We start from the raw sequence: 129,941 nt of genomic DNA on the forward strand, positions 1-129,941 counted from the left end.
GGAGACCATCACATTATCTTTTAATCATTATCTAAGAGTATAGAACATAATATTTCTTCCATATATTGAGCTCTTGCTACTTTCTCACAATCAATGTATATTAATTATTTAACATTCTCAAATCTGCTTTTCCTTATCTGTATCACATAATTTATCATTCATAGTTTTAACCACAATTAGGGTTATCAATAAGTTATAATGTCCTCATTAATGGACTTTTTAAAGTGTCCCTAACATTTCTTAGAATCAGTGTAAGTCTAAAGCACTTGATGCAATATTATCATGTGATTTACAAATACAGTAACTTTTGTCTTATGCAACTATAAAAAATAAAATCAACTTAAACATTGTTGGCAGTTTGAATAATACTTTGACAAGTATGTTTCCTTATATGTTTGCAGTCCTACATTCTACAAAGGTTACAGACCCTTTTTTATATACTAGTGACTTAATGGAATCTGAATTCTCCTTACTTAGGGATACAGACTAATTTTCAATTCCAACTTAATTTGGATGGTTTATTCTTAGCAGGTTATACTATTCTCTTAAACCTCTCTTAACTATATACCACCTATAATAAATTCCCACTGTCTGTGTTGACTATGTATGGTCATTTGTAGTTAAGCTGACAGTGGACAACCTCCCAACATCCACTGATGTTGATCAAACAGAACCTGCAGTCTCCCACTGGCCCCAAGCTGATTCAAACAGTACCTCAGCAGGACTCTCTTTACAGGGTTCCGCTACAGCTCCATTTGTTGGTGACAGCGCTGCTGCAGAGGTGACACACCACAGTGACAGGGGCAGCCCCCCCTCCACCCTCTCCACCACCATCCACTCACCCAGTGGTGGTGCCCCAGTGAGCCCTGTACCTCGCCCACGTCAGTCAATAAACCGCAGGCGGCCCCACACACACACACAGACACACACACACACACACACACACACACACATACACACACAATCATCAACAACCTGGAAATGTTGAGGGGATGTTGAGAGGAGCGACAGGATGGTGAGGGAGAGTGGGGAAGTGATAGATGGATGGAGAAGAGTGTTTCAGTGGTGTCTGAACAGCAAGCACAGTGAGGAGAACTCTCATTATGTGCTGTTGTGTCTGACAGCGACGGTGCTGTAGCTGTTGTGGGGAGTTGATGACCCAAGTGACCCGGAAAGCAAGGCGTGGCCCACACAGCTGTGGTCACCGTGGTGCTCTCACACAGTGTAATTAATGCACACAATCAGAGGTGTCTGCGTAAGTGTGTGTGTGTGAACACGCGTGCAGGGGTTTGCCTGCTTATTACAACCAAACAGTGAGTTACAATCTGACAACAGAGAGCTCTGGGTAATTTCCCATCATGCCTCATCAAGAACAGTGGGGGGCCAAGAGCCTCGCCACATCAGCTCACACTCGGACCTGGGTAGAAAATTACCATCATTAAACAGCGATGTGCGAGAGAGAGAAAGAGGGAGCCAAAAAAAGAGAACCGTGATAGACAATGGGATAGTCAGAGACAGGCAGAATGGAAGACAGACACTTCATCTGAAAGGAATCAGATGAAAGGAATGGAGGAGATTGGCACAGATGGGCTACAGTAATTTGCTAAAATCATGATGCAGTATTGATCCAAAAAAAATTCAGCTCTCAATATCTGTGATGCTCAAAAGACAAATCTATAATTTAATTCCACCTTGACAAAAAGAAAAAGAACAGAACAGAGCTTTACCAGATTTTTGTCTTTCTTTTCTGTGTCTGTCTTTTTCTCCCTCTCATTAGTAAGAGCTGTGATTGTATTGGATTGAACAGTGACTCTGTATCGATCTGGTCAGCCCTCTGAGGACTAATGTAATCAGTGCCCTCTGCCTCTGTGGGCTGAGAGCTGAGAGGCAGGTGGTGAAGGGCGAGATAAGCAGTGAGACAGGTGGGAGAATAGGCCGGAGTCAAGCACTGAAGATCCCTCATACGTAACACATGTTTACAGTTTGTACATTGTGTTGTGCAAGGTGACAATGTGCCGGGAAACTGGTAGAACATGATTGTTTTCTAGATAAAAACTATGAGGAAAAGCTGCATTTTTTGGAGGTTACACAGAGTGAAAGCACTGCTCAAAGCAAAGAGAGGCTGTCTCCTTACAGTCAAATTTCAGTCTTTGTTTCACAACTGATATACACACAACATGATAGATGAAGCATCTGCAGTGAATCTCTGAGCTGAATCCCAACCTCTAATGTGTCATCTCATGTTTGCTTAATGTTACACTGACATGTAAATATTTGAGCTGAATCTATGAACATATATTAAAATTGTCTTTCACTTAAAGACATATCTGTAAAAGCTCAACCACACTGTGAGCTGAGACAAGTTCTGGTTGTTCTTGGAGGGACACAATGTTTCCTGACAGTCCGTAGTACCCCAGTTCCCATGGCAGTCTTGACAGCTCTACAAGGCCCAAGGCACTTCTTAACTCCTTCTGTCTTCCTATCTTTTTATCCACCTGATGGTGAAAGTGTTTACCCTCCCATCCTTTGCCATTACCTTCAGTGTCCCCGCACATATGCTGTTACCTACCTTGATTCTCTCTTGCTTTTTTTCCCCCTTTCCAATCCCACAGCACTCTTATTTTCACCTCTGCCTCAACCTCTCCCTGTAGTTCTCTTGTGAAAAAAGCAAAAACAGCATCACTTGATCACTTGACTGAGCGTTCACCTGGCTACTTTGCTGGCTAGAGATGAAAGGAAGGAAGAGATAAAAAAAACAAATGAGATGGAAAATAAACAGAGAGAAGAGAGAGACTGAAAAACCCAAGAGGAGAGATGGACATATGCAGAACAGGATTTATGTTTGTTGAGGAGTGGGCATACTTTGCCCTGCACCCCCCCAGCCTTTCTATAACACATACTGTATCTTTACTAAAGGCAGAAACACACACACACACACACACACACACACACACACACATTCCCCATATAAAGGCCTACACAGATGCGCTCTTGGTGAGGAGGAGAGAGAGTCTTTGCATGGATGACCCAGTTGGGCTTGTGCCAGTTCTGGAAGAGCCTGGAGCCAAAGCGTAGACCTGGAGACACACACACACACATACACACACACACACACACACACACACACAGAGAGAGAGAGAGAGACACACACACACGCACACCATCTGGTCCCGTGCTTTTTAATAACTGAAACAAGGCACAAGATGTAGGCAGCATGGTGCATGGTTTCCCATCAGCCTGGCAGCAAGAGAGCAGTAAGTAACAATAGCAACAATAGCCCTAAGAACAGTAAATACATAAAGTATTACAGGTGTATATGGAGGAAGTCGATAAGGCCTCTGTTTGCAGCAAATTGGAGATTTTGTACAAGGAGTGTATAATGCTTTCTGAGGTGTCAGCACACAGGATGTTCAAAAAGATGCAGCCACGCTTTCTCGCCATGCACCATAAATTCTTTCTCTTCCTTTACTCTCTCCTTTTCTTTTCTTCCTCTCTGTCTTTCTCCCCTGCTGCGTACAGGAGTCAGTCTGACTTTTGATCCTGACATCTGCGTCTTGCAGGAATGTCTGTGTGCTCTCTCTGCCCTCTGATGTAGCTCCAGGAACTAATGGAATGTGAAAGAGACAGACGGGCTTCTCATCTGAAAAACACTGCCCTCTCTCCATACACGTGTGTATATATGTGTGTGTATGCATGTTTCTGTGTGCGTATGTGTGAGTTGAGAGGGCACTATTGCTCCCACACATATCTACTGTCTGTTTCAATCCAGCCGTTTCCATAGCATCCCCAAAATAAAATGAAAAAGGGGCGAGACAGGGGAAAAAGCAGATGATAAACGAGTTGAACACCTCAGTTTATGTTTTTGCACATGGATATATGGAGCGTGGTTTAAGATCAGGCTAACCTTTGAGCTGTAGTGTATGGGTTAATCCCACAACTCTTTCACTTTTTCTCTCTCACTCTCCCTCATTCTGCGGCGAGAGTCTGAAGGTCTAAAAGGGTGTTTACAATTCACTAATCTGACTTCAAAACCAGCTTAACTCTGGGAGACATCAAAGGTGCGCGCGTGATGGCCCCACTGATCCCAGTAAGGGGGGGATGTATGATAGACTGGAAACATAGTGAGAAGGGGTGGGGGGAGAAAAAGGACTGGAAACAAGAGGAAACTAGATATTTCTGAGATCTTGTGATGACGATCTCACTTGATCCAAAAAAGCAACTGTTCCAGACTTATGATAAGGCTTAGAAACTAAAATCACTTCATAAGGATGCAAGAAAGCACTATGTTGGAACGGCTGGTTTTGGATCAATCTTGTCTGTAAAATCATCAATAGAAGTACATTTGCTCATTAACAAGGCCTGTAATCTCTGTGACACACATCTCAAAGTCATGCCATAAATTGTTTGTATGGCAATAATGAATGCTTCCATCTGGCTTTATCATTTCTATCAAAATCCCTCATAATGAAAAGGCAGTTAATACATCTACCTCTGCTTTTCATAAACACATTCATTAAGAATTGATAGCCAGATTTTCAAATATAGTTCCAGGAAGTGGACAGGGAAGTCTTTGTCCTGGTGAGGCTAATGATGAAGAGCTCATTTAAACAAGACTTGCATGAATATGCGGACAGGAGAAAATGCAGGCAAGGTAAAATTAGCCAGTAATAAATGAACATTGTGGAAATACATCTGGCATTAATTGTCATCTAAAGGTCACGGTTCATTAAATTACCATTAAAGAGTTTGACAAAATATATTTGGTGCTCACTGAGGTATGCTGGCTTTGTGAAGTAAAATGTATAAATAACTGTAATAACTATAGCTGTGTTTCTAAGACCTATTAATATCAGATGGAGAGGTGAAGCCTATTCTGCAGGGACATTATCATGGGATTCGCGCTATTAAGAGATGTATTTTTCCTCCTCCTTGAACATGTAGAAATAATGCAAATTACAATAAATTGTCATGTAATGAATAGTCAGGGCAAAAATGAGGACAGCATGATTTAATGGAGATGAACTGATCACAGTCCCATTAGTTATTCAGTATGTGTGCCGAATACATCTCGATGCAAAGTTCCTTTGTGAGTTCAAGTTTGTCCCACATTTCTATTGAGCTACCAGGGACGGACATGCAAGACTGCCCCGAGCAAACATCTGCTCACACATGTACACATATGTATAAACATACACAGGCTGACATACATGCCCATGCCAGACCCGTTGCAGCCCAAACACTTAAACAAAAAAAAAACAAAAGGAAGAAAGAAAGAAAGCAAAACACAATGTAGTCTAGGAAGAAGAAAAGGAGAGAGGAAAGAGAATGAGAGGGAATGTGTGTGTGTGTGTGTGTGTGTGTGTGTGTGCGTGTGTGTGTGTGTGTGTGTACGTGTGCGTGTGAGTGTGCGTATGTGTGTGCAGAGCAATATGAGACAGAGAGACTCGGGTGGACAGACACTGATTCCCCCAGGTGCATGTTGGGTAAGTCTTCAATAATCTGGAGTGACAAGGAACAGAAGGAGCCGATTTCTCCTCATGTCATATCCTCTTTCTCTTCTCGCTTCCTGCTTCTTGTCAACAGGACTTTAAACTGGTGTTTGTTAAATTGGATGTCAGGGTCAACAGAGGACTTTGTTACATCGAATGCTTGTCTGTTTGTGTGCATGTGTTAGCCTGCGTGCACGTAAATGTGTGTGCGTGTGCGTGGACGGGCATGTGTGAGTTCAATGCCGGCGATTAAATGTGGTAACGTGTTGTCTCGTGGTATTACTGTAGAGGGTCAGAAAATGAGACACAGCTGAAATACCTTAACTTGACAAATTCCCAAACCCAATTTCAATATTCAGTGTTACAATGTTACAAAAGGAGCAATTCAGACACATAAGCCTCAATCACACTGAGCCCACAGCCACAGCAGAATCACCATTGTATCGGATGGCAAAGCCCCGGAGCTTCGACTGTTCAGCCATGCCACTGTAGCAGGTCTACCCTGCCTTTCCAGGAAGCCTCAGATGAGTAGGAAGCCCCTGGACATCTCTGCTAATCACTCATCCCTAAACAAGCACTTTCTAAATGACCTTAGAGAGAAAGAAACAAGAGACAGACAAACTGCACAGCCAAACAAGGCCCCCAGGCCTCTAACCAATTTAAAATCCCAATTAGATTTTCAGATACTCTCAAGAGTGTAAGTGTGTGTCCTTATATGTTGGTGCACATTTGAGCGTATGTTTGCACGCTTTCGTTGTCAGACAACCAGCTCTTTCGTATAAACAACAAAGGTCACTCCCTGTCTGAGTCGTTGCATGTTATTGTTCCGATTAGTGTGTGTGATTTTGTTTTGACTATTATTGTTACAATCGTAGAAGCATCTGACCTTTGACTGTAAAAAATAGAGGATCATATTATTGTCATTGTCGGTTTTCAAAAAATCGTATTGTGCTATAGAAAGTCAATGCTGATGATAAAAAAAAGTTTCATGGTCATAAAAACATGTAGAAAAACCTGAAACAACAAGTCAAAGGTTACGCACAGACACACACTACAACATTAACTACCATTGCTGCCCACATTACATTGGTTGAATTTCATCTTTCTAAATATACAGCATAAGAGGATGATACCAGTCATCATCTCAACTGTTAGAAATCAACTCAGCTTGTTATAATAAAATCAGAGGGTATAAATATGGCAGAATGAGGTTAATATAATTAGATAAAATATAAGCTGCTGTACATTAAATGATATATCTCTGTTTAATGTATGTATTATGTTTTATGTCATGTGTTTTGATGATGAAAGTGATGGCAAATTTCCACATTGTGGACAGCAAAGTTGCAGAATGTTTATTATATTTTCATGTTATTAATGGTAACAGCTGCGAGAAAAATGCATTGGCCTATTAATGTCCTTAGATAACTACATAAACAAATACGCACACACACTACGCTCACAAACACACACCAGATGGCCAGCCCCCCCTCCGCCCCCCCACCTCTTACATTAGGGTCCCCGTGGCAACAGGTCAAAACAGGTCCCACCTGAACGGGGCATTTCTGGTTCACAGGTGAGGCCTCTCTCTTACTCTGTCCCTTTCTTTATAGTCATGTACTGCATTTATGTGACTCTGACAGCAAATGAGAGCAGGTCAGCATGTGCTGTTACTTCTGCAGGCCAGATGGGATTCAATAGAGATGCCATTCGTTAGATGACCCACCTGATGTAACCATAATGCAGCCAGAGAGGCCTTTTCCTGTCCTTTTGATAACCACAATAGAAAGGTGGATGCATGCAAGTGTGCAAATATGCACACATAAAGCTTCAGATTTACACTCATGATTTAGTGTTAATACTGTGAAATGGAAGCTGCTCATGTATTTAGTAGAGCACTGGCCTTTGTCATCAACTGCAGCAGAACTGAATGAGGTTTTTGCCAGTTTTGTGCCCTTGCCTTATTCCCCCCAGGCCTCTAGGTGGCAGTATCGTCATATCAACCTCTTAAACCTGCCTGTCTGTGCTCCAGCTTTCACATCCACACAAAAAATCTCAACATCTTTCATCCAAGACTGCTGCTAAAAGTTGATCCTTTACCTTGCACTTTGTCCATGCAGTACAAAATATGAAATGCTACATAAAATATTTCATTTCCTAGAGTTACCACAGGTTCACTCTTGCATTTGTTCATGCATAAAAGTGGCAGTCGTTGTCGTCATTTCTTCAGAAAACATATATCGGACAGGAAAGCAGTGTGATAGCATATAAATACAATTGATTTAGTTGACATGAAGGAGCAAAAAAAATATTTTACCTCTTTGTGTTAATTCTCCATCCAGCTGAAAATTTTAGCTGTTGCCAAGTAGTTACTGGACATGACACAAAGTTGAAGTCATCACACTGCTGAGGCAATAAAATCGGCATCATCACAACCATTAAGTCATCTACAATGAAGTATTTTAGGTTTTAGTATGTGTGCATCTTTCTCTTATAGAGTAAGGTGTTTTGGTTTGGGGATAGCGGGAGCGTTCTGATGCTGAAAGTGAGCTAGAAAGAGTGGCAATAAGAGCCAAATGATGTGCACAAGTGGGCAACACACAATTAGACTCATTATTGTATCCTGGAGATGAGAGAAGTGCAACGTGGGCACTCCCCTGCAGTGACTTGGCACCCTTTGGAGATAGTGAATCATGTACACATGTTCCCACAACAATACACTGGAAACACGCTTCAAACAGTCAGTTTCATTCATACACTCTCCAGCCATACAAGCACACAGATTACATTTGTTAGTCACTGGCAAATAGTATTTAGGTATCTTGCCAACTCACCAGTTCATACAGGTACAGAATTCTTAACTGCAGGCCCATTTTCCATCCTGGCTCAAGGACTCTGTGATACTAGCGGCTTATCCTGTAATAGTTGACACAAAGCTTGAACACTCTCTGGTATTAATTCTCCCAAAATATCTTTCTTCGTGTTTACAGACCTCATTAACATGCAGAGTAGAGAGAATGAACTCAAACTAATAGTCACATTTAATACTGTAGTTTGGGTATTTATACACACAGGATAGAAGACACCTCCTTATAACTTTGCTTTTCCCTCCTTCCTTGGCTGCAGGACTGTGGGTGCACCTGGACTCCCCAGTAGAGTGCTGCTCTGACAGCTAACACTGCACTATGTCACGGTGTGCACTGATTGTCTTATCTGCTCATTTATCACAGTTGAATTGGAACCAGCCTTGCCTGAAACCTGCTTTCAGACTTTGTTCGGGTGACTTGGGATGCATGATGCTGCAATTGTTGAGCTTTCAGAAGAGGGGGTTCGATTGCAAATGTATTCAGGATTATTTTAACATACTGAGAGCCTTGTGTTTCATGACTGTATTTCACTGGCCTGAGATAATACTGACAATTAGCCTGCCACTAAGGCATGGTAGGGGTACTGTAACATATTAGTCTACATGCATAATGTTGTGTCCTCATGCTGTTTCAGTTTCAACTGACACAAAATTACTTTCTGACAAGTGTAAGTTTCTCCTGCTTCAAATAGCCTTAAACGGGATCCTGCATGATTGTAAAACCTAAAAAATGCATCAGTGTGCGAGAAGTGGCTGGCTCCATGAGGCTGTCCGCACAAGCTGTTTGCACACAAACCAGCACTGATGTCTTCTGTCAGCCTTCATTTTGGTAAACACTGATGTCTACGTGAGGAAACGGAGTGACAGGTGCATGATTGAGGTACTTAAAAGCAGACACTCTCCTCTCTTCCGATCTCCCAGGGTTGCTGTGATTCTCCTCATGCACTTCTATCCTGACATTATGCATCAGCTCTCTTTCATCTCTGGCTACATTTTCTTTTTTTTTGGGGGGGGGGGGGGGGGGGGTGGGCGGTCATTTAATTGATGCAATGACTCTTTTGCAAGCGTTCCTGTTAAATTTAAGGTAGTTTCAACAGATTGTATTAATCACTTAATTATCATTCATAGAGGCTGAATTCTCTGCCTCTTCATTAAAAAGAACAGTATCACTTCTTAGGGATAGGTCGGACTTGTTTGATTCTGTCAGGCAGACGCTGGCTTCACATGGACTTTGCCACCTTTTCAAAGACTTTGCTTTAAGAACAGGTCCGCTTAAACGAGATCTGTAAAAGATAAACATTAAATATGCATCCATATCTTCTGCTTGGGCGAGTGGACTGAATCTGTATGAATGGCTAATGTGTCGCTGTGACGGCAAGCAACTAGATTGATCACTCATTATGATATCTGCTCCATTGGCCATTAACACCCGCAAGGAGCCTAACCATGGGCCCCATCACACACCAGGGTTAAATTGAGAGTGAAGAAGTGAAGTGTGCTTATGAATGTGTGTGTGTGTGTGTGTGTGTGTGTGTGTGTGTGTGTGTGTGTGTGTGTGCGTGTGTGTGCGTGTGTGTATGTTTTTGTTACCTCTTGGGGACCTTTTCCGGTTTAAACACCAATCTTGTTGGGACCAGTAGTTCTCATTAAGACCAAAGCCTGGTCCTAATGAAGCAGAACATATTTTCTGAAGTCCTGGTTAGTGTTAGGGGTAAGGTGTGAATTGAGTTTACGTTAAAGTTAGGGTTACGCATGAAGTGGTTATGGTTGTGGTTAGGGTTTTGGTTATGCTGTCCAGAATGAAAGGAAGTCAGTGCAATGTCCTAACAAGGATAGCTGCGCAAACTGCTGCAGACTGAAAGCTGGGATGACAGTGCAGGTGAGTATAGGTACAGGTGTCCTGTACAATACATCTTTGTAGTTTCTCACCGGGAATGCTGTCTTCTATATTTATCACCTCACTAACCACATTAGGCCACAATTAAGCATAAAAAAAGCATATCCATTTACCCAGGTGGCTATTCAATGAAGGAAAATCATGTGTGATAATATTAGACATGGAATTTGTACGTTAAGTGTCTCTGCTCACATGTGGCATGCCTGAGACTTTCCCTCCTGGTGGCCTGTTCACCACTGATCCAAAAGTAAGAAAGAACAACACATGTAAATTTAATAGCGAGTCAAGAGGCTCTCCACACCCACCACCGCAGGGCTGTTGTCAAAAGAGCAAAATTTAATAAACCTGTCCATGACACCTGCGCACCCTCTTTCACACACACACATACACAAACACACACACACACACCTTTCTTCTCTGTTTTCCCTTTCTCTTTATTACACACACACCCCCCCCCCCCCCCCCCCCCCCCACACACACACACACACACACACACACACACACACACACACACACACACACCTGCCTAAGTGAAGGATTTACTTGTATTACCTACAGTACATTGAACATGCCAATCATCAAACAGTGCAGCTGTCTGTGTGTTGTCTGTGAGCTGTCTGCATTCCTTTAGAAATTAACCGTGCACCTCAAATACTCTCAGACACGCACCCCCGAATGGTAAAGTGGGGACAAATGTCGTGACAACCTGTTCCATCAGGTACATGTCAAAATCACTCTAATTCTTTTTAAATTACCATAATGGCTAATGTTTTTTTTTTTAATATTAGGTTCATACCTCAATGATGCATTCAGTACACAAATGGACATAGATCATGGTCTGCTACTGTGCATCCCCCGCCCCCTCGCCCACAACACTTTAATTCCAAGATGTCACACCTTTTAAGCATAGCTAAACCTTGTAGTGACAGACAACTGTAATTCCTGTTTCAGGAGGGATATAGGGGGTGTGGATGGGAGGAGGGTGTTGGAGTTGCAAAACAGATGCTCTTTCTTCTAGTTTTTTGTCTGCTTGATAATCTTGTTTTGGTTAATGCATGGACATCTGTAATCACATTCAAATTTGTAAACCCAGCCCTATATAATGATGTTTAAATTAAAACAAACAAAAAAATACTTAAAAAAACAAACAACTAAAAAGGAGATCATAATTTAGAGATGCTCATCTTTCACTGCTTCCAAGTCACATACATGTTCTGCAAGTTGATAGCTTTGAAATCCTGTAAATCGGGGGCGGGGGGGGGGGAATTTTGACTCGTAGAAGCAGTGAGGCAGTGTATTTTTTTTACGGAGATGTCGGTGATGCTGCTGTTGACATAAAGCCTGTTTACTCCACTGTGCTCCCTCTGTAAAGATTCTGTCCACAGAGACCTCATATGGGGTGAGGGGACCCCTATTCATCTCCTCCCAAATGGGATAGCATCCTCCAGGGGAGAGGGGTGACACGGTCCCTGCCAAGGCGATGGGGAAGTCCTTCTGCTGATAATAGCAGTCGACGGGGGGAACAACCTCAGCAGGCACCAGGCCAGACAACTGTCAATCAAAGTACCTCTTCTCTTTTTCCACTTTTGGTTGCTGCTACCCCTCCTCTCTACGTGTCTCTCTGTCGTCTTCTATCTCAGTTCCTCTCCTTCACAGTGTGCGCACCAGAAAACTCTAGTTCAAATCTCCAGCCTGGAGATCCTTGCAGTGAACATAATGGGCATGATGCTCAGACAAGGATTGGTCAGGGCACAGATGAAGACAAACATCAATAACAGATGGGTAATTGTGAATGATACAGCATTTTAATGGGTCAACTGATGCATATTAGCAAAGAAAACAGCTACACAAAAGTAGAAAACAAACATCGGAACAGTCTATCCAACTATTTTTCATCTCCTCCTTTAGTGCGTTAGATAACAAATAACAATCAACAATTGTGGATCCCTTGTACCTAATTAGTAATTACCACAATGATAATTACATGACTGTGCAATGGCATGAAACAAATTGCTATGAGAATAAAGTGCATTCCCCTCTCAATTTGTTTAATTTGTTACTTTGAGTCTAAATCATCCATCCATCAATTCTAAAAAAAAACAACAAAAAAACAAAAAACAAAAGCAACCCAAGGAGAAACCAGTTATAAAAGCCACAAAGCTGGAATCTAAGAAGGTTTTTTTGCCAGCATTTACCTGAATGAGGTACTGTGTCAATGCACATGTTGCTTGGAGAACATTTTGAAAAGACTGCAGTTTGCAAATTCTGTGGGCAGTAACAAAAATGTGTGAAAGTAGCACTGTAGTCATTGAATGAAATAATATTTGAATAAAATAAAATTCCATGATCACAAAGTAATAAAGATTCTTTTTGCGGTGGGAATTTCTCCTGCATCCATGTAAACTTTGGGTAAATTGATAAATTTGTGTTGGATGGCATCTGACAAGCTGTCTGGTGGAGCCACAGGTATTATCTTATGGTGACATGCAATATTTACATAGAGGGAAGCACAAACAATTGTGCTAATTTGTAAATATTTACTACTGTTAAAATTTCCTCTTCCCTCCCAAAATCCATTCGATCACAGTATATTTTCTCTAACATTGACAATATTCTGGCTAAACAGCTACATTCTGCAGCATGTTTTAATGCTGAATTTACCAGGCAATTAAGCAACGGGCAATTAGAATGTGACAGTGCTTTAACAGGGAAAACTAGTTTTCTTAACAGAACAACTTAATTAGAAATGTTCTTGACTAATGACTACCTGTTAACTAATAGTCTTACCCAGTAATTACAAAAACCCCAACAACATTATATTTGGCTTCATTTTAACAGAAATCTGCTGAATTGTTCCTCCTCCAGAGTTGTCTGACTGATGGAGGCAGGAAAACACGTCCTAGTTGATAAAAGCTGAACTGTCACCCTGGCCCTAGAAGAGCGGGAGAGGTAACACCATGCATTTGCTGTAAGCCGTCTGTTAATGAGACATCACTCCATCAGGGGTGGTCTGTTATGACAACTACCAGAGGCATTTTTGTGTGTTTTGTTTGTATGTATGTATATTTATGGGGTGGACACCGCAGAAAACACTGAATAATGCATAGGATTAAAAAAAAAAGAAAAAAAAAAGAAATTGTAAGACTTCAGTATGACATTTGTCATAATGAAAATATATTAATTTGAGGGAAGAGACAAGAGTAATGGTTATAACATAATACTTGTCATAATATAGTGTTTATCTAAAATGTGACAGAGAACATGTCCACTAAGAAGATCACATAAACAAAAACATAAACATAAAAAATGCAATGATGAAATAAAAGATTAGCAACTATTCATCAATGTAACTAGTTTCTTTCCTGAGAGCACTGATATTATTTACATTGTATCTGTTAAGTAAATTAGAATTAGATTTTTTGTAACTATTTGATCATATTTTTTGTCTGATTGTTTGAACATATTGATCATTTAAACAAAACAATGTCAGATGTTTTAACTATGTTAAATAACTACACGTCTACTAGACTTGCGTGAGTCACCACCCTGTTGTGCATTATTGGATTAATTTAGTCTTACTGAGGTAGACCATCCACTTCTTTTGAAAGCAAGCTTTTTACATTTACAAGTCTCTCTGTATGCGTGTGTATGTCTTAAACAGCTGTATGTATAGCAGTTATTTGCGTGTCTAAGAGTGGTATGGTATAAAAAGAAACCCCAAGACTCATAAAATATATAACATAGCCCATCTTGCAGATTTTCCGATTGGAAACATTGCCACACACATACTCCTCATGCTTATGGTATCATATTTTCAAGCAGAAGCTTTTGGAAATGGTCCTTTAAACTGTTGCAGTCAAAGCAAGACATTTGTGTAGTATGTTGTGTAATCTGTTAAATCTGTTAGTTTATTAAATTGTTTACTACATGATAGGTTGTCAGACATGGCTCATTTATTCTACCTTAAAGACGTGTTATTAACAGTACTGCAGCCTGTAATACAACACTTCTGAGTTGATGAAAGAAATACAACACAATACAATACAACATTTTCTATGTAAAATAATCAGAATTGTTGCACAGTGTCAATACCAACTCAGTCAAATTCATTTGAAATATCAGCCTTGTTTTTTCTTGTTTAGGATTCCATAGATAAAGTCATTTGACTACAGTGAGTTTTTGTGGTTTAGCCTAGCGTTATCACAAGCTTGTGTGAATGTGCCTCGAGGACTAGTGTGTCGAGGACTTGTTGTCAGTAAAAATCAATTAGTTTTAGTAATTCTGGCATGACAATTTTGAAAAAACATATAACATAATATTAGTATATCATCATGATAAATGGGAGTCAGGGGAGTCAATATTTTTAATTTTTGCATTTGTCTAACTATGACCACAATACAAATCATACTGAAAGTATTAAATTCTTTATTTGAGAACAATGATGATGCTCAATGCCTCCTTCACATCCCGTGCTCTCTACACTTCAGAAGCTCCAGAGATCTGCAGACTGCTCAAAGTAGTTCATCTGACATCAACAAGAACTCATTTCTTCAGCCTAGCAGAGGGGTTCTCAAACTTATTTAGGGCCAACTATTTGTATTTTAAAACTTCTCAATCTCAAAACTTCAGACCGGTTTCCCCTTCTATACTTTTAAACAGAGACCCATTTAATTCAAATTGCATTTGGACTTAACTTGACAGCATTTATACTCACCGGTTATCCTCCTTCACACATTCCAAACATTGCTGGAAGTTCTTTTGCAATGCTGTGTGTCTTAGTTTTAGCAATCCGTTGATTAACAAAATAAGAAACCTTCTGTGTTTTCTCTACTTGTGGCCAGCTGCATCATCCATGTCTTCTGGTAGGCGCATTTGATCCGTATTCGTTTTAGCTTGGCTTTGTTTGCTGAGACCTCAAGACACATGATGCATTTTGTTCTCCCACAGCTGTTTTCAATAAAAAACTTGATATAACTCTTGTGATATTTTCTCAGTTTAGCTAGTTTGAGCTTAGCATCTTAGCTAATGTAGATGGGAGTAATAGACACAACAAACATTGGATATGTATCGAACCAAAGATTTTATAAGTATAGGCGTTCTTGTTTTATTGCACAGCTTGACGAAAATAATTTATAGCAAATTTTGTGGACCTCTGGCTATGGGTCATGGACCCCTGAGGGCCTGTGGACCCTACTTTGAGAACCACTGTTCTAGCAAAGTCCCAGTCATCAGCATAAGCACAATGAACACAGCATTCTCTCTAACACAATGGATTCCCCCAAAACTCACCAAACACCCATAATGACCAAGTCTCTCAATACATGGCCGTGGTTGATGTTTGGCGTGCACTGTTGCTGATATTGCCCCCTCCTCCTGCTCTCTCCTTTCAAATCCATCCATTTGACAAAGTGAAAACAGCAACAAAAACACAAACAAAAACCTCCCCCTAGCTCAGGCACGCACAGCCAGACCTGACATTCTAATTAGTTTTAAAAGTAATTGCTCGAAATGATTAGTTGAGTTGGGCCACTTTCCCCTGTTACCTCTGAATTGGAAATATAATTGCGGCGGACAGTAATTGGCCAGCCATAGACTGTTGGTTATTGTAGTCTGTTGTGGCCGGCTGCATCATTACCAAGGCTTGGACGCGGTTCAGCTTTTGAACTACAGTGACCGAAGAGGAACACAAACACACACGCACGCAATGCTCTGCTTCCCCATGCCAGCTCTCCATCACCACTCGGGCCCATGCCCTGCTCTAAGGATCTAAGTTGTTTTCCATGCTGACCTCTCTCTTTTTCTTTCTCTCCCTCCTCCCTTTCTTTGCCCCTGCCCTCCTGTACCTTAGGGGAAAATGCTCTCTGAGAGAAAGAGAAGCTGTAAGCGCTAACCCGCAGAGGACAATCCTCAGCTTGTAATCGAAAAATGAGAGAAGAGTGGCGGAGGAAGTGATTTCAAGAGAATAAGGGACATCGGACAAAGGTGGATAGTTTTCTTCATGCATTCAGCCTCCTTTAATTACCAATAATTCTCTAAAATCGGACATTGTCTTCAAGAGATTATAGCAGATAAGTTGGGAAGTAACTATAAATACCATCTGAGCTTTCACATAACACCCATGTGGCGTGTACACATTTATGCCCTTCAAGTATGAGTATGATAATTACTCTTTTGTGTGCATATCTACACGTGTGTCTTTTGTGTTTCATTGTGTGTGCTCGCTCTGTTATTGCCTGGATCACTCAGTGTCTGTTTATGTTTGTTGTGCAGAGTTTCCTTTGCTAAATTGTCCGGAAGCCGAACAGCACCCATCAGTAAACCAGGCAGAAAGGGCTGTGTATCCCTCTACAGGATCCAGGAAATGCCAGGGGGACCACATAGCCTACACACAAACACACATAGCGTACCTTACTCTGTCTGACTCAGAGGCACACACACTGACTAATTGACTGACCAGCAATGAGGAAGACAGACACACACACTTTTGTTTATTCAAGATCCTGCTATAAATAGCCTAAATGACTCCTACATCAAATTAGGACAATCTTAAGCCCAGGTTTGTCAGTTCCAATGGGTTTTTTTTATAAAACAGACTTAGGAGATGAAGGAAACTCCACACCATCAATTTCTGAGCTCTCTATAAAAGTAGATAACACAAAAACAGAATTGTCCTAACAGCAAATGTGTGTCTGCCAATTACTCTCTCCTCTCTCCATTAAGCAAAGAGGAATATAGGTCAGGCCTGTCAGACTCAGGCTTCTGCCTCCCCCTCCCCTCGCCCCCCTCCACACCTCCCACTTCTGCATCAGTCTTTGCCTAAGGATAGAGGTCCTATAGCTTTCCATTTGGACTCTCAGTGAATGTACTGTATACAGCACAGGCCCCCTACCCTGTACATACACATAATCCCACCCAACCGCACCATTAGTGGGAAGAAGCACAAATAGTGTTGACTGCCTTTGGGGCAGAGGGGGGACACCGTGGCTGAAGGGAGACTAATGCTCATGTGGAATCCTCAGCTTCACTATCCTATTGACTTGAACCTCATTCACACAACACATAAATACAAGCAAAAACATGCAAGTTACTTTTTGTGTTCATGGTCTCACTTCCTTAATGAAATACGGTGAAAGTTAAGTTTTGCCTTCTAAATAGTCTTTGTGTTGTTTTTTGTTTTTTCTCCTCAGTCTTTGATTAGTGGACTGTGAGTATTGACAGCCTGGTGTGTGTGATCATCACAACAAACTGACAGTAGGGAGCTCAATAGCCGTCCTACCCAGCCTCCAATACCATCTGTCTAGTATGGATCTCTGGAGGTTGACGCCTGTTGGCTTGGGAGATGTACACACCACAAGCCTCAAGGGCTGGCAGAACAGAGTTGGAGGAGGTGTATCTGTCCCAATTGAAGCTGTTCAGTCATCTTCACACACAAAATAGGGACCAGGAGAGTATCCCCAATCTTTTTCATGCTCTCTTTCTCCCCCCTCTCTCTCTCCCTCTCACACACAGTAAAGCAGGAGTGATCAAACGCCACTGTGATGTCTTAATTAAGAAGTACTAACAGGCTTGATTAAAAAGAGAGAATGAAAGGATCCGTCAATGAAAGGAGCAATTCCCTTATCAGCTATAGCACCACAAGTGGATGGGAAAGGACGGAGTGCAAGAAAAAGTGAAGGAAGGAGACAGGATGCATCAACAGAAGAGAAATATGCAAAGTGAGGAGGAGAACTGAAGCATGACTGAATTCATGCAGCAGTTATATGGCATCAAGTTAGTTAAAGTATTGACAAGCAAAAGTTTGGTGTGAGAATGACTACGCGAAGACTTTCATTAGTGACCAAACTGCTGCTGGTATCTTCGAGATAGATATTTTTGTTTGCAGACAGCACTAAAAGAGACATTTGGCTGTCAGAGTAACACTGCAGCATCTGACCCAAGTTTACTTTTGGGTCATGTTCTCTACCATGGATATGAAAACAAACAAACCAGGCCATTACCAGTGACGGACGGTTCTCATACTCTCTTTGCCCATACCGCCCCCTCTCCTCTTTCACGTGTCTCTGCACTTTTAAAGGATTCAATTAACCTGAAATGAACCAGGGAATCAAGAAAACAGATACAGCCTGTCTTCCTGTCTCTGCCCCTTATCCAACAGCCCTCCACTCCTGTTCCCTTTTGTCCCTTCTGCCCCCTCCAGTTATTTCTCATCTTCCCCTTGTTTAACTTCTTTATTTTGCTTGTGCAACAGTTTGAGCAAATGCAAGGGCAAAACCCTGAGAGTTAAAAATAGTTGAATAATAATCAAGGACATTCCACAACATTTTTCTTTGAAAATCTGCATTCTCTGAAATCTGATAATCGTTTAACAGTGGCCCTTTGGCTCACTGCTGTGCCTGAGCACTTTAAGTTTAAAGAAAAGCCACTTAACACCAGGCAGCATCAATGCTATTAAGCTACACCAGAAAATAGTCCAACGCAAACTGGCATGAAAAGCAAAAGAACTGAGAAGTGCCAAACCTGAGAGAACTATTATTTGTCCTAAAACTTCTCCCTGTCAGTAAAAATTATTACTCAAATTGTTCAGTATTTTGGGGGCAATCTTATGCCTTTATTAGCGATTTGACAGCAGAGAGATGACAGAAAATGAAGGGAGAGAGATGGGGAATGAAACTTGAACAGGGAACATTGCAGCTCATGGTTGGCACTTTAACTACTGGGTACTGCAATTTTACTGAAAATCAAAATAACTTTTCTGGATATTTTACAGAAGATTTCATTCATTTTTATGTCATCGATTTCCATGGCCTCTTCCACATATGAATATTTATATTATAATAAGATAATATTTGATTCCTAATTTAACATTGATGAGGAATCAACATGGAGGAATTTCCTTTACCACTGAAATTACTCATAGTCATAATCCAATAACATTAACAACATGCTCAATATCCATGTCCATATGAGATCAGGCATTGAAATGATAGTTCAAATATACAACACAACATAGCAACACACAGTAGTTGCAACAATACACTATCTCTCTGCCCCCCTCGTCTCTTTCAAAGGCAGCAGACACACCTCAGCTCTGCTGACAGTCCACAGCCTGACTCTGTGGTGTTGCATAGCTCAGCACAGCTGTCTGTTGTCCGTTTCTTCCGATCTCTATCTATTCCTCCCTCACTGCCTACTTTGTGCCCACTCAGCATGATAATGATATACACCTCTGCCCAGTCATCTCTTTGGAACTCCAGACTCCTGGCACAACTGAATGTATGACAGCAACATACAAGATGTATTATTCAAGTAATGTGCTGTTCCGATTTAGATATAAGGAGTGTCTGGTCAGGCATTGTGACAAATAGTAAAAAAAAAAAAAAAAACCTGGAAGGTACACTGGTTGGAAGAAAAAAAACGCACAGTGATAAATGTGCCAGTAGACCTGAGGTGGTGTGACTTCACAATCTTCAGCTTCATCCTTGGTAACATTACTTAAATCATAAAAGCTTTTCATCCACCAGGGCTTAAGTTACATTCGTAAACAGTTGGAGCTCCCTCTATGGGGCAGTGTCTTTAAAAAGGGACATACTAAGATTACTTGTGTCAGCATTTCAGCTGAACACTGGCACCGTGTTGACATGCAGCAGATGAATATTAAACCTCAAGAAACCAAGATGTGCTTGAAGCAAAACCCTGTATAAATATTTTTCAGATGCACACATACACACACACGGTCACACAATCTTGAGCGTCCCTCCCAGCAGGCACAATCACACTCAGGCAGATAATTCAGTGTCACAGGGAGCCTTGTCTTTGACCCTGTGGCCCCCTCCAGACAGTGGAAGCAGCTGGACAAGGACCCACGGCTGCCTGGAACTCACTTCCCCTGGGGAACTCTAAGGAGAAGAGTCCCTCTCTGCCTCAGAGAATGACCAGCTGAGCTTCCACAGCTCAGTATGTGAATGTGCTGTTATGTCCCTGTGTCCAGGAAAGTCTGAGCAGGACGCGCAGGCCTTGGAAATGACAGCGGTACAGGGCTTTTTTGTGGGAGTCAGCAGACTGATGAAAGACTATATCACAACCTGCATGGTTTTTCCCTCTGGTCAGATTTCTATAAAGTTTCAAACAAAACTGATTTCAATTCTGCTCAAGGCTCTGTAGTAAATACGTGCAGTTGATTTTTTAAATTGTGTAAACATTAGGTTTTGCAGTTAACTAGCTATGTAAACTGCATTATTTGGCCTAATTAATATCAGTTTTAATCAGATTGTTGATTGAATTATTTTGGACACAAAACAAGGACGAGCCTCTTCATCCCTCCATACTACTGCTACATTACATTTCCTCTCGTCTTTATCATGCACCTGCAGTCTTGGAAAAATCATGTTACAAACCTGGTTAAATGTAAATATGACCCAGGAAGGTTTCTTGGGTAGAAATATAGCTGTGTCAAGTGGTTTTCTCTTAATACTTCACCTTGATAACAAAAACATGTCGTCTGGTAGGTACAGAAAGCTGACAATAACTCTATGTCTTGAGTACACGTAAACGTACTGAGTGTGAGACTCAGGTTTAGTTCCATACACACACACAATGTATTCAGTGGTGAGTGTGGTCCTTACTAAGTGCTTATTAATATTGTATGCTTAAATGGGAAATGTTAACATTTTTTCAATTGCCTTGGCAGCCCTAATGAAATATTAAACAATAAGGGAGCTTTTGTTTTACCATTATACTAAGAAAGGGTAAACATATTTTTTAAAGAATGAGACATATATCTTCTGAGGTTATAGTCTGTATACTCAGACAGTTATCTGTGTTTAAAGCACAACGACAGACATCCTGAATTATGTGGTTCAGGTTACCATTTAAATTCAACCTCAATAACTAGTAATAAACCAAGTAGCTATGCATGTGTATGAACTTTTAGATATGATTTGGTCTCTAATTAATTTATCTGAAGTTTAATTATTTGTGTGTCTTATTACCCCATTTATCCCCAACATAAACCATGTCATCTTTTCCTTTGCCCACTCACTGCCATTAGCAGTTCCACAGAGACACAGCTTTACTCGCCGCTCACGCAATGCTCTTCCTGTAGTGCTACACAGTTACAGCCAACACACCATAAGACACAGACCAAAAGGCCATGTCAGTCAACAGGAAACAGGAAAAATTAACCAAGACATATTGTGTTGTTTTTCTCAAAAAAACAAAAAACAAAAACAAACCTTTGAAATATTAAGTCTGAGCTTGATTAACCTAACCTGTTGAAATAAAAGGTAGGCAAATAACTACCTTTTTAAATAAAATATTTTTATTCAAAAATGATCAAAATCCAAGTATCAAATGGTACATACAAATTGGATGAGTCAATCTGAGTCTGAGTCATTCTGAGTTTTAATGATCTGTCTGGTTGGGCTTTCGCTGAGGGTCCCAAAACTATGTGGTGGCCAGAGCTGTACAAAGGACAAAGGGCACAGAGAAAGAAGCGGTTAAAAGAAAGATAATGTAGGAGTCACATATAAAAATAAATAAATAAAGGACCTCCATTCATTATGCAAGACACTTCATCATTGTTACTGTGACAACTTTACTTCCTGGACACATTTGCTAATATGGCTTTTAATGATGTGTATGACTTCATAAAAGATCTTGTTATTTCATCAGCTGTCGTAATAGGGCCTCCAGTGGAGTGCCGCTGTCCAATCAGATGGACAGAAGGTTGGTTGACCTGTTTCCAGGGTCGTGGTTGCTATGACATCTAGTGACATGACAACACAGCAGAATGAAAAGCTAGACAATATGTTGTCCAGGCTTTGGTCAATCAGACACACTTGCTTTGAACTTCCAACTGACTCATATCTTTCAAACTGTGCTTCAAATGACCATACTGGACTATTCAAAAATCAGTCTACGAAAAAAAAAAATCATGAGTGGCTTGATCAGGAGCTCAACACCTACGTTTACAGTATCCATATTGGAGGAACTTAATCAAAACTAGTTTCCTGATTTTGCAGAAGAACACATCTTAAATTCCATAATGTGAATGCACTCAGTCTTTATGTAGGTATACATAATATATGTATACCTACATATAGTCCACCTTGTAAGTTACCTTTAAGCAAACACGCCCTCGGATGAGGGCATAGGGAATTGGGCCATAGCTCCTTGAGTCAGTGGAATTTCTAAGGTTATCTCCTTCAAGCCATACGTGGCCTTTTGGAACCTAGAAAGGGAAAAAAACACCACAGACATGTAGAAAGAGGTCAAAAAATGATTGAACGACAAACGAGTCAAACAGAAAGATAATCTTAGCAAAACTTAACCTTTTTAGCATGTAAAAGAAATTTTATCTATTATGAAGTGATCTACCTTAACGCCACCCCCAAACCCCCAGCAAGTTGCCATCCCTTCCTCCTCAGCCTATCTTAACGTCAACCTGACTGTCCCTCTTTAACCCCATACCGTCTTAGGAGAAGGGTCATGGGTAACAGGCAGGGTCGGGAGGGATTTAGAACAACTTCAAACGGGGTCATTAGGCTGTTGGCTGAGATCTGCGCCCCTCTTACCCAGGGAGGGCAAAGCCAGAGAGGGGCCTGAGATAGCTGGGTAGAGAGAGAGGGATAGAGAGACAGAGACAGAGAGAGGGACAGAGAGAGAAGGAGAGAGAGAGAGAGCGAGAGAGAGAGCAAGAGAGAGAGAGAGAGACAGAGAGAGATTGAAAGAAAGAGAGAGGGAGGGCCAGGCTGCGGCTAGCAGCAGTGTCCAAGGGTCTCCACCGCGGTCCGACCTGCCAGTGGGGCGGTCATCCAAGCAGGGTGTAATTCACAGTGACACCAATTATGATTAATCTCATCACTTTACGAGAGTAGGCTTGTCAAGGCCCTAATTAAGTGCGCTGTCCCCCCTATATGTGCAGACAGGATCAACAACACATTATATTGTCATAATGGGCATCAAAATCTGCGAGTCTATTTTTGTGTTGCCTAACTTTTTAACGGCAAAAGTCCTCTGGAAGAAAGAAGAGAACGTGAAAAAGAAAGAATATTATCTACACTGAGGTGACGTCACTTCTTCACCTCTGCTTGTACTCCTAATTCCCATCACCCGGCTTCTCCGATTGGAGTCTTCAGTCCTACTGTGAGATGCTGCGTTTCGTTTCATATTCGATAATTGAGACAGATGATGTGACATAATCAGGAGCCAGTGACATGTTGACCTAACATGAGGTAAACAACTCACTGAATAACGACGACACAAATGAATATCATTAAAGGAGTCATCTGAGAACCATATGTCAGCATGCTGGATTCCCACCATTACACCTCATTAACATGGTAACATATGCTGGCTCCCAAGCACAGAAAAAAGAAACACCACCGTTTGTCATCTGCCAAACCAAAACCCCCTGTTTCTCCTGATCTTCCATTTAAAAACAACACACCATCTTCCTTGTACTTATCCAGGAGACCTAGAGGTTTGATTATGACATTTCAAGATTTCTGTTCTGAATTTGGTGAAACCACCAAAAAAGGGACAGCCTCAACACACACCTAATTTCTTAAAAAGGAAGAAACTTTTCATCGGCTGCCTTAACATCTCTTCAGTTCTGTTTATGATCTGGCCACAGTCAAATCCCTAAGAGAGCCAATAAATCTCTAACAACAGAATACAGCACTTTGATTGAACTCTTATTAAACCCAAGCCTGACCAAGGGCAATATTACTTTAAGGTTATGTCAATATTACTTTCAACCAGGCGGTGGTAAGTGAGAAAGTGAAGAGGTCTGAAACCTGACCAGTAATACTGTGGCCAGCACAAGGCTGAAAGCTTATGCATATCACCTTGCAAGTCGCAGGTGTGTGAACAAAAAAAGAAACCCACAGTAAGTCAAAGGCAAAGCTATGAATTAACCCCAGATCACTGTGAAGCAGAGGTGTAACCAGATAATGCACCATCCCCAATTCTGCTTTTCTTTTCCAAAGATAACTGCTATTTCAAGCACCTGACGCAAACAGCAGCAACACACAGATTTCCAAACACACACACATAGGCCCAAAACTGTGTGGTAATATTTAGATTTGCAGTCACTTTGATCAGCTCTGCTGGCGGTTCTGGTATTATGAAAGGCAGAGACTGCACACGTCCTGTGGATGTAGGCTGAGTTGACATCAGGCATTGTGTACCTGTCAGGGACATGTTGACAAGCACTGAAACTGGAGCTCTCCTCACTATGGAGGTGTGTTGTTTAACAGCTACACTATTATGGTGCTCATTATGTTAACATGATTGAGGTGGTGAGTTATGTTCAGCAGAAACAGATTCAGGCTTATTGACTTTGTTAGATTAGGTGACTTTGTGTCACATGTATCTGACATTCAATACGGTGTTCCTCAAGGAAGCATTCTAGGAAACATAATTAGAAACATAATGTAAAATATCAGTTATGCTGAGGATATACAACTATGACCTGTAAAGTCAGTGTTTGTTAGTCTGTCCAAGCAAATTAAAACATGTTACAGTTTTGGGAGGGATTTTAGACTCTGATCTTAATTTGATTTGCCATTTTAACATGGTTGCCAAAACATTATTTTTTCATCTAAGGAACAGTGCCAAAATTTGAATGTTTTAATTCAAAATTATATATTGATTCACACTTTTATTACAAACTACTTTGATTATTGCACTCTTTTAAATGGTCTTCAATGATCTTCTTTTTATTACTTTTATTTCAGAATGATGCAGGATTTTGATAAATACAAAAAAGAGATCACATTACTCTCTCTCTGCTTAATTGTAAAGTTGTTTTACTTCACTTTATTTTTCTTCCATTGAAGATATCTGGTGAGAACAGCAAACTTGCTAGGACAAGAAATTGAAGACCTATCTTTAATTGGGACATTAATTTAATGTGATGAAAACATTTTTGTTTCTTAATTTGTTCTCTCATTTCTTGCTATTTTATTTCTTGCTATTTAACTGCTATTTTCACTGTTATTGTTTATCATCATCCGATCTTGTTTCAATGCATGAAAGGTGCAACACATCTCAAATTAGGGATCAAGTGTCACTGTTTTGACACAATAGGTCAGACACAAATGATTCCTAAAAGGTGACAGGGCAATTAGTCTGCTGCTGGATCTCTGAGGGTGGAGAGGATCTGCCCGTCTGTGAGAACAAAAAAAAGGAGGTGATGACAGACCGCCTTCTAAAATTCATCTTTACAGATCCATCCCATAATGCCTCACACATCCTAATAGTTAGACACAAACACATACACATCCTCAGGGGGAAAAAAATCCCTGAGGGAGGACAAACATTTATGTGAGCAGCGGGTATTTCTCAGTTACCTCAAATGTTGTCACGCAAAGCCAGCGATTATGCTCCTGGGTGTTAAAAAATTACTGGGGCAAAGCACACAGTATATTAGGCCGTATGAAATTGAAAAAAACATACCTAGTGACAATTAGCTTAGTAAAAAGTAGCTTGCTATCTGTTTTTTGTCAAGCTGACAACAGCAACAGTTTAAACAACCAATCCCAAGTATAGCCATATTTCCCAAAATGTAGGCAAAGCTGTTGACAACATCACACCAGTGACAAAAACAAGGCTCAAGATAACCTGCTTATGCATGCAAATGATGACAGTTTCAAAGGGGGGGAATCTTCAAGAAAATTACAGTCACATTTTCCCCACTCCAAAACACAAAAATCATCAACAGATGCTCTTTTCTCTGTGTCTCTCCATTCCTACTGCATATCAAGCAGAATCTCTGCCAGCTACCACACAACTAAGACATTTTAGGTACTGTATTTTATCTGTTGTGCTGGTGAATAAAGTATTTATGGTAGTAAGGTAAGGATTAAGTTGGAGGGTTAGATCAAGTTTTTGGCTCAGAATTACTTTGACTTTGTTTGGAAAGTAATCATTTTGCAAAATTAGATAAAATGAACATAAAGATCCTTGGTTAATTCAATGGGCAATCAGTGTCAGGATTTACAGTTTCAAATGAAGCAATTTTCTGTTTTCTGTTTATTGTAGCATATATTTTGATAAATATGTAATATTTGAGGCTTTAACATTACCAATTTAGGTTCATTTTTAGCAGTATGTATGACAAAAAAACAAGCACAACAGTGCTTTTCAGATTGAGAAGAGGTGTGACCAAAAAAATGGAAAATCTTCTCAGCTCAACAACCACAGCATTGCATGTTCAATAGTATCTAAACCAAAATCATGTTGAACCGTTCCACCTACAATGTCTTGATTGAACAGAAGTATTTGTATTAAATGATACATTAAAAAATAATGTATTGTCAAACCTAAATGTTGATTAGCTGCAATCCAAAAATAGTGATTCATGTATCAGTTTTATTCATTAAATCAGATAAAGCCTCTCTTATATTTAACAAAATGAAAGTTTTTACTTTTGGATTAAGCTACATGGTTTAAAACCAGAGATCATCATTTAGCAAAAAACCCTCAAAAGCAGTCTCAGAAAGCCTAATTTATGGATCCCTATTATATATGCAGGTGCATCATACCATATTCATAATTGGTATAAAGCAGATCCCTGTGATACTGAATGGTACTAAGTGGACATTAAAAACAGGATGTAGGAGTGGAAAGATTTGAAGATTTGTAAAGTGACCTGAATCATTACCACTACTACCAAGATATTACCATCTATTGACCAGCATAAGCAGCAGCCAAACATAAGTGAATGACAGTAAAAGAGCATCCAAAATGAGTGGAAGTCAATGAGCATTATGCTAAAATTGATGACCAACCTAAATATAGTAGTTCTCCACCTAGTGGCAAGCTGCATCCTGCCACTATGTCCTGAGATTATGAATCACAACACAAATGATGTCACCTATTACAAGTTCAGTTCTCTGTATGTCGAGGTGAAGCTAGTAGAACAGGAAACCCCTTTATTTCCCATTTCATTTGCTGAATGACACTTTCTGGCCGTATGCTATGCTTCGCTGAACCCATCCAACAGTCTGCCCATAGTCTATAAAATACACAATAAATTCAAAAACATGCAACATAAACGCAACCTTTGGTTTGCAGAAGTATGTATATACACACACACACACACACACTCACACACACACACCTCCGCCCACCCATCAGTCTGTCCACTCGGCTGGCACTAACTCTAACAGGCTTCAGAGAGATTGCAGGCCTGAGCTGTGGGCGTTGGGGAGAGTAGTAATAGAAAAGCAATGACAGTGGTTTCACCAGCAGAACCCCTGCTCACTCTCTGGTTTTATCACTGCTCTGAGGAAATATAGGTGTTGTCAAAAGCTGATATTTTGACCAATGACACAAAATGGATGTGTGCAGTTGAAAACGTAAACAACTATGAAAGTCTATAGACTGCGGTACACACACACAAAGAAAACCAACAACAAACTGGGAGACAGTTTTTCATTATACATAGAGATTCTATTTGTCATTTTAGGGTGAAACAAACTATCAAATGTTTTGTTGTGAACAAATCCTTCATTCATTTGGTATTTCCCTGTATCCTTTTAACCTTCTTTTCTTCCAAAGAGACTCTCTGAATTGAAGTTATTGGAAGTCAAACTGTAGAACTACCTGACTTGGTAAAACAGGTAATCACAGAATGTATAAGAAAGGCAGCTTAAAGCACCAACAGATATAGGTTATGTATGATGTAAACATACTCACATATGTGTGGGTCTTGAAAAGATCTAGTGGGCCACTTGTGCAGATCTTGTCACCCTCCAACCCAATTACTCTTTTACAAACGTTGATATTTGGGTCAAATGGACTTTTTGCAATAACTACATCACCTCTGAAAGAAAATATAAACACAAACACTTCATTTGTAACATTTCTGGGTGTGTTCATTCTCAGACAATATCAAAACAATAAAATATAAATTGTGTATACATATTCCAACATGGCTGCTATGTCTTCTTTTTGCTTGCAGCATATGAATGTACTGACTGGGACCCACTTTTGTATTTTGCAAAGATGACGACTCATCCTCTCAGAGAAAACTACATCATAGTTGACAATAGTGGGTTCCATAGATGGACCAGAACACTGAAAAACAAACAAAGAAAAGAACAATTATGTCATATACAGATGAGTTCATATAATTTGAGAAAAATGTAATCAGTCTATGAACTTTATAACACCAACCACCACAAATTCTCCAATGTATTCAAAGGCACAATGTGCAATGCAGCCATACTGGACAGTATAGCCCACAAACCCCAACGTCTTCCCAAGCACACGGCGGAACATCTCCGTCTGCAGTGCAAAACAGAGCCATAGGTTAGGGTACAACAATAATATACAGACAGTAATAGTCAAATGCTTCACACATTGGGTGGTGAGAAAATGATTCAGCGTTACATCCATTTATGGTAGGCTTATGTGCTTTGCAGGGTTTCTAAAAACAAAAGACATTCAGGGTTTAATTTTTAAAGGTGTGGACAAGGTTGTCACAGTTGGCCTACTACTCAGATGGCACTCTCCATGGTGTTTCATTCTCAGAGGCTCAGCAGCCAGTTCACACCAGAAAACTGCCCTGAACTTTGATCCTTTGTAGGATGGACCAATCAACACCTCACTCTCAGGTGACGGACAAACACAGAAGCTGTGACACTTTCAGCCAAGCAGCCCTGAACTGTCTGAAGCTAGTCCCTGACACTGCGATGTCTCCACTACCACCACAATCATTAGAGCGTTTATCAACTTCTGTCAGCACCATAGAAACACAAAGACACCATCAGCACCCATCCACCTGCCCTGCAAACACTGCGTCCCACAAACACACACAAGTGCTATCCATGTGTCTTCTGAGCAAACATCCCTGCCACACTCAGGTTATTGACTTTTACTCAAACCTGCTGGATGGACAGAAGAAAGTAAGTCAATCTTTACACACTGTCACGCACCGTGCGTACACATGCATATTAACCGATAGATTGAAACTGTATGTTTAAAAAAGAATAGATGCTGCTTCGCTTGGAGGTTAGACTGCACTTCAAATATTTTAAGCTTTGCCTGCTGTCTGGCAAGTCCACCACAGGGTAAAGAAATCTCTTTTCTCCATCTCCTCTATTCCTTCTGTGTCTTTCCCCCTTTCTCTCTCCATGTCTTCTCTCCCTCCCAGGGTATTATTAACCAAAACAAGCAGAGCGGAAACCAAAACCCCAAATCCTCAGAGCTCTGGGAATGACTTCCCAAAGATGGACACGGATTAGACCCCCAATTTCTCCCTTGCACCACCACCTCCATCCCCTTCTCTCCCCAGGTCCCCAACAGACCGGGTGTCAGGTGGCTGTCCCAGCCCTGCCAAAGGTGTTACCCCTAATCCCATTATCCCCCTCCACTCTTCACACACACACACACACACACACACACACACACAGACACACAGACACACACACACACACACACACACACACACACACACACACACACACACACACACACACACACACACACACACACTACTTTCTCATTCATGCCAACTATATTCCACCTATTAAATCTTCTATCTATTCCTCCATCCCTAGCATGATTTGTCTCTTTGGCCCATTCACCATCCTTTCTGATCCAAAAACACCAACTCCATCCTTTCACCTCCCTGTGTGCTGCTACTGTGCTCTTCCCTCTGTTCCCTGATCACCCCTGGCAACCCTGTGCTTTTTGCCGCCACATCGAATGACGGCATTCAAACAGGTGAAGGGGGCACATATATTCTCAGCACAGGGCCCAAATGAAGTGCCCCTTTCCAGCCGCAGCTTGCTCCGATGTCTTGTTCTGTTCCACAGGAACTATAAACTCAGTCCTCCCCCAGCTGGTACAATAACACCTCTGGCCCTATAATTCCTCTGTTGGGAAGCAAGTGGTCTAAAGGTTAATGTGAATCTCAGGTCTGCACTAAAGCGTCATGTTCAGCTCTATTTGTCTTGTGCTCAGCTTCCTCCACCAGTGTCTCTCTCACTGCAGTACTGTAATGCACTCTCAGACATGATCTCAAATGTGCTCCTTCTTCTGCTAGGCTGGGGATCAGGAATCTTTGCTAGCACTCATTCGCAAAGCACAGTGGACAGCCTCCCGTACAGCTGCCTTCATATCTCTGTTTCAGCCCCCCTCCATTCCAGTGTGCATTCATCATAGGTAGGGATTAAGGGACTTTGCATAACAAGATCACACGGCCAGTGACTGATATCAAGAGAGTCCATATGCAACCGCCTGGTTTTCTGAGGCACCCTCTGTCATTGATAGTGTGTGTTTGTATGTGCGCATGTGGTGTGATGTGGTGTGAATGTGCACAGACAATAGCATTACCTATGTGTTTCATACAAAGTGTATATGTGAGCTGCAGTGACTCCTTTGTGATTCAGTATGAGGTGGACATCCACAGAGACAGCTGATTGGATCTCTATTACCTCTAATTCCCCCGAGCAAAGAGTCAGACAGCACACACTATCTCTTGTCCCTAATACCCAGTGCATGTGTGCGTTGGGGAGTACCAACATTAATTGAATGCTGTATTACAGCTGTAAATTAACACAAAGTCTCTCTGTTAATCCAGGATTACAGGCCAAATATGTTCATGGGAAAACAAAGAAAGTCAGCGCAGCCCTCTCAGAACCATCTGTGGCCACCGGCCTCCCATGGTCACAACACAGTGCTACAGTGGGGAAAAGAGGGGGATCCCAAATGAATAGCTGCTGATAGAAACACCTCATTGTGTGTTTAACTCTGTGATCCTCTTACCGTGGGAGTGCCATTCCCTCAGAGCACAGCAATCGCAAGGAGATGAATGAAAAAAACTGATTTTTTCAGTCATGAGCATAAAATACAGCAGTAGCATGATTGCCTATCAACTGCATCCACCCAGCTGTCAAAAGCATTTTCAGTGCACAATTTGAGATAAAAAAAAACCTGAATGAGGTATATTTCTGTCATCTGCAGGGTTGACATGAATAAAGAGGCTTCCTGAACATCACTATGACAGACACATCCATGAGAAAATGGTCTCTCAAAAGCACTGGAAAGTTGTAATTGTTCTTTTCTGTAAGCAAATGGGATGCTTCCTCAGAATGAAAACAATGAAATGACTTTGGCAAATTTTATGTGTTAAAGACATTGCCATATAATTAGGATTGGTGGCCAGTGCGACAAGACATTTTTAAGGTCGTAGAAGAAAGATAACTTTTGCTAGTGTTAATCATTGACTTCATAAAAACTCCATTACTAATGTAGTGTAAGCTATATAATGACCAACATTCTGCTTCAAATAAGAATTAAAAATTGTAATTTGCTATTCTCGAGTTTTGTTAATTTAATATCTGAATGGAAACTCAGCTAACAAAAAAACAGAAAAACAAAAAACCATTAAGTGAAAGTGAAGCAAATACAAGCAGACCAAAGTAGTAACTTATTGAGTCCATATGGAAATTTTCAAATAAGAATTACAGCTACTGGTCTCTGGAGATTTGAATCTGCCATTGGCTGAATAGTGTTAATTGATATACATGGCCAGTCTATTAGACCCACAAAGAGAATCTCAATCCAAACAGCACACAAGGGCCTTGCAGTGGACTCCTTACACAACTAAATTAGGAAAACATGGGCTGAGAGAGAGCTGGGCAACAGGGGGGCTAAGAGGCTTACAAGCCCCTTGTCAGATATTCTTCTTCTCCCTGAGGATCCCAGATGGAAGGGAGTCTGGAGAAGCAGGCAGCACCAGAGAGGGGACGAATCCCACCTCTGATGTCTTCTTCTGGGCAGCAGAAGGCAGAGGAGGGTAGGGTTTAAGTCCTGTTGCGCATAGCTTGATTTGATCTTAATGTGAGCTATAAAATGGAGCAGGTTTGGCAACTGGGGGGGGTCTGTTTCAACTATCAGTCCAATCAGAGATAATCCTGTTGATTTAAACACAGACACCTGGCTGGATGGAGAGTGACAGATGTAAAAGTCTCAGTCACAGAGATGTATGTCTAGCCCCAGTCTCTCTTAGGTCTCCCTTCTATCAGAGGCTTAATTGAAGCGACTGATCTCCATATTGCTCTTTTCAATGTTGCTAACGGCAACACAGCCATGAAACAGCTGAGCGAGGTTACTATTTGAGAAGCTGAGGGTTTAAACCTACAATCAATGGGTCAGCTGGAGTAAATAATAGCCAAGTGATATGAATACAACTGCTATGAATTGAAAGGAAGTGTGGGTTGACAGAGTCCCCAGCCAATTACATAGAATGGAAAACTAGCCACTAAGCCTTATTGTACTGACCACATGCATATATGTGGTGCTGGCCTGGCACTGAGAGAGTTGAGAGATCTTATCTGGTGTTGTGTCAGATTCACAAAGGAGTCAGTGTTCTGCTTTGACCAGCTCATGACAAAGCCTGATATGTTTTAATATTAGCTAATGACAGACACCTCAACCTAAATGTAAACCTATGATTTTTAAGAAAGGGATGTCTTTATTTGACATGAGCATGTATTATGTCATTTTCTTTATGATATTTATCCTGTAGGTCAAGCTAAATATGGCCTTCTGCATTTTAGCAACATGCGCAAAAAAATCTCAGGCAACCATAGCAATCCAAACAATATGGGATGTTGATTAAATGGAAAAAGTCAAATCCTTAGACAAAATTAGCTGTGTACAAAGCCTATCTTAACGCTTATTGTTCTTTTCCCCTTGGAATATTACTTTGTTTTCAATGCTAACAAAACAAATATGGGGCATGCTGATGATAATCTTGCATCCCCCGGACACAAGAAGTCTACCTCTTCTCGGAGCTCCACACTGATGGCAGAATTAGAGTGAAGAAACCAAAACAGTCTGACCAGGAAAGGTCTGACATGTTATGACTGCTGCCATTATATAGTTCAATCAGATACAATGACTGATAAAACTGACAAAAACACAGCATAAAAACACACATGCACAGATGACACATTGAAAAAGAAGGAAAATTATGTTATTTTTGTAAAATTAGGCAGCTCTGTTTATACTGCCTCACACTGAATTGTGCTACAAAGTCCAAAGGTTAAATTGGGATTCAAGAGAATTGGAAATTAGGTGACTGGCACAGTGCAGAGGATGTGGAGAAGTTTCCACAGCAATGTACGCACACACCCTGCACGTTGCACAGCTGAAGCAGGCCCTCTTCCTTTCTGAGATGCAGGTCAGTCAGTGCATCTTATTTGTCTCATATAGGCTTTCCACAATGCCCAGTGTTGTCAGTCATGATATATTCCCTTGGTCTCCTGTCAGGACATATAAATCTCAACAGTGCTGTCAAAACAGGAGGACTGCCTCTGCTGAGAGCATTTGTAAAGTGAGCAGTTGGGCTTCCTCTGGAGCCTTACAGTATCCTGTGATCTTGTGCTGCCTCTGGCCTCTCTCTGCCACAGAGAGATTTTTTTTTACAGCTGTCTTAAGAATTACACTGATCACCCAGCAGTCAACCAGTTCCAATAGTGGACATTCTCCAAAATTAACTGGCCTCTCCCCTACCAGTTCTTTACCTAATCTGATACTGATACCATGTTCTCAAAAAATGTCATAGTAGGGAGAGCACAGGTGTTACTAATACCATTATCGATGGCTCAGTCCCATTCTAGTGTCTCACGACAGTGCTGCAGCGATCCAATATCCAGTATACCAGGACCCTAAAATTAAAGCAACAAAATAGAATTCAGACATAATTAATTCTATGATTTAATTCTGTGCTTATGATATGACAAAATGTCTTCTGTGAAAAGGCCTATTAGCTGCTGACCAGAGTTACATTTAGTGTTAAAGTTATATTTAGTACCTAACGTCCTTTACAAATTCACATATGTATTCAAAGCATTGTGCTTTTGTTACTGTTACAGATGACAGAAAGGCAGTCACAATGTGCTCAACTATTTTGAATGGATTCTATTGTTGTAATACTTGATACAGTGTTTGCATTTTGCCAACTGCAAATTCAGTATTTCTAATATTCTTAACAACATATACTAGATACAATAGTATGTTTGCTATACATTTCTGGACTGCTTCTGCATTTGATTAGGCTGTGATCATTACTCAGAACTTTAAAACTGTAAATGAAAATCAGAAAGTGCTCTTGCTCACCACAAAATGTTTTCATAACTATTTCTAAACTGCAGTGGCTTCCAACCTACACTTACAGTGATGGGAGAATTCCTCCCCTCTCTTTTACACCTGCCGTGCCGAGCTCTCCAAGCTGAATGTGATTGGGGGAAGTGACACATAGTGACATTCAGTGTCAACTTATGAATGACTAAAGTGTATACAACCACAACATACATACTATATATTGACTTGTAGAGCAGACACATGAAGCCGCCCCATATTATGATGCAACTGAGATCCATGACCTATTTATCCCATTACATGACATGACATAAGACTTACTATGACCTTAGGATATAAGTTATGAGATAGACTTTGACAGATTAATTTGTTCTGTCTTTACAAAGGCCATGCCTTGGCAAAGATTGAATGATATGGAAAGAATAGAAAGAGAACAAAATATCAATGCAGCTATACTGTATAGTGTATTTAACCCTATTTGATGTCTCTCTGCACTTTCCACTATCAAATAAAGGTAAAAATGCCAAAAATAATCTGTGGTATATTGTGATAACTGGATATTTAATTAAGATTTCATTTGGACATCCCATGAAGTATAAATATAACCTTGCTTTACTCACATAGAATTAAAGGCTACCTTATGTACAGCAACTTATTACACTAGCTCAAATATACATTAGATAATTAAGTGAGATAGAGATGTAGTAAGGTGCAGGACTGTCCATGGATGTTAAGTGTTGGATGGATAGTGTGCAATCATTTGACAGGTTTAGTTACTTTTCAGATTAAACATTATTTACTTATACATAAAATACCACATGATGAATGTATATGTGTATAAACAAGATATTGTTAAAGATTCAACCAGTAGTTCCGAACCTTTTTGTCTTGTGAGCTCTTCTATAAAATCAGTGTGCTTAGGTTTCAGACATTGTGAGTTGTTAACAGTTCCTACAAAGAGGCATTCCTCCTCTATGTCTCACATGGTTTCATTTTATTCAAGGCCCAAAATATACAATTCTCCAATATTCTGAATTCTGAAAAATAAATTCAAATATATAGCAGGACTTAGTTTCTTCTTCTCCTTTAATCTCCCACTAATCATCTCACCATCCTACATATTCAGCACGGGACCCTCTGGTGGGGCCGGGCCCCTACGTTGGGAAAAAGTAGACTAAACTATCTAAGTGTATACAAGGTTGTTCAAACTAATCAGTAAAATGCTGCTTACACATTGATTCATTAGTATTAATAATGCACTTTAATAAACATATGTAATACACCAATCACTGTGGTGGATTTTCTACACAACTATTAATGTTATTTTTAATACCTTAAGCAAACTTATAATTACACTTTTAAATGCAGGGCTTTTAATTATAATAGAGTTGGGTTTTTTTACATTGTGGTTTTTCAGCTTTTATTTGTGTAAAGGATCTGAGTACTGTGTTCTCCTCATTTACATCCACAATAAGGGTTCTAGTCTATAACAGCAGTATACAAGAATAGAATAGCCTCCCATTAGATCAGTCATTAGCATTAGGTACGTAAAGTTAGTGACCATGTGTCATGCATAGATAAACAGGTTTGATTGTTGCCAATTCTATTCTGCTAACTAAAATAAACATGTGCTGTGACTGCTGTGATTGGAAATGAAAGAGCAGGTTTTGTCAAACAATACTCTGGCTCTGTCATGTTATGCAATGAAAACCAACAAGGTCACAGCTGCACAAAACCAAGCATCGAATAACTTCTGGTTATTGTTGAACGTACATGCGCTGTTTGCAGACGGCAGGAAAATATAGCTATCAGGCGACAGCAGCTAACTTAGATGATCAGGAGAATTTTACTCACCTGCTTAATGACGGATTCAATGCTCCGACCATGTAGTTATCACAACTGGACCTTCCTCCTGACAGCTTCAACAGCTGGCCCCACAACAATCGCTGCCCTCATTGGTCAAGGTTTAACAAAGTGCTCTCTGATTGGATGACACGCTCCAAAACATTAAGGAGCGTCACACGCGTCACAGCCAGTATGGCAGCTCCCGCGAACCGTGTGTCTAAACCCTCCGGTGAACGTTTACCGTTCAATACTACGAGTTTTCAGAAGAAAACAAGGAGCAAGTTGTTATCCATACCCGGCACCCGACCTTCGGTTCAAAATGGACAGCTCTTAGTTTCCACCGGTGTCACATCACTCGACTATCTACTCGGTCAGTTTAATGGTAGCTGCACATGCTAGCAGTGTTTCCAATGTGACGTTAACGAGAAACACTGATTTTAGTTACAAAATATGTGCGTAACTTATTCCTATGAGCACAGCTACGAACTGGTAATAGAGCTGCTAAACTTAATATTTGATGTTTGTGTGTCTGTATAAAAGAACCAGTGTGGTGTCTTTTCGAATATCAGAAAAAAGTTGAAAAATATTAGACGGTCATTTGGCAATTCAAAGAGATTATGCATATCTCTCTACTGTCAGACACACCACAAAGACACATTTGAGCACAGGCTCAGTGACCACAAATTGGCAGTTTAAAAAGGATGACAAAAAAAGCATGGCAACCAAAAGAAAACAGAATATGTGGTCATTGTTCGATAGGTGAAGCTGAGAGAAATAAGAAACTGTTAGTTTACTCTGTAATTGTAGATCTCTAAGAGCTCAATGAACTCTCAGAAGGAGATAGGGCATATCTTTCTGCCCAGTGTTTATCAACATGCCACATGCCTGAGGGACATTGAATTACCTACACACACACACACACACACACACACACAGCTGATGCATGCATTCACCTGTGTGAATACATGAATACTTGATATAATAATTAATATGCAACTACTGGCCACTTCATTAGGAATACAATCTAATGCAATGCAATACAATAGCTTTCCCATAAATTCTACATTTACATAGCTTATACATTGTCAGTTGTTGTTGATATTATCAGGAAGGTGATCATTTTACCTTATGTTTAATATGGAAGTCATGGTTGAATTGAAATTCAATTCAATTTCAAATGGTGCTGTGGCCACCAGATTGCAAACAATCAAATTGTTTAGATGACAAAACACATTTGGCATCTTGTAAAATTAGACGAAACACATTATCCTAATACTTAAAGATGACTTTTGTGCACATTTAAAGGGATGATGATACTCTTTATGGCTTTCTGGACATATTTTAATGCAGGCACATTGCAGGTGTCAATTAACATTATATAGCCAATTTGGGCTTTTCTAGTTATGACATTGCAGATGCTCATACAATATATTACCTCATAACATATCTGGCATGTTTCTTCTGGTGATAAAAATGTAATTACCCTAATAATCTATAAGTGATATGTTAAGTTGATATGGAGCTCTTACGGAAATGTAACATAACTTCAATGGATGTATTGTGACATGCCTCACTTCTTTTTTCTTTGATCTGTAAACCCCTAAAGGTTTTGTACAACTTATTGTGTTGTAACTAAGAAAATCTGCAGGTGTGGCAATAGCTAAGATGCCATCTTTCCTGTAGCTCAAACCTGATACGACCAGTGTAGTCTCTTGCCTCCAGCCTTACACTCATGTACTGGCATATAGGAAACATGGTCTAGCAGAACCCAGTAACACTCTGGGTTAAAGAGAGTCATCGGGAAATGCTATTGAACTTTTGAAAAGGTTAAATGGAGCTCAATGTGAAAACACAACATGTCAGATGTCTTCAGATTTCTTATGAAGGAGATGAAGAGACAGCAGTGGAGGCTGGAGGGGAAAGCAAACAAAACAGCAGTTGATCAAAGGGAGGCTCAGCATGTTTCACATAGATTCACAGTGTTTGTCTGTCTGTTAAACGTGTCACACTGATATTATTGTTTGTTGTTTTTTTGCTCTCACAAACAGGTGGCGGGTTAGCAGTTGGAACAGTGCTTCTCATAGGTGAGCCTATCATTTGACAAATTGCACACTTGATGGTTTATAAGTCCTATGAAATGGTAGTAGTTCTTCTTTAATGTGATGCATTTCCTGTTGAAACAAGTTGTGTGGGCAGATTATTACAATCAATCAGATATCAGTTATGAAGAGAAAGGCACTGTGGTTGGACATCCTTAAAGCCTAGAAGGCATGATTGTTAAGAGAAAATTGTTGTGACTTTAGTTTGACCTTTGAGTTACCCTCACTCACTAGTACAGGATTAGATCACTGCTATTTTCCAGGAAGTTCAAATACACTTTTAACTTGTTACTTAATAACACATATTTGTAGATAATCTATGTATATTTCCTGATTAGTCATTTTGCAGATACTTTCCTACATATTTATCTGATGCCAAATTCTTAAGTTGTAGTTTATTATAAATGAGATTACCTTCGAGCAAGTAATACACTTCAGGATGTTACACAACCTGTGGTGAATTAAGTGTGTGTGACGCCATTGTACACAGCATAAAGGAACAGTTAACTCTTACTGAACTAGCATTTTTGGTCTTTTGACATCATAAAGTAGTTTAATATGTATTTATCATATTTGTGAAAGGAGTGTCCCAATATCTGAAGCCATGTCAAATCAAGTCAGATCAAGTACATCTTTATTCATAAAGGCCAATATTACAAATCTCAAATTTGCCTAAGGGGGCTTGAGGCAACACAAACTGGTTTACAGGGGGATAGATCATACAAGAATTACAGTCCTCAATTATTTTGTAACTCTTTAACTGGTTGTATAGATTAGAAATTAAACTGCATTAACCTATCAGTGAAATGTAGCTTAGCCTACTATTCATATTCAAACCAAAACTATAATGTATTGCCGCAGATTAATTTAGTCAGACATTTCAGCATCTCACAATGAATGATTCTATCGTCTGTCTGTTCTATGGCTCTTTGTGGCTACAGCATGCCACTGTCTAGCAGAATGGCAAATAGACTAATGACCTCAAGGTCCCTAGTTAGAATCCCAGGTGTTCACACTTCTGCTGTGATCCTTAATTAATATGCTTCTCTGCAGATGTGTTGTAGAAGTTTTCAGAATTATATTCAAAGCAAGTGTTTGCTTTTTTTTGGTTTGTTTTTTCTCTCTGGACATAAATGTCTTCCACTGTAATATTATTATTATTATCATTCATCATAGGCTAGGCTGTATGCACTGGTAGACAGTAAGGTTAAGGTAGTCCTGTTTCCCCTTGAAGCTGTAATTTGTGTGTAGCCGAGGCCTATACCAACTGATGATATTGCTTTGCCCTTTAATTCATCCCCCCAATCGATGCAGGAGTCAGTGATTACACACTAATGCGTTCTTCCCTTCCATTTTGTGAATCAATGTACGGTTGGTTTCATCTGGTAATGAGAGACACAGTAAAGGTGAAATGCGTGTGTGCTCTTGTGTTTGTCTCTGAAAGAGTGGTGTGTGTGAGTGCGTGTGTGGGTGGGTGGGATGGAGGGGGGGGGGGGGGGGGGGGGGGTTTGAGTGTATGTTTGTTTGTGTTTGTTTCAGGCAGTCGTCTCCTACAGTCTGCCCCTTTAGTCGTGATGGCCTGTTTGTGAGACACAGACATAAAATTATCAGACTGGTCGTTGTCTGCCTTTGAAGTGTCTTGAGCTGTCCATCCTGATTTGTCAACCAGAGGGGGATCAGGCTCAGTATGGCTGCTGTCTGAAGATCTCTCATCTCTCGTGTTTTTGTAAGAGAAAGAACAACGCTTCTCGGGTCTTATTATGTTGACCATGTATGGTTTTATTCCATTAGTGTAATGTTTTTACCTTTATGCACCCAATATAATTACTATAAATTTAAGTGTAATTGTTTACATGTATAAATATTTCACAGCTTTTTAAGTGAAATATATTACGTCTTGAGCATCTTTTTAATTTTCATGAATACCATTTTGAAATCAGTCCATTCTGACAAACCAAGTAGGCCTTTAGTGTAACACATGTATAAAAATAGCAAGCATATTTAAGAGACATATTGAGAATGAATAACACAAAATAATTTCAACATGAAAAGTTCTGCTCTTTAACATGAAAATACATGAACCCTGAAATTACTTAATCACAATTATAAAGACTACTATAAAGATGGATTATATTACATTACATGCACCATGTACCACAAACTCAAGAGGAAAACCTGCTTCAGCAAGGTAGCATAAAACATTAACACAATGATAACATGATAATAAATGAAACTGCAACAAAAATGATGTGGTTAATTAGCAATATTTAGCTGTGGAAAAAACTATTGTATCTGAGTTTTCAAGGCAACATCACACACCTAACAAATCTCCGAAGACGTCACAGTTGTCTGCTCTGAAGTGACAGGTGCATTGATCAAAAGCACTGAACACTATGTGCCAGACACTGACAGACTGTTTTGTTGAAGAGGAACAGCAGTCACAATTTGAAGCTTAACAGGAGAGATTTTACAGAAATATGGGGTATAAGTCAAATTGGCATTAAACCTGATATAACCATCTTTTGTAGCATGGTTTATTGCAAATCTCAGCTCCTTTGTCATAAGTGACTATTAATTAACCTGCTGTTTAGCCTAAATACAGTTGGGCTGCTCTGTAGGAATAATAATACTTCATAGACTAAAGTCTCATACAAGGGGGAAAACACTGACCTAGATATTTTGTCTCCTCCCCCTGCAGCTTTAGCAGATATGATTCAGGACTCTCGCACTCCCACTCCCCTGTTTGAAAGCAAATGAACTAGAGGCGTTTCCCCCTTCACCAAACTTAAGTCAGAATAAGCAAAAAAAGAGGAAAAAAAATCATCCCATGACTGTCTAGAGTGACTGATCTACCTCAAAGATATGACCGTCCCCCACCCCCTGTTGCTCCTATGTCCCGCCACCTCCCGCCCCCTCCCCTTACCCCCCGCCTCAACAGCCTAATGACTCCTGGAGGTTCCATTTGTAAGGCTCCCATAGAAACACAGCCACAATAGGTCCCATCTTGAGAGGGCCCATCTGGGAGTCTTTGTGGGGCCTGCTGAAAGCCACAAAGGCCTGCTGACCTAGAAACCCATCAATAAGAGAACAGGGAGCCCCACCGACAACAAATTGAAGAGCCATGGAATTTCCTGGGCCATCCTAAGTCCGTAGGTGAGGACATAGTCCAGGAACGTGGGAGGGGTGAATTCTCCAAATGTTCGAGGATGACACGTCAGGATGTCATTCCCAAGCTGTCGACTATGTGTCTGTTACCTTAAACTGTCACTGCTGCCTTTGTCCTTGTGCCCACTGTTTGTCATTGTGTGGAGAGGCCTATGAAATCTTTACAAAATGGTGATGGTGACAGGAAGCAGCAGTAGCATGCTGGGTAGAGTTATGTGTCCTGCTCGGGGGGGTCTCATGGTGATGATGCTAGCTTTTTTTTGTGGGTTTGGGGTGTGGAATGGCCGGGTGGCCACTTTGTGTTTACTGAGAAAGGCTACCTTTGGGAAAATGCGTTTGATGTTTAGAATCACTTGCAATTCCATCCAATTCCTGCAACATTCCTCAAGATGAGACTACCTTCTCCATTTGCATTTAAAAGTCTATAACTAAAATATTTCTTTTAACCTACTTTTATGTTAATGATTCTCTTGAATAACACTAGACAAACAATAGTGAAATGATGTTATTGCCATCAGTTCACGCAAAAGGCAGATAGATTCATGTGAGCCAGATGTCAGGGAGCATTTTGAGGACGAACACAATCTTTACATACTTCTGCCTCCCTCTGTCAGTTGGCCTGGCAGCTAGGGTACCATTGCATTCAGTGGGACGGGTCAGGTGAATTCTTAAGACAGTTTCCCTCATACTTCTGCTGCTGGTTGGGGGTATGATAGGTGAAAATGGACAGAAATACTGTGAGACCTTCACATGAGAGCTGAAGATGTCATCCACACCTTGATAGTCCAATCATTCAGTAACACCTATGTCCATGTGCCATGTCGATTGCCATTTCATCTGTTCCCTACAAAAGGTAGTCAGAACGTGGTCCTTACATCAATTACAGTCAGCAACTGTGATGTGGTCATGAACTGCTGGACCTGTGGTGTCTCAATGAATAGTCAGAATAGAAAGACAAGTCCAATATACAGTATGATGGACTTGTTGATGCTTGTTAAAATTATGTGACCAGATGGTGATATATAGGAAAGATGTAGCTGTTTTATAAGTGAATCCTTTCCTTAGCCCCTCTAGACATTACATCTATTTCCCTGAATGACAGTTTTTTCTGGTATGTTTGTGTGTGAATTTTACACTTCATGCTTGTAAAGTCCTTTTTTGTTTGCTTTGTTTGTCTGAAAATTGCCACAGACAGAAAATGAATTTTTGAAAGGATAATAAACAAAACTAACACACTCAAATTCTGAATTTTGTTGTCCCTTGTTTCTTTTTTTTAGAGGAGGACCGATATGATAGCTACTCTCGCATGATCTTAAAATACTTCCTGGCAGAAGGAGTGGTGTGTCGACACGAACTCTTCGTCGCAGCGGCTCAAGATAACCCAACTGACATCTTACAGGTATGAGAGGAGGGGGTGTCTGCTTCTGTATGCTTTTTGCATGGAAAGTTGTTGTTTTTCAAGGTACGGATCTAACAAACAAACAATCCACATGAAAGCTCATATGGCCTCAATATGTCTACTTTAACAGAATGCTCACTGCTTTGTAGGGCTGTACCAAACTCAGAATGTTGTCAGTTTGGCTGTTGAATACAAAGATATGATTATTTGAAAATCCATTGGTATGAGTTTCAGTGACCACATTAAAAGAGTCAAATGCAACACAGTCATGGAAACATAGTTTTGAGTATTTAAAAATCAATTAAAAAGACAATTCAAATCTTGCAGCTTTGAATTGCAGGGTTAGGGTTATTTGATTGCTGTTGGGCTACAACATGGATTTGTAGGAAGAATGAGACATGAACAAATGAGACAGAAGACATGTATTTCTGTTTTAAATCCAGCACTTGTAGCCAATGTTTTTCTAAATTTCACCTTAAACAATAAGACCAATGTGAAATAAAAAAAATAAACAGTTTCAAATAAATTCAAGTCATTGCCCGCTATGAAATAACTGACATTTGTTCTTCAACAGCACAGGCCTACTTTTTGATTTCTCTTTAAACATAAAAATTAATGAATAAATCTAAACAAGAATAAATCAACAAATGAAATTTGAAAGATTGGATTGGATTATTTTTAGATAAATGTAAAAACAGTAGGCCTGAAAATGTATAATATAATAATAATAATAATAATAATAAAACATATAATAAAATTACAGCATTGTCAGCTTTGAAATAATAACTTCTAGTCTTTGACAGGATAGGCATATTAAACAACTGTATATCTCTTTGAACATAAAATAAATAAGCAAATGAAATAACTTGCGATTTAAGATTTGACTGACGAGAAAAAAGACTGCTCTCAATCGATCGAGGGGTCTCTGACAGATGATTAGACTCGTCAACATTAACGGGGCAGCCCTACTGCTTTATCACATTTTTTATTGTTTCAAGTAGTACTGATTTATAGATGCTGAAATCCACAAACATTTCCTTCAAGCTATTTGTATTGTTTTACACTGATCACACCTATGATATAGCTGGTATTGTAGGTGCACAGCTTTCCCCAACATGTGTCAGGGTCAGTGGGGGTATCGTAGGGGTCGAGGGTGGCATGGTTGTGGCATTGTTGAAATGTTTCCCGATGCATCACTCTGTGAAGAGGACCGTAGCCCCAGAAGCTGACTGCCACCCAGCATACAGGAGGTGGGGCCCTCTCCCACTGATTGATAGTGGGAGGGGTCACAGCCTCACCCTCTCTTTACATATCAAAGGTTTATTAAGAGAGGGGGACTCCCAATGGGGATATATCACATCATTTAGTGTTTTCACAGCTACATTCACAGTATGCTAATCTTTAAATGCAAAGGTTGTAGTTTATGCATTACGTTAACACGGACACAAGAAACCAGCTTATTGGAGGAAATAAGGTTAAATCAGGAAATTGGAGAATGCATTCACATGCACTGCAATAATGTGATGGCTTGAAAACCCACATTTACTTGCATCAGCTAATAAATCAGGTTATCCAGCCACCCCTACCATGTTCTTGAATTAAGTCTTGTAAGAATGTCTTTTTGTTTGAAACCTGTTGTTGCTGGTTACACAGTGAAAGAACAATTCTCTTATTAGTGAGCTCTGAGTTTTCTCTTATTAAACGTATGGGTCTGAATTGTACAAATGCCTAAGGTTCAGCCCTAGAAACATGTTAAGTTTGACTTATTTCAGTCCCAGTTTTAGTCAAACTTTAGATCTAATTAATTTTGATACAAGGACACACTGTGGTCATTGATGCCTCAGCACTGCTGCCATGGCAATACTTTTCCTGAAGTCTTTATTATGCACGTGTTCTTCAAATAACACTCTTTAGGAAGTTTATACATGGCCAAGAAATCAAGATTATTCAAGAAAAATGTATTTGTTTTATTGTGGTTAACATTTTGTTAATATATCATTTAAGAAATCAGGTTCCTGCTGAAAGCTAACGCTTAAGTGCATGTCTGTTATGCACTGATGGATAAGATGGTACTTTCTTGTAACACGGACAAGTTGCATGATATTACACTGCAATAAGGATAATTAAAGTGCCTCCTTGATCTTTCAAAATCAGCATATTATGTTCACTGTATCATTTTGTGCAGGAACTCCCTGATCCAATCTTGGACGATGTTGCTATCCACAAACCAGTGGAGCAGCCCAGGCTGTCTTGTGAACCTCAAGATAGTTTGGATGCCATGAAGATTGCCTGGCGTTATCAGAATCTTCCAAAAGTGCAGGTAATCAGGTGTACTCATTTGTCACTTGCTCGTCTGTTATTATATTAATTGCATTACATATATAGAGTATACATATACAGTAGACTACAGGTAACAGCGCCATCATTCTCATTTTATTTAAATTGTAACGTGTGTCTCTGTTAATGACGGTATGAGAAAGAACAGCACTGGCTCTCTGGATTTAGTGGTTTGGCAATTGTCTCCACCACTAAATCCATCAGCTTCCAAACTCCTTTGTGGAGTGAATGAGGCCTCAGCCTCTCTTTTCAGAGCTGGACCAGATTACTCACACTTAGCTGGCAATAGGTAGGCTTTTCACTGGTCCCCAACCCACATATACACACACGCCTGCACCCCTGCTTAGCCTGGGAAACAAGACTACTTTGCAGCCTGTGCATTGACATGTCTGCTCGTTCAACCCTATGACCCAGACCTGCGCCTCTGTCTTCCCCCAAATCCCTGCCTTTCCCCCTGCCAGGGTCGGCAGTCCTACACTCTTTCTTCCGCTTTGAGGATAGTTGACCCTCCCCTTCTACTTCTCTGCAGTCTCCCCCCTTCGGTCTATAATCCATATCGCTATGTGGATTAACAGCACACAGTGTGTCCCTGGGGATCCTCTCCCTCTTTCTCTCTCCCTGGAAACTTCTTTATATCTGTGTCCTTTCCTCACCTCTCCCCCTTCCCCTGTAAAATCGTCTTTACAAACCACTAGTAAGCCCCACCAGAGGATTTGCATCCCAAATTCACCCCCAGAGTCAACGCTTACTTTCTCCTTACACACACCTCTCCTGGCATAGCCCACTGTGTCACTCTCCCGATGAAGACATCAGATCAAAGGTGAGGCCGTCAAGGCGGGGATGGAACGCTAAGCGGGTTGCCCAGCTCACAAAGAGAAGATGAGCCCCTGACCCCCCTGCCCTGCTGACCCCCTCGTCCCGCCAGGAGAGGGACACACCGGGGGCCCTAATCCAGATTAAGAGTAGATTAAGGGCCCCTCTAACAATGGAATCCCTGGTTTCACCGGGAGAGAAGAGGTAAAACTCTCTCTTTCAGCTGCAGGAAAACATCCGCCTTCCCCTGCGTCCCTGACACGTTTGCTTTCACAGCCAGAAGTGGACATTTATGTGAAGAAATGATTAAGAGCGTGGTCGTAGTGGTTATTTAACTTCTCTGCTGAAGGAATGTTGAGGAATGACCCATAAACAATGCAATTGCATTATCATAGTATTGTGAAGCACATGCATTTAACATATTAGAAAGACAAATAAGATTATTTTCCTAATGAATTGCTCAGTTCTCACCCACAATCCTTAATCCACATTGTTTGCTGTAAAAAGTTGAAAGCAAGTCAAAATTATTTTTAAATGCTCTTTAATTCTCTGGCTTGAGTGTTTATGTGCTTCAATGAGAGCTTGACTTGTTGACCTCCTCAGAGTGCCCTGGCATCCTCGTCCCGGTTCGGGCACTACTATGACGTCTCCAAGACGATGGAACCAGAAATTCGCCAGGCAGCCAAGTGCCACCCCTTTTACCTTCCAGAACATCCCACCCAGTCATCACCCACACACAGGTAAAACGACAAGACACCATCCACAGAATGCATGGAAACCAATGAGACACCTTCTGCAGAACACAGATACACAAACACGACATCGTCCACAAAACACAGTTGCACAAATAACATCATCCACAGAACACAGGTGAGCAAACACTGCATTGTTCACAGAACAGAGGCAAACCAACAATGTAGGCACACCAACATAATCTAAAAAGCACATATAAAGCCTTAAACAAGCATGTGCATTAGAGAAGTTAACCCAAGAGGTTTGAGCTCTACATTAACTCTACTAGTATTATGTGAAGCCCTCTGCATGAGATAGTTAAAAATTTAATAAACTGTGTGCATTAATTAGCGTAGCAGAAAATAATTAGCTAATTAGTTTTGTCCAAATGGTGACTGAGGCTCATTAAATTGTTTGAGAAAAAATATTACAGCTAAAATCATCCAAAATCACTGTGTTAATGTCGCTGCTATCAAAAGAAGAGCGTAAAGCCTCTCCAGTTTTCAACATATTCAGATACAAATTTAAGAAAGCCTGGTTTTTAACCAGTTACATATGTGTGTATATCTATGTGTGTGTGTGTAAGGGCAATAATAATCACTTGCATTATTATTGCCTTTAATCAGCTGATACAAGTGAATTATCCACCTTCTATGCTGAGTAGCTTGCCAATGGCCAAAGACATTCACCCTCTTGGAAAGGTTGCGTATGTCTATTCAAATAGGGGTCTTGTTTGCTCAGCGTCTGTTTGATTTCTCCAGCGTTGAGTGTACTTAGGGTTCAGAGGTCATGCAGGCTCTTTACTTAGAGAGTGCTGCTGAACACACAAGGGCACACGAAGGCGCACTCACACACACTTGGTAAATACAGCAATCTGGAGCACAGAGGATGTGGAGGAGGCTTTATAGAATCTCTCTTCCTTTATTTCAGCAAACAGACTGTTTAACAGAGCGCCAACGCAAACACATTAAATGTTGTAGATCAAAGCATCCATTTTCACTGGAGTGCACAACATAAGTTAACACTGTACTAAATGTTGGGTCAGAACTTAATGTATATTCCCAAGGAACAAATAAAATAATGAGAAATCTTCTCTGTTTATGTATGTAGTGCACAGTGTTGCACTGTAGTCAAGTGAGTAATAGTGACTTGGTGGTACTGCCATGCTGTTCGGGGATCTGAGTGGGTTATAGACATTTTGACAGCAGGAAACTACACCTGCACTGCACCATTGTGCCCCCATCCCCGCCCAACAGTGTCACACACACACACAAACACACACTCAGCACATTACACATGCACATGTGCCACACAAACTCCGAAGTAGGCTACTCCCCCATGCACGTGTCCACAGCCCCATGTTGATACCCTAGCTGTTAAATTGCTCCGTTTCACTTGAAGGCATAATTGGCACAAATTGCTCTCTAGGTGATACAGATCCTGTTGTTTAAGACCAAGCATCCCCCTTCTCTCCTCCTTTCTTCCCTCAATGAAAGAGGAACATTGAGATAAAGAAGCTTCCCTGTGTATGATCCTAATTAGCCAACGTACTAGCCCCTGTAGCTAAGCACCTAGACCTTATTGGTACCTGAATGAGGGGTGCTCAGTAGGGGAAGCTGAAACACAATACCGTCCTGCACAATGGCTGCCAACCAGAGGCAGCCTCTTGCTCAACTGCATGTCAAACCATCCCAGCCCCCTACCTTAGAACAGGGGCATGGGCAGAGAGGCTAAGGAGGGTAGGTGTCCCTCTTTCACCAAACCAGCTCTATCATTAGCCCCAGCGGGGTCAGGAGGCACCATTGTTGGGCTGAATAACTGAAATGGACTACATGGATATACTTGGCAAAAGTGTAATCAACACGAGTGCGTATTACTGTTCTTTATGCAGGGCTATTGGCGTGTGACCAATCTATGTGTATTAGCTTTTGTAGCCCGCAGGTCGAATTGACAACTGACATAGCAGCCTACTGTGACTCACTACAGAGTGGTCATTACAATAGTGGGGCGTTCTTAAGTGGCGGGTCCTGTGTAAAAAGATGGGGTTAACATTCCTATTGGCCATCCTATAGGCACAAAGTGGGCTCAGCAGTAATCCATCCCTTGACTGTTGCTAAATGTTGCTCCGATAGTACTGTATGCCCTTTGTCAGTAGTGCACATCTTACCCCTGATTAAACACCAAAATGCTGTTCCCTGTTAATTTTAGATATCAGCCCATTAACACCCCCCCTCCTCCTCCTCTGCACTTATCATCTTTGTGCATATGTTGCGTCTCATCTGTCTGTCTGTCTGTCTGTCTCGGCACAATCAGATCCTCAGGGAGCTGACAGAGAACCAGTCATGTTGTAATTTAATCAACCAAATAAATTAATTGGATCTCTTGATATGGATCATCTGTCTGCTTCAGTGGCTCCAGAAAAGCACAGTCAGGAGGAACATGCTGCAGTCATAGAGGATTAAGCTACTGCGGTGATAGGCTTGGCCCAGATTTATCAAATGGTTTCAATTACAGTTTACACGTCCTAAGTAACCCTTTTGTTTTCTCTTTCTGGTTGTCTCCTCCACTATGTCCACATTCTGCTCGATCCTGGGTTCTTTCCAGTCCCATGCTTGAGTCCTACTCCGCATTGCTGAAGTCTCTTGAGGACGTCATACACAGGGAGGGCTTTGATGTAGCAACACCCATGGTAAGAGCTGGAAATGAATGGCTGCTTTGAACTTATTTCTTTCAGCTTGGTTTCAAGATATTCTACTACTATAATAACTACTATTTCTAATCACAGTTAAACACATCCTTTTTACAAACAACAATCATCCTCGGATTTGTTGCAGTAAAAGGGGAGATAAAGCAGCTTAACAGAAAATGGCCTCTCCACTATTAAGTTTTATTACCCCTGCAACACACTCAACCAACTGGGTTAAAGTGGAGTGTTCAGTTTCATAAAAGCACTTATTAGTCCAATTTGAGTACAAGTGTCAGTTTCCATTATCAATCCACAGTCTGTCAATCAGGTCCCTTCTCAGTATTTGTGCCCACAAAATTGCCCCACATTCACTGAATATCAGTGATGATAAACTCTTTGAACTGCTGGTACCAGTGTGTTTAGGTCTCTAATGTAAGTATGTAGAATAACCGCTATTAAAGGTGCAGTGTGTATAATTTAGCAGCATCTAGCAGAATGGGCTTTGGAGAAACAGAATACAATATTCATTAATATACTTCAATTAGTATATCATCACCTGAAAATAAGAATCATGTTTTTGTTACCTTAGAATGAGACATATCAACATGAGGAGCGGTTCCTCTTCCATGCCAGTAGCCCAGAATAGACAAACCAAACGGACTAACCCAACACCTGATCTAAAGAGCCTTTCGAGTTTTTTGCAGCTACTGGAGCTTCTTCCACCTGCTTGGAAGGGGGGAGGGGTACTCAGTTTGTGGCAATCTGCAACCTAACTGCTAGATGCCACTAAATGCTACACACTGCGCCTTTAAGCCTAGTCAATTGATTATGTGCTAAAATTATTATGTGTGATATGCATTAAGGGAGAGTTTAAAAAAGAGGCACTAGAACAGCATCTGTGACCCCAAGCTCTTCTGTCACATTCCAACCACCACTTCACTCGTGTCTGTTTACCTCTCTCTCACCTGCGCAGGTTGGCCTCACCTGTGTGTCCCAGCTGTGTTTGTCTTACCTTTGACATACATGTTTTTAATAATCATCAGTCCTCTACAGAATGCCAGAAACATCCACGGTGCTGTCTGTCTCTCCTGACTTTCCTTTTTATGTTTTCCACATGGCCAAATGTACTTCTGTTAACATTATGTGATGTGTGTATACATACATAGCATATAAAAATACAGTATGTAATTACACATATACTGTGCGTCTGTGTGTGTGTCTGTGTGTGTGTGTACATTCAATGACCCCTCTGCTCGTCACCTGGAGCCACCTCTCCCCCTGTCACTCACACATAGGATTTACCTCCAGTACCCCCCACCCTCCCTCCCCAAGCGCTGTCACTCACACGCCAGATTAACTGCTGACATCATTAAAGCAGTGTGGCTGCCTGACATGCTGTTGGCACAGTCCAGGAATGCAGACCGGCACAGAGCGACATGGGCACTGGCACAAGAATGCCCAGTATGGGTGATAGTCCGTGTGTGTGCGTTTATTTGTTTATTTGTTCAATCTACCATCATGGGCTGCTAACTGGATGCCGATTTAATATAAGATTGTTTTGTGTAAATAAAAGATTTGAATGAGAATTAATCTCCCTGAGCATATTTTTGGAGTCTTTTGAGATGAGCTGGACAGAGGGTGGCAGCAGGACTGTGAGTCTCCGCAGAGACTATCTGGTGATTAGGTCGTGGTCCCAGTCTGGCTGTAGTCTATACGGTCAGCCTCTGGTCCTTGGCTGGACTCTACTGGCACTGTTCCCCGATTTTTCTATAGGCTAAACTATAGGAGTTAAATTTGGCCTCCCTTGCTGATGTTGCCACAGCAACAGTCGTGTTACCACAGCCCCCCCCCCCCTCCAGGGCTCCAGTCATAGAAATAGATTCTAATTTGGTGGCCCCCTAGACCTGTGTTTGCAGAGCCTGGTAGACAAAGAAAGTGTACGTACACACACACACACACCAACTAATACTTAAGTGTAGTAAGGTATAGAGATGCAACAGTGTTGCAAAGGAAGATAATTGTAGAGTAGAGTTTGAGAGTCCTCTCTTGGGAAACTATGAGCCAACTGTGAAAAACTCAGAAACAATGGGGTTTATTTTTCTTACATGCCTTTGTTTCTGATGCAGATCCAAACGAAGCTTAAGTCATTCTGTTGGGAGAGGAAGTGATGGGGAGTGGGGCGGAGGAGATTTTGGGAGGGTTGAGATAATGGAGGGGGAGGGATAAAGTGGGCGAGGTGAGGTTGGAAAGAAGGAAAAGTGAGCAGATTTTAGGCCAGAGCTTTGTTAATTACTCTTGGCTCTCACCTCAGTAATCAGGAGCCATCCAGAAGAAACTGCAAATAAAAGGCAATTGTACTAAAGGTTAAAAACCTCTCACAGTTTTGGACAGGTCCTCCATTCTCTCAGTTTCAGTGATATATATCCCACCGCTATTTGGCTGCTTTTTCTCTGTCTTCATGAGAGTGGGTTACCGTTGATCTCTTGCGGTGGGGTGGGGTGTTTCAAGGGAAGGCACTCCACCCTTACCCAGGCCCCTTTGGCTGCAGAGAATCGCTGTGGTGCCAAGAATGTGTTGGGGTTTCTGGGTGGCGGCCATATTGGAAGCCTGTCTGACAGGTCCATTGTGCCTGTGTCAGATGGCCTCTGTGATTGGGCAGTTGTGTCCAGTCACGTTTGGGCACTGTGTTGCGATCGTCTGTGCTGGTGAGCAGACTGTCCAGTCGCTCTCTCCCAGAGTTTGGGAATACTATCCAAAACAGCAGCAGAAATAATTCAAAAACAGCAATCTGTTAATCTTCATATGCACTGCATGAAGTTGAAATTAAATCAGAGTACTGTATGTCATTGTGTTTGTAGATTTTTGTGTTGTAGTAGAAAATGACATGTGTTTTCACACAATTTTATTGTTCCTGAATCGTCCTTAAGCGTCTTTTTCTGTGTTGCAGTCAAACTCGCGTAACATCCTACGCATTGGGCTCCACTCTCTCGGCTCGGCTCTGTGGGGTGATGACCTGTGTTGTCATGACAACCCAAGACATGGCCACGCCCTCACTACCTTTCTCTATGGACTGCGAGCTTTGCTGAGGTCATCACTGGCAGTTGGAGTAGTTACTGTGCCTTCACATCTTATCCAGGTAAGATGATATTTGAAACATAGGTAACAACAAGAGTATCAGTGTACTAAGAAAACAACTCATCAGCAACTACTGACTGGCCTGACATAAACAGTGATAAATGCACTTTTATGTGTTAGTGTGAAACAGTTGAAAAAAGTTTGTCAGTAGTTTGTTATTGGTATTTATGTGTAGTATATTAGTATGAGACTTGGCAAAAGTTACAAGTCATAACTGAAGAGTATTCTGCCCTCTTACCTTAAATTGCCCCCAGATGGATAAAGTTTTTTTTTTAAAGTTTCCAATAAAGTTTTAAAAAATGAATCTAACTTAAATTGAATTCATCAACAGCTGACATGATTAGGATTTTGTGTGTGACTTTATGTTTGGTGAATGTGCATCATTAATTAATGGGGCACAAGGTTTGAGGTCTTCTATAATGGGGCCTCCTCTTGACTGTGTGGTTTTGTGTCACCCTAGTATGACTCAGGCCTGCGAGTGGACTCTTCCTCCATGCATCACTCCCCCAACAGACCCATTCGAGTGCACACTTCACTGAAAGGCCTCTAATCTATGTTTATTTGTTTGGGCTTTAATTACTTGAGACACACAATGAGAGTGTGTGCCTGTGTATGCATTTTATTTTCTTATGAATACCACTCATGGTTGTCGTGTGTGCCACTGGGTGTGTGAGTGTGTGTGTGTGTGTGTGTGTGTGTGTGTTTGGGAGGGGGGGTATGAGTCCGTGTGCATGCGTCTGTGTCCAGTCTGGCCTCTCAGTGTGAAGGTGGAGTCATCTGCTGAGGCATATGGCAAACCACAGCCCTTCCCCAGACAGAAGACCCTTGAAGCACACTCACCAGAAAAGCCATCTGAGACTTTTTACCAAAATGTTTTTCTCACCTATACTTCAAAAATCCTACTTCTTTAAAGTCCTCGTTCACACAAACATGGTAGCTGCACTATTAATGGTCCCTTTATGCAAAGATATAGGTCGAAGCTTAACTTTCAGAACAGCTGTGTTGTCACAACATGCTCTGGCTCCAGGCCTATATGCTGAGCGCACTGCGGCCTTGGCCTAGTCAAAAAAGGTAGAGTGGCTAACTAGCAGATGTCAGCTGTGGTGGGAGCGGTCCCCCTTTCCCTCTCTGGTCTGGCCTCCAAACCCTTAATCTGTCTCCTCCCCCTTCTCCACCCTGGGGAGAGAAGTGAATGAGCGGGGGAAGAAGAGGAGAGGGGGAAATTTTGGACTGAGTCAGGTGTTTGGTGACTACGCCAAAATGGAGGTAATGGAAGGGCTGTTAAGATGTATCTATGAAATGACCTTGTGACTAGTTTAATATGACATTATTGTAACAAGAATAGATTCTACCTGATAAACTTGATAAACTGATGTAACTGATGTTTGAAGTAAAAGACAAGTTTGTCTGGTATTTTAAGAAGTGACATGTTAGTAAAAGCTTCTTTTGGCTTAGATAATTAGCGTAGTTAGCTGAGTGTGGCCCTTGGAAGACTGTCTAGACTAGTGGCAGTGGGCAAGCTGGCTGAGACTGCACTGGACTCACTATCCATTATTGAGCAGCTTGGGAAGCTGAGCAACTCACTGAAAGCCTCCTCACAGCAGCCCAGTGCCACAGTCCATCTGAAACATTAATTAGGCTTGTCCTACCCTGGTCCTCCTCCATCATAATATCTCCTGCTACCACACCCATCCCCACAAGTAAACACCCACACAAACATGAAAAACACTGTTTTCCCTAAAATGCATCTGCATATACACCTCACCTGCTGCTCAGACTAAGTGGTGTTCTGACCTGTGTATATATTTTGACTCAGGGTTTGGAGTGGTCAGGCAGAGTTTTTTAGGCCTGTAGTGGGGATACTATAGACAGCCTGTTCACAACTATTAATATTCAGTTGAACTTTTGACCTTATAACTAATTAGATCATTCTTAAACTTTTACTATGGTTTTTAATATTTTATATTTCACAGCAGTTGTCATGTAAAATAACAAACTTGAGAATACTTTTATTATATGTTCTCTAAGGTTATTTCTGAAAACTAGGTTTATTAGCTTATTACCTTCTTTTACTGTTGTTTTGTGGCTGTTTATTTCCAACTGTAGTTTTTCCATGGCTGTCACATTGTTTAGATATTTTAAATGTGTTTTGCAATATGCATCTAGACCCAAGACATATAACCAAGTCAAGGCAATAATCCTAGAAACTATAACTGTCACATCCTCCTCTAAAAAAAATGGTGTGTTTATTCCCACATGAAATCAATTTTTGGAGAAACTTGTCCTTCGATTTCTAGACACAGAAGTGAGGTACATTTATTTTGTCTCATATATAGTTTTTGCAATCCCAAGACATTCGATTGACAGAAAAATCATCCCTGCTTTGCTCAGAGATGTATATGATATATTAAATTTTGGGTTGACTCTGGAAGCATTGTAGAATCCCACATATGCCACCCATTTTTTGAGCATTTGCACACTCAGTGACATACACAAATACAACATTGAGCCAAACAGCCAAACAAAACCCACTGAGCCAAACTACTCTGATCAAACTTGGGTTGATCAGTAATTGGTTATATGACTTGACTGAGCTTACCCAGCCAGGATAAGATATTGCTGGGCTCTCCCTATGAACTGTCAGTCAGTGGTATTCAGCTGATGCTCAGGGCATTCAGAGGATTTATATTGATGAAATAAGAGCCAATTGAGCCAGAAAGGAATTTCATTGAAAAACTGAAACAACTCTTGTTTGAGCATCTCATCAATTATAGATTAGACTAAAAGATTATGTACAGTTGAGGTTAGTGTATCCCCGATCACCTCCTTAAACTGAAGTAGCTGTGGGTCACAGGCAAGTCATATTGACCAGTGTACTGAGCAGCTCTATGTGGACACTTTGGATTCCTCTGACTTTGAAACTTTTGAGTCTTTGCCAAGGAGTCTCATCTTTGTATTTAGGTAAGCAGAGAAGAGTCATTATGGCCTGGACACAGATTAAGTTTTAGTTAACTGTGTCACTCACACAGCTACTATTTGCCACACTGGACCATTAGGGTTTTGAATAATTTGTTGTAGCCAAACCCTTACACCGGCTTTAATTGCTGCATGTGAGTGACCTCGAATACCCTGTAAGTGCTGGTAGTCCTGACTGGTGGAATATGCATACTTTAAAAGTAGAACAAAAATGAAAAGGGAGAAGAAAGAGTGGGGAAAAGACATGAAGGCATGAAAACTGCATTAGGCGGTGGCAGCCAACACAGAGAGAAGGATGTGAATGATTCAAGAGGCAAAGGGATTAATAATGCAGGACTCCCTCTCTCCCTCCATCCCAATGTCCCTTTCTCTCCCTCCCCACCACTCTGTCTTCACTCTTTTGTATATTTTTCCTTCACTCTTTCCACCTACTGTATTCGCCCCTGATTTGTCCTCTCTTGGGTCATGTCACTCACCTAACCAGTAGGGGGAGCTCTCCTCATCAAGCCTCTGCTACTTTCTCCCACTTCCCCTCTATCCTCCCCTGCTGTGTGCAGGTTTGACAGTGTGCACCAACTCTGAACCTCTTTGAAAAAAATTGTTCGATGAAGTAAAATCATTTCAGTCTGTTGTTCATTGGCTTTTTCAGTGAAACTTTTTTTTGGATGTGTCGAAGATGCATGACCTGACATTACCTGTGTAACCCTTAAAAATGCCCTCTCCTCTCTACAGCTCATCACCCTCACCTAAGCTATAGGCAGAAATGACCTGGCCACGGGAATGATGACCTAATTTAATTGCAACACTGATGGCCCTTCAGGAGGCTTTTAATTACCTGCTCATGTTTCTTTCTCTCTCTCTCATCTCTCTCTCTCACTCTCTTGATCCTGTAGAACAGAGCTCTAATGGGCAGCATAACCAGGCTATGTGACAATGCCATAGCCCTAGAATCATTCAAAGGCTCTGAGAGAGAGACCAACCCACTCTACAAAGATTACCATGGTAAGAACACACACACTCGCTTATCTTTCTGTCTCTTTTCCATCTAATACACACACATATACACACAGGCAGTGCATTAAGGCTGGGGCTGGGCTGTGGATGGAGGCAGGGCAGCCCCCTTGCAGGCCAGGCTGTCAGTGCGCGTTAGTGTGCTGCTGCTCAATCAGACGTGCTCCTCAGTAGACAGGCCGGGGGGGATTCAGCTGCCACGCTGTACCCCCTCTCCCTCGCACCCTCACCCACTCCATCCCTGCCTCCCTCCCTCCAGCAGAGCCTCTCTACCTCTCGCCTCGCCCCCTCTCCATCCCCAGTCCCATACCCCTGAGGCTCTGGAGCAGAGCAGACCAACACTGGGGAATCGATATTCTCACCATCACTCTCTCTTCCCCTCTGCCTCTATCTCTCTATCCCTCGCTCAATGTCTCCATGGCCAGCATGCTCTGCTAATAAATGGAGGGCAAGGCTTTCAGTATGGGAGGAGGACATCGGTAAGGGACGATGAAGAGATGGAAAAGAAGAAAGAGGAGGGGAGGAGATTGTAGTTTGTGTCTGCTCTCCTGGTCCTTCCCATCACTTTTCCGTTATGGTTTTACCATTTCCTCTTTCTCCTGCTTGCTTCCCTCTTTTCTATCACTCTATCACACTCTCCACGCATAAAGGTCAGTTTAAACGAGTGGGGTATTTTTAGCCGTGCCTCTCGAACTCTCCCACTCACTCTTGCGCTTTTCCTCTCATTTCCCTCCTCCCTCCTCTCCTCGGGTTAGACAGCCCTGGTTGTGACAGATGAGGGGATGAGGAGTAAAAACATTCAATGGCAGATTTTGGTTTCATCCAACAGAATGTTTTATTTAGATAACACATCCAATAGTTATCACATTCCTCTGCAGTGTACAGGCAGGTGTCATTTAAAGCCATTCAACATTTTAATATTGCAGCGTTTTTATTTTTAAAAAAATGATTTTATATGACAAAAATGTTCTTCAGAAATTGCAGTTAATATTATTTGAATGTCTTATTCTAAAATATATTTACTCTGTGTTTTACCAGCCAGGGAAACTCTGGTTGGGTTATGAAATACATTTATGTGTATGATTGTTTTGATGTGTGTTCATGAGTGCAAATGCATCTGGTACGAGTGTGACAGTGCGTGCGGATGCGCGTGCGTGCGTGTTTGCGGCAGCAGTTCAGGGCTGCTCAAAGCATGCTGGGAAGCCTGTCACTGCAAATCAGGCAAGGGGAAATCACCCAAGTGTACAGAGGAGAGAACCCACCATCCCCCACTTTCTCTGTCTGTGTCCCTTTCTCCATTACTCCCTCGATCTCTCCTTTTCTCTCTCATGCTCATTTATACCACCCCACTTGTACAGTACTCTTCCAGTTATATGAAAATGTAACTCTGTGGTAATAAAAGGAAATGAGGAACAAAGAGTATATAACAAAGCAGAGCTTCCTCCGTTTGGAAGAAGCTCTAACTTGTATGTTTATTTGCTGTCCGCTCTTGATGTGTCCCAGGAATAGGTGGCAAATGTTCTTTACTGACAAAAGAAGAGAGCAGCAATGTTAATGTAGAAATGTTCGCAAATATCCGGTAACAATACACTTCTGTGGTAGTTTTGTCTCATACTTACACAGATACTTTTCATTTCAGTGCAATATCACCATGCATAGTTTTTAGCTAGTGGAAACTAAAAAAGTAGGAACTTCATCCACTGAGATGAGCACAGTTTGCTTAAAATTAGAAAATTAAAAACACGTAACACTGATTTAAGGACAATATTTTCAAAGATTTTGCATTATGTCATTAGCAGGTGGATCTTTAAACAATTCCTTGTAAGGTGGACTATACTTTTGTCAAGTGAAAACTAGCTTTAGTAAATAAGGGCTCCCTTCAGTCATCATTACATTTCTTTTTAATGAAATTTAGATCTTAACTTCATCTTTTGAAATTTGCAAGTAGCTGCAACATAGAAATGCTCAGTTATTTTTGCAAAGTAATTAACAGATAAATAAATAATTAATTTATCAAATTTAAAAAAGATGTCAGACATTATTCGATATCTTTTGTCATTTTTTAAACAGTTGTCCCAGTACATATGAGAGCATCTTTCTGTCAGAAAAGATGTCTGGAGCATTAATAAAGTTTTACTGCTGAATTTTGCATTATGTGTAATTTGGACAGAGGAAAAAAATGTCCTGACGACCTAGTCTTCTGTAGGATGCTGTTAACAGGATTTTACACTCACACAAGAAAGCCCAACTCAGTCTAGCATAAAGTTGCTTGTTATTGCCACAATATAATGTACTACAAGCACATTGTTGATAAGACAGGAATGTCTTCCTTGTACATTGTAGTTTTAATGTGCTTAACCCTTTCAACTTGAATCTGCTGTCTCTGTCCTTCACAGGCCTGTTACATGTGCGCCAGGTACCTCACCTGAACTGTCTGGTGAGTCAACTCCCTGACCACAAGGACCTGGCTTTTAAGCTCAAGAGGAAACAGTTCAGCATTGAGGTATGTTGTCAAGGTTACTCAGCACACTCAGGGTTTCTTCATAAACAATACATAGTTTTCAGTGGTTGTACCCTCTTGTTGTATTTTTAATGCTATCTCTCACTCAGATTTTTTTTGTTTTGTTTTGTTGCCCCAATTTTATTCCTCTAATGTATTTTTCCTAACTTGCCATGTAACCATTAACCTAAAATAAGAGCTCAATTTAGATGCAAAGCAATTATTTATTAAGAAAGCATTACATTTGTTACCTCAGCATTCGCTCTGCTCAGAACATAACAGCACTGAAATTAAGTGCTGACGGTAATGAGGAGTCTCTCATGTTAGCCAGGCTCTGCCAACCTGTGTTTACTTTTGTCTGCTATTGGGTAGAAAAATGAAAGGTAAAGTTATTAATTGTACACTGTTGCAGCCACACTTACCACAGTGTAACATCAACGGCCAACAGAGAGACAAAAATGTCCATCTATATTGATGAATATGAAATGAAAAAAATACTGGTGGCAGTTTAAGTGATAGCATTTTTAATAGAAATAAGTATGAAGGAATCACCAGTCGTGATAGTTGTATAATAGCTTGTGTAATAGCAACAGCAACAAACAGCATCATGTTAAACATTTTAAACCATTTTAAGCTATCAAGGGAAAAGGCTATGTAGATACTGCTCACTTTATCTGGTAGGTCACCTTATATTCAATCCTCAGCTGGCAACAGTCATGACCTGTGGGGCAAGAACAAGTATCAGACAACTTGTTACTGTAATTAGTTTCAATGGCAGTATGATATCCAAGGGGCCTCCACTGAGATATCTTAGATCCACCGGAGTTAGGACCAAATCAAGAATGGGACATGCACCAAATATGTCCTTGCTCCATGTCTTCTCCTCAGAATGGTTAAAACAGATTTTGTATCCTAGCTTAAAATCTTTCTATAAGCTTGACCGTCTTGAGGCTGAGGAACATAGGGCATATACAGTACATGGCACATGATTGTATGGCCTCTCCATTTCTTCATTCATTTTGATTTATGATTTCTCATCCTCTATCTCTTTCTCTTCCTGTCAGAGACGCATCCATTTTGCCCATGTCACATCATCACTCTCACTCAGAGTAATCAATCTGTCACTGAACTACCACTCTAGAGACAAATTAAGGGGCCCTCCTCTTAGCTCAGGCTCATGATTGGTCCTCATTACATTATCATTACCTTATCACACCCTCTGGTCCTTGGCGCTTAGTGAGTCCTATTGTCTCAGGCAGGAGGTGAGGGGAGGAGAGTAATGCCCACCCCCCCTTAAACCTTCCCTGCATCCTACAATCAACCCCTTCCTATTTTCTGCCAGCTTTCACCATCCTTCAAACCCTTTCTCCTGCTTGCATCGGCCTTCTCCCCCTCCTTCCTCTGACCCCATGAATAGGCCACTCTAGTATAGATTTATAAGGTCCATAAAAGTCAAGGTGGTTACTCTCAATGGTCTTTTAATTAGGCCTCTGTGTTGGACAGGCCAGGGGGCCGAGGCCTAGAGCATCCCTGTAGTTCTGTGGGGCCTGGATACTGTGCCATATATCCTAGCAGTACATTGTTAGGACCAAGGTTTGTCTGCCTCCCTTGTTTAAGGAGCTTTATTGGAGTTTTTTGGGGTTTTTTTGTAGAATTGGATCCATATTCTTACATTGCCCCCAAAACAAGATAGCATTAAAAAAAAATGTCCAGAGAAGACTTTCCAGAAAATGGGTGTGATTGTTGAGATAAGAGAAGAGATAATATGAAATGTCAATCAAATTCCTTGGCCATGACACAGTATTGTGTCAGGGAATTTCCCAGAGAACATTGTATCGTATCACTAGTCATGCATCAAATCAATCAAAACACAGATTAGTCATTGTAATACGCTAATACCTTCTCGTGAGGTGATTGGATGTCATTAATTTGTATATCACCTGAGATGCAGCTGTCATAAAGGTATGAGTGCATGTTGGCACTGTCTTCTCGTTTGCAAAAACATTAATTTAACTCTGTATACCTGCATGTAAGATCGCACACAGATCTACCGCTGAGCTCTGACTACAAGGTTCAACGTATACTGTGTTTGACCCGTTGGTCAACCACCTCGGTGGACTGCTGATTGACACGTGAGATAGTGATTGGATTCGAAGCCCAGTGTCTGAAGTGTGACAGCCCACATCGTCCCTGCTAATCACCTCATTTACTCAGGCTACAGGACTCCTCTGCCTGGGGCCACATAATAGACCATTCTCTCACAGCTTCTCCTCCTCAGTCTGTCTTCTTCTACACATCCATTGGGGTAGTTCTAGACCATCTGTCCTGCTGCATTCAACTCTTAACCCCTTCCATATTTTGAATCTGAATCTGGACTAATTTGTGATTTGCTGCTGATGAATGACAGCTGAATGACAGCTGATTGACAGCGCTGGCTTCTCACCATTTAGTTCAGGCCGCTACATGTCACCCCACCAAAGAATATAGAGTTATGCTGGTAACTAATTTCTTAACTGCTGATTGCCTCACACTTCTACCACCTCAAGAATGCGGAAAAGTATTTGTTTGCCAGCACACAGAGTACAAGTTTTGTCAATAAAGACATGCTCTCATATTGTTTTGTAATAATTAAATGTTTCTTAATTTGACCACTTTTAATGCATTCATTCCCAAGAACACACACACTCAGCACAATCACTAAGATTCTGTTGTTTCTGTGATAAGGTTACCATGGTAACTTCTGACAATTCAGAGAGTTCAAGCCACGGTTGATGAGCAGTTATTAGCCATGATGCCTGAAGCCAGCATTAACCCATGGCCCTGTCTGAGCAGGTAGAGGAGTGTTAGGTGTTTGACAAGATTAACACATACTCATAGACACATACACAAACATTTCTTACTCCCACACACATAAAGATATTGACATTCAAGAGGTGGCACAGCCACATACTTACTGAGAAACGTACACACGCACATAAGTGACAGACTCTTTCTCAATATGCATAAGTATGAGCACTTTGCCGTTCACTTATATTAGGCCAGCACAGGCTTCTGTCACTAGTTTAACAATGTAAGATGCTTTGAGGATGAAGCTCTGAAGAATGTAGATGGTATGCAGTTGCATTCTTCTTACCTTTGTTTGACCCTTTAAACTGACAGGCAATGTGCCTGTGGGGTACTGGGGTGCCAGAGGCAGGTCACAGTGTCAAATACAGTATAAGATGGGGATTTGTGTCAAATTAGTCTTCTGGTAGAGGCAATTTGGAGGTGTCTGTAGCACAGAGACCCTCACTCTGGATGTTCTGTACACATGTATAGGCTTTGATGTGAACTTTTGTACTCCTTGAAAATGTTGAGTTTTATGATAATGGTTTTTGGCAGTTTAAAATTATCATTGAAGAGAAATATAAATGGAATGATGGGAGTATGGGGCACATGATGTGATAAAGGTTCAGGGCCATGTTCAAATCTAAGATCTAGCAGTGCCTTCATGCTGGATCCAGTTTTTGACTTGTAAGTACTGTTCACTAAATATTAAAGAAGAATTACAACTAAGAAATTGTTGTAAATTAAGAAAAGCTTCTTTAATTGATATAAAGACAGGTGCCAAATTAAGGAAAACACAACATAAAGTTACTTAATAAGGAGTTGGGCCACCACGTGCTGCCAGAACAGCCAGTGCACCTTGGCATTGTTTCTCTGAACTCTACTGGAGGAATAAACACCATTCTTCCAAAATATGGTGTTTTGATGAGTGCTGTTGGTACAAATCTTCCATAGGTTTTCAGTTGGGTTGAGATCTGGTTACTGCGAAGGCCATAGCAAATGATTTGTATCATTTTCATACTTGTCAACCCATTCTTTGACACTTGTGCCCTGTGGATGGGGGCATTGTCATCCTTGAAGATACCACTGCCATCAGAATAGACATGTTTTATCATAGGATAAAAGTGATTACCCAGAACAACTTTGTAATGATTTTCAGTGACCCTTCCCTCTAAGTGTACAAGTGGATCCAAACCATCCCAACAAAATGCCCCCCACAGCATAACGGTGCTGCGGGTTCCCCTCACTGAAGGGGTCAAGCATTAAGACCTCTACAGGTTTTTCCTTTAATTTGTCATTGTCTGTAGTGCAATGTTGTATTTTTAAACCCTCACACAACCAACTGAGCACTCAAGCATCTTGAGTTGACTAATGACAGGAACACTCAACAAACTGTATGCATGATAATCTTCTTCATTGCCACCTTTCATCCTACATGATGTGAGCTTGACATTAGCCAACAGAGCATATTTTTAAACTGAGTTAAGGGAAAGCAAAGAGGGAGCAGAAAAGGCGATGAAGATGACGATGGCGCTGAAGAGAAGAAGAGTTAAGGAGAAGAGGAAGTCGAACTCAAGTCTGAGGGAGGTGTGTAGAGTAGGTTAATGTTTCTTGGCATGTCCTCAAAACGTCTTTAAGACAGCGCCTGTGTCTGCCCCCTGTTGAAGCCTGTGGGTGCCGAGGGAAGGGTGTTAATGGACCTACGTGAGGAACAGAGCGAAGGCTCTGTGAGGAGGGGGGAGGCATAAGCGGAGAGGAGCAGTTAAGTGATTCTCAGGTCAGGTCTAATTAAAATGAGGGCTTTTTCTCAGAGGCACCAAACCGTCTTATTGAGAGAGAAATAAAAAGAGAGGGAAAGAAAGAATTGTGGAATGCAGAATGAGTTAGACAGAGACTCAGTCCTCAGGGCTTGTTTGTGTATTTGTGTATATGTTTGCTTATATTCCATGCCTGGCCGTATATCTGCCTCCCCATGTCTCAAACAGTGCGTGGTACTAAAGATCAGAGAAAAGCTGATGTTGAAAAGAACTCATATGGAGAAAGAACTGAACTGGGTCATTCAATATTTACTTCCAATAGAGGATCACAATGATTATTCACAGCCTGAGAGTAAACTAAATACAAACAATGTCCTTACTGGATGTCCTGAACCTATTAGTAGGCTGCAAAAAATCCTACGGTTCTCTGTACATCTGCCTGTGTTTCCTCTGTCTGCCCTGGGAATCACAATCAGTTGGGAATGGACCTTTTGGAATAATATTTCCTGTGAATAATTTATACGTCCTCCCTTGTTGCACACCAGCCTCTGTTGCATTTTGGAATGAGGTGTTCTTATGGTTTGTGCATGTATTAGAAGAGAGAGAGCTCAGTGCAGGCCAGTCAGTGGCACGCGATCGGACGCCTCAGCCGAACAATATTCACAACATACATCAGATTTGAATCTATTATTTAACAGGGATTTTTATCTATTCTGCAAATGTGCATGTGTGTTTGAAAAGGCCCAGCTTGTATGGACTCTGTGCTGATTCTTGGGTGGGTGGGTGGGTGGTTGTGGAAATGTCTAAATCTGTGCATGTTTTTTGGGTTTGCTTGTGGTGGCATGATGTGACCTCCAAGTGATTCGGATTTGCTGCATAGACTTTTTAGTTCTGATCTTCCTTAAATCTGTTAATTGATAACATCCGATACTCTTTACCTGATGCCATATTTCACAAGTTGTATGGCTGAAAGTGTAAATATGGTCCACTACAGTAATTTGGGTCCGCAGAAATAAAATCAAAGTAGCAGGTGCATAGTATATGTGCTTGTCCTGACACGGTCAAGGTTTGCAAATCGCTATGGGCACTGACTAAAAACAGTCCAAAAGGAGTTTTTTATTGTCAAATGCCTACAGAGAAAAAGCAGTAGCAGTTGTGTTTGCTGTAGTTGAGTCAAAGCTTTGTAAGAGAATATCTGGGACTTGGCCAAATGTGCCGCCCTCTATCCTACATCAACACAATGCTGAAACATTGTTTCTTGCTAACGGACAGTATTAAAACCAAACAAAACAGGGCATATGTGCTGCTCCTGCCAGACTGAGTAAGAGTGTGGTCTGCCTGAACTCGTCCTGGAAGTGAAGCTGTTTCATCAGTGAGCAGTGAACCCTTAACATGGTCCATGCACCACTCAGCCCCCATCAGACTAGACCAGCCACACTGGACTCAGACCTGATTAAAGTAGCCATAGTTGTCTTCAGCTCCCATTAGGGAGAGGGAAGGAGAGACTGTAACTTGCATACCCCCCTACATCCATGGGGTCTTGTGGTACTATAGGGTATGTGTAAGTGTGTTCAGAGAAGGCTTCCATTAGCATAATGGTAGTGACTGCAGAACCATAGCCCCCCTGGTGCTTATAAACTGGGTCTTCACTGTATCCTTGGCTTCTGTTTCATTTTGTTGTTATTTTCTAGGCTTTAGAAAACACTTTTTAATTTTGCCTTAGGTCTGTGCACTTTTTGTGCAAGATGTAAAACACTGTTAAAACTGGTAAATGTGTTCACTGTAATTCCTCTGCAAAACATCTAATGTTTTCCTCACAAGCATAATTTATGCATCAGTAGTTTCCTTTGATTCTTGGTTGTGTAACACTAATATTTGGACTAGCATTTTAATAGAAACGGTTTAATAAACATGCACCAAAGTAAATGAATATATTTGTTGAGTATTTAATTTGAGACATGCGTATAATTATTCACGGTGCACTTGATAGGATATCTTAGAATTTGCAATCACATATATATTAAAAAATGTTGCATATCAGTATTTGAAAGGTCAAACACTCAGTGCTGAATAATCCAGATAGTCAGTGATCTAAACCGTTGTTTCCCAAATTGCGCATAAAAGCAATGTTGATATTATCATTCAGACTTGTGTAAATGGTGGCGAGAGGCACAGGTTTTCTTGTTTTGAATGAAACAGCCTGCTCGCTGCTGTTGGTCTACAGAGAAAGTTAAAATTGCCGTCCTGGGCACAAACAGTTCCATGGTCGGAGTGGTTCAAAGGTGGAATGTTGATCCGGAGTAGGAGCATCAAACTCAGCTTCAGTCCTAAAAATAACTTTCCCACACTCTCACCGTGCAGTGTCCTGGGGGGTCAGGAGGAGGAGTGTGTGTGTGTGTGTGTGTGTGTGTGTGTGTGTGTGTGTATGTATTTGTCTGTGTCGCTGCTCTGTATTTATGTAGTTATTCTGTTTAACTTGTCAAATGTGATTCTGTCCACACTAGAATTTCATATTGTTTTCTAAAGGTGTGTTTTCTGAAATGGTGAGGTCTCCTCTTCCTCTCTCTTCAATAGTTTGGCAGGCAATACAATTGTGCATTCTTCATTATTAGGTTATCATCATCATTGGAGTTAGATGGATTGACCAGTTTTTATAGATATGACCAGATGCCTTATTGACAAATCTTTCTTTTTCTGTTGTCAAAGGAGAAGTATAAACAGATTGTTGCTAACAGTACACTGCTGTTGCATTTTGACACTCAATCAATAACAGCAAACTCCTTTATGACTCACCGAATTTTGATCACAGAGAGATATTGTAGCGGCAGAAAGGGGGTTCCTTAACAATAGTTCAGTTCTTAGTCATGTCTGTGAAGGCTGAAAATCAAAACTAACACCTCAGAAGCTTGTTTTTCCTGTTATCTGTCTTTGCAAAGTTCACCCACATGAGGAAGTCCATCATTCTAGACTACTCATGACAAAATACATTATGTGATTTCTTCATTCATCAGTTTGCATCACAAAAAGCAGGCTTAGTGATTTGTGTTCTGTTTGACACTTAGCTTTTTTCTAAATGCCTTTTCTGCAAGCAATCCCCGAATGAGTCTTTGCTTGACGAAAACAAATTGGGTCTCTTGATCCCTTTTTTTTTCTCTTTATCTCCAAGCACACCATAAAAGCATTTGTTTCAGCTAATCACGGGAGCTACTTAACCCCTGCTACTGTGAATATGGTTGTATTTAAAAAGGATTCACCCAACAGTCAACACTGAGTTGTTTAAAGTGGTGTTGGCCATTGAGAGATGTTGGCTGGCAGCTGAATGTTGCAGTCCTCATGAATTTTATGAGGGCAAGTGTCCCTGTCCTTCAGAGTTCACAGGTGGCTATTGAAAGGCCTGGCTCGATGATGGAGGATAGTTAGGACACATATAGAGCCCTGAATAGACTTTAATTACGCTCTGTAGATGAGTCAGAGGGCCATTTGAAGGAGAAGTCTGCACTTCAAAAGGCAAGTTAAAGGGCAAGGTGATGGCACCTTATCGAAAAGTTTGCGCCCTGATCTTTTAGTTAGGGTCACATAAGTCAGTGTTTTGTGTTTATGTAGCAAAAAAAAAATTACTTTTTTTGTGCATTTGTGAAGTGTGTATGTGACTACCAAACACACATACGTGAAGGTGGGGGAGGCTTTGGGTGGGAGAATACTCCAGTGTGTGGCTTAACCAAACTATCCTTTTGTCCCTAACAATGATGAGTGATGATGAGTGACAGGGGTGTTAGGAGTGGGATCTGGGGAACAGAATGCGCCTAAGCACCCAAACTCAAACAAAAGGCAGCAAAAGGTCAAATCTGAGTCAAGCTTCTTATGTACTTGCATATAATATTTTATTAACTGTTGTTGAGCATCACTAAAATTCCTAAATACAATATCTTTTGATGCATTACAGTCTTGTTCATGATTTTTTTTAAATGTTTTTATAATAAGAATAAAAATGACTTCTGTCAGTTATTGGTAAGAAACGATTTTACTTCTGGTAGTCTGTCACACTGATCTTCTGATACACCTCCTGCCTTTTCTTTGCCCTCATTTCAAACTTTGATAAGAGCTGCCGCAAGACGCTCTCTGTTAGCATCCTTTCCTTCTATTAACCCACCCAAAATACACATCAGTATATCTCCTCTATCTGAAGCAAGAAGAAATCATGCACAGTTGTCCTTTTGTTACACAAAATCTATACATTCTGCTTAAACAGCCCAACTACACACACACATACAAGCGCGCACACACACACACATACAAGCGCGCACACACACACACACACACATACACACACACACACACACCTCCTCTCATCCCCCCACACACACATTATGCCCTACTGCTAGCTAGAGATGAGGAGGACTTGCGTGCAACTGTTTCCCAAGAGGCAATTGTAGACTGAGGGTTCTGAGGCCTGGGGATGGCTCTAGATGGCGGTTAGCGAGGAACCAGTTTTTTTTTTTTTTTTTTTTTGCCTGCGCTCCTCCTTCCCCTCCCCCTTTCTGAGTTCAGGCAGTGATCATAATGGGGGGTGACAGCTCACCTCTCCCTAGCGTGCCTACAGTCCTCGGAGCGTTAGACCCCCCCTCCCCGCATAACCCCACCACCACCCCCCAAGTCCCGGAAGGCCACAAAGGTTACTCCATATGTTAGTCTGAGGATTCTTATGAATCTTTTTTTTTTTTTTTTTTTCTCAGACAAGTATATTTACTGTCAACTCTATAAAGGGTTGTCTGAATCAAATCAAATCCTCATCAAATCCAGGGACATTTCTGTTTTGTCCCCTCATGATGAATGTATTTATTCTAGATGGAGTCTCTTTCATTGTTTTATTTATTTAATTTTTTGCTCTGTCATCCTCTGCCCTCTGTTCTTCTGTATGAGTTGCGACTCAGTGGTGTGAAAAGATCCAGGGCCTGGAGTTTCACATCTATTAAAGGCTTCATGTTTGGAGAGGGAAGTGATCTGATGGCCTGATGTTCTACGCTCACTTACACAGACTGTTTGTATGGGGACGTCATGTACGCTCGCTTCATCATCCCCTGTGAATGTGTGTGTGCGCGTGCATTAAGTATGTGTATTTGTGTGCCTTAGTTTAGCATGCATTTAATCCTGGCCATGTATCCTTACATGCCATTAAAATGTTGTAACAGTAGTTTTGTTTAAGTGTCCTGAGTATTCTTTTCAAAATCATTTTTAGTTTATTTTATTTGACAAAAAGTACAACAATAACACCTGAGCTTAACTGCTAAGTTGAAAAAGTTTGAGGGAATGAAGTACTGTTTGTTCAATTGACGGTGTGAAGGAAATATTCTATATCAAGGATTTTACTTACTGGGAGACTTCATTTACTCATCAGAAATAACCTGCTTACCTCAACAAGACAAAAGATGTCAATGAACATCCCTGCAGATAAATCTCAGGCACATCCACACACAACACTCTGACATTCAGCAGACATCGCTTGAGCTCTCGGCATCAACCAAAGTCTTGCAAGGAGATAGATGATGTAATGCACAAGATTATAATTAAATCAGGACTGTGAATTTCTTGCACCATGCAATCTTGGTGTGTGTGTGTCGGGGGGGGGGGGGGGGGGGGCATCTTTGAGTTGTTGTCAGAGTGTTTGTGCAAGTCTTGGATAACTCACTAGTGGAAATGTATAATGAGTAGTGAGGGTATTGAGAGGAGGGTTTGCGTGCTTAGATGGGCGAGGAATAGAGCACAAAAGCATGTGTAGTGGTGAATATTAGAGTAGGTAGAGTGTTAGCAAGGTCACTCTGTGTGCAGAAAGAAGTGCTTTTCCTTCTCAAACTCACTTGCCTTCTCCCTCTTTCTGTCTCCCTCTCACTTTGTTTTTTTATTTTATTTTTTTTTTATTTTTGCCAGACTCACCCTCCCTCTACTCCTCTTTTTTTAATCATAGTCAGCTTTTTCAGAGTGTTGCTCTGTCTACATTCAGGGCCTTTTTTCCAACTTAACAGCCTTCACATTCACCCTTTTCACCTCATTTGCTGCCAGACACAAAGTCAACTTGACATCCTATAAACTGGTGCCTGTTTTAAGATGTTGTAATCATTGTGAACATTCAAGCTAAATTCAATTGCTGAACCTCATTTGCCCCCGCCTTCCTCCACACAAAAAAAGAAAAAGAAAGATAGGTAATCTCATTTCGATGGTCGGACAGAAGTGCACAGGCACAGCAGCACTGCTGTGGGAATCAATTTGCAAGGTTAGAATATGCGCGATAAGTGCCAAAGGGGGTGTGTGCAGCTTCCCGGCATCCTTTCAAAACACCCTGCAGGCTAAAGTGGTATCCCAGCCACGCCCCACATATCACCCCATGTAATGTTTGGGGACCCATCCTGCATCTACTGGACATGCAACATTTTTTAGTCTTTTCTGTTTTTTTAACCACAGCACCCACCGATCTTTTCTCCATGTACAAGCACATCAACACTTCTGGCCTTAATGGCAGCCTACACATCAGAGAGGAGGCACTGGCCTGGTGTAATCTGACTTGTCTTAATTACAGGCAGTATCCAGTAATAGGCTGCTTCCATAGATATCAGCCATTAGAGCAGTGTCTCCGACAGGAGAGGCCTGATTGGCTACGAGGTAGGTGATAAAGAAGCCATGCCTCATTTACCTCCAATTTTTTTGTTCACACATCCCTGTATTAAAGTCAAGCGTGAAGATGGCAAAGGACTGTGTTAAACTGATTTATGTGCTCTCCTATGTGTTGGTAGCTAATCTGCTCCTGCTGATTGCATTGTCAGCAATCTGCTCTACAAGTAAATGATTTCACTGGATGGAAGTTGTTTCAGCAAAGTTTGAATGCTGAAGTTTTCATTAAATGCTCGCTATTCTTGAGTCGTTTAAATTGTTATGAATCTTGCATTCCTTTGTTGTGAGCTTATAGGATCCTGCCCAGGCCTTAGGCTTGCCTGTGTAGTTCAGCTCCAAAACCTCAAACCAGCAGCTCTACTCAGCTAATTAAACCAAACCACAACAAGTGTCCTTAAATAGACTTTACAAACTTGAACAAATAGTTCTTAATTCATTGAGCTTATTGTTCACTCGACAATCTGTACTTGACTTATTTTCTTCCTTGCCCACAAGTATGTACACGCCCTTTCACTGACTTATCACTGTCCTGTGTCCTTTAGGATGAGCTTTGATACTGGGATGTACACTGAAATGATGACCAGAAGGATATTGATGATACATTCACAATCGTCCCATCTCACTCATTCACTTTACCTTTGTTAGTACCAGAGCAGCATGTGACCTGATGGCATGATGTTTGAGTAATTCCACAGATCGCTTCACCATCCATTTCAAATGCCATAAAACAAAGTGAAACCATTAAAGATAATATACCCATTATTAGTATGGAAATTAGAAATGGAATGCCATAGAGTACTGAAAGCTTGTCATTTGAGTGACAGTTAAAGACACTCCTGGTTCAGTGCACTGTATTTAAGATATGTTTGATGTTTTTCAAACTCCATATTTGGCACATTATCCTTGGGTGGCAGCTCACACCTTGTTGGTATTTAAGACAGATTTCAACGAATATTACTGGATTGTGGTGGCAGTTGCATTTAAGGGTGCAGCTCACTCATAACAGGGAGGTGTCGTCTACTGACAGATCACTGTCTGGATGAGAGAGCACAGCAGCATCCCACCTCATTACCGTAGCAACACACTAACCGAGGGACCGACACACTGCTCGCTGTGATTAAGATGTAAATTTCCTCTAATTGGAATGTAAATTCATACATTTATATGAAGACGTCAGCTGTCAGATTGCAATATTGTGTCCTTTTTTCTCCCTCTCCCCTGTTCCCTTGGCAGGGACTAGGTGCCTGTAATCTGTATCATACTCCCGCAGCCCATCCTGGGATTTGCCGTTTGTTTAATGGCAGGCCCATTGTCTTTCATCCAGCCCGTCATTGTAATGCTTCCCATTCATGTTTCTGTGTTTTGTTGCAGTCTGATTTGCTCTCGCTACCTGTGTTTGTTTCCCCATGCATGGCTGAGCCGCCAGGGCTTTGGGGACGGGGAGGGACTTTGAGACGGGACTGAGGTCATTGGGTGGCCGTATTTTGTGTGTGCATCGATTACTTCTGCTGAATGTTCCTCAATGCAAATAAGTCTGCCACTTTGAGAGGAAGCACATGTATCTGAAGTAATTAATTTTACCCTTGAATGCCAGCTGTGGTGTTGGTGTGACGTGTTCCAAATTGAGCTTTCTCACCAAAAAGGTGTTAATTTAGGGATTTGGCAGATGAAGTAAGTGTGTTTGCCAATGGAAAAGGCCCATATAAAAGGGATGTGTCGTTTTTGTCCCTGCTAATTCTGAGGTTGTGTCATCATGTGGGATTGTGTGATTACATTGCGATACGGGACATTGAGACTGTCACTTTTAAATCAACACCATACAAAATACTTAGTGTTAATGTTTCTTAAACAGGGATGAATTTTATTGTTCCTGGGTCTCATCAGTGTCATCTTTAAGATCTGATGATAGAATACTTACACAAGTATTTCACAACTACCTTTCAAATGTCCTTTTGTGTGCATGTTTTCAGATAAAAAGCTAAATAAAAAATCAGATAAAAAGTTTTGCAAACTAGGTGGGAATAAACAAAAAAATGTAAGACATTGAACAATTTTGGACATTTCTACTACTAATTGGGAGAAAAAATAGAAGGTAATGAAACAAATAATGCAAATATTGTTAAACTATTTGGAGTTTATTATATTTAGGATGTAATAGGCTTACAGTTCAAACGCTTAATTAGACTTTAGGAAGGATACTAATCCTACCTTTACACAACAACTTTTACAGATACCTGTTTGAACATGTCATGCTACTGAACTGATGAGTAAACGAACAATAACAAAATGTACCATCGTGCTCATACAGGAATAAACAAAGTCATGTGAGGGAGAATATTTTGGTAATTATTTTGTGGGGCCGCCCTCCATCTTTCCTTATTGGCAGCACTGTTGTTATTTACATTACACCACTTATGTAAAATCATGATTAACCTTGCACTGAAATGATTTTTTTAGATCACATGTATAGCAAAACTTGTGATGTAAATGTTCAGATGGGAATCACAGTGCTGCAAGCAATACAAATATGTATCAGATTTACTGAGCATTCAGGTTGAAAACAGCACTGTTTAAAGAAAATGGAAGGGGCTGAGTTGGTGATGCTTCAAGTAAAGAGGAGACAGTGAAAGTTATTTCATCAAGTTAGTTTGCAGAGCATACTGTACAGTAAACAAAATATTCACACAATATTAAACAGCAGCGACATTATTATCACATTTCTTAAGAACTGTAGACTCACAAACCACTAAACACACGGTTGTGAGTTTGTAAAGTCATTTTCATTTGTTGTGTAAAAAACAACTGGATGGCGTGCCAGATCCTTCCCACTGCAAAAGCAGGAAGATTTCTTTTTGTTTGTATGTTTGTGGACTGCAAAGCTCATCAGGCATCTTTGGGTGTGTCCTCGAGGATCCTGCATATCTCCTGTACATTCCTCTTAGGCACAGGTAGTGTGTGAAATCTCACAGGTCACGCAAACCTTTCCGTACAAGAGGCTCAGATGCTGGAGTTCGTTGTTGGCATGTTTCCCAGGGCATTTCCTCTGTTTTTCACACGCTCTCTGGGAAAGCGTTTGTGCTGATATATTGAAATGTGTGTTCATCTGTATGTATGTGTGTGGGTGTGCCTTACAGACCTTAATCAAATAAAAACATAAACCTTAAAGACAATGTGATGTGTTCACAGTATATCAGTGTGCTTGAAGGGTGCTGTAAGATTTGACAACAGCATGTGTAGGTGTTATAAGGAGCAGGAAATTAAAATCATTGGAGCTCCCAGGAGAAACCTCCAGGCCGCGTCAAGCAGGGAAGAAGCAGAGAGAGGGACCCTTTCACATTTTTATGAGGGCTGCAGGGCTCACTAGCTCAACCTGTATAAAAGACACAGCAGTTATTGAAAGGCCACATGGTTTTCACAAATGAATCAATGTTTGTGACAGAGCTTAGAATTCCCATGAAGTCTGATTTCAGCTAAGGGGTTGAGCTGTACACTAGGAATCCTGACTATGTTGCCACAGCATGTCGACACTACTCCACCCACCTGTGGCACCAAAACTACTCGGCATGCCCTTCCTCAATTAGTCCTCCGTCAGTAAGGAATCTTAATAAACCTGCTCTTTTCACTTCCATTCCATCCATCACCTCCTGTTTATTACACAGAATCAACGGCGTGGAAAACTGACACGTTCCCAGCCGTTGTTTCTGATAACCAGGAATCTGCCTCTGGTCAGGTGAACTGGCCGCCTCTCATCATGTGGGTTATTTTCAAGTTCGGGATGTGTTTATAGCCTTTCAGGGATTACATGCTGATACCCCCCCCCCTCCCCCTTATACATATGCTTATACAGATCCACCCATCACCTGACTATTGAGGTGTTAGCGGAGGAAGTGAATCATTCTCCTGTTTTGCCTTTGGGTGCTATAAAAGTTTATTTAAGTTTATTTATTGTACAAGTTGCTTCCTCATTGAGATTTAAAAATGCATAATTAATGACTTTCAGCATTTTAATCTTTGTAAAATATTATCAGTGATGATGATGAATGTCATTCACTAACCAGGCTTGGCTCACAATGATCCAGACTTAACTCTCTCTTCCTCTGTAGGACTATAGACACGGCACAGACACATGGGTGGTAAAAAAAAAAGGAACTGGGGCAGAGGGAGAGACAGTCAGAGAAAGAGAGAGAGAGACCATTTTGTCCCCCAGGTATGACAGAGTCACTCATGCAGAAAGATCCCACATGGAGGGAGGTGGGAGCAAGGGGGGGATGAAGGAACTCTTGGCTTCCTCTCCTCGCTTATACCCCCCTTCCCTGAAAACACATCTGTCTTCTTTTCTCTGCCACACACCTTTTCTACATCCTTTGCTCACCTTCTCACTCCTGTAACAGAAACTTTGAACTTTTGACTGCTGAAACACTTTTCTCATATTTGTGGGAACTCTATTTCTTCGGAGTGTTTCTTGTCAAATTTTATGCCACCTGCCATATTTAGTCAAACTTTTGAGGGATCGAGCTCTTTGGCCATGAGTGCTAGTTCGTTCTCTTTTTAGCCAGTGTTCTTTGGCCTTCGGACACACTGCTGTTACCGTTACCAAAAGCGGTTTGTCTTACATGCAAATATGTGTCGGCTCAACAACGATCACCATTTTAGTCCGAGGCAGAGCTATCTCATGGCTGCATGCATTAAAACAATTAAATGTTTCCCCTCCCCCGCCACAACTATCATTTGCGGATGTGTTGGGTGAAATTTAGCAAGAAATTATCATTTTCTGAATCACTTCACTCTGCTTGCTCAGTGTTTGTTTCATTCTTTCTCTTTCTCCGTTTTGTCTTTGAGCTCTTTAAAAGACTTGGAGCCCCCTGCATGTTCTTCTTTTTGCTTCCTTTCTCCGTACTTTTTTTTCATCATTATCCAACAGCACTTTTCTGTGCGTGCAAATGCTTTCTGAACAGCGTCCTTTCTTCCCTTTCAGGCTGGATGTCATTGTTGCTGCCTGTGGGCTGGGTGTATTTATTTAGGGGTAATTGGTGTGTGGATGAGTGAGGTAATGAGGTGCATCCACACTTGGCTGCTCCCCTCCCTGAGAGCCTGAGACAGACGTAGCCTAGCTGGGCTTCGGCTTGAGCTGTACCACACCGCTGTCTCCTCCACACAAGCCAGAATGGCTCTTTCATACCCAGGTGGACAAACACAATCGCTGGGGCTGATACCTCAATGAGGCGTCTGCAGTTTGAAGTGGTGTGTGTGTACATGTGCATGTGTCCATGAGCTTGCATGTGTGTTCATGTGGGTGGAGAGGGGAAAAAAACATTGCTTGGTTGTTTGCCTGTGTCTGTCTTGAGTCCTTGTTTGTCTTGCGGCTTGTGTTTGTATAAGTGATTTTCCCTGTGTGTTTGCAAGTGCATGTATATCAGGCTGAGTGGGTGTTCAATGGAGCTCAAGGAGGACCTTTGGCTCTCATAGCCCCCTGCCAATCTCAAACTGCCCCTAATGTCCTGCAGAGTTACCTAATGATTTCGCTTACACCTCCCTTATCTGTCTGGCCCGTGTGGCAGCAACCGTCTGACGCTTCAGCCTTTACATGCCATTTGCTGCCTCATATCCTGTGAAATTCAATTGCACAGCACCAACTGTAGCCAGAGTAGGGGGAGCTCCCTTTCTCTCTCTCTCTCTCTCCCTCTCTCTCTCTCTCTCTCTCTCTCTCTCTCTCTCGCTCTCTCTCGCTCTCTCTCGCTCTCTCTCGCTCTCTCTCTCTGTCTGTCTGTCTCACTCTCTCTCTCGCTCTCTCCGTTGTACTCTCTCCCTCTGTCCATATTTGTAAATACCAACGTAAACAGTTTCACCATCACACTTTTTTTCACATTATCTCAGAGCAACCTTGAGTTTTAGTGTTTTAACACTCTAAAGTGACACTTCACTTGGCCACTGTGTGGCACATTTTGAATGAACCATAGAAGTTTTAAACCAGAACGCTTGGATGTTTGAGGCCGCCCACAGGTGTTCGGTGGATAATATTATGCATAGATTGTTTTGTTGTTATCAGGGTAATTGGTGTAGACCTGCCAGCCTTTGATAGACACACAATTACTGTATGTGATGCATAAGTGGACTCATTTTAGGGCAGGATTTTGAGTTGCTAATGGTGCATTATTCAGCTTTTGGTCTGTCCCCAAAAGTGCTGGGCCAAATCAAACACGCCGCTCCAGGGTAATTGAGGCCCACTCCGCACCCCCTGCAGTGAGCAAGGCAGAACTGTAATCCCCTGACAACTCTGACTTGGCCCCAATCTGGCAGGCCGCCCATTTCCCAGCAAAACGCCTAACTCTGCATCGGGAAGAATGAAGAAGCTGATAGTCACATTTGGAACGCTTTCCAATTTTGTCATTCTTTTCAGCTCCCAAGCCTTCTGTAGCCATCTCTGAACTTCTCCTTACTTTTTATTTTAAACTATAGTTCACAGAACATAATTGGACAGTAATTACACGCCATCAAATTAATGCTTACTCATTAGTCTCTTCAAGGTTTTGTGGTTTTATGATCAAAGGTTTTTGACAAATACATCTAATCACTGAAAAAGTTTCTCTTGTCTTTTAAAACAGTTGTACCTTAAAAGTTTTCCTGAAGCTACACCACAAAATCAAAGGCTACTATAGTTAAAGAGATTTTCAGCTACATTTTGAAATGAATTTTGGACTTAAATCCAACCATTCTGTTAATTTTGTCAGATGTAGTTCTATGAAGTACAAAAAAAAAAAAAAAAGATTCTTATTTTTCTTTTGATTGATTACTTCACCAATCAACCTCCGTGTTACCTGCAGATGCACTCTGTTCTGGCATATAGCTCCTCACTCCTGCTCCAGTCGGCTCGGGGTTGCCCTTCATTCCAAAGTGTTGGAGCAGTGGTGGTGAAAGATTTTTCATAACAGGTTCTGTTTTGTGTAATTTTGCAAGGCAATAGAATTTTGCCAAAAACAATAATGAAAATAATGTATTTAATGTTCCATGCTTGCACCCTCAGGGAAAATTGAAGTATTAAATAAATCTATTATAGGACATGGACTGTGATATTTCACAAAAGTCTTTATCGGACATTTAATATTAAATATTACATTTTATAATAGCCCTTGTGATGGAAATTCAACATTCTTAATTGTTTTTTAACAAATCTTTAATGGAGAAATTAAAGATCCTTTCTTAATTATGTTGTAAATTCATTGCTACAATCATTGTGATTTTTTTTTGTATCATAATTTATGTTTCTGACCGTTGTTTTAAAACCCAAACAATGTCTGCCGTGCCACCTCTTATAGGGGTCATTTGCAGAGAGGGTATCACATGCATTTAACACTGTCTCTCTGATTTTTAACTTTAGCATGCATTCTCCCCAGGCCCTGGCTCACTGTTTTAATGGCTTTAGTAATGCGTCACAATTAACACTCAGCCTGCGCTCTAGGTTAGGTAATGGCTGGTGTGTTTCAGGCTAAATTAGAAAACACAAAACAAAAATCTCCATCACCCATGGTGCTTCTAGGACCTAGGGGTAATGGGGAAAATGGAAGGTGGTGAATTTTTTGACAGGGCAGCCGAGGTGATGTCTCATTCCCTCTGACATCTTGAACACCCTAAAGGTGGCTTTGCCAACAGTCTACCCAGGAAGCACCTCACCTAGCTGTGGCTAAATTTACACAACCACCTGCCCACAGGGGAGTGTACTGGAGATGAGAGCAGAGGTGGGGTGGGGGTGGAGGGCAAACAGGATGAGGGAGAAGGCGGGGGCAGGAGGCTGAAGTGTGTCTGTGGTTAAATTCATATTATTTTTAAGTAACTTTTTCTAATATTCATTGAGATTTTAGATTTTCATCCAAAAAGTTTAGCTGTGTCAACATTTATATTAACTATTTTGTCCCTCTTGTTCCTCTGTACTGCTGTAAATTTGCATCAAAGAGGAAACGGTGAATAGGTCTGATTTGGGTTAAGAGTTCAGTAGAGTAGTGTAACGAAGCATTCAGCCTCCAACTATGACCAGTACAAGTCCACCGAGAGCACATCAGCTTTCCTCTTATACCATTCCACTGTGTAACTGTGAAAGTATGTGTCACAAATGTGCACCAGAAGTTCCTGTGTGTCTCATCTTACTTAACAGTTCCCCTAGCAACTTCCCACATACTATGCTGGAACAGGTTTTTAAGTTTAGGGCCTTGACTGGGTAAATACTGAACCAGTTGCTTCAGTAAATATTTTTTAATGGCACATGCACCTGTGTAAAGTCTATTGGGTACACCTAGCCAAACTAAGGCAGTCTAATACTACTTTATGTTCATTTTGAAGGCTATAGTTTTGGAGGCTGCAGTTTATGATGCTGTTGAATTGCATTCATTGAACAGAAGTTATATATAGTTATATTTACACTTGTTTGTTTGTTTATTAGGATCCCCATTAGCAATTGCGCTGGGCAATAGCTACTCTTCCTGGGGTACAAACATGTATGAGAAAGTATGTTCAAACTTTATATTCAGAAGTATGTTCAAACTTCTGAGTGTATATTGCCAATTATTTTGATATTGCCACATCAAATGTTGCCCTTCAAAACTATACATCCACGCTTTTTATAAATGTTCTCAATGGCTGCATATATTGAAGCTCTCAAGATAGACAGTCAAATAGAATAGTAACAATTCTAGATGCTCCCGAGTGGCAGAGTTCAGGCGTTGTGCCTGTGGGCTGATGTGGAGTGAATGGCCTTAGAGGCTCTAGGCTGGTCTATGTGTGGCCTGGCTGGTCCAAGTCAGCAGTAATGACTGGCTTTGGCCAGCATGCCTGTTAATGTGAATGGGGTTACTCTGGGCAACACCTTTTCAGCTGGGTCCTATGAAGTCCCCAGTATGGTGGTCTTTGTCCGCACAAGGGCTGTCCTCTCAGCAAAAAGGGCTCCTTTTTTGTGAGGACTATCAACTGGTGATGGATTATACCCACCCCCCTTTATTCATCCGGGCAGACAAACAGACACAGATGCATGCAAACATACATACACTCTCACGCATGTGGGCATCCACAAAGACACCACAAGTGTTACAAGCACATCAGTACATTATCTTATAGACTGGGTCATACAGTAGATAGTCAAGATGCATGCATGTAGATGAACGCACCTTTCTTACATTGTCATAACATCGAGTGCTTTTACCTTTAATTTACTGTCCCCTTTACACAACTTAGACATAATGGGGAATTTTCTTTCTATTTTAAATCACAGAGAAAGTGTAGCATTTCTTGTCATTGTTAATGCTCGCTTCTAGTTTCTGTCTACTCTCTTCATACAGTAGTAAATGATCCTGCACAGGCAAGTCCCAGTGAAAAGCAATGACCGGAGTGCAGTGGCACAAATGTATCTGTGTTCTAATATCGGTTTAATGTTCTATATGTAAGAATCAGACATTCCTTCTCATTAGTGACTGTTAAGTGATCTGCTGTCAGCATCCTGTTGCTTACGCTTGCATGCATGCTGTCATGTTTTTCCTCCCTCACACTTCTCATAATAATATAAAAGATCTTTAACATTGTTCTGCTTCAGCAAAGTATCTCTCACTCCCAGTCAGTCAGCCCCTGATCTGCTTACGATAAAGCACAAGGGAAGATCATGGTTTACATTAAAATGTTTACTTGAAATGTGGTTGCTACTTCCTTACATTTAGGCATCCTTCATCATAATGGCAACAGTAAACACCACCTCATGATTTGTACAAAAAAAAGCCCAGACTCACAGTTGGAAATGGGAAGCAAAACGGTAAGAAAATAGCAGTCTCCTGCAGTTATGTTCAGTTTTACCACTTTTTGCCATCAAAATAACTATCTAACCAGTCATCCTGCCTCCTCCTAATGAGAAAGAAGTCATCTGAACTATGTCACTTCTCCAGGTCATCATCACTACTTTGTCTCTCAAATCTTGTTTTTGATGACTGAATTTACAAGCTATTGGGTTTCTTTCTTTGAAAGGACATGCTCTAATTCTTACACATAAAACCTTAAACTGATCAAATGTTTGGCTTCTCCAGGTGTCATCGAGCAGGGAATAAAGCAGACAGCTATGTCTTCCATTTGGTTCCATACAATGCAATAAAAAACTAGGTGCAGGAGTGTTACTAGTAAATAAGTGGCTGGAGATGAGATTTAGTCTTGTCTCTATTATTAGTCTTTATTATCATCATGGAATATAATTAAAACAGTGGATAATATTTTGTCATAATGTTTTGGCTCTCTTACTTTTTCCAGTTCTGATGTGTTCCATTCAGTTCTGCTCTTCTGCTTGCACAACAACAGACCATTCGTCTGTGAGAATGATCACCCCCACCCCTCCCAAGGGGTCAGCCACTTACCAGGGATGACACAGTAACCTCCAAACGACCTTTCACTTTGCCAAATGTTATGCCTGTAAACTGTGTGAACTCATCACAGTGCACAAGACAAGAGAGAAGTAGGGTTTCCTGTCAGAGGGATGACTGTGTTTTGGAAAGCTTAGTTGCACTAGCTTGCTTTGTGCGCTTGTGTTGTACCCCTGTGTGACACATGCATAGGCAAGTGGCACTGTGTGTCTGTCTGGCTGTTTTTGTACATGGGTGTGTGCACTTGTAGACTGAGTGCAACACAGAAAAAAACATGAATAATACATGATAAAATAATCCTGGTAATGCTTTTGTTTTTTGGTGACTGATGTAAAAGAGACAGTTAGTTGCAGAGATCGCAGAGGATGAGTTTGACATTGTAGGAAATACGTATACGCTTATTGTTTTTGTTGTTACCATGAGTCACTTCAGGAAGGCATTGTGCACATAAATTCACATTAAACCACAACTTCTCATTTTTATACTTCAGTTTTTGTATCAGACAGAATGTAATATCTTGATTAATGAATTTTAGATGTGCTTCTAAGTGGATGTTGTGACCTGGTGCATTACTTCCACCTGTTTCCAGTCTTTATGCTAAGCTAAAATAAGTTTCTTGGGTATACGTGATAGTGTTATCAATCTTCTCATCTAAATATTGGTAGGAAAGTGATTAAGCATATTTCCGTATCCAAAAGGTCAAACTATTCCTTTAAGCCATTATCTGACATTGTAGTAGTATTTACAGCATTTATAATTTGTTTGATTTCTCATACTGTTCTGCATTGTGGTATGATCATTTTGTTAAAATGTAAAACCTCCAAAGCTACCAAAAATCTTTATTATAATGAAGAAATTTGATACTTTGCCAATAGACCATTACATTTTGTGTTAAACTATATCCTTCACTTCAAGTTGTTGTTTAGCTGAGTGCTGTTTTTTGAAATGAGAGATTTTTTCAAAGTGTGATTATTATAGCAGGGCATCTATATAGCACTAGAAAACCTGCTCCAACCAAATGTGTCAGTGATATTTTAACCTGAGGACGTTTATATCATAGTCATGGTTTGAGGGGTAAAATGTGTGTTTGAGGGGTGGACGATACAAGAGGTCCCCCAGATATGCTGTCATAACCCATGCAGCCACACTCTTTGCTATGGGCCTATCAGTAGTGAAAGCAGCACTTAGACATGTTTGTACTCTACGCCCTCTATCCCTCTCCCTTTCTCCCCAGGCACCATGTCACTCCAGGGGTGCACCAGCACTGCCTGGCTGTGCCCAAGTCCATAACACCAACTAAACCCCCCTTACTACCCACTACTACTAGGGTCAATGTGCCCTCGCCCCCTCACCCTGTAACGCCCACGGTCCATACCAACACTGCCCTCCAAAGAGAAACAAAACCGAACTGAAAAGAGACAAAATGGCCCCACGCTGCTTCCCCTGTCAAAGCTCTTGACAGGCCTGAGCAAAGGCCCCCAGAGGAGGGCTCAGTTGAAGATGATGACGACAGAGATAACAAGTCAAGTTGGTGTGTTACGGCGCAGTTACACTTTGGCCCTTGTTTGTCCATTTGGTTATTCAGAGGCATCGCAGAGCAAACTGATTCCCATGCATGTCATGTTTAGTAACATGACAGATACTATCAAATGCTGTTTTACATCAGCCCATGGAGCGTGAAGGGTAAGTGAGGAGCTAGCTATTCAAGAGAGCAGGAATAAGCATTCCATTAGGTATTAAAAAACCTTGAAATATTGTCAGCTAGTCAATTTCCTGTTTGGACATGCTCACTTTTTAATGAAATTCAGTCAGTTATTAGTCCCTTCCCATTATTTCAGTGTTTGGGAATAATTACACTCAAAATGCTTACTCATCCTTCTGCCTGCCTGCTGCCTACTCTGTCAGATGCATTAGCTATGAAGCAGAAGAGGTGATGTGCCTCTGTCTGCATCTGTCTATTTGTCAGTCCGTCTGACTGTCTGTATGTCTGCCTCTCAGATTATCTTGGATCAGGCAGCAGGTGACATGGCAAGCAGGTGACCATCACCCAATTACCAAAAAGAAACCCGAGACTTAGTTCTCTCTTTCACTCTTTTTATGCCACTCTTTCACTCACACAACACTCAAATATACACTATTTTCAAACAGAATGCATGACATCAAGGCCATGTAAAAGCTGCAGATGTACATGAGGGATGCACCCATCCTTACATTTTATATCTAAAATGTATTTTGTGTAAATTCCTTGATTTTCAACATCACAAATTAACAAAACTGAGGGCTGCAAGGAGCAGGCCCAAAATACTAATATTTGACAATTAAACCCATCACAAGTGAGAAATAATGGGGAATATAAATTAAATAGCAGAAAGGATTTTCAACTTTAGAAATGGCAAACTCTGTGGGATGAAAACTTCCCCAGTCAACGGGTTATTCTTAGGGCAAGGCCAGGGATCGTGTTGCACTCTTTGTTACCACCAAAGAAGAGGAAGGTAGAGCTTCTTCTCAGCTTTTGTTTGGTGCAGGTAGGCTAGAATTACCAAAGTGATGGGATTTATGCTGGGTTGTTTCTGCATTTTTTTCTTTTCCTTTTATTTTTTTGGCTTGGTAGCAGAAGTGTTCTCTGAAATTGCCAGTGTAAATGTGATGATGGTTTGCTTGTCAAATAGAAAAGCACACCACCTTATTATTTGGGTTTGGTGTGCTGAAGTTAATACTAGTTCCTATAGATTCAGCAAATGATTTCCCACACAATGCAGTGTAATTTTATCGATGTGGGGGGATTATGGCACTGGGAGGTGATTTAGCTTGGTTTAGCGACTGGATAGACCAGCAACTCTGGGAAATTTCTACCAATTTCAGCTGTGAAGCGTTCTACTACCATTTTGACCCTCGGCCGGTTGTAGAAATGGGACTGGAAATGGAGGACATTGACCTGGTGTCATGGACAGACATACACATTAGTTTACAGTGGCTGCACTGCAGCTGTGCTGCTCAGGGAAATAGAATTGGCAAAAGATATCACCTCTAATGTGACCACTGTCCATGAATACTGGACTTGTGGTATATAAATCCACTCAAACTATGTTTAAAAAAATCTTATTGTGCTCTTCTGCATCAATAGAAAAATTGAAATTTGTTATTCGTGCATGACAGCATATAGCCAGATTGCTAAATTGTCATTCTCCTGTGATTGCAATGACTTCAGATTAGTGATTCAATGTTGAGTTTCTCTCATTTCACTGACTTAATAGAGCTTATAATATGCTGACCAAATTACAACAATGATTATGTTAAGTCAGTGTTTATGGTAAATATCGTGTCACTTCCATGAGCATGTTCCAACATCAGCTAATCTGATTTGAACAGCCAGACCAGTCGTCATGTGTTCCAACAAGGTGTTGGGTTTCCCATAGTTCTAAGCTGTACAGTGACACGGCCATTTGAAAGTGTGGCTAAAACTCTATGGAAGAAATGACTCGTTAAATTAGCACCTAATACTCCAGTCATTAGCAAGCCGTTACCACCAGTGGAATGCCTTTGATGGTGCTGCTTTGTGTGAGCGGGTCCGTTTTAAGCTCCAGTTGGAAACATTTGCTCATTTAAATCTTGTAATATTATGCACTTACATTACACTGGAATACTCATAACCAAAGCCTAAAAGAAATATTAAAAACAGTGATTTGGTGCCTTTTCTGACCCATGAAACACTGGTGTGATCTCCATGAACAACTGCTGCTGTATGTGGAGATTGTGAACAACTAGCAGCATGAAACACTGTATTCCTTAAGAACCGGGTCTTTGGGGTGTTTGGTAAGCTGAGGGGAATTGTCCATTGTGGGGTGATATTAGTAACCCTCTTAGGCAAAGCTAGTCTGTGGGCCGGCCCTGAGGGCTCATTTCAAGTGCTTAGCGCTCGTTTGGAGCTTTGTCACCCCTCACCCTGTTGCCAGCATGGCCCCAGCCCCTCTGGCTGTGGAGCGGAGCAGAACCACAGACCTTTACCCCTGCCCACCACCAGGGAGGGAACACTGACATCACAGTTCCAACACACATACACATATACTCGCACTAACATTGTGGCACACATCTATTTTCACAACCCCCCCACCCCCACCAATGCACCACAGCCAATGGTCTATTTTCCCGCCGTCCACTCCCATCTAACACCCCTCCCACCCCTTCTTATTTTTTTCCCCTCTTTCTCCACCCTCGTGAAGGTTGCCAAGCAGCAAAGAAAGACTTCTCACACACATACACCCCACTATGCCTCTGAGGGTTTTCCGGATGTCCTTGTTTACATCATGGAGTGTGCAAGTCGTCGGGAAGCAGACTTTGAGCCTCCCTGACTATGTCTGTCTAAGTCCTAGGCTGACCTCCATTCATTTGGTGTCAATGCAAATGTTCATGGAAGCTCTGCAGTTGGTCCATCACTGCTACATTAAGTGCACTGCTCTGACATCATAATGGTGTGTAAATTTCAAAATCATGGTGAACATATTTCTCTTGAATGGTCATCACGCAGATTTCCATAGAACTTTGTTTACTTAAAGTTGGATTGAGAATAAAGGAAGCTGTTAATGGCCCAGATAACAAATAACTGGTATCAGCTCTAATATTGGCTGTCACTGATGTCCGGGATGGTTGCTGACTGTTACCAGGCTGTCTTTCCTCTCCGTGTGTCAAACCGATCGATTGGTTTTGCCTGCTCCTCCCTCCAACTTTGATGTAACCATTGATTGTTCTCATCTGCCCCTGAACTCAAAGGTTAGAGGAGCTGAGCTGCACTTCTGGATTGCTTTGACCTTCGCTCTGCACATGCTCAGTGGGCTCATAGAGCCCAGAGCCAAACAGATACAGTGTAGCCAGGCCTGTGGGTGCGTGACAGCTAGACAACGGTGTGATGTCTTTTTTTTTTACTCACCCACTGAGGATGATGTATATGTGATTGATTTTTCTCCAACCCCTCTCTCTACCGTGTTTCCGCTGCAGTGCACTAAGCAGGACTGAGTCCAGGCTTGATCAATGCATTGTTTTTCTTTTTCAATCACACTCGAGTGAGCTGAAGACACGAAAGGTTACACAGGTGAGGTTTGGCAGGGGTGGAGGCAGAGCTTCTGGAAGCCCCCTTAAGGCCAACATAAGAGTTTGCATCGATGTGTGTGTGTGGGAGAGAGAAGGAGTCACATATAGAGAGAAGTTTAGCAAATTTATTGTGTTTCAAACAACTTCCTAATTCTTTATGTGGTGCCACATGGCTTAGTTTATTCTCATTATGTATCTTATGTCTGTTCTCCTAGTGGGAATCTTCCTTCCATGCCCCTATAAGTCCTGTGTAACCTTACCTTAACCATTCTACATTAAATTATAGGTCCTTCACAGTGTCTCAGTAGTCACCTGCCCCAGATAATCTGCTGGGCTGCATAAAGACTGCTCCTCTTGTTTCCTCTACTTGCCTGACAAACAGTCCTCTGACACACACACAAAGGAAATGTGCTCAACGAAAAGGAGACCTCTCCAGCATAACGCGCCTCTAACCTGGTAGCCACAGTAGCACAAGGCTTCATATCAGACATGAACATCAGCGATGTGAAAACATTCTTCAGTTTAGACTCAGGTGTTTCAGGGCTCTAAATCCCTGCAAAAACAGTATAGTGCAAAGGGAGGAAGTAGTCTACTCTAGAGGGATAAAGAGTATTGCGTAGCTCTGAATTATCTCTTAGTAATGACGCTGTTAAACCCTGTACCCAAACACCTACTCATTAAGAAAAAGATAAGTATCTGTGGGAGTGGAAGGGCTCTCCTAAAGCTGCATGTCTGGAGGGGGTAAGGATGTGGTGGGCAGGGGCGGTTTAGAGGGCTGGGGTGGGGTGGGAGTGCAGGCCAGTGGGTTTCAGATGTCATGGCCGATTCTTTCAGGGGCAAATTACAGGGTTTAACTTCTCTTGTGCCCAGGATGCCTTTATTCTGATTTAACTTCCTCGATAGACGCTCCAGCATCGCGCTACTCAACACCATTGTAGGGCACACACTTGACTCTGGACATACTTCACCTCCTCTCACACTCTCAGCACCTCTTCAAGATTTTGTTCATGGAGTGCCATTGGCAGCCTTTCTTGCAGCTTCTGAAGGGAGCAGTGTAGCCCCTCTTAAGCTTTATAGTAGTTAGCGTGTTGGTGTTAGGGGGCTTTACATGAGTGGCCCTCATTAACCTCTTAGCGTCTTTGTGCTTTGAGTTGGCACAGGGCTGCTCCACAGATAAGCTTTACCATGAAACAAGTTACTCAGCTAAAAGACTTGATTCTTATGACTCTGGTATTAACTGAACATAATCATTTGTGCTACAAACACAGTAAAGCAATCAACGCAAGTGCAAACACTTTTAGACTTTGCATGCACATTTTCTCTCTCACCTAACCTCATAAATGCATGCTCATGTGTTCCATACACAACTTCTCAAAACACCCCTACCTCCCACACACTCACATGCACATATTCCCTGTGAGCTGTAACAGACCTAAAGCTCTCTGAAGCATTTAGCAACACGCTAGCAGGTTTACTCTGCTCTGCCAGCGTTGAGGGGAGTGCTGAAGCATCTAATGCAATTTCAACCCAACATGGATCTCTGTGAATAAACATCACTGAAGTGTACCATCTACAGAATGTTGATCCACTGTTGTTTTCCTTTTTTTCATCATACAAGCAGATCTAATACTCTGCTCTCTCTCTTTTTTTCTTTCTCCCTTTTTGATATCTGCAGAGACTGCATTTGCCTCCAGACTTGTCTGAGACAGTGAGTCGTGTGAGCAGGGGGGAGCTGGCAGGAGCGACCATGGTGGCCTCAGCCTGTGGCTCCGGCACTTCCGGCAACAAACACCTGGATTTCTAGAGCTCCCACACAGTCGCTACGGGCAACTAACACCTGGAACGCTGCAGCGTTGCCCTCTTTACCGTGGTGACCAGGTTGTTCTCTCGCCCACGTAATGTCAACTGCAATAACCCTGCCAGCCATTACCACCTGCCAACTGTCCCAGCCAGGGGTGAAGATCTAAACATCCACAGTACCCCTCCTCAGAATGGACACATTTCAGCCTTGTTTATATCAATCCACAGTATACTCTACATCTTTCTGGCTCTGACAGCAAATAAATGCACATTCAAAGTTGTCAGGAGAAGCTCATTAAAATTGTTATTTGCCAATTTTTCTCACCCTTATTTACATTTTGTCAGTGTTATTTGCAATGAATTTCAGTCCAACAGTGTCTCAAAATGTTAAGATAAAGGAATAAAACTGACTTGGCCCAGTTAAACATCAAGATTTTTTTCTTTTTGCCTCTGGGGACTTTGTTTACAAGTAAAGTGTGATCATGGTATATTTTTTAGTCTTTACAGATTATCATTTCTGGTAGACATTAAATAATTGACCTGCATTCTCCCAAACTCTGGGCTTACTTTAGCTCAGCTCCACTATGTACAATAGTCGTAAAATCCAATTTATTTTCTAGGACAATGAAATGTGCTTCTGTTAAGTTAAATAAAATCAAAAAGTACACAACAAATTCTCTCCATTTAATTTTTATTTTTACTTCATGACACCTCAACACCTGCACTGAAAACAAAGGTAGCTACCAGTGAGATTCTGAGAGGATGTAAAGAAAGTGTGTTATGAATGACTGATCTCTGGTCTGCCTCACTGGTTTCAGGTTCTAATAGAGATGCTTCCATCTGACCCTGAGATTGTGCCGGTGACGTCTACCTCCAGTGAGCTGGAGAGCTGAGCAGGAATGTGGGCAGAGGGTAGGAGAGCTGGATTTGGGTGCAGGCTTCACACCTCATCAGGCATGTTTGCTGGATGAGCTGCTTTGCCATGACAAGCCCAAAAGAACAAATTAGGTCAAATGGTGACATAGAGAAATACAGAAAAAACAACATGAAAAATTAAATATTTCATTTTAGTTTTCCTCCGTCTGCTGCTGACGCCAGTTTGAATATTTTTGCCTGTAAAAGCTGGCAGTGTTGGTAACCATCTGCAACACGTGTTGGGAGAGGGTAGTGTTACCTGACAGTTTCATGCATGAATGAATCGCTCTTATATCGGGTGTATGAGAAAGAAATGACATACACAGGTCAGTTATACAGGTGAACAAAAGCTTGTGTTGTCAAGATAAAAACTGTTATCCAAGTTATTGTTGTTGAAGAGCTGACATATTCAGGGTACACTTTTATGGTAGATTAAAATAAAATAGATTCATTTTGGCATTTGTTTATGTCACTGTACCACAGATATGATTTTTACACTCGCCATGTCTCCGTGTCATCTCTGTGTAGATTCACTTTTTTTCAGTCAGTTCAGAAAGTGAATTATTTTCCAAGTTCCGAATCTCAATTTCTGTCACACACATTATTATGAATTAGGATGCTCCCATTTCTATGTACAGGTACATGTAGATTTAGAATGTAGTGAATTGATGCTACTGGACACACACTGGACCAAGGGTCATTCTGCATATTGAAGTAACACAAATTATAAACATAACTTGACACATATACTAGATTAAGTTATCCAGTTTTTAAAAATTATCTTATTGGTGGAGGATTTATCAGAGTTTGCCCTCACTCACTGTTGGTTCGATGGAGTAATACGATGCTGCAGGTAATGACTAACCACACATGCATCTTATATGAGTCAGCCTCTTTTATCAGTAATTCAGAGTACCAGGGAATCAATTAATTTGAACTTCTGAGCGCACAATAAGTGGAAAATTTACAATCAGGTTGAGAAAGCAGTATTCTCTCCTGTGGGATTTTTAAAAGCAGTGTGCCTCTTTAGACAGCCTCATCCCCCCAACCTCACTCTAATATTAAATAAGTAATTATTTAGAATATAATTTTATAAATAGGACAAAACAGACAGGATTGTATATGTTTTGTTTGGTTTTTGGTGGGAGGGTTGTCAGCTTTCTTACAAATCTTTCTGTATGACTTTGAGTTCAAAAATAGGTCAGCATTATATATATTATTGTTGTTAAGTTAGTGACATTCTTTCTAAATGAAGTTTGCAACATAATATAACATATGTATAACGTGAAATAACAAGCTGAACATGAAAAGCTGTGTGTACACTTTAAGAGACCTACCTTATGAAAGCATCACATGGCCTGTGGCTAAACAGAACACCATGAGACTGTGCAGAGAAGACACTTTTGTAATCGTTCCTTTTAGCAGCTGCAGCCTATGTCCTATTGATGCTTCACCAAAGCCACATGTTTTACTACAGTAGCTTAGTTGTAGAACTGGGGAGTCATATTATTAAGTGACCTTCATATCGCAGCACTAAACCATTCAAATGACTAAATGAATGTTAATACTCATTGAAATTTAGGTTTAATAAAGCGGACCTTCAGCATGTTTTGTGTCCGAGAACATAATGTAAAGAGCATACATGTCATGGCCTATCATTTATTGACTGACTTTCCAGTGTTGAAGGAATTGTTCCTTCAAGTTTACTTACAGCACTCACTCTCACACACAGCACAGAATTCATCTGCTGACACTAAGTAGAGGAGTGTCAGCTTCAGTGTGCTGCTGCTGCTGCGGAGAGCTAGATTCAGATTTTCAGGTCAGAATCATTTCGTCTCATCAAAAGACAAATCAAAAAGTACAAAATTCTGAGGAACTTTTCTGAAACTTATATTACTTGACTTTGTTTCCAAGTGAGAATTACATTTAAACCGTTTTATCCCAAAGCTGTGTATTATTTAGACCTCCACTATTTGCAGTCTTTCCTGCATTTTGAATCCCGCTTTCATTCTCTCTCTGTAATTATTAATGTTCCTCCTCTGTCTTGGCGCAGTCGTCTAGCCTGTTCTCTCTTCCCCACTCCATGCGCTCAAAACACTATTCTTCTGTCTGTGTGATAAACTGGATTAAATGAATAGAGAAATTACATTAGCCCAAGAAAAAAATCCTCTTAAAAAAAAATCTGATTAACCTCCAGTCCACAAATTTCTGATTGGACTATTAAATATTGAGTGAGATGTGTAATTCAATTAATCAATTTAGCAAGTCGTAAGATATTAAGTGCTGTCTCATGCTGTGCGAATGTTACCTGACCTCACTCTCTCCTGGACATCCTCTCCTTTTAGATGGTCTGTCTCTAACACACCCCTCAAATACACACACACACACACACACACACACACACACACACACTCACAACCCCCCAACCCCCCCCCTGCTGAGGCAGCAAGTGAAGCAAAATAACTCACTCTGCCACACAATCGCTCCTCTGCCTCGCTCTAGGCACTGGCTGCTTTATTTCATGACATTTTTTTTCTCTTCCCTGCTCCCTCCTCCTCATTGGTTTTGTTTTTTTTTTTTCATACCATCGTAACTCTACTAAAACAAGAGCCAGTGATGGTGAATTGCTTGACCTTTCTCATTGTGTGGCGTTGTTGTGCTGTGTGGTCGGTGTCGAGTTGGTTCAGCCCATACATCAAGAGAGGTGTGTTATTTCGGACACCTTTGTTTGGTGGGAATTGGAAGTGTTGTGCGTGTATTACAAGCCCTTGCACTGGCATTTGTCAGCATTAGATTTACAAAAGTTCTCTTAGCTTTGCAGCAACGATGCAAAATGAAGAAGACTGACACTGTATCAGACGCAGCATTGAACAGGCAATAAAGCTTTCTTTAAGACACAATTTTACTGTACAAAATGTTTTATAGTTTTCACAAAATACATTTAGAAAGCTCCATTTTAAATAAAATTAAATTGAAATATTTAAGAGACAGCGTGTAGACGTTTTTATCTCAGAAGCATTGCTCAGACGTAAACCCAGTATGTGTCCATGTTCTACATACACACTGAAATAAAAATGCAAAACTCAAAAGAGCATGACAGATGATGCTAGAAAAACCCTCCCATGGTCTTCAATTATAAATAAGGACTGCAGGGTTAGACTGCAGTCTTACAAACTCGAAGCCAATGTAATTGAACAGAACGTGTTTACAAAAATTTTGCAACACAAGACTAATATCTTTAAAAAAAACATTGTGTACTAGATGAAATACAAAGGCTTTGGTCTGTTTTACAATCAACAATGATTAAATCTGATATGTACTTGTAAACAACTGCCAAACACTTAAGTTTAAAACTCTGTCAAGCAATGTTTAATCATAATTATAGGAATTAAATATTTCTAGTTGCACAATTTTTTTTTTGACCATAGGACACTATAATACAACTATACCTAAGAGACAAATTGTACCTGACCCTAAAGAAATGTATTTTATGATGCATGGAACATTTATAGAATATTCTCGGGGTTATAAATGAAATCAACTTTTATTGGTGAAATCTTTCTGTAAGATTTCTAGGGAAGACAAGTACTTTACATTTTGACATAAACAAACTGTATTATATCGAAGACGCAGTCTACCATTTACAGACTACAGGTTTTTGTCTTACACCTGTTTTCCACATTTAATGTTCCTCGTGGTAATCTAGAAGTCAATCCAACCACCAAAGCAGAGGTCCAAGTCGTGTTGCATGTTGCGTCGTCTTTGCACGCTTTTAGCTGTTGATAGTGATCCGTGTCTAATAAGCCAGCAAACGCAGGCCCAGTCAGCTCGTCTGATCATGGGGGGAGTCAAGACCACAGCCTCAGTGGATGGATCGAGTTTGAGCTTCCTCTGCTAATATCCATTCGTAAGAAATAAGACCAATAAATAGTTTTTGTTGTTTTTTTTGTTTTTCTGTTTTTTTTGACACAGTAAGAGTCTTCCCTCCAGCTTTTTCGTCTTTAATGATATGCAACAGCGTCCAGAGACCATGCAAAGGCTGGTAGAAAGTCTCGATATAAGCAGATTAAAAGATAGTCATGGCAGAATCTCTCAGGTTCTCCTTTCTCAAACAAACGCAAGACCAACATGGTTTTCTAGCAGTCCATCTATCAGTACTTGATCTTGGTTTTTCATATTAACATACAAATGGCCATTTACTAACACACCAGAGAAAAAAGGAAACAATGACTGAAGTTGGAAATAGAAAAAAACATAAGTTTTTGTTCCATAAAAATTTAACATCGGGCACTTTACAGAGGTCCATTTTTTTCTGTCTTTCCATGTTCCCTCTTCCAAGTCCTCGTTTGAATGTGCCTAGAGCTACAGAACAGCACACAGTCCCACTGGAAAAACAAAGCCCAGAGGTCCCAAAGTTCTCCCAGAGTCTCTCTCTTCCCTCCTCCTCCTCCTCCTCTTCTCCTGTCCTTGCCTCTTCTCAACCCTCTCTCGCCTTCTCTACTCTCCTGTGCCGTGTATGTGTGAGGAGCACTGCCGGAGGGCGATGGTGGAGTGGGTGGTTACAGGGTGAAGTAGCTCTTCTCTCTACTGTAGTCTTGACCAATACTGAGACATGTCAGGCTCGCTCCCTGGGACTTGGACAGGGACAGACACTCCAGGAGAGATGAGTCCTGTCGAGACAGAAAGAGAAAGACATCAGTAAAACCAAAAAAAAAAAATGCCCCCAGAAGTCAACATGCTAAATTAGATGAATGTATGCACCATGCACAGTTAGTGTGACAGCTAACACTAGTTAGCCTTATAGCACAGAGCATATTGCTTTAACGCTTGCAAATAGGTAGACGAGTAGTGGAGCTGCAATAGAGTCACAATGCTCTGCACATGGTTGCACAGTAAAATGCTTGCAAGCTCGATAAATTGAGGCTTTAGCAATGGCATTTAAACAGACAGAGTACAACAGCAAATGAATCAAATTAATTAGCAATTTAGCACAGAGGAAATGTGGTTATGCATGATTAACTCTTCATGACTATAACCGGTATATATGGCTCTCAATAACAGCATCCTAATGGGGTGGAACTAAACTATGGGCTGGAGTAGTGGGATTGACATGATGGCTTGGAGCAGCGGTGAAATGAACTTGGTTCATGCAATTGCAGTAAAGGAAAATGATATGAAATATAGAGATATTGATCCAGAGATGTTTAAACCATTAAGTTTCTCAAATAGACAGAGAGGAAAAGGAAAGTTGCTGCAACAGATCATGAATCAAAGATGGCTATGTAGTACCCCCTAATTAGAAAAGGTGGCAGATACTTTATTAGAGGAGTCAAAGTTTGCACGGTTTGATTTAATTAATTCCCAAGCATGTTGGTAAACAATGAACTTTCTGCCTACCTGTTGAGGTGGTACCAGAAGTGGTCATTGATTGGCTGTTCATATGTGCCTGCATATGAGGGGGCGTGTATGTGTCGTAGCTCCGCCCGTTCACAGGCGGACTGGTAGGCAGCATGCAGGAATAAGAGGAGGTCTGGCTGGGCTATAGATGGGGAGAGAATGTAATATTAGCTTAGCCAACCATAGTTTTCAGCTCAGTCTGCTATAAGCTCTCATAGGCAGACATATCGGATTTAATGTTATTCATAATTTTAGTTCTACTTCTGTTCTTCCATTAAAAATCAAATTGAAATGTTTTTTGTTTGGCCTGTAAGCACAATTTAAATTACTCATTGTGTGCACTCTTACAATCATATCAAACATGTTAATATATTACACTTTAAAAGCATATCCTTAAAAATGATTGATTACTGCGGATTATGGTCTTTTACTTACTTGCATAGGTAGATTGTTTGCCATGGTGAAGCTGGGCATGGGGGGCAGCGCACTGTAGGTGTTTGTGAGTGCTGAGTCAGGTCTACCCAGCATTGACCCCGAGGTGAAAGACACTGTGGATGGAGATGGGGGGAAAAAATGTGGTTAGAATTTCCAAAATGAAAAGGCTGGTCTCATTAGCGTTAAACAGTGCGTGCGTGAGGCGACGCCTTATTTGACAGGCTGATGGGCCCGGACAGATACTGTACAGTGTGTATCTCAGGTGATTGACTTGTGAGCATGAGCTTCAGCTCTGCCGGTGTGCCCTCATGCCTGATTCGGTAATTAGACAGATAGTCAGCTGAGAAGTTTTGCTCAATCATCCATCAAAAGCAAACCACCGGTGCTTCTTCATGTGAACTAGAGCGCACAGCCAGCGAGGCCTCTTTCCCCCTTTTTATATGAATCTGCAGACTGTCTCCTAATCATATTTAATTATATTTTACATTGATCTTATATAACCTGAACCCATGAAATTCAGGGTGAAAATGTATATTACAAGTGTGACAAATTAGACATACCCGGTGTGGTGGGCTGTGGGATGGCCTGGTAGACACTGGTGCTGAAGCTGCTGCTGATGGGAATGTGACTGGAGGAGTTGTTGGCCTGCCGGCGCTGGTTCCGCAGCTTCTCCTCTCGCCTCCACTTTGCTCTTCTGTTTGAGAACCATACCTGCAATGGAAACTTGGTGTTAGTTTTCATACATACATTTTCATTTGGTAACATTTGAAAATCTCCTTACAAAGACGTTCTGTTCACTCACTTGTATTCTTGCTTCGGGCAGGTCGATTTTTGCTGCTAGTCTCTCTCGTGCAAACACATCTGGATAATGGGTTCTTTCAAATTCTGTAATGCAGGAAATCACACATAAAAAAGTTAGAAAATAAGCATGGAATTAATTAAAGGCTCATTTTAATTTTGCAGGGCTGTCAGGTAGGGCTGGGCAATATATCATTTTAATATTGATATATGGACATTGTGATATGAGACTAGATATTGTCTTAGATTATAATATTGTGATTATGGCATATGTGTTATCTTTTACTTGTTTTAAAGGATGCATTACAGTAAAGTGATGTCATTTTCTTAACTGTCCAGACTGTTTTAGCTGTTCTATTATTTGCCTTATATTATAATAATCAGTAATGTGTCATTATATCCACATTACTGGTTATTATTTATCAAAATGTCATTTTGTAAATATTTAGTGAAAGCACTAATAGTCATGCCTATAATATTGTCACAATATCAATATGGAGGTAATTTGATTTTGTCCATGTTGCCCAGCACTACTGTCAGCAAAACCTCTTAACCTGCTAATAATCAATTAAACAAGTAGAGCTATGTGACACATTTATTATAATGAACCATAAATATAGTAGCTCCCACATAGGAACTTTTTTATTTATTTAATATATTCAATATATTTTTATTAATAATAAAAGGAACATTTTGTTAAAGTAAAAATAATGAATGTGGTGGATATAAATGTATAAATGATTCACTGGTTATTCGACCTTTTTCCAGTGCTTCAATTTGCTCCTGTGTGAAGGACGTGCGATTTCTCTGCAGCTTTCTCTTTAGCTGCAGCCGCATCTGTGTCTCCTCTGAGTCCTCGCCGTTTGAGCTGATTGAGTTTGTGTTTTCTCCTGCACCGTCTTGTTGCTGGCAACCATCTGCAAAAAAATATATACATTTATAAATATATATATAATTGAAATATACATTCAATTAAGCTAATTGAATAATTATTTTTCGGGTCTCATCGGCCCGCAGCTAATTGTACAGACAGCGGTGCAACATTAATTAAAGCCCATGTCATGGTTGATTTCATTTCAAACTAGAGGAATGATTGTAATTTCTTCTTAATGTTGGCGGATTACAGAGGACTCTGCCTGCGTGAACAAGGAACAATATTTTTTTTTTTAAAGGTTTGCAGTTTAACTGTTTATAAAATATTGTGGGAAAAACAGGCAGGCCAGGGAAAGGCTCCGCGTACTTATCGCTTCTCAACAATGGCGTGTGTTCTCAAAAGGTTAAGAGAAATGTGACAAGATGTGGTGAGCCTCTTTTCAGAGCCTATGAAATGTATTTAAACCCCAAACTCTCTAGCCTCCTTTTTTTAAGGCAGAGCAATGCCTCAATGGCCGTTCCCATATGGGCGTTGGTATAGCCATTGAGGTGACCACCAACTTCTGAATAGGAGAAGACGCTTTTCAGAATGATACAATGCCTTCAGGAGTAAGGGAAACCATTAAACTATGGACACAGCCAGGGACGAGCAGTGAGCCCTTGGTGGGTGTAATATATGGGAGGGGGGGCTTTTGGAGGAGATGACAAAAGGATCCTCTCTCTCTGGAGGCGCACAGGCTATAGTACTTTGGCATTGTGCGCACGAGGATCCCAGTCAACAGAGCTTTGAGTCCAGTGTGTTAACCCTTATCCACTACCATCATTAATCACGTCCCCCGGCTAGCTACACGCCAGTCAGGATTTCTGTCTTCAATTGGAAACAAATGAGAGGAGAGAGCATGCAACCCCCTGAACAACCAAAATAAGGCCAATCTATTCACTGCTCCTGCTTGTCCGCGGTGGGCCCAAAGGCCCCTTCAGTTGCAGGGCGAGGCTTATCGACTAATGTCTGTCTTGTTGTTGGACATCATTATCACACCGAGAAGTTAATGCGAAATTAAGCAGGGGGTGCGTTGATAGAGAGTGGTTTATGTAATATCTCGCTGGTGCCTGTCTGGTTGAACTCATGAGGTCGCATTTCAGTTTTTTTGTTTGCAGAATTTGTTTCTGTTTTTTTGAACTGGTCGGCAGAGGTTAAAGGTGCTCATTGATACGAGGTGGAACAGGTGCAGGAAGGTTTGTGGATATATACCAGGCTCATGTGTATTCAACCCAAAATCTGAAGTTTTTGTGCGAAAACTTTTTTTTTTTTTGGTATGATGTGGATTGAAGGACATGATAATGCACATGTTGCATGGAGTTCTGCTACAAGCCTCCTGAAAAAATATTAAGTGTGTGTATTTGTAAAAGTTTTGGTTCACTGGAGGAAACCTGATGCCACATGTTTCTCCTGCTGCAAAAAAAAAAAGAAGAAAGAAAGAAAGCAAGAAAGAAAGAAAGAAAGAAAGAAAAAAGTCTTCCTCTATAGGCCAATAGTTTGTATCCACGCTATTTGTTTCTTCACTCCGGATAATCCATAAAAAGGAGTGAATGTGCAGCTATTATCCGTCTGCCAGACCCACTGACGCTAGGATGGGATTTGTTTTCTTTATAAAAGCGCTGGGAAATAAACTCATTCTTTAGTATCACGATGTCTCAGCCAGTGAGGCGGAAAAGCAGCAGAAAAAAAAGATACCGAACCAATTGCGGCACCTTTCAGCCGTTGAGACCGGATCAAAACACTCTTGAGAAACCGCTTAAAACTGAAAGAGAAAGTGAGAGACCAAATCCTATAGACGGGATTTAGAGCCATATAGCCAGCGAATGAGAATGAGAAAGAGATAAAAGACGAAATCGGTGAGGAGTTTTATTCCTGCCTCTTTGGATAGAGTTGTCTTCTTTGGGGCCCTGTCACTCTCCGCCTTAATATCTGCTTACTCGGCTGTCACATGGAAAACATATTTTCCTTCTTCTCAACTGTTTAATCTAAGCACTGCTTTGATTTAAAACACAATAGCTGTATTATTATTATTATTATTATCATTATCATTATCATTATCATTATCATTATCATTATTATTATTATTATTATTATATTGGAATTATAATTGCATATTTTCCCAATTTAATAATTAGATACCAAGATAATTCATAATAATGACTAAAATAGGAACAACAGTAAAATAATAATAACTATACGCTATAATATCATAATACACTATGAATTCATATTTGTGATTACAATAATATTTTGAATATAATTAAAAGTAGTGGTCGTATTTTAAAATAACCTTAATCATTTTTAGTTGCTAATATGATCGCTTCCGCTTTACTGCTTCTTAATAACAGCCCCACGTGTCCAAATGGTCATCAAAGAAATGCAAATTATTATTTGCTAAGACTGAATTCCACCACTTGCGTTTCCCCTTCTCTCGTGAATGTAAAACAGAGACGATGCTCACTCGCGATACTTTGTTTAATGAATGAATATTTCACGTGAAAGGTGGGTTTCTTATGAGAAAAAGAAAAGAAAAAATATCCGCAGTGTTTTGGCCTCCAGTTGGCTGACAGAAACCCTCTGAAGTGGAACATTTCCATAGCAGCCTTACCATCTCCACACTCCTGCATGTTGCCATAATGAGAGACAAAGCCCTCTCTAATGAGCAATTACACGTAGTGCGGACCGTTCCCATAACCAATCATTGCGTGTGAAGGAAAACATTCCTTTGTACTAATATCCCCGCACACAGCTCCCCGGCTCTGCCTCCCCATCAGGAGGGGAGGAAAATGCAGGCTGTTGGATGGACACCTCTGCTGAAAGGACAAGCCGCTGTCACGCACATCCATGTCTGGGACAGTGGAGGCATTGAGACTGCATGCATGGCCTATGCTGGCTTCCTCTAATCGACTAGTCTTAATTGGGGGTCTTGTTCAGGGCATCAAAGCATTGCCAATACAATACCTTCCTGCAAACAGAGCCGTTGACCGGAACCACTGGAATAGTAAGCTGTAAAACTATTCATATATTTGATGGTGACCTCTGTGGAGTTCACAATAATCTCAGTGCGTCTACCCCAAAAATTCATACTGTTTGTTTGTTGGTGTGGACTGACTATAAATATGACCAAGTCTGACAATCCAAGTGAGGGCCTTTGCTCGGCCGGTCGGCCTTCTTTAGGATGCATTAACCAAAATGCGTCCACTAAATGCGTCAAGGTGTCTTTATTGCCACTGTGTGATAATGAGGCTCACCTTGGTTGGGCTGCCCTGGCACTGATGTTCCGGGGTACCAGCCGGGCCGGGTCCCCCAAGTTCCTGTCTGACCGTTGAGCATTCTCAGCTTGTCATACATGCCATCTGCGCCCATCTGTTGCTTTTCACTAGCCAGGTTGCGAAGGACTCTGTTTATCGATGACACCTGAATGACAAATTACATATGATTAAGATTAGGATTAGATCTCAGATGGAGCAGTGTGTTCGTACGCAGTGGGCAGCGGGTTCACACGCACACGCGCACACACACACATACACACGCACACGCACACACACACACATACACACGCACACACACACACTGCACTTTATAATAATTATAAATCTAGGCATGCAGGTAGATGTTCCTGCAAAGCGCACAAAATGGACAACGAGCTCTCTTTAATTGACTGTATGTTTGGGTGATCACATATGCAGTAATGCGTGCCCCACACTTTGAAACGCACTGTATTTAATAAGACTGAATGGTTGGTTGCCCATCTCCTTTTCCTCCACTGCATGAGAAAAAAAAGTCATTTCATGTGGCAAATTAAATCATGCACATAACTTACAGTCAATACACTTACACTGGGTATATTGTCGTTGGTGCAGATCCCCTCCGACAGAAGTCTGTCACGGATCTCCCACGCGAAGATAGACGGACACTCCCGCTTGTACTGCGCGATTTTCGCGACCACCTCTGGAGTGGCGACCCTGGGCTTGCTGCCGCCTATCGCTCTCGGTCTTATGGAGCCCGTTTCATAATATCTGCCCAAGATCTTGCTCACACAGCCGTTGGATACCTGGATAGAAAACAAAAGACACAATTGACATACATTATTTAGGACTATTAACGGAATTTCTAAGATGGCGTCAAATAATTATCACCTTTTCACTGTCCAGCACTTGGACTTCATCATGGGTCTACAAACACAAAAAATATGCCTTGAATGGTATATTAGGCATTTCCTACAATAGATTTATTCATTATAAGAGCAGGCAGATTACTTTCCTTTCTCTCGGCCTTAGTACATTTCCAGTTCATAAAAATGATTCGATTAATTCATAAGAATTAAGTTGACTTAAGACGATCACACAGCGTTCAGGCTCAGTTTCATAGGGAAATCAAACCATGATGTCTTTCATATTTTGCACAATTGTTATTTTTTTCAAAGTACTTTAAATTAAATAGTCAGTTTTCTGATCAGAAAGAAACATGCTTGTCACCTGCAGTATCCTGGAGATGTCGCAGGGTCGAGCACCACTGTGAGCAAGTTCAACTATTTTCTGCCTGGTGGAATCCGGCAGCGGTCTACCATTAACAAACACACCACCAAGCTGGTTTACGCCACTGTGACCTACATGGAGACAAAAGCATCGCAGTCATCACACTGTATTACCAGTTCAATTAAAACATGTGTGATAAAGCAAATCATTTTCATTGAATTGTGAAAAGAATTATGTAAGCACAGGATAACCGAGTTAAGGGTGAGACATGAAGATAGCATACACAGGTACACTGCAGTTGTCTTCAAAAAAATGGATTCTCATTGTTTTAAAAAAAATCGTGTCTTAAACTTAAGTGCACTGGTTAAAGAATAGTAAAGAATAGCCATTGTCACATCGCTCGGTACAATCCCCACTGCGCAGTTAAGTAAGACATGCAGAACATGGATTAAACATCAGTAGGCTCAGATAAACTAAACCAAAACATCTTAAAGTCTTATTTCTAATAATAAACGAAACAACTCAGTCGCTTCTCTGCCCTCCAGTGTATTCTACAAACCTTTTATCAAAACAGCAAACTTGGGTATTAAACCATTCGCACCGTTATCCATCCCCTCATGTACAGCTGCGCATCTCCAAGACCAGCACCTCACTCATAAACTAACCTCGAAATAATAACCAGCATCAGCGACAATCACATAAAAAACTGAAATAATGTATTAAATGAGCTTTCATTTAAAAAGGCACAGCTTTGTTTTGTAAAGTAACGGTAAAATCGACAACTCCTTTCTATGGTAGTCCTTCAAAACGCACAATAATTACGCACCAACAGGACAGGCACCACATAGGATACTAGCTGTAAAATAACAGGCTATCGTCTAAAAAGATCGTTTTTTTTGCAAATGATCCGTAAATTGTTCTATGGTATGTCTCTAAAGCACAGAATAAGCCCGCAAACCTGAAGCCAAATGGGAGAGCTGACTCCCCGGAGTGCCTGAGCTGCTCTCTGTTTCTCCGCTCCCTTCCCCTGCGCTGCCGCCCGGTACATTGACTCCGGGAGCAGAGGCTCCTTAGCAATAAATAAGCTCCAAATATAGAAGAGGGGGAAAATATGATGAGCCTGCCTGACATTTGTCTTTAAAATAAAGCTAGCTGCACGTCAAGTTTGAGCTTAATTTCTGGAAATAGGCGGAAGTCGCCTCGGATCATGCATGGGAGGCTAATTGAAAAGATCAGTTGGAGCACTTGTGGCAGGCATGTCACTTTATGACACCGCTCTGCTTTTGAAAATCGCATCGTCACGACAAATAGTAGCATGATAAAACGACCCTTTCTGTCTGCATTTGGATATCACTCAGACAAAATTGGACGCAACTCGTTTACCCTCCGAGGGAGACTTCGTTTTAAGGTGGCCAGGGGCTACGCGCGGTCACAGAAACGAGGGCGCGCCTGGATTCTTAACATATTAAAAGTGACATGCAGTTTTTTCCCCCCTTGTTTGTATTTGACAACAAATACTCACAGCCACTGCAGTCCTGTTGTGTGCAAACGGTGGGCGTCTTTACTCTGAAATATGTCACAGGGCTGTGCTTTAAACTGAAGCCTTTATTTTTAATTAAATGATCCAAAGGGCCTGCAGATACCCCAGTGAAAAGAAACCTGTTTAACGGAGTAACATATCTGTTTTGGTCGCTATGTGTAATAATCTTCTGGCGTGGATCTGATTGATAGTAAATCCATTATCATCCCTCCTGCTCTTTGGTAATTCCAGGATTAAGTGGAATTAATAGACTTCTTACACTGAAATTGGCCTACCCGCATTAAGCAGCCCTGCTCTGCGGGGTTTTCCAGAGCTGCTCCGTCACCTTTGATTTATAACTATCATATAAATCCTCCGTATCGATAAAACCGTCAGATAAGGACATCACATAAAAATCAAACTCTCCTAAGGTTAAGTCTTAATCATGGCACAATTCCCTCAAGTGCCAAGAGTCGATCTCGCCCGCTGGCGCTGATTATGCGCCTTGTATTCTATTGCAAGTCGACTAATAGGAAAACATATGGTGTCAATTTGGACGCTCCCCACCATATACACCCAGGAGTTATTAGCACAAAAGCCACCGAGGCCGTCGCGACCTTTAGACAACCCAAAGGGCCGGGCCCAATGATATCTCCTCGGCAATTCGCACCAGACATCACACGCCAAGCCAGGGGAGCATCCCATTAACATCAATCCACAGCAAAGCAGGAGCACAGGGTATTGTACACAGCTTTGATAAGGCCCCATCATCTCTATAATAGACAACTGGTAGCAAAAAAAAAAGAAGAAGGAAAATCCTCTGCATCCGAAGCGGCCTGTAAAATGAGGCGTTCATGCCGCCTCCAGTTTGTAAAAGTATTTACCTTCAGACAATGAATTACACCACTGCACATTCATAAAGTCCACGCAGACTGTCATGTGGTCCAACATGGGCTTCAAACATATTTTGACTAATGCGCACAGATTACAGCACAGACACGGTCATCAAGGTATATGGAGAATAATATAATAAAATTATTCCACACACCTTCATCACAGATGTCATACACCTCTTGTCCAGCAGCAAGAGAGAAAATGTTTCATGTTTATCCTTTTTGGTTTGAACACACCAGCAATAAGACAATAATTCAATGTATGGGCCAGTTTAAAACACAGAGGGGTATAAGCAACTTCATCTACCATGTTATATTTTTCTTTTCTTTTCTTTTTTTTTTTTTTTTTTTTGATTGGCACCCACGACAATATGGTTGTTAATATTTATCTTGCGCTGTGAGCCTAGCCTGCACCTAACAGTGAGAGCTGCGGTTATAATATGAGCATTTTCTTTCTAGTTCATGCTGTCTGTCCGTGAAGAATATGGACTAATCTACATAAGACATTATTGCTATTCCTCATGTTTCATGCAGGGCTCTTCTCTACGCAGCTAATCTTGTATGCAGCCTGGCAGCCAGCTCTAACGCTAATGCAGACGGCTGTGCAATTATTTAATACCAACTCAAGCAGAAACAAAAAATCTCCCTCTCAACCCAACCCCCTCTACCCCCCCCCCCCTCTCTCTTTCTCTCTCCATCTCTCTCTCTCCCTCTCTCTCCCTCTCTCTCTTTCTCTCTCTCTCTCTCTCTCTCTGGAACAGGACGACGTGTGATTAACTTGTTCAATAATAACTTGCCTACCTATCATTGCAAAAAAAAAAAAATGATAATATAAAAAAATAAATTAACAGCAATGAAACGACCATCAAATAACTGCGACTATTTCGCCCCTGCACCTCAAAGTCATGCATATTTATGCATGTACATTACATTTCCTCCTTTGCCTCCTTTTAAAGTGTCCCTAAAGTTATTGCGCTATAACAACCAGTGCATAATGTCAGTGGGTGTTGCTTCAATGCAACCACATTTAAACTTGCGGTTGTTACCAAAGTATCCAAACACATAAATGTTCAAAAAGAAAAAACAAAAACAACTTACTGTTCTGCATCATTGAGGCTACGCCAGACTCCCACGTGGCTTGATTGTGGTATTCTAAGCGTCACAAGGAAATAACAAAAAGGGTTAGCATCACATCATAAATATTTTTTTTTAAGTTAAATTATTTGCAACATTTGAATAAAAAACAAATACAGTTTCTCATCTCGTTCGATTTGAATTTTTGCGGATCTGGTGCTTAAAACATGATAGATGCATAATAAATTTCACATCCTCAGTGTATGTATGTATTTCAGTATTAATTAAACTTGCCTGGAAACAGAGTTGACTGTCCACTCTATTACAATTTAGTCAATCATCTGCCGTTTTCACTACTTAATGTCTCCCTATAGGACAAAGCAAAACAACACATTAGCACAGCCACAGCTATACTGATGTACTTTAAAGCTACTGCATCTACATTAAGATTCACCTAAATGTTGCTGCCAAGCACAGAAATTAAAAGTGACACGGGACAACATTATTTGAACATCTTAAACTGGGCCTGTTTCCGAAAGCACTTGTCATGATAAATCAACCCTAGCAGTCTATAATGGTGATATTGGGCCTGTACGTTTTCTTTTTAGTTCATATAAAGAAATCAACCCTCATCGTCTCAGTAAGGGGCTTCTCTCTCTCTATTTTTTTTTTTTTTTTTCAAACTTGATACCTCCCCTCTCTTGTGTAGTCTATCGTGGAAAGTGTACAGTGACACACGTTGTCTACTTCGCCTCACTGCTCTGCAAAAGTCCAGACCAGGAGGGGGTACAAAGCTGGTGTACAAAGCCTGCTGGACTCCCAACAATGCACCCCCTTTTCTGCCTCCATATACCTCAAACCCGGGGCGAAAACTCGGCCTCTGCGACTAGAAACACACAGCTTCCCCACTAAACACACCAACAAGTTCAGATTAATACAAAGAGCCGGAGGCATGCATCCCACCCCCTCCGGGACCATTCACACACACATACATACACACACATACACACACACACACACACACACACACACACACATACACACACACACACACACACACGACCGTGACCCCCGGTGCCGCTACTATGTGAATGTGGGTTTTGTTTGCCTTGCTTTTTTCTTTTCTTTTCTTTTCTTTTCTTTTTCTTTTTTTTTTTTTTAAGAAAAAAAATGTAAAAAGTAATTTCTTGTTATAAATATTTGGTGGTTATTTTGTGCTGCTGGTGCGGGTTGTAAAGCGGGTTTAAAGACACAACAGCGCAGTAGGGCGCTCAATTGGAAAAGACAAATGCATTAAAGAAGCTATTGAATGGGGAACAGATAAAAAGGGGGCCAGAGAGGGAGAAGTCTGAAGTTTTCATTTTCTCCCTCCATGCAAAGTTGTGTTGTGTGCAGAGCAAAATGGCCTAATACCGACGTCTAACAGGCTGTGTTAAGTCCAAGGTTGGTTTGTGAGATGCACGCATAAGGCCGCCATTGCATCTGGAATGTAGCTTTCTTTGGTGTTTTAACAAATAGGCTGCTCGGTCATTAATCAAATTCAGATTCCATCACACTGGCCTACATAGCCCGAGTTAGCCTGTTTGACATAACCTAAAATTACCAAAACAATTCATTCAGATACTGTTCTTTTAGGCTTAAATGTCATGGGGTTTTTAAAATAATTATTCAACTAATTCTGACCAGGCTGAAAATAAACTGCAGTCAGTAGCTTTTAAGCCCTGTATGGTCCAAGTGGTTAATCATTTATTTAAGGTCGAAAGCTCAAACATTGTTGTTCCCGAGGTTAACTACGGTCTAATCTGCATTTCTTTTCCTTTAGTAATCCGTAACAACAATGTCTTAATTCAACATGCTTATTATGACCGCTGGATCCTGCGCTCACAACATTCATATGCAGAAATATTCCATGTAGGCCTTCACTGCAATGGCTCCGCTGCAAGCTAACAGATAATATGTAGATATACACACATGAAGATGACTTCATAATATTTTTACATATTAGAATATATATGGGTACTATAGCTATATAGAGAATTGGCTTAATGTCAACTGAGTTAAGTTCATCTCAATATATGAATCAATAGTTCTGATGGGTATTTGCTATCTAATTGTTTTTAAATTATTATTACTTAATTGTTTAACTTTTATTTTATTTTATATTTAAAATTATAAATTCAAGTTCAATTAATACATGGAATTAATTCATTTATTAGACGTGATAAATGTATGAGTTTTGGGAAAAAAATAGTTTAAAAGCAGCAGCATCTTTATTATCTTTATTTACATGAAACATGACTTCACATGATCGGCCTGTCAGCTTGTATCTGGCTGTTTTTACTGCACACTTTTAACTGCTAAAATTGAAATGTAGTGGCGCGCTGTTATTTAAGGAAGCAAAAGCAGCTTATAGAGTAAAAAAAAGGGTGAAAGTTGTATTTTCTGTGACACAATCAAACACGCTAAAACCGGCCTCCTCCCGTTTCGTGGAGGCTTTTTTTGTGAGAAGGCGCTTGGGTGACTCGCCTGCATGAATCAATCTGACACCTTTCCTCAACGGGTCATTGCGCCCCATTCTCCACGATGATCACTGTCCTGGCCCAACGTGACTTTTTACTCTTTGCTGTCATAAATAAGCGGTAAGCTATCAGTAAGGCCTATAAACACAACAACAACAACAAAAAATGGAACAGATAAAACAGACAGAGACGCTAAAAGCTGTTCGCACTTTTGGAAGAGTCCAAGTCAGAAGACAGGCTGCACAGCCACAACACACCTCACTGCTAAACCTCCACCTACGGCCGAGAATAAATGCCAATAATATTATTATTATTAATAATAATAACATTAATAATAACAGACTAATAATAATTATACTATACATAATATTATATGTCCCAAACAATAACTCTAATTGAACAGCACGGGCAAACTTTCAGTCAGGATCTCACCTTTTTGGGGCATCCTGCGTTGTTGTCAAAGTCCTTGGCAAACTACAGGCTACAGCCTAGTTCTCCACACCACAGAAAGGAAGAAAAAAAAAAGCCGACCAGGATCCGTCTCTTTCCGGAAGTTTAGAAGAGGGAAAAATTAGTTTCCAGTGGTCTTCGGCGGAGACGGAGGGGATATCCCTGCGAAGGAGACAGAGATTGACAGTGAACTCAGATGTCAGGACTCACGGAGTTTGGCGAGGATGTGCGCTGGCGTGTGAGAGAGCGAATGAGAGAGTCGGAAAGAGAGAGAGAGAGTGGGGAAGAGAGAGAGAGAGAGGAGGGAGGGAGGGAGGGAGGGAGGGGAGGGAGAGTAGTGGTAGAAAGAGGTGGGGGTAAGAGAATGAACACACCTATGCTGATTGGTGATGGAACAAGTGTATTAATGTATGTGTTCCTGGTCTGCTGTGTGCGCCTCGCTTCGCCTCCCTCCGCTGCTCTTCACTGGCCCATTAGCGCGACCCGACCTCTGTCATCATTCCCCATATAAACACTTCCCCCTGCACCACAGCCAAAGCGGGAAACGGGGCCGAGTCACAGCGAGAGAGAGAGAGAGAGAGAGAGAGAGAGAGAGAGAGAGAGAGAGAGAGAGAGAGAGAGAGAGAGAGAGAGAGACTTCCCAACCCACTAATCAGCCCACGCATGCAAATAGCCTGCGCTCACTTGCTGAATATTTCTCTACTGCAAAGCAACTGCCAGGGAAATGCCCATTGGACGGGAAGCTCCCTCTTCCAGGCTGAATTGGGTCCTCACAGGGAATCTCGGGCATGTTCAGCTCAAAACCTGAGGCTAGCTTGTGTGCTGCGAGGGGACGGAAACTAGCAGTGGAGCTTCCCACACGTGAATTGTAACACCGAATTAAAATCACAAAGAGCTGCAGCGTGCCTTTAATCAAGCAGTCGGTGCTCTATGGACGCGATTAATGTTATAGTGACGCATGTAATTATGCTGTGGAAAAGTCTGGGGACACATTGCTAAATCTCACCTCTGTTTTTTTATTTATTTGTATTTTTGTATTTATTATTATTTATATATTCTGCATCCAAGTTTGACAATTTACACTTAAAAAAAGATGTTCAAATAACTTGCACCAGTTTTGTTCTTATTTTAAGCACTGATACTAAAGTCTCCTTAACACACACATTAGCTCTATAATGCTGTAAAATAAATAGATAAATAAATACAATTAGAAATTTGAAGTCCCCCAAAACATCCCTGAAAGTGTAGTTGAGTGTGTGTGTGGGGTGTGTGTGTGGGGGGGGGGGACTCTTTAGTTTTAACACTCCATATGGAAACATGTTAACTTTGTGACGACCCTCCCTCACTAAAAACCATCCAAAAAAAAAAAAAAGTCCACCACGTGCTTTTGTTGATTCTTTTGGGTATCACCTTCCCCTGAATAGCCTTACCCCTCCTGTCAACAAGAACGCCATGCGTAAAGAGCGCAGCCTTTAGGCAAGCTTGGGTGCTTTTTATGGACACATTTTGCGAGGCAAGGCGACGTCACTCCTGCGACCTGACAGCAAATAGCACGCGTAAATAAAATAAAGCAAATGACTGTGTAGCCATGGCCACACGCTCCCCGAACTGTGCTGGTTGAATGACTGGCTATTAGCGCACACCTCAACGCACCCAAAAGCAACCCCTCTGCGCCCGTGTTTGAGCATACACTCGGAGCTTTGGGCAGCACCAGTCTCAGCACTGAGGAGCCCCGCCGCTTACTCCAAAGGAGAAGGACCGAAGGGAAGAGAATGAGGGTTGTATGGACGTGGAGGCCAAACTGAAGCAGAAAAGGGGGTGCATGAAAGGGCAGAGAGAGAGAGAGAGGGAGGAGAGGGACAGGCATAAGCAGGGGGAGGGGAGAGAAATTGCCTTTTTTAAGGGATGGGAGGCCATGAAATGAAGTCATGGAGGCCTACACTTGACTTTCTTTGACATGTGAAAAAGTAGGAGAAGTCAGAGCTCATCAATAAAACACTTTGGAGGTGAAAGAGGGCTCCCTAACAACCATCGCATTCCTGACTATGGGTTCAATGAGTAGACAAATGACGCTGCCAGAGAGAGAGAGAGAGAGAGAGAGAGAGAGAGAGAGAGAGAGAGAGAGAGAGAGAGAGAGAGAGAGAGAGAGAGAGAGAGAGAGAGAGAGAGAGAGAGAGAGAGAGAGAGAGAGAGAGAGAGAGAGAGAGAGAGAGGGGGACTGCCCGGCTTGAATGGGGCCCTCAGTGGGCCGGCGAGATAATGAGCTGAGAGGACCGGCTCAAACTGTCACCGAGGGTCCCGCGGTGAGGAACAACACTTTGGCCAATACTCCTTCATCAAACAACCCGTAAACTAAACGAGCACATTCATCTGTTTCTCCTTCCTGCATTGTTTCTACTCACTTAGACTGGTGGCTCAGCCTATAGGCCTACCGTGAATGCTCGCAGCTTATATCAGCAAGAGTGGTGGTGGGGGGGGGAGGCAAACATTTTCACGTCAAGGACCCCCCCTATTAGACATGCATTAGACCACAAACACCCCCCCCCCCCCTCCCTCCCTCCCTCCCTCCTCCCTCCTCCCTCCTCCAGCCACCCGATAGGAGTTTGTGCTATGAGGGAACCTCTTGTTGGTTATGATTTACTGTAAATAAATGAATGGACATACAGCAGCCATCATGCAGTTGAACTTTTCATTTGAGCATTATCTAGAGACATTTTAGCGCCTGTAGCTGCATTTAATTAAAGGTAAAGGAACAGTCTGTCAAAAAAAAAAAAAAAAAAGTACAGAAGAGGACTAAAGAAGAGTCTCCTCATGTCGGCCAGCCATAGTGAGTGCATGTGGTTTGGACAGCTGTATAAGAGCTGCTGAAGCATCAACCCCACTGAACAGCCATTGTTTTTCAGTTTCAAGGATTACAAGTGTCCTTTTTCAACTCACAGGTTGAGTTCAGTTGTGACATAAATGAAACATCTCTCACATGAGATCTCTGCTCCGAATATCTCCATCAATCATCAGTCTTGTGTGTTTGTAATACTTATTTCTTGCGGTTGTAGCCTACCTTTATAATGCAAATGTTATTGCCACTCACTTGCCACAGACTGCAGCTGTCAAAAAAATTCACACCATTAACCTGCTTCACTGAAAGACAGATTCCCCGATGAGTGTGTCAAGTAGTTTTCTTTGGGAAACAATACCTCCAGTAGGTTATTGATTTCTTTGGTTAAGCTGTAAATCCGCTCCAAGAGCTAATTCGTTGTCTCCACTCTACAGAGATTTTTTTTTTCTCACAACCTTTCTCTGGCATGTCAATTATATAGGTATACAGCTTCATCATCAAGATTATTTGAAACTATATTTCCTATATATATATGTCAGATTATGCGAGGTAGTCTGGGTGGCTGCAGAAGTCTGCGAAAACGGGGTAGGCTGATGTTGGGAAAGCAATTAGCCCAATTCGGATTAGCAGCAACTAATGTCACAGGCCTTGAAAAGAAAGCCTAATCTGGTCGCTATTTTCCCCTGAGGCAATGTGGTATTTGTACCCCTCTAGAAACTTTTAAATACAAAAAAGAAAGAAAGAAAGAAAGAAAAAAGAAAGAAAGAAAGAAAGAAAGAAAGAAAGAAAGCCGTAAGGGGAGGGAGCTGGAGTGGAAAACAGTGACATTGTTTTTGGACAGGGAAAGGATGTAGTGGAGGGTAAACCCACCTAATTTAGATCGCTTTTATTTGGGATTACAGTTTACCCTTTACAGGCTGATATAAATCTTTATGAGACAAATGTATCACGTCTAAGTCCAAAAATCGTGTAACTGGTGCTGCAAAGTTACGTTTTTATTTCTGAGAACCTGTTTGACTTTTCAAAATGTATTTTAAAAAATATATTTGTCTTCTTTTGATATGTATTTGCCTTTGAGACTATCTCCTACAGAAGGTCATCACCTTTTTTAATGGTGATATCTGTGAAGGTCTGTTAGAAAATGATTGACTGCTGTAAATAAAGGATGACATGAGCTGGTTCATGTAACTGAGGGGGAAAAAAGAATAGGAACATAATGATCTATATTCCCTTAATTATTTTGTTAGAGAGGGAGGCATGAGTTACTTAATTGCTTCAGGAACAACACCAGCCCCTGTTTGTTTTGTTTTGTCTCAGGACACTGCTGCATGCACATTTTAAATGCGGCCTAGCTGTCCCACAAATTCCAACTCTACCTGCTGCTCATTAAAAATGATCATTTACAGGCCTCACTTTTGAATAATACTTTCTTCATGCAGCTTTGAGCAAGAAAATTAAGGTTTTTTTTCTTTTATTTCCACTATTGTTGATGATATTATAATTATTTTCTGATCATTTTGAGAGTATATTTAGATATTATAGTGATTTTATCAGCTATGAAATTAATTTAAAGTAATTAAAATGTCATTTATACTTTCATTAATACCACTAAAAATAATAATAAAAGTTATTATTGCAAATATTATTATTATTGGATTTCAAATTATATAATAATAATAATAATAATAATAATAATAATAATTGTTGTTGTTATTATTATTATTATTATTGTTGTTATTGTTATTGTTATTATTATTATTATTATTATTATAACTACTAGTTTATTTTATAATAGGAGTAAACATCGAAAAAGTGTGTTTAAATTTTTGTTCTCTTGGTGAGAGGACTTGTCATTCATCAAACAGCCTCGGACTGTCAGATTTATTAGCTCTGAAGAGATTCATGGGGACGTCTGTGGTTAATTTACATAAATCATCTGCACTTTTACAATGTGTAATTCTGTTTTTATCAACAATAATTAAACAATCACATGCTTGTTTGACTTTTGGGAACATTTTTCATTAATCTACTGCTCTTTTTTATGACACATGGAGCGAGTCCCGGAGATGATACTGATGCCGACTTATTTCTCAGCACATTAAGTAAATAAGAGGAAACATAACCCTAGTCCTCATCCTCCTTGGTCTAAAGGCCTAAAAATGCAGAAACTATCAAAATGAAAGTTTACATGCCATATAAATAAACTGTATTTTCACTCTGTTTTAGATTGACCTCCTTCTCTTCTACTGTGTAAAAGCAGGATGTATTATGAGATGTACTGTAAATAAGTGAATGCAAATGTGGTTTTCATACAGTCTAACTCAACCTCCATATTTTTTTTTTTTTTTTTTTTTTTTGGAAAGACGTGGTGGAGCAGATCGGGGATTTGTCGTGTAGCCCTCAGAAGGTCTAACAGTCCACAGAAGCCCTCTCCTGGCAAAAGGCTGAAGGCTGAGATAAACACCCGGGCTAATGGTGTCACAGCGCTGCTCGGCAAGCGTGACTAGAAGAAACACTGGACCCAAGCACACAAGCGCCTGAACCCGAGGCATCCAAAGACTCCCAGCTACTGTCTAGAAATCACATTGTTTTATGCTTACCAAATAAATAAAATAAAATAAAAATACATTTCTATCTGGAAGCATATGTCGATAAAAAAGAGTCTAAAATACAAAAATATCAAATCATCTATAAATGTATAGCATATACTGGCCTATATAGTAGGCCCAGACCGAAATCACTTTTTAAAAACCCCAAGGCTCAAGCCATTTCCCTACATGCTACATTGAAGTTAAGAATTTAAGACTTTTTTTTTTTTTTTTTTTTTTTTTTTTTGGGAGTTGCTGTCAAAACTTTTTTAAACATCTAATTTTAAAACATGATCCATACATTATTTAACTTAACGCATAAACCAAAATATCAATGTATTTGCAGTAAATCCCACGGATATTGGCAGCGCGATGAAGCGCAAAACTGCAGCCTACAAATATTCTGCTGATGGACAGCGTCATTTCCAGCGCTCTGATGGATCGAGTAAAGCTGAATAGATCCCGTCCATATTCAGTTTACTGTACAGGTCCAAGCCTTTAATTTCCCCAGCGTAAAGCTTGCAATAATAGCCGCTTTTTAAGGAGTGACGTGAGTTTAATTCCTCAGTGAATATCGCTAATTACACGCTGTATGCGCGTGAGATAAATGACAACAAAAAACAAGTCAGCTCACTGTGTTCAACTTTGTGTGGGTGCACACCTCCTGTAGGCTACACAGAGTAACAAGCAAGCACTTAACCAATAATTTTACCTAACTTTGCGCATGCTACAAGCTTACAATCAACCAGCATGCACATTCAAGTTTGTGCCTCGATTTCTCTACACCTTTCAAAGTTTGGAGAGATTTGTTTAAGTGTCGCGCTTTTTTTTTAGCGTTTACATATTCTGATGGATTCTCATGATTTCCAACACACCAGGGATTTAAACATTAAAAAGAAACTGTAAATGATGTCCGTCCAAACTCACCGGATGAGAGTCAGCAGGCGCGTCTATGACCGGTATCCTGTGCGTAAATATTGCGCTTCTCTCCTCCCCGGATCTTTTCCTCCGTGTCACAGCGACAGAAACTTATAGGTCCCGATTCAAAATCTATCTACCTTTGGATCCGTCGTGGAGTTGAAATGTCAATGAGAGTGGAGAGAAAAAAAATCAGCGGCTCTTTTACTGGCAACTTTCCCTTCAGCATCAGACTATAGTTGGCAGTGATTGGCTGGAGCGACGGGGCGACGTCATACCTTGGACAGGACACAGAGCACAGAATGGGGAAGTGCACACGGTAGCCAACATGTGGAGAACACCGGCCTGTGTTTCTGTCCCAGTGTGTCTGCTGTGTGCACGGACTGACAGCTAACAGCTCACTCTACAGGGGAAACTTCCTATCTGTCTGTTTTTGTCCTTATATATATATATTTTTTTTTTCTCATTCCACCATATTCTCCGAAAATGTCCACAGACGGACAGAGAACAATTCTTCACTCTTACTGTGTGTTGCTTTTCTTATCTTGTTATTGTTTTGTTATATTTTCCTCTTTAGAGAATCTCAGGGCAGCGTCAGTATTCAACGATTTGCTCAAGAGCACTTAGGCAAAGATACATGTTTTGTGCTGAAAGAAGTACAAGTTGGGACAGGAGTTAGTTCAGAATGATCTTACTTAGAGAAATAACTAGTCATGTTCTGGATGTGTTTTTCATTTTAAGAATAAAAATCATCCGTTCAGATATGTTTTATACTGAAACTGAAAACACAGCAAAAGGAAGTCACATCCAATCAAAACATCCACCAAGGATCTAACTGACCTGCTTAAAGTTTTAAATGGCAGAATTATGGCAGATATTCTTAATGCAACTTTAGATTTAATCAAGCTTTTGTTGCATTTCCCCCGAACAGCTGCCTCCTTTAAGAGTAAGAATATGACAAGGGTATTAAAATGCAAGCACGTAGTGTTGTTTATTTTTCTTTGCTTTTTTATATGTGAGCATGCTCAGTATGCAACAGGTGTGGATAGCACAGGTGCAGGCAAGTCCCACTCAAAGGACCTATGAAAATGCCTCATCATGATGTATTTGGGCTGTAGGCCTAGACTAATTTCGAAAGCGTTTGTATTACAACACATTTTGGCACAGTCCTTCTTCAAGGATTTAAAATAAGTAATCATAAACAAGAATTATAGCGTAGACAGGTCACTAAAAGATTTTTTATTTTATTTCTACAGCCCTATAAAAAATGTCATCCGTAACTCATAATAGGGCTTTAGCTTCCCTTTTACTAAGGCTGGCTAAAAGCCTTGACTCCTATTTCACAACCTCTGATGTTTGTGTCAATTTGAACAAGACGGTGAGTAAATGGGCAACCACGCCGCCGCCTGTCTCTCAGGAAAAGACCGGGGCAGCGCAGGTACGGGCCAGTCAGGACTGGCTGTGTTTGGTCCATTATTTGGAAGAACAGCCATTAAGAAGCCTTGATACTGTGCAACGCAGCAGGGTGCTCGACATCCGCGCTGGAAACCGCACGGCTTGGTCCCTGCTTATCAGGCTGTCAATAAAACGAGATGGGATACAGCGGTCGGGCCAGGTGCTCCCTTTCCCTTCCCACACAGCCCCGCTCTCCAGAAGCAGATCAGGCGTAAACGCAAATCTGTCCAGCCGGTTTTCCCTCTGCCGTCACCACGCTGCTGCACAACGCCACCCTCTCTCCCTCTCCCTCACTCACACACACACACTCCCTCACTCACACACACGCACGCACGCACGCACAAGCATACACACATACACAAGCACAGACAGTTTTTTCAGATGTTGTTTTTTTTTTTTAAATAGAAGTATGGGAACTATTTTGCAACTCAAATACTTGTGACATTAAAATACATGCCTGTGTGCATCCTAATCCTAACTGCTCATGATGTAGTGAGTACATATATTTAAATCAAAGTTAGATATTTCATTTTATTCCCCATTTACATGTTGGCTCAGATATGAAAAGGCCAGGACAATATGAATGAGTTTTAAAAACTAGGTAAGCCTTGAGGAAAGCTTTCCAGGAAAGTGCCAATCTCTTGTTCGGTTCGACTGATCAAATTTAAAACAAATTGTGTAATGATCGACCTCCCCTCTCTAGCCATGCAGAACATTATGTCGCCATAGCCTACGCCTCATGAGCTTATTGTTTACTGTCGCTGTAGCAGACAGAGAAAAATGTCCAGGGGACCGAGTACGTTATCAGAAGGCAGAGGGTGCACGCAGAGTTGACGCTGCGTCCAAGAGAGGCATTTCATCCTTCTAAATTAGGATTAATTGCAATGGAGACAAGGAGGTAAGTTCTATCTGAAGTTCAAGTTTAAACTCTGATGTGGAATAGACACTAAATTTGATTCAAACTTTGTTATTTATGCTTGAAGTTGTGAACTTTTTCCTCTTTTCTCTCATCAAAAATAACACTATGGGTCTATATTAGTCTAAATAATGAGAAAAAGTTCCAGTGATTAGTCGATTTGAAAAGTGATCATGGAGTGGGCAAAATTGTGAGGCCTGTTGCTGCTGAGTCTGCCATTGAAGCAGCAGGCATGCAGCGTGCAGAGATGTTTAGATTGGTCATCTGGTATCTCCAATTTAAGATACAGTGTCCAAAAAGTATATAGCCTAATTACCTTCCACACAAACACATACTCACATGCACACACATGCAGACCCTTGCGTCTCTCTCTCTCTCGCTCTCTCCCTCTCTCTCTCTCTCTCTCTCTCTCTCTCTCTTTCCCCCTGTGTGAAATGTTTTAATAAGCCCTACACGCTCTGTGTGCAGAGTTTGATTTGTTTTCTCTCCATGCTCCCCGGCCCTGGATCGAGACATTAGCCGAATTCCCCCGGGGTGATTGGATGCAATTTGTCCGGAGTAGACAGGCACGTCCTGGATGTTAGGAATTCACTTTGGCTCAACGTGACAAGTCTGACTTCGATCTACAATTGCATCTGAAAGTGCAGCGAGCGGAAAGATGCCATGCCATTAAGTGTTCTTCTCCCCCCTTTCTTTCTTTCTTTCTTTTTTTGTTGTTGAAAAGAACAAGATCCTCCATTTGCTCACAAATAATCACAACAATTCAATTTGCGACACCTCTAATCTGCTAGTGAGGCCTGCGTGTTGCGCTAAATGTGGGATGTAACGGCGGTGGGGCAAATGGTCAGTGCGCCGAGTCAGACTGGAGGGAGAAAGTCCAAGCAAAGGGATATTATGCCCCAAATCTATGACCCTTTAAATTAGATTAAAGATTGACAGTGGGCTGGATTTTTTTAAGCGTAAGACTGACACATGCCACGCATACTTGCCTGTGATTGATTCTGATGCTACGTGTTGGCAACAATAATGCTGCTGTTTTGCGCAGGGCTGAGTAGGCGCATTTATCACTCACTTGCCAGGAGTCGCTGAAGTCAGTGTCCGTGTCGCGCTGTGAGCTGACAGGGGAAAATGGGAGCTAACGAGGTTGTCAGATGTCCTGACAAGACAAATGAGAGCGCGTCACTCCCTGCGCTTTAATAAGATTTAATGGAAACGTATTGCACCGTTCAAAATAAAGTGTTACACATACCGGGGTCTGGCGGCGACGCAGTTAATTACGCACGGTGAGGTAAATTACGCATCAGCTAAAGGGTGTTGGCCTGGATTCAGAACCATCAGAGAGGACTGTATCTATATAACACCTATGATTTGTAGTTAACATACCATCTAGACCTTGGACTTTACGTTTCAACGAGTAATTAATCTAAAGATGACTAACAAACAATTATATTAAAACTGACTTTCTAACATGTGTTCAACAATTTGAGGGGAGAGGGGGCTTTTCCATAACATATCTTAGCAGAAGTTGGGATATATTTTTTCATGTAATTATGTGATCAGAAATGTGAGAAATCCTTGAGAGGGTTTCCTGAGCTTTCATCCGGCAAAAAATATTTTTACCCATCACCTGTCATTGGCCAACAGATCAGATCAAAAACAAAATATCTTTAATAGATTTAAATGTATAGAACTGTCTTGATGCGTATGTAATTAGCCTATTCTCAAGTAGCCTATGTTTTCACCTTAAGGCCAGAACAAAATATAAAATAATAGCATTATCTATTCTTATACAGTAGCAGTGTCTTCTAAGCAGTGATCAAAACACTTGGGAAGAAGATGAACTCTAAATCAGGAAATCTGTGGACCAACTAATATTTTTTTGCTCCAATGTGTGTGCAGAACACTCAGTAAATTAATGTAGATGAAAACCTACTCTTATCACCTGTCACTACCTTTGAAAACAGTCTCCACGGTAGAAGTTTCCTCATTACTAACAAGTAAGGCCTGAGTGATTTTTTGTGAATAACGTCTAGCGCAGAGGTTGTGCATTCTTCTGTGTAATTCATGGTGTGCGATATAGCCAACACACGGTATGGTAGTTGTGGTCATGATACATAATCCCCAGGGCAGGGCTGACGCTGAGCTCAAACTAAACCGTGCTGGTCTAAAGAGACACTTTAGCAGTGCTGCATTGTAGGTATTAGATCGTTTATACCAGCTGGATCTGTATTTGATTATATCTGTTTCCATGTGTTCAGTAATGCATTTTCCATTTTCTAAAACCCTATCATGATCTGCTATAGCTTTTTATGTGTACTCATAATGATAAATCAGGTGATGTACTATCAGCTGACAATGAATGACTGGAATCAACATGTTTTTTCGGATATACAAACAAGCCTGACAAATGTCGTAGTCAAATAAACTGGGAAAACAAGGGCCAATATTATCACAAAGACTGAGAAGTGTGACTTTTAAAATGGGCAAAGCATTGCATGAACATAGACAGTGAAGTGTTGTTTCCCCACCACATCTCTAAAACTGACATATTTGTACTCACAATGTTGAATAACATGAAGTCAAATCAGAAATGACCACTGTATATCAGAGCCTCTCTTCAACTATTATATGATGCGATTCCTCACTTTGCATAGACGCACAATTCAATATGACTCAACAAGCATAGTGAGTGACAGGTGACGGGGATGGCATTTGTACAGATCTCATTCTACCCTGCTTCTTTCTCTCCTAGTGGAGGGGGCGGGATGTGCGCGTAAAAATAGACATAATTTCACTAATGCCATCACCTGGCCTCTGGCACTTCTCTGCACGGTCAGAGAGGCCGGAGCACCTGCTGCAGAGGAGCAGCGCCAGAGGATCCGAGGAGGAGAGGTAATTATATTGTCGGCACCGCTATGCACTACCCAAATAGGATAAACAGAAAACCCGACAGAGACTCTTTTGCGCGCAGAACTCCAAAAAATGTACAAATGATTACGCACAGGCCAAGAAAGGAGACAGAACATAAAACAGCAAATGTGGCAAACTCAGCGCAGATCTGTGTGATATGTATAAATGGGTGCAGCGCCACAAACGCTGTACGTGAACTCACACAGATAACTGGGCTATGTAAAACAACACACACTAAATCAGGCAATAACGACGACAAACCGTCTGGAAAATGGACGCACATAGTGCAGCAAGAAATCACTTCTTCCTCCCTCCCTCTCTGTGTCTGGATGACAAATCCTATCCTGGAGTAAATATTTTGAGGATAATTGAACTGATTGTTATTTGCAAGTTTCTCTGTCTTGAATATAAAAGCGGCGGTGCCTGTGCGTACTCACAATGACTTTCAGACCATTGGCAAGATATATTCATAATGTGGCGAATCTTAAACCCCTAATGTGCAATTCTGCAGAATATGTCATAATGCATTATTGATTTTGGCATTTTTCATTTGTTGTTTCCTCTGCATATCGCAAATATTCTTTTAACACTGGAAATATGAGTTACATGGAGATCCAGAAGTTATGAAAGGTCATGAGAAGCTCGTCTTTAAAATGTGACATAAAGTGACCTCGTCAACGCTTTAAAAAAAAAGCTCACTGAAGCCTGACACAAAATATCACTGAGACCAAAAGGCGAGAAAAGGAAAGTAGCGAAATTTGTGTTTGACAACATGTTTGAGACTTATTCAACCAATGTGTACCTTGAACATGATTATTGAGGACTACTCTGAAAAAATAAAAGCTCGGGTCACCGCTTCACTATTGATCTTATTCATTCCATCCCTTATAGGCCGGTTATTCCGCAGTACCCCGCTGTGGATACACATTTCAGCCTATACAGTGTTAAGCCTGTAGTGTCTACAGATAGACCACGAAACGTTTCTAAATCTAATCACAGACGAACCGTAATTAGACAAGTAATTACCGGCGTAATTAACAGCCTCTTTCTGCTCGCTGTGCTTTGATATGGTCGGGCAGGGAGCTCGGCGCTTTGTGGCGCTCACAGGCGGCAGCAGCAGCAGCGGCAGCGGATAAAGTCTTTATTATTATTGCTGGAAACCCATCTGGTAATAGTCTTGCCCGAGACCTCCTCCCCCCTAATCAAGGTTTTAATTAAAGACGGTTGAGGGCCATGGAGAACATGAAGGCCAGTAATTAAGACTAACATTGGACCCTAACAGATGCAACCCTCCTCCTGCGTTAGTGGTAGAAAAAAAAAAAGAAAACCTCACAAACCAAGACGCGCAGTCGTTTATGCATATGTTATAACCCATAAATAATTATTGTTTAACTGTGATTGGCAGTTGTTGATCTTCATAATGCATAAAAACACGTAATAAAAACACCAATCAATATTTTTTTTCTTTCTTTATGTAACTTGCACCAGGTTTAAATAGTGTCAAACATATATTTATGTCATAGTTTTAAAAGGCAAGTGAACTCTATTGCTGCCATAATGAACCAGGTACAGTCAGGGTGTAGTTGCCACAAGACAACACGGCATTTACTCCGTCATTTGAGATCTGAAGCACATTTAGTAGAGGGGAGTCGATGCGGGCTGGATGCGTGTTTTCATATTTCTTTGACAAGTACTGCTTTGAGGACAGCTGTGGGGTTTTGTGGCAGGAGAGGGCCCCCGGGTACAGTGATGCCTACACACTAACCCGACATCTGAGGGTCCAAACAGTACGAAGGAGTTACAATATAATCATTATCAACACGCACATGATTTCGGTAGGAATCGAGCCTACAACTTGGCACAACACGTTATCCTAATTTCTCTTTAAAGCCGCAGCGTTTGGATATTCAAATTGACCCATTCTTAACATTTTTTATCTTGGTAAATATTTATCCGAGGTAATGACTCTCTGCCCAAGCTGTCAGTAAGATTTAGATATTGAATACGATTACAGAAGATAAACCCCCTTTTTGTTCAGATATTATGCTGATCAGAGGAATTGGACACACGTGATTGATTAAAAGGTAAAATACAGGTTTCAGTTTAAGTAGCCTACCAGGACAATACAATAAGCCAATGATCTTAAATATAGCTTCGTCCAAGTAGTTTAACCAACCATGCAAAAATAATGCTTCATTGAATATTTCATTTAAAAAGTGCATCTGAATATATAACTGCTGAGACCTTAAGCTGCTGGATAATACCACGTTATATAAAAATGCAATGAAATTATGTCATGTGATCACACTCGCTTCGATCAATCCCCACTTATCCTTCTTTTCTCTCTCCTATAGGCACGAGCACGCACACACTAAGAGACTTCCTCCATAAGTTGAATTGTGAAAGTTCAGAGTCGCCTCTCTTCAGATGGGTAAGCAGATGGGAAGACGTTTAGCCAAAATCCCCCGCAAAGTTCCCCCTGCCTGCTCAGCTACCACTGGAGAGGGCCTATACGAGAAGGTTTGCACTTTGGCTTCTCGACCTCGCCACATCTCCATTAACAAATGGCAAACCTGATCCAAGACTCAGACCCAGGAGAGGTAGTCTTATAAACGACAGAGGAAGCAATAGTTATGTGGTTTTGTGATGTTTTGTGATACAGAACCCAAAAACCTTTGCGCACGCAGTGGACGTGTCCTGCTCTCTAGTACATGTAATTATGGATGGGAATAGACTGTTAATCCGGCAAACCTTTTTTAATAAAAGGAATACACAAAATCAAGTAGATCTGCAGTTTTTATTGCGAGAAGACCCCTATGCTTACAAAACCATCTTCAGATGATCACAGGCAGTAGAAAACTTGGCCCGTGTGCTGCAGCACTTCTTAGCCTACCGCCAAACCATACTGTGCTCCATCATCGCCACTTGTGGAGCTTTTCTGCCCCCTAGCGTCGAACCTCTCCTGTCACCCCTGTTATTATTGTAGTCGAGTTAGATGGTGTAACATACTGCTGGGTTAACTTGAACATTGTTGAACAATAGTTGCCCGGCGCAGTGCGTATTTAGATGAACTGGTGGACATCTTGCTGAAAAATCTACTTTCACTGTTTGAGTCCACCACTTTGTTTCACTTAGTTGTGACATTTATTAGAATTAACTGAAAGAAGAAGAAAATAAATAACCAAAAAATAATGTTTGTTTTTTTACTTATAAGTTATGTTAATATATGTTTGTCATTAAATGAATGGGGGGTATAGTCTTAAGATATAATCAAGGTTCATACAGTTTATTGACATAAAGTACACACCCTTAGTCCTGCTTTACTTATGACTGGCCACGAAAGAGTTTCCAGGTTGATTTAAAAACATAAATTAAGAAAGATATCAAAAATATAGTTGTTACACCATAAACTATGTCTAACACAGTGGAAAAACATAAATGTAACTTTATCAGTGTCATCATAATTGATTATAAGACATAAAAAGGGTTTTCTGTCTTATACCTTGGAGTAGTTAAATTAAAATATTTTCATGCTTATTTAAAATCTTGATTGGGTTCATGCAAACATTAACGTCTTAATAACTGCTGCCATATTTGGATGTTTTTTGCAGTTATTGTCACATATTGTTCAGTGATGCAGTTAATGTACTGCATGTGTGTAGTTCCCTGTGGTGTCAGTATGTCAGTCCTCTCTGAGTTTATGTTGGCACACACCATCCGTCAATCTACCTATTTGGCCTTGCATGGAATACTTATAACATTTTAAAAGTACATTTTTCATAAATGGTGGATGTGTTTTTTAAGTCAGACTTTTCTATTTACTGTTCCCGAGCTCATTATGATCATTTTGAGTATGATAGAAAAAAGAAGTAGACCTGATGTAACTCATAACATTAAAACTTTCAGTGTTAGGTTATTATCCATTGGCTATGTACGTGAATTATAATTCACAAGATCCATAAAAAAAAATAAGTAATTTTGGAAAGCATTAATATATAATGAGTATTAACAATGCATGACTATTAGTCTTTAAAAATTAATCTGAATACACACAAAGGTTGCCATCTTGAATCTTTGGGCCAAGTCCAAAGAAAAACTTACATGATGTGGGGGAAATCACTAAGAAAAAAAACATTTTACATAATGCACAAACTGTTGTGTTACAGTCAGCCATGTAGTGGAGAATATAACTTTACCTACATGAACATTCATATGGGTTTGACCTAAGATACAAAGACAACCATTTTTGTGAAAGTATAACGAAGATTTTTTTGCATTTATTTGTGGCCTTACTAGCCCACTTTTCCTTTTTCACTACATCACCAGTTACAGGAGAGCAGTCCTCCAAAGCTCTCTGCTCCAGGTACACAAGAAGGAACCAGGCAATTACTCATAATATCCCAGTAATGTTAAAAGAATGAGACTTAATTTTCCATCTGGTTGCATTGAGAGAAATGTCAAACGTATTGGATTGAGACCGTTGTTTTAATCATTTAGGGAGCACAGTAAAGGTTGATGAGGAAGTATTAAGGTTTTGCTGCTCATGCATAATTTAGCCAATTGATCAGGTGAGGCCAAACTATTGGCTTCCTGGATGTGTTTTTGAATTGTAGTTTGTGTGGGGCATTATACAATATGCAATATCTTACTGGCCATACTATCTCAGTATAAATTGTAATACATGATGAAAATAGAGAGATAATATAAAATATAAGAGATTATTGATATTTTGGCTTAAAAAATACTGTAGGTCTTAAATAAACAAACAGTTGTACTCACACAGAAATTCCCCTTAGTCTACTGCAGTATTTTGTCTTGTAATGGAAATGTGTTTCCCTTAGAGGATCTCTGTCTTTCCCTTTCTCTCACTATCTCTCTCTGTGCATGGAGTGAGGCTGGCATTTACTTGACAATTTCTGCCTTTAAGTGCAGGCTTTAAGTGCAGTGTTTTTATCTACACCTAAGATAGCTACGGACTGGGACAATTTAACAGGCAATTTAACTGACCGTGTGTTAGTGAAGCTGTCTGAGTCCCACTCTCTGCCAGAGCGGCATGGCATGATGGATGTAGGCAGTCTGGGCTAGGTAAAAAGACACACACACGCGCACACACAAACACACCCACAATCCCACTGAATACACAGATACACAGAGATACACAGGCACACTTCCCTGCCATATTTTCCCAATACAAACGCATATGGGCCCATCCACAGCCAACCCCCTTCCATTAAGTCAACATCTTGTGCTGGCGGTTGGAACAGTGCAGGGCTGGAGTCAGGTCGTCCAAATCCGTCAGTAAGAGGAGGCAGAGGCGTTTGTCATCCTCCTCTCTGGGCACCATCCTCCTGGAAGAGAGAAAGGGGGGACAGAGGGTGGTGGAGCTACATAGCATCTGGCTCTGGTAGCTCCAGCTGCAGGGAAAGAAGGGGACAGGAGCTGTGCTGCAGCCCAGGGGAGACACTCTTTCTACAGCCAAAACCACTCCACCACCCTATCGGCTGGAAGGAAAAGAGTTGGAGTTTGCGGGTGCTAACGATAGCCTATGATGAGGATGAAGACGATGTAGTTCAGACAAAATAGTGATATTTAGTTCCTTAATTTCCTCTGTTGTAGTGTTTTAATTATTAGTCCAATTTCTCGCTAGTCTTACTTTGCTCTGAGAAGAATTAGGGCCCTTAGACTAAAGAGGCAAACCTCTTTCTCATCACATTGTATTGAGGTCTTTGTGGCAGTTCTCAGCTACAGAAGCATGCATCCTCTGCAACAGAATAACCCTGCAGCAACAGCACAAAGGCTGGGAAAGGCGTTTGTGGCATGTGCGCATACTCATGCATAGTTTTATTTGAACATGCCACAGCGCAGAGAAGGTGTAAGGGAAGTATTGCAATCCCAGCTGACTACAATATTGTACCAGAGGAAAATGTCACCCAAATGATGACCCATAAATCACAGGCCACAATCACGCAGCCAAGGCCTAGAGACAGTCTTTAGCATCTAGCGTCAGTACACAAATGATGTTTAGCCAGTGGCGGACATTTAGCACCAGACTCCACTGCCTCCCAGGGCGCTTTGTCACAGATCTATGGATGATTCAGAGCCTGGGGACAGCATATTTAGTATTATCACTTAATGTCCCAGTGCGTTCCAGGGGTTTGTTCTCAGGCAATATGGTTCTTGTGATTGAAAGAAGAGATCAAATTAGATGTTTTGAGGGAGGGGATGAGAAGTCGTCAGAGGGGCAACACATGCGTGGTTCTCTTATTGCGAGTGTGACCTTTATGAGGGGAAGATCTAGGGGGCTGAGGAGCCCCTTTCCTCAATTTGAGATGTCCTCTGGGGTTAATTAACCCCATTCTTCCATTAAGCCTCTGGAATTTGCATTTTAGATTGGAAGTCTTGCAGGAGTCTCATGCTCTTCTCCTCTAGTCTATATCAGGTGCCGGCACTTCCTGTTATATTATAAAGACATTCTATACTCCATAACCTTTTTCAGAATGTCCTAGTATTGCCAGATCTGTGACTTTGTTGCTAGACATGACTTTTTATGATTTTTAAAAAATTCACATCAAAGATGACTAACTTTAAATTTTGTAAGCATTTATTATATATGAGGTATAAGAGCAAATTGCACCAAAATGAAGAAAGAGATCAAATTTAGTGTTTGTGAACATCTCTTAACTTCACCCATACATGCCACATTGGCCTTTGTGAAGATACTGTTATGGTTAGCCGGAGAAGCAAATGAAATTAGCCGCACAGATCACAAGCATCTGTTTGATGTCACTAATGATGTGTCAAGGGGGCTGCCATGTGCTATTGTTCTGATTAGCTATAAATGCATGTCTGTATAATGTGCTAAATGTCATATTCCCAAAAGAAAGAAGACAATTTTACCATTCTTTCCTGAAACTAGACCATCAATGTCAATCACATGCACAGCCACAGAATAGCCAAAGAGTGCCAGCTCACACAACATACACTGGTCCCCACAGTCTCATGATGATGGTCCCCAGACAGTCTACCAAAACGGCTCTAGCTAATCTTCTTTTCATGGTCTTCATTACGACCTGTCGGGACATAAATTGACAGTAAATTGCCATGTTTATTAACACAGCACTAAAACAGCATCCTTAACTGCCCTGCCCCCCTCACGCAAATGTTAACGTTTAACAGTGGCCAAGAGGATCAATTAAGATGCAGCATAAAATGATGCTGCACCCAAACAAATCCTCTCTTACACACACTAACACAAACACACACACACACAGGGCCTCACATCCACAATTCCACCTTAATATGCCTCCTCAAACATTATGTCCTCTGTTGATGACCCCCTTTGAAGACCTATTCAGACAGACACTTGCTCGCCACATATTTGCAGCTCGAGTAACGATGGGAAGGGCCATGCTTCATGGAGCACTGCATCAACAGAGTCTTGAGTCTGAGACTTGCTGCGGCCTTTGCCATATAACACAGTAATTACTAGATCAAATCTGTTCAAATTGAGGCAACGCTGTTCTGTGATCCCTCCTATACTAATCAGCACGCTGAGGTATGGCTGTGTGACTATAAATTGCTGACTTAATTAAAACCAGGACCTCTCTGTCATCTAATTACAGGGAGAAAAGGTTATTGCTTCAATGCAATTTTCCAAATATGATTCCTTCACAGTTATTAAAGGCTCAGGCATCGTTTATTGTTTCAGATTTTTCAATATGGAAATGGCCCCGGTGACAGACGTAATGACTCGGGGAAAACGCTTCATCTCGATAGTGGCCTGGCATGGCCATTTGTCTAAGATAAGTGGAGCGGACAGGAACGGGGAAATGTCATGGGAGGCATCCCATGATTGCCTCCACTTTACAGTTGTCATTAAACAGAGCAAAGGTTTCTTTTCTCCCAAGTGGCAGCAATGAGAAGTTTATTAATCTATCCAGAATAGTAGGGGCGGTGAGTTATTATAACTATGAAAATTCACAAGGGAGAGGGAAATTGTGGAGCGGAATCGTGTGACGACAGTCTATATATTCCTTGTTATTGTTCGTTCAAATCAATATTCTGCTTCAAGTCCTTGACCGACCCTAAAACCTGAAGGGAAACAGTTGTAGAGAAAGCGACACAAAACTCATAATGATTATAAAAGCACAGGAAATTCCTAAGAACACACTGCAACCCCAAACAATTTGAAAAACAAAAACAGTGGAAAACTAAATGGGATTTAATGAACTTTGTAGGAATTATAGTGCATGAACAAAATGAAAAGGAGTAAATTAAAATATGCCAATGACACAACAGTAAATGTGTTAAATCCTTTCTCATACAAGGTAGACCCTAACCTGAACCCAACAACTTGAGAGAAAAATGTTAGATAAATCCAAACTGTGAGTGTGGGGCAGGAAGAGGCCACAACAGACATATCCTGGACACTAATGCTGTGTGTCTCCCACCATAGGGTTTTCTTAATTACATTAACCAAATGCCTTCTGCAGTGTGTGTGTAATCTCATGGTTAACTGAACACCCCTGTAGCCGCCTGTGGCCGCCTGCAGCCCCCTCCCTTTTTTTCCACAGTGAAATATTCATGCTGAAAGCCACTCTTCCCATCTACTTTCTCCTTCCAACATGTTAATGCCAGGAATTGTGCAGCGATGCTACTATTGTTTGAGATCAATCCTAACTTAATAACCTTCAACATAGAAGTTTCACCTCAGATACAGCATCTATCATCTGTTCCCGAGCCAATGGAATAGAGCACATTTTAACCCTAATGAGACAAACACCACAGCGGAAGCCTAAAAATATTTGTGTGTGAAAAGTATGTCTAATATCAACAAGCATTTTATTTGAATATAGCTTTGACTTTATAAAGTTTGTGTCAGATGTATCTCACTGGAAAAAAAACACTTTTGTATTTGTTCATGTCTGCACAACACACTGATTTGAATTGACCAGGCAGGACTAATTTAAATACATTAACTATTCATTAATTGAATAAAGAGGCTAGTTAGCCCCAGGGCCCTTTTATAATCATAAACTAGGGTGTACTATTTATGCAAAACAGCCAAGTGCCATGTGCTGGCTTATTATGCTAATGATGAATGGCAAAATACATGTTTCTCCTGCCCACGAAGGAGGATTAGGCATGGCAGTGTCAGCAAGTTGTTTCCAGGGTACAGACTCTGCTCTTCCACATTACAGCATGTTGAGATGCGTATGAGTAATATGATTCTTCTAGTCTTCTTCGTGTAGATATGATCGCAGCCCCTCCCCATGTAAATTCTGTCTTTCACAAAACATCATGTCATAAGCGTGGATTCAATAAAACTGGACCACCTTCACATCCTCACAATGACTTTTAACTCTTTCAAGTTTTGTAAGTTATATTATGTTGATGAAAACTTTACATCCACTGTGGGAAATTTCACAGATTACAGATAGTGACAGATAGCTTTTTTTATAGGTTTAATACCAACGAGGGATGCAGCAATACAACTTTCTCTCTTGGGTCCTGATACCGTGACCCATAACTGAGTACTGATCCAATACAATGCTCTCTTTCTCACAAATTTAAAAACACTATATCACACTGTGGAACTCACTGGGATCATTTTATGTACAATAACATGAGACCAGGGATTGTCTGTTAGTCAACAGAAAATTAATCAGTAGTTCTTTTGAATATCTGATATTAGTTTTAGTCATTTTGTTAACAAAATATGCCAAACATCTAGTAAAGGTGGCTTCACAAACATGTGGATTTGAAGCTTTTCGGTGTCATAAATGAATCTTTGGGTTGAGCTGTTGTTTATCAGACAAAAGACAAAGACATCTGAAGACCTCACCATAGGGTCTTTCAAAATAAAATGGGCATTTCCACTATTTTCTGGCATTTTATAAACAAAACATTCAATCAATCAAGGGAATTTTCACTGATTTATCAATAATGATAGAAAACGTTAGTTGTAGCCTTAATATTGTAAAATAATTATTGGATTGGTGCATTCCATATTTCTGACATGGGACGTTCTGTGATGACTACAACACTTTGAAAAAGATTGTCAAATTATGGCTTAGTGGAGATGTGAAAGTGTAAGTTAATCATAGCTCTACTTTATATATTTTAGTTATTTTATTGATAATTACTGGTCCCGTTTTCAGCAATTTGATGTCTTCTACTCAGCAGGATTCCTTCATCTTTTCTCTTTTCACAGGACCATAACAAATCTTAATAAGTGTTGGACATGTGCATATCATGCTTGACATTTATGAGAGCATGACGTGTGTGATTTCATGTCCTCCTCCTCATGAAGTCAACTAAACTAAACCAAAAATACTACAGTGTGACTGCTGTCCAGGAAAAAACTAACCAGGTTGCAAGACTCAAAAACTCAGCCAGCAATGCAAAATATCTGGCAGAGATGTAGCTATATGATATAGCAGATATTATAATGACAGTGATTCTTTAAATTCTCAGACTTGATAAACATTGCTGAGTGTTACTCTGTCTGGATTGCATGGTAAATGTATGCCATTGTACTATGTTATTAACACTTCTATGTACACAGAATTAACTGTGAGAAACAGACACCCTTATAATTGTTCTTTTCTATGGACTTCTGGATTATAACTTTACCGCTCCCAACTGAGGTAGGCAGATATTCCTGAAAAACATTTATGTGTTCTTTGGGATCTTGGTGTTGTCGAGGATAAATTTCATTTTGTATGTCAATAATATAATGTTGTATAGTGTCTATAGTGAATATCCACTTGAAAACTCTGATGTGTTTTGATTGTCTGAAGCTGATGCATTGAATTGGCTTTTCAAAATGGAGATTTTTGTTTTGGCAAGATGCTTGGCAGAGATTGAGAACATCATAACAGGACATTTGAACTATATGCTCTGAAGTCATGACTTATGTGGTCATCCTGGTTAGTATTGTTTTGTGCTTGTAAGTCCACATAAACTGGGCACCAGAGAGGTGCAGCACTCTTAACAAAAAAATCAAATACTTCTTCTCCAAACACAAACGTTTGCCTCCATATCCTTGCAAGGACCCTTGTTGACGTAATGTATTGCCTAGCACCTTACCCTAACTTTAACCATCATAACTTAATGCCTAAATCCAACCCTTACCCTGAACCTAAACCCAATTCTAACATTAAAACCAAGTCTTAACCCTCATTTTGTGAGGCCAAAATGTCCTCAAAACACTGCTTTTCAACTGAAATTTCTCCCAAACATAAGGACACACACACACACACACACACACACACACACACACACACACACACACACACACACACACACACACACACACACACACACACACACACACACATAC

General features: G+C 40.9%; 3 protein-coding genes across 12 annotated transcripts; 1 reads left to right on the forward strand and 2 right to left on the reverse strand.

Annotated features, from left to right (window-relative positions):
• Nucleotides 1–21,586: 21,586 nt before the first annotated feature.
• On the reverse strand, nucleotides 21,587–36,282 carry immp1l (inner mitochondrial membrane peptidase subunit 1). Of its 3 annotated transcripts, XM_053322458.1 has the most exons (7): nucleotides 34,447–34,496; nucleotides 33,864–33,939; nucleotides 28,436–28,546; nucleotides 28,248–28,336; nucleotides 27,956–28,082; nucleotides 22,371–22,481; nucleotides 21,596–21,711 (listed from the first exon to the last, which is right to left on the reverse strand). In XM_053322458.1, exons 2-7 carry the CDS (start codon nucleotides 33,864–33,866, stop codon nucleotides 21,625–21,627), a joined length of 528 nt encoding a protein of 175 aa, XP_053178433.1. In that variant the 5' UTR covers nucleotides 33,867–33,939; nucleotides 34,447–34,496; the 3' UTR covers nucleotides 21,596–21,624. The 3 variants fall into 3 exon arrangements, with proteins under 3 accessions (XP_053178425.1, XP_053178433.1, XP_053178440.1); XM_053322450.1 differs by lacking the exon at nucleotides 34,447–34,496 and having other exon boundaries at nucleotides 21,587–21,711; nucleotides 33,864–33,883; XM_053322465.1 differs by lacking the exons at nucleotides 33,864–33,939; nucleotides 34,447–34,496 and adding an exon at nucleotides 36,227–36,282.
• A 116-nt stretch (nucleotides 36,283–36,398) lies between these two features.
• elp4 (elongator acetyltransferase complex subunit 4) lies at nucleotides 36,399–88,243 on the forward strand. Its single transcript, XM_053322326.1, has 10 exons — nucleotides 36,399–36,587; nucleotides 38,266–38,301; nucleotides 42,759–42,880; nucleotides 45,066–45,200; nucleotides 46,634–46,770; nucleotides 49,367–49,451; nucleotides 52,396–52,584; nucleotides 56,453–56,561; nucleotides 58,967–59,073; nucleotides 87,459–88,243. Exons 1-10 carry the CDS (start codon nucleotides 36,410–36,412, stop codon nucleotides 87,585–87,587), a joined length of 1,227 nt encoding a protein of 408 aa, XP_053178301.1. The 5' UTR covers nucleotides 36,399–36,409; the 3' UTR covers nucleotides 87,588–88,243.
• A 4,839-nt stretch (nucleotides 88,244–93,082) lies between these two features.
• On the reverse strand, nucleotides 93,083–106,969 carry LOC128361779 (paired box protein Pax-6). Of its 8 annotated transcripts, XM_053322352.1 has the most exons (13): nucleotides 106,957–106,969; nucleotides 104,030–104,083; nucleotides 103,087–103,110; nucleotides 100,520–100,650; nucleotides 100,181–100,216; nucleotides 99,865–100,095; nucleotides 99,293–99,458; nucleotides 95,887–96,045; nucleotides 95,133–95,215; nucleotides 94,891–95,041; nucleotides 94,331–94,443; nucleotides 93,896–94,037; nucleotides 93,083–93,168 (listed from the first exon to the last, which is right to left on the reverse strand). In XM_053322352.1, the coding sequence occupies exons 1-13, from the start codon at nucleotides 106,967–106,969 to the stop codon at nucleotides 93,083–93,085; spliced, it is 1,389 nt and encodes a 462-aa protein (XP_053178327.1). The 8 variants fall into 8 exon arrangements, with proteins under 8 accessions (XP_053178327.1, XP_053178312.1, XP_053178348.1 ...); XM_053322337.1 differs by lacking the exon at nucleotides 106,957–106,969 and having other exon boundaries at nucleotides 99,880–100,095; nucleotides 104,030–104,054; XM_053322373.1 differs by lacking the exons at nucleotides 100,181–100,216; nucleotides 103,087–103,110; nucleotides 106,957–106,969 and adding an exon at nucleotides 97,423–97,432 and having other exon boundaries at nucleotides 99,315–99,458; nucleotides 99,880–100,095; nucleotides 104,030–104,054.
• Between the last annotated feature and the right edge of the window lie 22,972 nt (nucleotides 106,970–129,941).

Source organism: Scomber japonicus, chromosome 1 (genome assembly GCF_027409825.1).
Source record: "Scomber japonicus isolate fScoJap1 chromosome 1, fScoJap1.pri, whole genome shotgun sequence".
Classification (NCBI taxonomy): Eukaryota; Metazoa; Chordata; class Actinopteri; order Scombriformes; family Scombridae; genus Scomber; species Scomber japonicus.

What these genes read in the sequence shown, in the direction of transcription:
- immp1l (XM_053322450.1), bottom strand. An exon ending in ACATTGGAGAATTTGTGGTG is followed by an intron (nt 28,337 to 28,435) that starts GTTGGTGTTATA and finishes TTTGTTTTTCAG; the next exon opens with TGTTCTGGTCCATCTATGGA. An exon ending in GAGGGCGTGTTTGCTTAAAG is followed by an intron (nt 21,712 to 22,370) that starts GTAACTTACAAG and finishes TCCTTTGTACAG; the next exon opens with CTCTGGCCACCACATAGTTT.
- elp4 (XM_053322326.1), top strand. Translation starts at nt 36,410, where the DNA reads ATGGCAGCTCCCGCGAACCGTGTGTCTAAACCCTCCGGTGAACGTTTA. An exon ending in ACCCAACTGACATCTTACAG is followed by an intron (nt 42,881 to 45,065) that starts GTATGAGAGGAG and finishes CATTTTGTGCAG; the next exon opens with GAACTCCCTGATCCAATCTT. An exon ending in CAGTCATCACCCACACACAG is followed by an intron (nt 46,771 to 49,366) that starts GTAAAACGACAA and finishes GGTTCTTTCCAG; the next exon opens with TCCCATGCTTGAGTCCTACT.
- LOC128361779 (XM_053322352.1), bottom strand. An exon ending in AGCCTCAATGATGCAGAACA is followed by an intron (nt 103,111 to 104,029) that starts GTAAGTTGTTTT and finishes CTGCTGGACAAG; the next exon opens with AGGTGTATGACATCTGTGAT. An exon ending in GTATGACATCTGTGATGAAG is followed by an intron (nt 100,651 to 103,086) that starts GTGTGTGGAATA and finishes GTCTCCATGTAG; the next exon opens with GTCACAGTGGCGTAAACCAG.